This window comes from Amblyomma mixtum, chromosome 10, assembly GCF_055824585.1.
Source record: "Amblyomma mixtum isolate Tamu chromosome 10, ASM5582458v1, whole genome shotgun sequence".
In the NCBI taxonomy this organism is placed as follows: domain Eukaryota; kingdom Metazoa; phylum Arthropoda; class Arachnida; order Ixodida; family Ixodidae; genus Amblyomma; species Amblyomma mixtum.
The window spans coordinates 157,268,535-157,400,215 of NC_143021.1; the positions used below are offsets into that span (position 1 = coordinate 157,268,535).

At 47.8% G+C, this 131,681-nt stretch overlaps 2 protein-coding genes and 1 pseudogene across 2 annotated transcripts; 2 read left to right on the forward strand and 1 right to left on the reverse strand.

Annotated features, from left to right (window-relative positions):
* The first annotated feature begins 18,186 nt into the window (after positions 1-18,186).
* LOC149327460 (uncharacterized) lies at positions 18,187-29,299 on the forward strand. Its single transcript, XM_089564889.1, has 4 exons — positions 18,187-18,347; positions 20,865-21,222; positions 27,758-27,813; positions 29,062-29,299. Exons 1-4 carry the CDS (start codon positions 18,187-18,189, stop codon positions 29,297-29,299), a joined length of 813 nt encoding a protein of 270 aa, XP_089421015.1.
* A 41,079-nt stretch (positions 29,300-70,378) lies between these two features.
* On the forward strand, positions 70,379-103,369 carry LOC149327461 (uncharacterized; annotated as a pseudogene).
* A 4,825-nt stretch (positions 103,370-108,194) lies between these two features.
* On the reverse strand, positions 108,195-121,609 carry LOC149327462 (uncharacterized). Its single transcript, XM_089562430.1, has 3 exons — positions 121,392-121,609; positions 118,087-118,147; positions 108,195-110,682 (listed from the first exon to the last, which is right to left on the reverse strand). The coding sequence occupies exons 2-3, from the start codon at positions 118,145-118,147 to the stop codon at positions 109,610-109,612; spliced, it is 1,134 nt and encodes a 377-aa protein (XP_089418556.1). The 5' UTR covers positions 121,392-121,609; the 3' UTR covers positions 108,195-109,609.
* Between the last annotated feature and the right edge of the window lie 10,072 nt (positions 121,610-131,681).

The window sequence follows — 131,681 nt, forward strand, 5'->3', positions numbered from 1 at the left end:
AGCAATGCATGTGAGCCAGCACACCTTAAAGCCATTTCTGTGGCTGCAGTGCCTCCTCCTCAATCCCATGTCAGCACAATCCTCCTCTAGCGAAGGTATTCGCAATGAATAAAATATGTCACGCAAATACTCGCAAGCGCCACAAAGATATGAGCAATCGAAATTGATGAAGCAAGCCAGTTTAGGGTAAGCATACTCGAACAAGATGCTCTGCCGCAGTTCATATTTGGACACCGACCAAGCGATGAACATTATATTATTTCGCTCTTTCATCCTTCAGGGGCCGTCATGAAAGCGATCATCTTCGAGTTGTTCGCCAGTCAATGCACAGATTAAAGAGGACACCGTAGGGCTTTCGCGGCACTCGTGTTAGTCTCATCATATTATTTTCGTGTCACACGACCTGAATAAGCAGTTGTGACTTGCCTGCTTCGTTCCAAAGAACAGTTCGTTCCAGGGATTGCATATAAATCACATATACGCGCACAGCCTCTGCCCTCCGCGTGTAGCAGACTATGCGCTGGGCCGGAAGCAAGACTCGACGGCAGCGTCGTTAGCTGCGTGACCGCCTCTGTGGCCACGTTTTTGGTGGAGCAGGTAGCTATCAGCCGTGCGGTGCGAACGCATGTTTAGGTGCTCATGGTATTATGCCTGGGGACTGGGACCGGACCGAGTGACGACTGCGAGAGTGGCGTGACTGCATAAACTAGATGAATACTTTGTTTTAATATTTTGAAAGTAGTGTGTGTTTAGTTTTAGGCTAGTTAAGAGAAGTGCAGGCTATAAAGAGTAGAATTTTATGTCAGTTGCTTATAACAGCCGGGTCTATTCTGGCCGGCAGCTATTGGTTTTCAGCGCTCATTTGTTAATTTTTTTTAGAAAGGTAGTTAATTCTTTTATAGGTGGTCGGCATCTGCGTTAGACAGAATTTTATTGGAGCACGTGTTTATAAGGGTTTCTTTCTTTGAGTTGAGTTTTTAGATATTTTAGCTATTTGATGGTGTTACTAGCAATAATCGAGTGTTGCTCGATTGTAACAATAATCGAGTGTTAGTAGCAATAATCGAGTGTTACTAAGATGGTCAAGCAACTGCAGGTTAAATGCAAGCAGAGTGAGGCGTTGGTTAATTTCAAGGAAACGCGGTTCGAATCGGTGGAGGAGGCCGAAGGCGAAGTTTTTATGTGCAAATGCTGCGTATTAGGTGCGCGCTTGGACAGGGCTGACAAAGCTAACACTAAAATAATGCTACGTATGGAGGCTGTAGAAAGAGAGCTACAGGTATAGAGGGCAGAGAAGCGCAAACTTTAAGAACAGTTTGGTCAGTTGGAAGCGAAAATGGCTGAAACCACTGTTGGAAGCCACATGGCGGACATTCCAGCACCAGCCACGTGCATGGGGCTTGCACTGGCATGGACAACGATAAAAAGGTAAGTCGGGAAGTTTCAAACAGGCGCAGCTACGTACAGGTGGCAGCTAGGACGTCGGGAGGCGATGGAGAGATGGGGACCATGTTAAACCTAAGGAATGAGGTCACAGTCACTGATAAGAGGCAGCAAAATCCGGAAGTTAGGAGGGAGGGGCAGAGTACCTTAGTGCTTATCGCTGGTTACTCAAACATGAAGAGGCGCAAAACAGCTATCATGGAGCGCGTAAAGCGTGATAAGGGGGCAGCAGTCGGGGTATTCCCAGGGAGGACAATGGACGAGGTACTGAGAGAGTAAAAAATGAACTTTCGCAGAATGTTGCAAGGCGTGACTTGGTAGTGGTAGCGGTGGGGCTAAATGATGTCTTGAATGGTGACGCCGCACAAGTAGTGGAAAGATTAGCGGAGGGAGCTGACGGTAGAAGGGCCATAGCACAGCAAGCGGAGATCATGGTGCGCACTGTGCCAGAGGTGCAAGGACGAAACGGAGAGGTTGCCAAGGACGCGGCGGCTCTTAATCGCGAGATAAGGAAGTTAAGCATAGATAAAGACTTTGAAGTGGCAGACAAACAGCAAAGTGCATAGAGCAGGCTGCGAGAGGTTGCACACGAGGTGGCCTGCATTTTAGTGGAAGGGTAGGAGCAGAGACCGGCTGGCACTTGGCAGGCCGGGCGGTAGTTTTTTTAGGAGGTCCACGGCAGCTCAAGGGTGTAGGTGTAGGTAGAATCGAAGTAGAAAGTGTAACAATGGCGTCTGAGCCCAACAAAATGACCACAAGGAGGCCCAGGAAGAAAGCTAGAAAAAGAAATTTAACGCCCGGATCTGTTACATAAACATGCAAGGGGTAGAAAGAGATCGAAATGGCTAGAAAGAGAACAGCCTTTAATTAAAGTTCGAAGAATTAGGTGTGTACGCTCTCTGCGAGACACATGTGAGGGATGTAGAAGACCAACCTTTAATCCATGGCTATGTCTGGGAAGGGAGCAACAGAACAATAACGAAGAGGAAGGGAGGAGGAGTAGGCATGACGATACATCAAGGAACAAGTTTGCATACAATAAAATCAACTTGCAAACAGCGTGTCTCGATATCAGGTAAAACTTCCGGTAAAAGGAAATCTAGGGATAGTTTATTTAGGGACAAGGGATCAATGCAGGTAAGAAAACAAGGATATAGTTAAGTGTCTCAATGATAATATAAAGCAGTTAGGAGCTGCTGTCGGTGTTATTCTGCTTGGAGACATGAAGGGCCACATCGAGGATCGGGATGGTACAAAGATTTAACGAGAAGTTAATGCTAGACTTCTGTGAGCGGCACAACCTAGTTACTGCCAATAGAGAAACTAAACGTGAGGGATAAATCACGCGGGAATTCCTTAACAGGCAGACGACCATTGACTTCTTTCTAATGTCGCAGGGCATCTATAGCAAGCTCGCAAAAATGCAAATAGATGAAGAGGGGCAGTACAGCCTAGGAAGTGATCATAAACGTATTACTCTACAGTTCGGAGCCTTGATCAAGAAAGAAATGCAGAGAAGTCAAAAAGAGAACGCATAATTAAACGACGAACAAATAGCGCTAATAGCAACAAACATATAGGAAGCAATGGAAAAACGCCTCATGGAAAAGTGGGATTATAATGAGTTAGAATTACTCATCAGTTCAAAAATGAAATAAGTAAAAGGAGTAAACCGCGCTGTAGAGGAAAGAGGAAGCCACGAAGCTGGTGGATTATGGAAATTAAGGAGGCTATCGAACAACGACGGGTGGCTTCAAGGGAGCACAGAGAAGCAAGGAGGGCGCAGTTATCTGAAGAGGAAATAGGCCAAGAACGAGAATTTTATCGATGAAAGAAACAGCAAGTTCCGGTCGCCGTCCAGGCTAGAATAAAGCCATCTGCTGATCACTGGCTGGCTGAACTTCGCGATGCAAACAAAGGGGGGCCAAGAAAATTCTGAGGCCATATAAGCTGGTTGGGTAAAACGAATCAAAGAAATCAGGAACAGATTCAAGATGCTCAGGGGAAATGTTTAGAGGGAGAAGACCCTGTGAACTACATTACGTCAATTATAGCTGCGTCATTTAGGAGCAGGACAGCACGATAGAGAACAGCTTAGAACTGACTAGTCTTATTAAAAACTAGTCAGTTCTAAGCTGTTGTGTATACTGCTGTCCTGTGTTGCTCCCTCAGTTGGCGAGATTACCCTAAGCGCATTATCAGTTGGTCTAAGCATCATGGGCCGTTGCGCTAACGACTTCAGAAACGCAACTTTTGGCCAAAAAATAATGCAAAAATAAGCGATGTTCGATAATCAAGAATGCCCTAACATTCAATATCCGGTCAGTAAACTGCAACAAACGACCAGAAAAGCATGTAAATGCAAAGTATTCTCAAAATAAGACATGATTTTCACTCCTATTAGCCAAGTATTGCATACTACAGAAACTAATTTTTCGTGCTTAGCAGGCGCACTTGTAAAACGAAATATATCTTTAAAAAAATATTGTTGCTTAAAAAGTTTGAGGTTTTTAAAGGCATTTCGGAAAAGGGAAACCTTTTATTGGCGTCGTGTGCTGTAGCGTTTCGCTACTATGAATTTTACACACTACGCTCGCACCAAAGTCGTCTGCGAACTGTGTATAGGTACCGGACAGCTGGACGGGCGGCGCCGCTTCTTGGCGCTTCCTTCGCCGCCGTAATGGACCGGCGCCAGGCGGCGCATTGGAGTACGCAGTCTGTCTTTGGTTTCTGTGGAGTTTGCGTCAGTGCTCTTAGTTTAGGCGATGCTGCGCGTGATTATGCCTGCTGAAATGAAGTCTAGGCTGACGCTTGTATTGTTGCCTTCACTAACAGCTACGCAAACTCGTCGGACGCTTCTAACCGACTCATGTTTTCCCCATTTTGGCACCGCATTTTGCATACACGCTTATACCCCTGTCAAGCGCGCTAACTAAAGTGCACTTACGAAGAGTGCCACTTTCTAAAAGTACTAAACGGTCCAATGTAAGTGCACTTGCCAAAGTGGGCAATCATGTCGGACTGCGTTCACAGAACACACTTTGAGGGCTGAGTGCGCAGCCTCGCCAGAAGCGAGGCCTTTGCCCTGCAGTGGGCGTAGTTAGGCTGATGATGATGATGAACAGGGACAAGCTGAAGGTGGTGCAGGCCTGCACGCCTACTGTGAGCCATAATGACCAGATTGTTAAAAGCTGCTATGAAAATTTGGAATCGGCAATGAAGAAAGTAAAATCAACGCACACTGTAACGATGGGCGACATCAGTGCGCAGGCAGCCATGAAGAAGAGCGGAGACAAGGCGGTAGGCAACTATGACAGGATCTAGGAATAGCAGGGGGGGGGGGGGGGTTGCAGAAATAAATAATTTACGGATCATGAATACCTTCTATCGCAAACGCGAGAACAGGAAGTGGACGAGAAAGAGCGCCAATGGTGAGACTAAAAATTAAATAGACTTAAACGATGCGCTAAACCTGGCATCGCGCAGGATGGGGAGGTTTTCAGAAAGGTATGTTGTAGCGACCACAGAATGGCAATGTCTCAAACTAGCTTAGACTTCAAGAGGGAACGGAAGAACCTAATCAAGTGGAGGACCATTATTGAGTTAGCGGTAAGAGGGAAAGTATATGCATATAGAATATCAATGCAGAACAGATATTCGGCTTTAACAGAGGAAGACGATCAAATGTTAAAACAGTAGTTGGTAGTATGATTCGACAGGATACTCGCAATCTGCCTCAGGAAAAGAATAGATCTGGCATAGCTATCAAAGTTAATAAATGGCACAAGGTAGCCGGCATAAGGAAGTTAAATATGCTGAGAATCGAGCAGGCTCTAAAGAACGGAAGTAGCCTAAAATTGGTTAAGATGCACAGGTAAAAACCAGGTGTAGGCCTGCAGAGACAAAGCGGGCAATGTCCTTAACAATACGGATAAGATAGATAAGGTAGCCGATAAGTTCTCCATAAATCTTTACAGTATCCGATGTAATCAGAACATTAATGAGGGAGGCAGTAGGGCACATCATTGAGACATCCCGCCAGTCACGAAATAGGACATAAAGAAACCATAGCAGCAATGCAAAGAGGGAACTTAGCTGCTGAGGGTCACGTAACAGCCGATCCATTGAAAGACATAAGGGAGGTTGTGCTAGAAAAACTAGCAATCCGGTATATGAAATAGGTCATTACCTGGAGCGCACCAGAAGCTTGCAAGGACGCTAACAATATCTTAATTGAGAAGAAAGGACACGTGAAAGGCTGGAAAAATTACAGACCAATCAGCTTACTGTCTATTGCAAGGTATTTACTAAAGCCTCTAGTAGAGTCAGGACAACCTTACACTTCAATCAACAAATGATCAGGCAGACTTTGGCAAAGGATACTCGACACTACACTATATTCACACAATCACCCATTTGATAGAGGAACGTGCAGAATGATACCCAGACCTAGAAATTGCCACAAGCGAGGCAGTCCATGCTGGATACGGACTGGGCATTGCTTCAAGCACTAGAAGCTTGGTGTGAAATCTTATATGAGGAAAGCCCCAGGAAAACAAACGATAACAGGTGGACAGGTAACGTATTTAAATACCTGTACATAAAGAGAGTGTACTCACAATGGCGGAAACAGACTGCAACTAACTAGTAAGTATGCTGGACACAAGGACGGAGAAATAAAGAGAGCAATAAGGACTCGCTTTGGGACGTTAAACCCCCATAAACCTACTAATAAAAACAGCAAACCCCCTATGGGTTCATAGGTTTCAGTGACTGTTGCCTTCCTTCATATATGCCATAACAAGCATCTCTTTTCCCTTCAATTGTATGCTTAATGGTCTAACTAGAGCCTCGGTTCTGACACTCTTGATGCCATAGGTGGCATAAAAGGGTTCACGAACAGCTTCCACTTACCGTTTGACCACGTTTCCCGTGACACTCACGGTAGTACAGGACAAACGGATCGATGGACGGCCATCTTGTCAAAGCAGAAAAGGAGGTGGAGGGGCCTGAGACATGGAGTAAGGAAACTTCCTGCATGGCCTGAGAAGTCACGTAAAAAGCAGCCAATCGCAGCAGTCCGGTAGCCGGCCGGATCCGCTCATTCGCACAAAAGTCGCCCATCCGCACCAACTTTCCCGCCGGTCGCCGGACCTGGCGGACGCCAATTGTCTGGTCTGTGCGGTCCGTGCAGAAGGCGCAAAAAAAAAACGATCGTACACTCGTACAACGGCCCTTACGTACGATCGTATGGTAGTATGATCACGTCACACGATACGTCTCAGGCACCTCCACCTCCGCTGCTGCCGGGGCAAGATGGCCGTCTGTCGATTGAACCAGGGAGCGAGACATAGGTGGTGGCAGCATATTATATTGGCCACATGTTGATACTACGAGTGTTCAGAGCGACTGCGGACTTCTCCGCGTGCAGCAGCGGCGAGTGACAGTTCCCCGAGTTGAATTCTATAATCATCTACACTGGCCGAGTTGACAGAGCGTATTTTCAAACCGACGCAATACCTACGCGTTGGTGGCGTCACGAATGTTTATATGAAGCTGTTTGTGGTTGTTGCACGCGTTCCTAATTCCTGCGTGGATCATCGCAGACAGCGGCGAGCAACAGCTGCTCACCGTGAATTTTTTGTGCGTGCATAAGCTGCACAGCACAGTGACAAATGTGCGCGTAGTGAAAGTGATTGCGATCGCAGCGAGTGCTTTGAGGTCAAGGCAGCGAACCGTAGGTGCACATTTGCAGGTGCACATGCGAAAGCTCACTACGCATGCCATGCTTTCCGAATGCTGAAATGAACGTGGCGTTGTGCAGCTAGTCGCATTCGTTGCGATATTTCAGTGATCGCGACCGAAGCGTTCACACGACGTTGTTTCTGCTACTTATTCATTACCATTTCGATCGCGATTCGTGCTGGCACTGTGCTTGAGAGCTGCCGTGTGGGCGACGTGACGCGAGCTTGGCTGCACGGCCGTCGGACTGTATTCTGCGGCCACAACAGCAACGTAGGCATCCTTCTGCGCCATGGTGCTCCATTCAATACGTTTTGTGATGATGGGCGCTCGACTTGCCGGAAGTACTTTGTAACCTGTGCGAAAACATCAGTGTGCAGTGCAAATGCATCTTCGGGAGCGTCATTTCTTTTTATTTCCTGCCTGCTGTGCGGTCATTTGCTTGCAATAAATATTTGCGTGATGAATGGGTGACTGACCACTTCCTCAAGCCATTTCGGTTTAGTTGGTCACAACATGGTACTACGCGATTACAAACAAGAATTATTGCCGTATTTAAATCATGGCTGGTTGACAGTGTACAAATCTCTATTATGTGCCAACTCAAGGGTCTTTGTAATGAGCGTATCAATCGATGTAACGCTGAAAAAAAAGTGTGGCCGCAGCTTATGTGACCAAAAGTTATGTCACCATCAGAGCAAGTTGGGTATAACGAGTCCTGATGAGAAATAAAAACAGAATACTGAGAAAAGATTAGCCATTGCTTTTTTCTCTTTTTGCTTAGCAGTGTTAGGTCAATATTGATAAATACTTAACAATATGAAGTTGAAGTGGGAACTTGGTTTCCACTGCAATCAGAAAAATGCAGTTGTCTTGAAGCGCCTCATAGGCAGTGACAGTGTTTGGTGCTGATTTTGCTCACGGACCCCTTCAATCTGAAGTTCAGCGGTACGAAACTGGATGATGTATTCACAATGCTATTGTGCAGAGCTGCTCGCGACCTCGGCTTTATAATGTTAAGCGGTTGTTCAGCAGCGCTTCCTGGGTTAGCCGCGGCAGTTTGTTTAAAAGGACCTTCTCGAAGCCTCGAGAAGATGTCGTCGATGCACATGCATGCGTCTAATCTGCTACCTTCATTTCCCTGTGACTGCTTGCTACGAACATGATTACTTGCCCGCTGAGTTACAGCGATATTGGGCATAATCAGCTGTGTTTCGGCAGTCCTTCATTTCTTTAATCCTCCTTTCATTTTACGCGAACAAAAGTTTATTTGCTCACACATAGATGCATATTGGCACCCTCCTGACAGCTCCGCCAGGTTTCCTGCCACAGTTATCCGTTCACATTTTTGGGGTCACGACAGCACCATTACTGCACACATTCCAAAGCTACAATAACAAGCCATATTTCAGTTCTTTGAAATGTGCTAAGCACTGTTGCATGGTAGTTGGCTCTACGATGTTGACGTTGCCCTGTTTCTGAGTGTCCAGTAGTATCAATCGAACTATCGACCTGCCGACGCAAGGACCACATTTAATTTGAACCCATTCCCATACTCCTCGCATTGAATGAAATGGCTGTTGCTGCTTGCATTAGCAGATTCCCCGCTTTGCACCGGCGCCTAGTTCTGTTCTTGCCCACCTTACGTGCCTGAAACAGGAGCACTGCATTTTTATTTTCTTCTGAGCAGTACACTGTTTAAAAAGCGGTAACCTAACATTGTGTGGGCTACGGGTAGGCGTCTGTGGGGTTACCATGTAGGCAAGCGGCTCTGTTCTTTTATAGTTAACCAGATTAATTCATTTTGTGCAAAGAGCAATCTACACCGGGAAGTGAGTCGCCGAGCCCTGACGATGATTTTTACCCCAGAAAGAGAAGCGTTTTGGCAACCATAAAGTATGCAAGCTGGAGAAATCGGTGTGCCTGGCAGTTCACATGATAATATAAAATTCTGTCCATACAGTGGCGCAAGTGGTGTGATGGAAATTCCAGTGTGTAAAAGTGCCACACGATTCAGGTAGTGTTTTATCTATCTTCTCAAATCCAAAGTTTTAAGTCTTTCCACTCTGCATAATAATGTGACAAGAGCACACGCAACAATGAGTGGTATGCACTTTTGCTTTGCCCACTCTGATCAGCGAGTTTCCATGTTAACAAAGGTAAGTACATTTAAAAATTTTTTTCCGCCGAAAAACTCTAAATAACTTGAATCCATATTAACAGGGCCTGTACTACTGAGGCATGGCTGTGTATACGAAATTATAATTTTTTTAATTCTTATGATGACATGAGCAATTAATCTATGTTACTTAAGTATGTGACTAAACCAGTACATTTTTCCTCGCAAATTATGAAGGCGATTGGAGGGATGTGTTGTATGACACAGCAGTTTGTTGGTTGAAGAATAATTTCCGATAAAGGTATATTCACTGTATATTGGTTCAATACTCACCTAATAATCCTTATACACCCACCCACAACCTAGGATACTTCCACTATGACGTGTCCTTAGTATCACCGTCCTCCGAGTTACATGCGTTCCAGTCCCTTGTGTTGTATCACCTTGGGTATTCTAATGACACATGCCACAAATCTAACTTAACTAGAATCCTGGAATGAGTTCAGACCTGAGCCGCTTGTTTTATTCTCTCAGGCTATTGTTGAAGCTCCAGTGTAACAGCACTAAAGGTGAATCATCAAATTTCGTCATGTCGTGTAGTAACTGCAGGTTTTTTGAAATCTTCACCGTCACATCATTAACTAATCTGTTCCGACTTATGGTTCCTCCTGCACTAGCCTCGCAAGCAGTGTTGTGCCTCAGGCGGCTCATGTCACTGCATTTCAAGATTAATTTTTGTTTGTGCCCCAAAGGTCTTGAATGGCCTTCTACCTCACAGGGCTTACTAACTTCTTTTCCTTTGAGCTCGTCACTGTAGAAATCCACGCAGTAAATGATGTTCAAACACTGATTTAAGTGAATCCCCCAAGAGAAAGATTTGCATTAAGAGAGTAATTACTCATTACATCTGCCCAAGCCCAGCTGTAAGGCTAGAAATAAACGCTACAAAGCTTTCCTTTTTAGCCGTGTGATTGTGCTTGGCTGCTAATGTTTAATTATTTCTTATTAGTAAATTATAAACTCATCATGTTGTAATTCGACATATCATGTCAGCTCACCACTCAAGTATTTTTATTTAATACTGTTTAGGTATAACAAATGTTAAAATAAATTGTTCTAATGAAGTTCTTAGTCGCTTGCTCAGCTCACCAAACCAATACAATGATGTTATGCGTAAGGACTTCACAGGCATATTTTAGAGCAAAAGACGGGACGACAGAAAGACAGGACGAACACGGACGCTACTGACAACTGCTTTATTGAAGCGAGCACGAGGCACAAGATTCCCCTGTCATGTGGCAAAGAATACATAGGCCAGACAGGGCGCTGTATAAACGATGGACTCCGGGAGCATGCAAAAGATATCTACAATAAGACACGTACTAATCTAGTTGACCACTGCATTGCTTGCACCAATTGAGAGCCGCGTTTCTTTACCGGTTCAATCCTTAGCAGAAGTGCTCAAAAACAGCCGGTGAAACCTCGGAAGCTTTCTTTATCAGGAAAGGGAGACAGGAGCGGGTTAGTGACACGTCTATCGTTCTGTATAATGCCGAGATAAATTTCCTATCGCACCTCATATGATTTCTTATGTAGATTCCAAGTTCCTTGGTAGGTAGCGCTGGTGCAGGCCAGAGGCGTATTTATATGCCTCGTTCTCGCTTCAATAAAGCCGTTGTCAGTAGCGGCCGTGTTCGTTCCGTCTTTCTGTCGTCCCGTCTTTCGCGCTAAAATATGCCTGTGAAGTCTGAACACCAACTAGCCCAACATTTAATCGTTATGCGCAAAGACTTTCCTCACACTCTATTTCAAGTAATATTGGGGCAGATTTACACAAGAGATTTGTCGGATGGTATACAGTTGCATTTAGGCGAATTCGCACTCTGCGCAGGCTAGGTCTAGTCAGCTAAGCTAAACTCGTGCAATTAAAAGCTAAGAATGCGTTATTCTGCCTATCAGTCACAGGCTTTCCTTGGTGCTTCTCTCTTATCGCCTCTTCAGCTAAGCAAGACATCGACTACATACCATGGCTCAGTGAGAATGTTACAAATGCACACTTATGCATACGACTTTTATATATTCAAGATTGTGTTAACAGGGCTGTTGGTTCATCTTAAACACAAAAGCCGTCAACTTGAAGTTGCAGCATATAGATGCCAGAAACGACAAAAGCCATCACTACTTTTCTGTTTTGCTTAGGCATTCTTCAGCCCACTTCAAATTTTTCTTTTCAAAATTTCTGATGTCTGTCGATGCTTCAGTTAATTTCGTTCTTTCAAAAGAAGACTGGCAGTGAAATAGGTATATTTTGCTTACGATGGTGATAGTCACCACCTAACAGCACTCCAAAATTTGGCTTATGTTAAGTGATATGAACATGTGTTAGCAGTTAGCAAAAGTTCACTTGTGCTTACTAGCTTGGGAACTGGTCCCCTTTACATACAGTCATTCTGCTTTTTACTGTTGAGTGAAAATAACTTTAAACTTTGATTTGAACCTGTATCAGAGAACATATGCATATAGGCCTATTACATACTTGTTTTTAATTCCATTTTATTGTTCGACCTCATAGTTCTCATACTGGGAATCCAATTTTACAAATTCTGCTTGAGATGTTAGTCTTTGCTCGAGATAACCAGATAATATGACCATTGTATCCTGTTTCCCTGACTATACAAGTATTCTTTGTTATCCTAAGCGAGAAGCCGTTGCCATGTAAATCATCCAAATTGGTTCATGCATTTAGTCTACCTGTAATCCAGTTTACTGGCTCCCACATCAATTCATATTTAAATTAGTGAAAATGGCATGTGTAGACTTTTATGCAATACAAAGGCACCCACTTTTTTTGCATTCACAGCGATATTTGAGAATGCTTCGCAGTTGTACAGAGCTTGCTTTGTACATGGCAACAATGACATGGCCTTCAACGCTTTTCAACGCGGCATTCTGGCTTGTGCAACTGCAATATGGGCTCAGCAAGGAATGCTAGAGCACAACTTCATGGCCCGCTGTCACCATGCAGAAAAAAAGCCGTGCGCTTTTACAGAGTGATGCCCGTCTCAGCCCCTTTGCAGCCAAACAGGGCTATTTAGATTTTGGCTTTGTTAATGGCCTGAAATATACGACAGAAATAAATTACTATTGTTGCATTGTCGCTGTTCTGTGAAATACAGAACTGCTTTAATTACAACTCTTTATGCCCTTTTCAGATAGTTAGAAACACCATAATTTCTCATGTGCATTAGCATTTGTGGCTGACAGCAGAGTTTTGCTAAATCGTGAATATTAAATGCATGCACAATTCTTAAATAGGTAAGCATGCCTTTTGCAGTAACACTCAGCAGGGAGCGAATGATAAGGCCGTTTATATATTACAGTGACAGCTAATCTGAAAATGTTTGGGAAAGGCTGCAAGTGCTATTATTTTTTTCTGTCCGTAATGAAAACGCATTGGAATGTGCTGTTATTAATAACGGAATAAAAATGTTAAGTCTTAAAAATCTTAACTATTTGAAAAAGATGTGATAATCCCGGTTGTAATTACGGGCGGTTGCTAGCAGCCTGTACTGCAGCCTGGCCCGATCGAGAATTCGCAGTAAACATTGCGTCGTCGTTCTGAAATCGTCGGGGCAGCGTAACTTTCAGACCAGGCAGCATTGTGTTATTCTGGGGCACAAATCATAGGCCGTTGTGGTAACGTAGCGACGAACAAGGAGGAGTGCTCGATTTCGATGTGAGGCGTTTTTCAGTCTCTTGGGTAGAAATGATCCAAATACGTATCGTTTCCCACGACATCTCTTCAGATGATCAGACTCGCCTTCGATGTTGCAAAATTTTTTATAGCGGACTGGTTCGCGGCCGTACGGGTCCGAGATCCGTGCCACCACAGCCGACCACAAGTCAACCTTCGACGAAAATCCCGCAGCAAACGAAACGTTGACGCAACGGATATATCTCGAATACGCCGCAGTTAATACGGGTAATTTCTACCGCAAGATATCTGCGTGCTTCGCTTCAAATACATACTGAACCGGCGCACGCGATTAGACGGTAGGCACTGCCGGGAGTGCCAGTCGGAACGCTCGAACCATCCAGCTCGTTCGCAAGCAGCAAAGTGTACATACAATGGCTTTCCGCCCCACGCCCGGGAGGAGGGTGAGAACGTGCGTTTCGCATGCTTTCGGAATCCGCCCAAAAGACGATCGTACGAAGGCCTTTAGTCCGAAGGGAGGGGAGAACGGAAGGAGCTGCGGTTTTTCCCGACGGCTTTCTAAATGGACCCATTTAGTTCAAACTGACCACCGCCAGCCCTCTGTATTCTTGTCGGCGTGCGAATTGAGATGACGGCCAAGCTGTCGGCATTCGGACCTCTAATCAGCATTGGCGCCCGACACCCGACGATTCCTGGGGCCACAGAGTCCCTTGCTCAAGCGGTTCCGGGGTCCCAAATAGGGCAGATGCCGCAGGAGGTAGCGGCCCTGCGGAGACGCCCACAGCACTGTCATAATGCTCCCTCCCCGTCGGTCAGATACAAACTAAAGACAAGCCAAATCAAATTTCGTTCCAGCTATTGTCAGCCTCTGCAAATATACCCAGTATTGTCTCTAGGCTCGAACAGCCAGCGATACGCGGCTCTGGCGTCAGCCTAAGCCACGCTGTACAGCATTCGTGTTGCTCCCCATTTTGTAGGTTTCCTAGCTCAGAAAAGACAATCTCTTTAATTTCTTGATCACGTCAGGGTTAGACTTTGAACGAGACTTTATTCTAAGGTATGTGCCGCCGACACCTCCCATGACGTCCATGATGCTGCCTCGAAGAAGCAAACGTTGTTTAATATAAGCACGGTTGGCCGCAGTCTTAGAAAAAGGGGGCCACCACTTCTGCACAGCGCGTCGGACGTCTCCCTTACAAAGGAAGTCACACTGGTCTCGTGACGTGTAATGTACCGGTCTGTTTAAACTCGCGATCCTGCGGGATTCCAGTGCACAGAAGATTTGCTCTTCGACTGTGAGCGATTTAGGTCTGCCTATAGCTCGTCGCGCAGCCAGGGCACCGATGTTTTCGACAGGGGAGAATGGCACGAACTCCTATTCGGTTAGAATTTAAACGGCTGCAGTCGGTCATACTGACGTTTGCTGCCGCTTGAAGCGATGGCCCAAGCTGCCGCCGCCACGGCAGTCCCGAGTTGAATCGAAGGCTTTGTCCATTCCTAAATTTGGCCAGTGTTCGTCGGTCCATCAAAACCATAGGTCACACCCGAGGCGTGGCGTGTAACTATAATGCACGTACACGCTTCGTTTGGGCCACGCCCATTGTTTCCGCCGGCTACAGCAAAGCTGTATACTGACAGACACCTCCAATCTTGAGCGTCGAAATATAGCAGGTAAATAGACGCCATAGCTGGTGAGTCTTAATACCACTGTCGAAAACACCTATACACGCTGACGGTCGTTGGTTTCTTATCTCGAAATGCGATAGAATAAAGACACTATAACCTACAGTTTAACCACCTAGCACACAGCAACAAGCTGTCGGTACGTCATCACAGTTGATTGCAAGGCGCTAGCGACGGATGACGACGATGACGAAGCGGCTCTACGGAGCATGCGCCATTCACGTTCGTTACAAAGTGCGCAAGACACAGCACTTTTAACATCGGCGGAATGTCAACATCTGCGATATTCCTAGAACAGGAAAGTGCCGATTTCGACAGCTTGAAGTATCCCTGACAAGGTTGCGCTTCCGTATCCCTCCTCTGAATTTCTCTCTAGGCAGGTCTGGTTTGGCGCTATCTCCCCTCTTTGCATGTTGCCGTGAGCCTGAATCTATCGATCAATTATGGCTCCATTGTCGCCGTTTCCCTTCGCTGAGAAGACGATTGCTGGGGAGGACCCCTTGCAGCATCTTGGCCTTAGTTTGAGCACCCCGCTCTTGCTCCGACTTCCATCCGGCCTACCACGACGTGAAGAAACTTTACTGTGTCGCCTGTGGCTTGGTGCAGCTTTCACCAACCATTAATCTTTCTTAATCGGAATGGCGCATAGCCCTGCATGTGCCATCTGCGGGCATGACGAGACTATAACTCACATTCTTTGAGACTGCCCTGCCTACAGCGCCGAAAGGTAGTTTCTCAGCCGTGCGCTGGAGCGTCTAAATCCATGCCCACTGACGGAAATGAAGATTCTCGGCCACTGGCCGCGGCGATCGTCGGCGGTGAAGGCCTCCAAGGCACTGCTCGGCTTCTTGCGGACTTCTGGCCTGCATGATAGCCTGTGACTTTAACGAACGCTGACTTTCTATGTGACTTCAATTTTCTCTTACTCTTCTTTCTCTTCATTTTTTTTACCCACTCAACCCCTTCCCCGCGTGTAGGGTAGCAGACCGATTATTCTTCGATTAGCCTCCCTGCCTATCCTTTTCTTCGTCCTCCTCCTCCTCTTGCTATCATTTGGCGCCACCACAGTTGGGTTCAGCCACAGGTCCATTTATGCCGCTGTTCAAAATTTATTTCCTGGAAACTCATCGAATACCTTGGTAAATGTTCCGGTATTTTCTTTTCTATGTCTTTATACATTCTGACTTAATTTTTCTTCTTTTTTTCTTCTTTCTCTCTTTTTATTATCCAAACTCTTGTAACTTTTCAGTCCATGCTTTATTTGAAATGGAATCAATCGGTGCTGCTCTCCCGCATGCTTTATTATTTGCCTTTATTGTGTAGAGGTGAACAGCAGGCCTCTGCCTCCCGATTCTTGGCCGATCCCCCTGTGTGGGTATGGGCCATCTTTTGAAAGGCTAACACGAACAACAATCTGGCACGGCATCATAGAGGTCTGCCAGTTCGCGTGGCCGCGATGTAACCGAAACAGGAGAGAGCGTCAGCTCAAGACGGCACTGTGTGCGCCCGGTTCGCCTTCGACCGTGGATGGACAGGTCATGCCAGAAAGATGAGACGCGCCCTTGACGTGCCCGGAAAAGGCGTGGCAAACGGCTTCCAACGAGTGTCCAATGTTATGATTCGTAATATTCCGCTTATAACTAAGCGGCGCTGGCATTTTGCATTGTGCAGTCTAGTTTGTTTGAAACCCGCATGCCACAAGCGTAGGGTCCGCTTGTGTTGACATTCGTCGCTTTATCTGGATATTTTGTGGACTGCTGCGTTTGCGCGTTCCATGCTTAGGTCACTGAGCGCCGTCGCGAAAATTTTGGCAAAACGCGGGTTCACACATAATTCAGGGCATTCCAGATCTGGGACCTGGCAGGTAACAGATCTGGTCATAAATCACAGATCTACGTCGGCATGTGCAGACAACGTTCCAATGAAGCTTCGAAACCATAGCAGTCAATGGGCATCAGATAGCTGCAGGAGGAAGAAATGAGACTACTTACTGTAGCACTCCTTGTATATGAGCGCGTTTCCATCCGCTATGCACCCTGGCCTGTCCCTTGCCGTGGATATGTGCCATTAAGCCTGAGGCCATAATCATTATCATCCTCAGCAGCAGCAATGGAAGATATAACTATGGTAGGCTTCATTTTTTGCCATGAAAGTGAAAGTACTCATCATCGTCATCCTGAAAACATCATCATCCAGTATGCGCGTGCTTGGCAGGCGTGCTGGGGCTGTCGTCGTCTTCTGCGGCTAGACCGTGATGGCACGGTATATCATCATCATCAGCAGCAGCAATGGAAGATATTTTTTTTTTATTCGAGCTGTTTCCCATCAGGCATAATGAAAAACGAGAGAAAGTTATAAAAAGGAGTGCAAACAAGCCTCGCTTAAAAAGCGGCAACAGTTCGTGATATAGCGATTATCTAGAGTCCACTTGGTATAGTCGTCTGCAACGTCCCATCGCAGGCCAACCTTTCTTAGTAAACGTCGTCTCACGGAAGCTGTAGCCGGACAAGTCCACAGCAAGTGTTTTTCATCACACTGGTCGGGTGCAGCACCACAATGGGGACACCTGTCTGTCACTTCGTAACGTTTGTCACGCCACCGATGACGCACAGAAGGAGTCGGAGCCGCTCCTGCCCGAATCCGGCGCATAGATACCTCCTCCTCCCGAGTGAGACTCCGGGGGAGAGGGTACGAACACGGAGGAATTAGAGCGCGTGTTCGCTGACGCAAAGACTGTTTCTCGGAAACATGGGACAGGAACGGATCTGAGGGAAGAGGGGAAGGTGGCGGGATATCAGATGTGTCAAGGTGTGTCATTGCATCCACATGGATATTATGCGGATCCTTGGCATGCCCGCGAATCCAGTGTATACGCACACGACAGGGGTATTTTGTGCAAAGTTGGTGAATGAATTGTGTAACTTGGAATGTGCGCCGGACAGCCTTAAGCTGCTTAAGGGCGGCAAGGGAGTCGGTGTAAATGTGTACAATATCGAAAGTAGGTACGAGTGGAAGGGAAGCAATGGCATTGTGTATCGCCTGAAGCTCCAAGGCCAGGGGGGAGCAATGGAAGATATACCTATGGCAGGTTTCATTCCTTGCCATGAAAGTGAAAGTACTCATCATCATCATCCTGACTGCGCATACTGTAGTACAAATGCCTCTCCCATATCCCCCCAATTAACCCTGTCCTGTGCCAGCTACCTACCTCATCAAGGTAGTTTAATTTGGAGTGTGCCATTCAAATAATAACGCATAATTATTATATGCTTCCTTTCGGGGTCCTTGAGTCGCTGCTTTCGAGCTGCAAAAGTCTAGATTACGATACCCAGGCGTCAGTCGCGCTGAGCAAAAGAAAAAAAGAGCGAAGTTTCGGCGAATCTGCTCCGCGCCGAGGCGTCATCAACCAAGCACGGGTGGGCCTAAGCGCATTCCAGATTCCCTTTTTAGGCCTTGACCGCCCTACTTGCGGGAGTTGTGGGCCATGGATTCCGCAGAAAAGAATGCGGACGAGACTCCGGCTGATTCAATCACCGCGGCCGGCGGCAGCCCAGTTAACAGCCGCAGCGGACACAGGAGGCATCACAAGAGGTTTTCCAAGAAGCACCCAAGGGTCTCGGGCGACGTGTCTCCGAACAGCGAGAGGTGAGTAGCATGCCGTGAAGAAGAAAAAAATTCTCTGAGGCTGCCGCGATTGGAGTCAGTGCTGTTGTGAGCACAACTGAAGCGCTGAACGAGCTCAGCCGGGGCTATAGGATACCGGTGGCTGGACGCCTCTGATAGGGCGCACTAGATCGCAACCTCCGCCACGAACTGATTAACTTTGGTATTCGTAAATAAGTAGCACTGGCAGCCGGTCGTGTTCACTGAGGCTTGATTAAATATCAAATTCCTTTAATTCAAGAGGCAAGAACCTCTTTCTTCAAGGTTACATCCTGTCCGTCAAAATGCATTTCATGGCACGGCGCGGCATATGCGGAAGTGCAGGGACAAAATGCTGTCTCCTTCCTCTTGTGCTCTAACTCTTCGTGTCGACAGTAACTGAGTTATCTGATCCTATGTTATACGCAGTTTGTTCGACGATTTTCTACCGCACCAGGTTGATCGAAGGGAACGGGGCGTATTGGGGGCGATTACATTGGGAGCGATTACATTGGGGGCGATTCAGATGAGCTCTAGCGTAGAATTTCTGAATGCTCGCAGAGTATAGCAGGCTTCATTAGAGTGAAAAGAGCTACTACTGGGGCTGGTCGGAAATACATTCTTGAAGGTATTGGTGAGCGCTATCAAAATATGAAAAAAGGGACGAACACAGGGGAAGAAGTGCTTTTTAACAACTGTTTAATCTCTGAAGAAACATGACTATATGCACGTATTGACGTCATATCATACACAGAAGAGGGAGGAGTGCCCACGCTTACAAGAAAAGGAGAAAAGGAAAAAGGAAAAAAGAAGGAAAAAGGGGGGAAAACTGGAAAAAGAACAAGGAAAAAACGATCAACACGTGCGCTTACAACAGCCGAAGATTACTTACTGTTCCTGAGGTAGGTTAATTCAGTTCCACCTAACATCACCGAAGGCGAGCTGATGCATTGCTTATCTGGAGCAACGTGCATCGTGAAAGCTTCGATAATTTCTCGTTCCCATCTGTTTCAGCAATGGCGTGCATTTACAGTGTGCGCAATGAGGTGCCAGATTCCCGGATATTGCAAGTTGCTCACATGATATTTCGTGTTCTCTGAGCCTCTTGTTAAGGCACCTGCCCGTTTGCCCTACGTAGGTTCGTTGGCATCTGAGCGGAATACTGTAAACGACGTTTTCGTCACACTTTACATAGGTGATTTCGTGTTTGATGTTGCACCCAGGCTTCTTTTTGTGGTCTTCATTCTCGTTGACCTTTTTAAACATTCCAATGACCTTATTGGGAGCTGAAAAAACCACCTGGACCTGGCTTTATCATGTGATATTGAGGCTGAGTTTCTACGGTCACCGTGGGTACAGCCACACTGCCTTCATTAAGACCCCCCCCCCCGTTAAAACAAAAGCTCAAAGCGCTGAATGAGTTTCCCCGCGCCAGAGCAAGAGCCTCTTAAGCGGGCTGTTGACGAGAGTTCAGATTTTTTTCAACCGCGTGTAATTCATTAGCGTGAACCCAAATTTTAGCGTAAAGCACCTACAGCATTTAGCCTCCAAACTCCGGCCACCGCCACTGAGGTAGACATAACCACCACCAGAGCAAAATATTCATTGAGTCGCTAAGGCGAGCGCTCAAATACTGGTATTTCGGGCAATATATTTTGCTTTACGTTACGCATTAAATCACTAGTGTTTTTTGCAGCTTGCTTTAATTGGTCATTGCGAAACAGTGGCCAGCCGGGGCGAACAATAATGAATCACGTGTTTCTTCGATTAGGCCAGACCTTAGCAATAAGGGATTCCTGGTAATGGCTTTATTGTTCGCTGGCTTGTAGAAAAGCGCACAAAAGCTGTACCTACTGGTACTCACCTGTGGCGCAGAAACATTGAGGCTAATCTAAAAGGGTTCAGCTTAAGTTCAGGGACAACGGAGTTAGCTATGTAAAGAAAAATTACACGTGTAACGTTAGGAGACCGGAAGTGGGCGGAATGGGTGAGAAAACGAATTCGGGTTAATGTCATCCCAGACGAAATCCCGAAAGAAATGGGCTTGGGAGGGCATGTAATTCGAAGGCAAGATAACCACTGGTCCTCAAGGGTAACGGAGTGGATTACAAGAGAATGCAAGCGTAGCAGGGGGTGGCAGAAAGTTAGGTGGGCGGGTGAGATTAAGAAGTTTGTGGGGATAGGATGGTCGGAACTGGCAAAAGACAGTATTCTTTAGAGAGACGTGGGAGAGGCCTTTGCCCTGCAGTGGGCGTAGTCAGGCTATTGATGGTGGTAATGATGACAATGGTCTGTTTTGCGCCCCACGCTAGCATGATAGAAGCAGCTAGGCAACCTGTTTGCAACAGTCCAGAGGATGCATTTTGACGTCTCCCTGGCCCAGTACAAAGGTCTAGTGTATAAACAGGTGGTTCACGTAAATGTAACACCTGAAAGTTACATCCCCTAATTTCCTTAAGATGTTTTTCGTTTTTTTTTGCTTCTTCTCTCTTTTTCTTTGTTCTGATGGTCTTCACGCAGCGCCGCAGAAGCCAGCGGCACGTCTTCGCCGCATAGTCGCAAAAAGTCCAAGGGGTCACGAAAATCCGGTAGCGGCCGTGCAGGAAGAGCTTCGCCTGATTTGAACAGCGCCCTGAAGGCAGCGGATGCGACTCCTGCCCCAGCTCCGGCTTCGGCTGCTGCTCCGGTTTCGGCTCCTGCTTCGGCTTCAGCTTCGGCTTTTGCTCCAGCTCCTGCTCCAGCTCGGGAGGGTGCTCCTGAGCCAGCCCGAGCATCTGCTGCTGACAAAAGTCCATACGAGCTTTCCGAGACTGGAGCGGCCGAAGGTCCTGCTCGGGGCTACGCTAGTCCAATGATGAGCGCACGTCAAATCGCAGCCGTAAGAAACGTATTTCTCTTTAATACGAAAGAACACTTACGACGAACGTCATGCATGCAAAGCAGTGTCCCTAAGGGCCTTTTACTGCTTGAAGGAAGAACTTATGTAGCGGAACAACTTTAAACAGTAGAAAACTGTGACGGGAACGTTCTACGGTTCCGCTTCTTACGCCAATTCTATTAGGCAAATATGATTGCTTGCCAAGTTTGTATCTAGTTAGTTGCTTCTAGAATTTGCTATATGAAAGGACAAATAGAAAAAAAATTTCCTATTTTGACGTTATAATGCCACTGTTGCGGTTGTAGACAATGCACTTCATGACCAAGAAAGTGATGCCCAATCCTAACTGAGTCGCACTCCCAGCTACACGTACTTGCCTTATGCAATTACCTTTTTTACAGCCATAAGACTTAAAATATGACTCCCTGCTTGCGCTCTCACTAAAAGTCATGCTTGTTGTACGCGCATTAGCTTCATATTTCAAATAATTGTAGCTTAGCCCAGTTTCCATCCTTGAGACCCCTGCGCCCGAAGAGGCCAATGAGCCACCGCTCTGTCCTATCCCGTCGAATATAAGCAACCGGGGCTCGATGCACCTTGTAATGTCATAATGTAATACGCCTTTACAATTACCGCCCTGGTTAAGAGGAGTTTTGTCCGGCTCTGAATTCCGTATTAGGGCGGCAAGCTGGGCTTGTTTGTGCCGACGCATTGTCGAAAAAACTGTACTGCGCTACGGACAGGCAAACGGAAGTGGAAAGGACTCGCGCAGACTCGACATTGATTTTATTATTTATTTATTTTCAGTACCTCTAATTTCCCTGTGAAGTGGTTTAACACGAGGGATGGGCATCCATGATGACAGATGATTGACTTCATTTACGCGTATGGAATCCCAAAGCAACTGAGCGTATTAGGGACGCCGCAGTGGAGGGCTCCTGGTAACTTCGACCACCTGGGGTCTGTAGCGTGCCCTGACATCGCACAGCCCACGAGCCTCCAGCATTTAGCCTCCATCGAAATGCGACCGCTGAGGCCGAGATCGAACCCGCGTCTTTCGGGTCAGCAGCGGACCAGGGCGGCTGTAGTGACAGATGAGTTCTTCAGTGAAACGCTTGAAGTGGTCGTGATTGCAATGGATGACAGCAGGAAGGTCATTTCAGTCCTTGGGTATTCTTAAGAAAAATAAGGAAATATGTCTTGATGAAGGGGATGAAGGTGGGTACGTCATGGCCGAGGAGGCGGAAGTGGCAATGTGCTGCAGGAATGGCGGGGTGACCCGGGGATTCACGATATAATTTATGGAAGAGGGATAACCGAGCGGCTTTTCTGTGATAATAGGCAGTTGGGCAGGTTAGCTTGCACTTTGAGTTTAGTAGTGCTTGGCGTATATAAATAACCAGAAATATAAAACGCGCAGCATGGTTCTGGACGGATTATAGGAAGTTGATTGGTTTGGTTTGGTTGGTTTATTGGGGTTTACCGTCCCGAAGCGACTCAGGCTATGAGGGACGCCGTAGTGAAGGGCTTCGGAAGTTTCGACCACCTGGGGTTCTTTAACCTGCACTGACATCACACAGTGCACGGGCCTCTAGAATTTCGCCTCCACCGAAATTCAGCCGCCGCGACCGGGATCGAACCCACGTCTTTAGGGTCAGCAGCCGAGCGCCGTAACCACTGAGCCACTGCGGCGGGGCTATAGCAAGTTGATGTTGCTAGCTTGTTGTGGGTCCCATATATATCACATGTGTCGAGTTTGCTCGTAGGTTGAACCGAGGTGCAGTATGTTAATGATTTTTACAGAGCGAGTGGCTAATCGAAGGTTGCGACATAAATTGGATATGCTAAGTTTCACTGGTCACTTTCGTTATTTGATCGCTCCATGAAGGGCCCGCAGAAATCATTAAGTGTCTGAGAAGTTACGGAGCTGCGGTCACCGCCAGAAAGTGCGGATTTTCGAACCAGGTGGGACTGTGTGCGATGAAAAGTAAGAATACATGATTTTTTATTGGTTTAAGACATAAGCCATTTTTCGCACCAGGTTTGGATGTTATCAAAACCCCTCTAAAGCACGTTAACAAAGGCTGTGTTCTTAATAGGCCGATAGATGACGCAGCAGTCTTCGAATAAGCGTATACATAAGGCGTTATTTGTAAGATAATTAATATAAATTGAGAAAAGAGGACGAAGCACTGTGCCTTGTCGCGTGGCCTAAATAACTGGGGAAAAGGGGAATGAGGAATTGTTAGACGTGTAACAGTTGGTTAAATTCTTGTATCCAATTAAGAAGTCAATGAAGGAAGATGACTGTATGCAGTGAGCCAAGCGAGCAGCATGCGAAGAAAATCTCTCTTTTTTTTCTTTATTACTTACGCTTCGAGCATTTCCCAGGAAAGATGATCCTTGTGGTGGTATGAAATTATTTTTTTTTATTTTCAATACCTTAAATGCGCCTCTCAAGGGGTTTCACATGTGGGATTAGCATACATAATTACAAATGAGATTGGATAAACGTCTGAAGTTGTGGTGATTGCAATGGATGACAGCAGCAGTACGAAGGTAACCTAATACTTAGGAGATTGTAGAAAAAAAAGAGTAAAGAGTGGTTAAAGTTGAGTAAATGCCCTTGTCATGGCTGAGGCGGCAGGAGTGATGATGTGCTGGTAAAATTGCACGGTTACGCGTGCGTCACGATATAATTTATGAAGGAGGGAGAGGAGGGCATGGACCACTCTATTCTCGCACCTGATTTAGTTAGCGAATATTCAACGGTGGGTAGCGCTTTGCTTAAACAGCACAGTTTTCATTTCATTTCATTTATTGGTTTTGTTTGGCCAGTACAGAGACTGCAAACAAGGGAGAGCAAGCTAAAGGCGCCTAGTAGCGCCTGACAGAGGCCTGCCCTCCCCATGTAAAAAAAACAAAACAAAGTGGCACTTGGCAATGGTACAAAGTTTCCATAAGTAACAGAAACTAGAAAAGCAGCGGATATATTAACAACGAAACAGAGATCAAGCATGCATAGAGCTAAGCACAACAAACTAAGATCAAAACATAACAAAGACAAAAACTGATTAGGTAGAAACACACCACAACTAGCTATAACAAAAATATTCATGAACAGTTTTCCTAAACCTGACCTCGGACATATTTTGTAGCGACAATTCTGTTAAATATGGATAGGTGTTTAATGTATGAGGAATTATGTGAGTTAGTTTTTGGAACCCATAGTTTGTACGGGATTTTGATGCATGGTATTGAGGGTGCCTAAGACTGTATGCTGTTTGGGCAATTAAATATGTGCTCTCGAAAGTCTGCCAGTTTCCTTTCATAAGGTTTCTGATATAAACAGCAAGCTTCTTGTGGTAAGCCGCCGTGATGGTTAGCAGTCTATGGTTGAGGAAGGAAGGACCTGTGCTCTCACTGTAATTTAAATTATCAATCGCTCGTACAGCTCTTTTTTGTAAAGTAAGTACTTTCACAAGATTGGTTGAGGTAGTCGTTCCCCAGATCAACAAACAATATTGTACATGCGAAAAGACTAGAGAGAAATAAATTTGTAGTTTGAATTTTCGAGGCAGTATTGTGCGAAATTTATTTAGGATACCAACAGAGCGAGCCATTTTAGTGCAAACGTAGTTTACATGATCTGTCCAGAGTAAATGTTCTTCAAAAATGACTCCAAGGAACATTGTAGAGCTGACACGAGTTATAGGAGCTTGTTCGAAGTGAATTTGGAAGTTGTTCGGAACTTCCTTATTTTTGGCTCTAAACAGTATGTACTTTGTTTTCCTGACATTAAGTTCTAACCTATTTGATTTTAACCAAACAGACAATTGGGATAACCAACTATTGGAGGCTGCTTGCAAAATATTACTATCTTGCCCTGAAAAAAATACGTTAGTATCGTCTGCATAGATTATAATGCTGTCTGCTGGACGAAGGTTGACGATATCATTAATATATAATAAGAACAACGTTGGTCCCAGAACGGAGCCCTGTGGCACACCAGACACAATCTGACCGATCCCAGATGAAATACCGTTAATGATAGTTGTTTGAGATCGGTTGTCAAGGTAGCTAGCAAATAAGGTTAAAGGAACGCCGCGTATTCCATAACACTGCATTTTTTCAAGCAATATCTTATGGTTAACCGAGTCAAACGCTTTCCTCATATCAAGGAATATGCCAACTGTTAGCAGTTTATTTTCAATGTTTTCAATTAGCTTTTCTTTGATTTCCAGTAAGGCGGCCTCAGTTGTTTTGTTTTTTTGAAATCCGTACTGTTGCTTGGAGATGACATGGTTTTTGTCGAGATATTGAGAAAGACGTGTGTTGATTGCAAGTTCTGCAATCTTAGAAAAAACTGAAAGAATGGAGATCGGCCGATAATTATTTAAATCATTAATGTCACCCCCTTTGTGAATGGCAGTGACACGAGCTATTTTCAACTGATGTGGGAATGTGCCTGTCGTGAACATTAGGTTAACTATATGTGCTAATGGTATCGCAATGACATCTGCTACTTTCTTGATCGGGACTGGAGCTATGCCATCGACACCTGGAGCACTATTACTGCGTAAGGAGTGAATAATGGTAATTATTTCTGAGTCAGTGCATGGTAACAAAAACATGGAATTACTTTGTTTACTGGTTATATAGACTGAGGCATCTTGATGTGGACCATCAGTTGATTTTGGCGGAAAAACAGATAAGAAATGCCCATTAAATTCATTTGCTAGTTCAGCGCCATCATAGTTCGCGCCATGAATGTGGAGTGAGACGGGTGCATTGGTTCTGTTTTTACCTAGAAGATCGTTAAGTGTATTCCATGTTCCCTTCGAGCCATCAGACATGGAGAACTTTCTCGCGTAATAATCACTTCTTGCTTTTTTAATGTCAGCGCCTAACTTATTGCGGAACGTTTTGAATTGACGGAGAATGTCAGTGTCTTTTGTTCTCACAAAACGAGAAAAAAGTCTGTTCTTTTCCTGTATGCGGTCATATAGTTGTTTTGAAATCCACGGCTTTCTTGATTTTCTATGAGTTCTGCGCGTTGCTTGCGGAAATGCAGTATTGTAGTGTTCTTGAATAGTAGATATAAAATTTGTGTACGATTGGCATGCATCCTCCTGTCTTAAAATATTACTCCAATCTGTGCTAGCACAAAGACGTCGAAACTCTGATAAGCTGTTTTCATCAATTCTTCTAAATGTGGAATATTCCGGTTTACTCCTGTGTTGTTTTGGTTGACTCGGAACTATACAGAATATAGGCATATGGTCACTAATGCTTAATGTCAAAACGCCAGCCGGGACATCACTAGTGCAAATATTCGTAAAGCACACATCAATAAGCGTTTCAGAGTTGTCAGTAACTCTTGTTGGTGAGGAAATTAAGTTCACAAATCCATAGCTGTTGTACAAATCTAGCAAATTTCTCGTAACGGACGTTTGACCCAGAATATCAACATTTATATCACCAAGAAAAACCACTTCATAATTATTAAGAGAGACATATTCCAAAGTTTTTTCAACAAAGTTGCAAAACGCAGATACCGAACCTGAAGGCGGTCTGTATATACCTATAACAACAATTTTTCCGCAGCACAAAGACAAAGCTTCTACATCTTCATTCATTTCACAGCATTCAGGTAAACAGTGATAGCCGATTTCATTCCTCAAATAAATTGATAAGCCCCCTCCTCTTTTCTGTTGTCGCGCCAAAGATACGCATTTATAATTATCAATGTTAGGAGCATCATTATCATTGCTATCATTAAGTAGGTTAGCTCTTGTTCTTGCGGATCGTTTTGGCTCCCAAATTATGGAGCCTTATGTTTTACTTCATAGGGTACCGCGTCCAATTACTGCATAATTCAGTTCTTTAATTCTTACTCTTTGCAAAGGGAAGACAGGACTAACAGCCTTCGGTATACTATTCAGGCAGACCCAGGCCGCGTGTTCGCCAAATGCAGCCGGTACAGCCAGCGATGACAGCGCCGCCCACCGGCAGGTAGCAGCCACATTAAGGCTGGTTATAAATATTCATTCAGAACGACGGCTTGACATCGCCGCTATGGCGCAGTGGATTAGAGGCACGTGTTGCGTATGGAAGGTCGGCCGTTCGACTCCGCTCTCTGTACTGTAATCTTATTGTTTTTTTATTTTCATTTTTTTTTCAATTTTTTACCTTTTAGGTCGCAAATCGTGATGCTTAGTGGCATATAACGCCGTTTAAGAGGATTTATTATCCCTTTTAGGTAAGCCGTTGTGACAATCTTCAGTCACCGTGATCAATTCACCGTGGTTTCAAGCCTTGTGGCTGTACAGGCTGCAGTTGGCGAATACGCACCCAGGCCATGCGGGCATGCGGACGAATTCTGTCTCATGTGGAAAGATGGGGTTGCGTTTGACCCACCCGTATTCTGTTCCACCCGTATTTTCTCCCCAAACAAGAGCGGTAGGGATGAGCACTTACTCGGGGAGGCTTTATTACATTTTGTTTTATTTACTGCTTCGCGCTGTGTTTGCAGGTACCAGGCATGTGGACTCCAATCAAGACGGCTGAAGAAGAGAGGAGCCAGGCGAAGTAAGCCATAATACGTGATTTGGCTCTACAAAAGGCCGCAATGAGCCATGCATTGGAGACACCGAAGCGACATCGCTTTGTTATGTTCGTACAATGCGCGCACCCTTGAATGCCCGCGAGGTCGAGCGCACTGTTATCGACTTTTAACTCCACACCACTGACTATATAAAAGTGCACATCAAAGCTTCGTTTCGTTGCCTGTTTTAGTTTAAAGGCCAAGGGCGTTCGAATTCTTGAAGTCTTGGAGTGATCCCGAGGATCACTCCATTTCAGATCTCTTTCCTCTACACCGCAATAGCTATTTTAAGTAAAGCCCTTGTGACAGACAAAAATGGTGATGACGGCTGCCAGTTCTTCCATGAGGCGTTCACGTTTTAAATGCTTCCTAGCGATAATTTTACAACGCACAGCCCCCCAATCCCAGTGTGCCGATAGTGAGGGACCTAATTATGATTGCTGTCTAGGTGAGTTCGGAATGCAATATAAGCTGCTCAGAGTTGAAGCAGTCCACTGCACAGGGACAGCATGGAACAAGACAGAGCGCATGGCAGGGCTTACTGGAATCAAGAGCAGCGATGACCTGGCGCCTAACATGTTTGCAGCACTTAGTCTGCGTAAGGCCATCGCTAGTAATCTATCGAATCCTGTAGTGCCTGCAAGCGTCCTCAGCTTGATTCTCAGCTCTTCAAGATATGGAGCCCCACATCACAATAGACGCGTCTTGCTCCCCTGCCTCCTCTACCAAGTCGGTCTCTCTCGAGATCTCTAAAGGTGCACTAAAGGGGAATCTGAACTCGTCTTTTTTATCGCGGGAACTCGATCTACATGTTTCGAGCATTCTTAAGAAACTTCGCAATATTTTCCTGTGCGGCCGATTTCCCTAACTTAAATCTGATTAAAGATCCCGGCTCCCGCCTTTTGCTTTGAACTCACCTTTACATTACAATACATTTTTATTACATTACATTTATATTTACTTTGCATTTTTATTGAGCGTCAATTTGCATGTCTATCTTGACGTCCTTGGAACACAACGAACCTTGCTTTCCTCACATCCGCCTAATAACTAATTCCAGAAGGCGTTTTTTATGGTCTTGCTCTACACAGCCGCAAGACATGTTACTTCGTTTCAATATAGAAGGCTGTTTTTAGATACGCCGCGAGAAATCGTGCCTACCTGAGTGGTACACGGGGAATGGTGTTCCAAAACTGGACATGGTATATTCTAAGGGGTCCCATACCCTGCAGGATCGTCTTGCCTATCATCGTAGCCGCCGTCATCCTCGGCATTGTCGGGGCCCTCATCTTCTCCATGGTGGTGTCCGGCCACAGATCCAGGAGGCACCTGTACGTGCACAGCACCCACGGCTCCAACGCCACGAGCGCTCCTCCGGCCGAGGCCGGCCACTCAGACAAGGCGGTCGCGGGCTGGAACAGCGACGACGTCGGCAGCAGGGCGTCTCAGCGTGCTGCCCGACACCGTTAGCACGGAATCCACCCTACTGCCTTCACGGGATTCTGCTCGTGTATGCCTGGACACAATGTTTAGGACGCGGCAAAAATGTGAATAACTCTGGGTGTCCGTCAGTTTTTCTCCGCACATTATGCCTTATTCTCAAATTTTTCTATCACAAAAATACCGGCCCCATCAAAGTTCGTACTACAGCACGTAGACCTCCTGTTCACATCTGCACGCTTTCTGAGAACCACTAGCAGTCAGATGGTCGCAATAGCAACACTCCCAAGACACGAATATTTTAGGTATCGCAACTTGTCTGGCATATATGTAAAACGCAACAGAGCAGCCTTTATTCGCTTTGAAAGGGAAGGCAGCGCATGGTCAGGGAAATAAGTGCAACTAGGTTTTCTCGTTCTTCTGTTATTTCCTTCTACGGAGAGTCGAGTACACAGAAAAATGCTGCGACATATGTGCCATGGCTTTCTGGCTCCTGGCAGTGGCGTTGTCTGTGAATAATGTGTTTGAGCCGACGCTGAGTGTTTAACTCATTAAGACCTCTCGAAGGAAGGAACAGAAAACTTTAGGAATAAATAGTGAGTTGCCGGGCTTACTCGACCGCTGAAACTCGGCGGTCGTTTATAGTGCGAAGCCCTGCTCCAAACGTACCAATCCCGAGCAAGAATCTTGTCATCCTGTCGTCTTGTCTTGTCTTGCGCTCCGAACTTGCCCAGGTAAGTTCAGAGTAGCGTCGCGCAAGCTGCAGCCAATGGGAGGAAGCTTGGGTAAGTTCGGAGGATCGTCGCGCCAGCTCTAGCCAGTGGGAGGAGGGCGTCGCACCAGCTAGGACACGTAACCTTGCGACGTCATCGCAACCTGCCCTGGCAGGTGGCAGTTCATTGGTCGCGAGATGTTGCTCGGGAAGAGCAGCATGGGTGGCACAATCTCTGCCGGTGGCTGTGATAGAAACAGCCGCCTGTAAGTGCAGGGGCTCGTCCCTTAACCACTGAGTCACTGTTCTGGTAGTTTTATTGGGACTCGCCGCGACCTGTGAATGTCAAGTAGAGAATTAGAGAGAATGTCAAGTATAGACAATAGAATCGCGTCATATCCATAAGGCCGAGCTTAAGTGCCCCCTTCCATTGAAGAATGAACGCCTGCATCCGCACGTCTACAATGTATAACTACGTTAAACGCATCCACTTTTTTTTTGTTTTTCACTAGGTGCCTCGAATTTCTATTTTCTGTCTTGAGTGTTTCTTGCCATCCCTTGATATTTTCTGCTTCGTGCAGCGAACCGCTGGTTGAGTGCAACATAACGCCCTTTTATGTAGAGCTACGGATCCATGCGGATGCTGTGGATATAGTAGCTATCATTTTCTTTTCTCGTGCTATTGTTGGGAACCGTGATTGGTGATAGGCACCACTTAAACTGGACTACTACTATCTTGCGTTCACTATCCTCCCATTCTAAAAGGAGGCGCACCGTTGTCACAGTGGAGCTCTCAGAATCAGCACTGCTCGCTAAAATGCGATGTCTTGCGCTGTGAAGTACAACGCAGCACAGTAAAAAAACAAAAAAAAACAAAAACATTGTGACCAATTGTGACACCAAATTGGATCCAAATTAAACCAAATGGATAGCCAAATGGATATAAAAGTATTGAGTAGGGTGGAGTAATCCAATTGGTTCAGAAGAGTGGCCTTTCGGGCTAGTTGGTGCACGTTTCACATTTTTCGAAAACGCTAAATACGGACTAAGAAGGAACAGACAGGGACGAGCGCTCGTCCCTCTGTTCTTTTTTTGTCCGTGTTGTTTTAGCGCTTTTGAAGAATGTAATTTGGTTGGTCCAGTTGAATTAACCAACTTGCTTTCCAGATTTCCGTCGGCTATTTCAATTGGCTATTAAGTTCCAGTCGGTTACACGTCCAAACTGCGAGAGATGACACAATTTGGAATCTAGGGAACCAACTGGAATGTGCAAAACTAGTTGGATAAATCCAATGGATTCTTAGATTGGACATTCGAATTGCCTTCTGAAATTCCAAGTGGTCTCCCAAAGAATAATATTGTTACGGGGATGTTACGGCATGTGTATTGACAGCTGCGCTGCGATGGCCAGCACTCAGCTCAGAGACTCCAAGGACCCAGCTTCACACTGTCAGCGTCGTCGTCGTCCAGCGCACCCCCACTTCGCCGTTCACGATTCATGCACTACTCGAGTCCACTGATACCTTAAATAGTTCACTGGTAACACTATCCCCCTCGGCTGAAGGCAACGTCCCGGTGAGTGCTAGGCGTGTGGTGTCGAGGGTGGGTGACACGGCTTTAGGCGAGCCACATGAACTACTTCGGATGTCAGTGGAGCGGAGGGGACTTTGGGTGGAGCGGCGTGATCTCATAGGTTACGTCGGTCACTGCCAGTAATACACGATAAGGACCTGTGTAGCGCGGCAGACGTTTTTCTCATAACCCCACACGACGGGAGGGGAACTACAGCAAGACGAGAGATGCGTCAGGGTAGCGCACATCACAGTGCAGGCCATCGTAGCGATGTTTTTGAGCCTCTTGAGAGGCGGAGAGCTTATGGCGAGCAACCTGGCGGGCGGCGTCGCTCGGGCGATAGCATCACTTGCATAGGTAGTGACAGGGCCAACTGTGGGCAGCAAAGTGTCGAAGGGCAGTAAGGGGTCTCGTCCAAAGAGAAGGTAGAAGGGAGAGTAACCAGCGGTATCATGGCTCGAAGAGTTATACGCGAAGATGACAAAAGTCAAGCTGATGTCCCAGTCTCGGTGGTCGTCGGATACATACATGGCGAGCATGTCTGTCAGCGTGCGGTTCAGACGCTCCGCAAGGCCGTTCGTCTGAGGGCGATAAGCCGTGGTGAACTTGTGACGAACGGACCACGACAAAAGGATTTCGTCAGCAACTCGGGAGATGAAGCAGCAGCCACGGTCGGTAAGGAGTTGATGGGGAGCGCCATGGTGTAGTATGACGTCATGCAGAAGGAAGTCAGCGATGTCAATGGCGCAGCTGGTTGGAATGGCGCGAGGTATCACGTACCGCTTGGCATAATCGGTGGTGACGGCAATCCACTTGTTTCCTGAGGAGGACTCCGGGAAGGGCCCAGGTAAATCAAGCCCAACACGAGAAAACGGGTTGGTAGGATGGGAATCGGCTGCAGGTGTCCAGAACGCACAACTGGGGGCTCCTTTCGGCGCTGACAGAGGTTGCAAGCGGCCACGTAGCGTTGGACGGAGTGGTACAGACCAGGCGAGAAGAAACACCGGCGAACGCGGTCGTATTTACGGAAGACACCAAGATGACCAGCCGTAGGTGCGTCATGCAGTTGTTCGAGGATAGTGGAGCGTAGGTGTCGGGGAACGACTAGCAAGTGCTCAGCGCCATCAGGTCGCATGTTGTGGTGGTACAGCGTGTTTTCGTCTAGCAAGAACCTGACCAAGAAAATGTCACACTCGTCTGTGCTGAAGCGGTCGATGAGAGATCTGAGGGTGGGATCCAAGCGCTGTTCGTCGGCAATGTGGGAGATGTCGGAGATGGAGAGGACACAGGCGTATGACACAGTCGGTAGAAGAAGGGGGTTCGACGGGATAGCGTGAAAGGCAGTCTGCATCTTGATGGAGGCGACCGGACTTGTGAATTACGGACAAAGCATATTCTTGCAATCACAGGGCCCACTGGCCAAAACGGGCAGTAGGGATGTTACCGGTATGTTACGGGATGTGTATGGTCGGCTGCGCTGCGATGGCCGGCACTCAGCTGAGAGACGCCAAGGGTCTAGCTTCACAATGTCAGCGTCGCTGTCGTCCAGCGGACCGCCACTTCGTCGTTCATGATTCATGCACGAGTCGAGTCCACTGATACCATATATAGTTCACTGGTAACAATATATTGGGTGCAAGTTACACTCCCCACCTGGAAAATGGTGCTATTATGCTGCCCACTATGACCAGGGCTGCCCACTATGCTTCCACTGGGGCAAACGGTCACATCCTACGGCACTGCCCGTACAGAAAAATGGGCATCCGTGGGTTCTCTTACGACGCCCCACGACCTCGACCCGGCCAGCGACCAACCGAAATCGAGGAGTTTTCGCGTCGGGAAGAATGCTCATCACCGAGCCGCCTATCACGTTCCCTGTCGCCATCGTCACCGCTATTTGCATCTTCTCGCCGAGGCTACGCCATACGTGGACGCTCCCCCGCCCCCCGAAGGTGAAACTGAATAAAACAGCCTTTCGACTTGAGGTTGTTGCTTCTAAGCGCAAGAACAAAGATCCTCCATCGACGAAAACGCAAGACCATGCCTCAATTACGATGACAACAGCGACGACGACGACGCGGCCGGACTTGAAGGTTTTACCGCTACCCAGAGAAGTAACGTCGGAGTACGCCAACCGTAGCCTCACTACTCGACGAGGCCGAGATCGGACACCGAAGACAGCGTGCTATACGAGAACGCGAACAAGTGACCTTCAAGTTACGGTCTACGGTCAGGAGGTTACTGCCTTGGTCGACACGGGAGCTGACTACTCTGTCATTAGTGGGCCACTCGCTGTCCGTCTTAGGAAAGTAACAACAACTCAGGATGGCCCGATGATCCGCACCGCAGGTGGTAACCTGATTACGCCGTCAGGACGCTGCACCGCGAGTTACAGTAAATGGGAGAACTTATGCTACATTCTTCGTGATTTTGGGAATGGACTTCCTGAAGGAACATCGGGCGATCATCGTCCTGCGATCTAAGTCAATCAAGCTTTCCACGGACAAAGCCATACCTGCTGCGACGAGCGCGACTCATCGCGTTGCCTTCAAGGTCGTCGACGAAGCATTGAGCGCGCCGCCCTGGTCGAGTGTCGTCGCCTGCATAAGTACTGGGGACATCGAAACTGCCGAAGGCGTCGTCGAAGGCGAACCTCCAGTTAGTCCTGAATCGAGGACTGGGCGTCGCAAGGGGAGTCGCCCAAATGCGAAATGGCCAAGCCCAGGTGCTGCTAACCAACTTCACCGAGGAATACCGGCATCTATACAATGGTACGACAATTGCTTTTCTCGAGGAGCAGGCAGACATCAGAGACATATTTGCCTTCCCCGACGAACCCGTAGAACCATCTGACCAAGACAATCAACCCACGTTTGATATCAACCCAGTATTACCCCGGAGCAGCCAACACCAAATACGCAGTCTTCTTGAAAGGTACAGCGATTGCTTCTCATCAGCATCAAATGTGCGATGAACCCGGCTTGCCAAGCACCACATTCTCACAGAAGAACACGCCCGACCACTGCAGCAGAACCCTTACCACGTATCGCCGCTAGAACGCCAAGCTGTCCGCAAGCAAGTTGAGGATATGCTTCCTGGCGACGTCATCCAGTCATCGTGGAGCCCCTGGGCAGCACCAGTCGTCCTAGTGAAAAAAAAGACCCTTCACTTTTGCGTCGATTACCGCCGCCTGAACAGCATTACGAAGAAGGATGTCTACCCCCTTCTCCGCATCGACGACGCATTGGTTGGTTTGTTTATTGGGGTTTAACGTCCCGAAGCAACTCAGGCTATGAGGGACGCCGTAGTGAAGGGCTCCGGAAATTTCGACCACCTGGGGTCGAATTAGAATTTCGCCTTCATCGAAATTCGTCCGCCGCGGCCGGGATCGAACCCGCGTCTTTCGGGTCAGCAGCCGAGCGCCGTAACCACTCAGCCACCGCGGCGGGGCGGACGACACATTGGATCGGCTGTGCAACGCTAAGTATTTCTCATCGATGGACCTGAAGAGCGGCTAATGGCAAATTGAAGTCGACGAAAGAGATCGCGAGAAGACTGCGTTCATCACACCAGACGGACTCTTCGAGTTCAAGGTGATGCCATTCGCGCTCTGCTCTTCCCCAGCGACGTTCCAACGAGTAATCGATACGGTGCTCGGTGGTTGAAGTGGAAAATTTGTCTAGCCTACTTAGATGACGTTGTTGTCTTCCCTCAAGCTTTGAAGACCACCTCAGAAGGCTTCAGATAGTGCTGGAAACAATCAAGTCTTCAGGCCTAACACTGAAACCAGAGAAGTGCCACTTCGCCTACGAGGAGCTGCAGTTCCTTGTCACGTCGTAAGCAAGGATGGAGTTCGCCCAGACCCTCAGAAAACACCTGCGATAGCGCAGTTTCCACAGCCTAATGACAAGAAAACTCTACGTAGATTCCTTGGATTGTGCTCTTATTACCGGCGATTCGTCAAGAACTTTTCGCGTATCGCTGAACCTTAGAGCCAACTTATCAAGGCTGACGTGCCTTTAAAATTGGAAACGCCGGAAGTTGAAGCTTTCAAATAGCTGCTTACAGTCCCCTCCTCTGCTCGGACACTTTGATGAAAATGCCGAAACCGAAATTCATGCCGATGCAAGCAGTGCGGGCTTAGGATCGGTCCGTGTTAAGAAAAATGGTAGACAGCAGAAAGTTATCACGTACGCTAGCCATTCACTGTCCAAAGCCGATGCCAACTATTCGACGACCGAGGAAGAATGTCTCGCCATTATTTGGGGCAGGTAGAAATTTGGCTCCTACCTGTACGGACGACCATTCAAGGTTGTGAGCGATCACCATGATCTGTGCTGGCCAGCCAATTTGAAAGATTCCTCCGACCGCCTTGCTCGTTGGAGCCTGCGTCATGATGAGCCTAATGCAGGGCATCTCGGCACTGCTCGCACGTTGCACCGAATTAAGGAGAAGTAGTATTGGCCGCGGCTGGCTGTCGTCGTTTCCCATTACGTGAAAACATGCCGTGAGTGTCAGCGACGCAAAATGCCCCCGACTAGACCAGCCAGATTCCTGATCCCAACACCACCTTCAATTAAGCCCTTTCAGCAGGTAGGGATGGACCTCCTGGGCCCCTTTCCGACCTCACCATCAGATAACAAATAGATCATCGTGGCCACCGATTACATGACTCGCTACGCCGAAGCAAAAGCGTTATAGTGGTACCACAACAGAAGTCGCAAGAGTTTTCGTCGAACGAATTCTCCTGCGACACGGCGCCCCCGATGTCCTCATCACAGCCAGAGGAACAGCGTTGTGGGCCGACGAGACACGCATTATAAGCCAGGTGATAGTGTTTGTATATGGATGACAATCTGCCGCCGTTAATTGAGTGAAAGGTTGCAGCGACGCTACTTTGGCCCGTACAAGGTTCTCCGCCGCATCGGTGACCTCGACTATGAAGTCATCCCCGACGACACGACAACATCTCAACGACTACGCACACACCCGGACGTCGTACATGTCGTACGCCTTAAACATTATTATGAACGCTAAAGGACTTGAAGTTTGCATTCTCTATGTTTATGCTCATTTTCAAGCACCGAGGTGATGCTTGTTTGGGAGGAGGTAATCCCACGTATCATTGTAGCGTTCGTTCGTTCGCGCTCAAGGCCGCAGAAACAGGCATTAACATTTTTTTGAAATATATTGATTCGATTTTCCCGTATCCCCACAATATTTTTTTTTATTTGGAGGTTCTTGTGCTACAACGCAGACATCGGCTTTTCCGCGACGCGAGCTCCCTAACTCTGGCGCGTTAAAACTCTGCGTCTCAATGGAATTCGAAAGCCAGTCCTGGGGAGTGGCCTGATCTCTGCCCAGAACCGACAACGGACTTCCTCACAAGAGCACGATTTACCCACTTCAGTGTAGTACTTGGCCACAACCTTCTGTGAATAAATCAGTTAACCCTCTGCCCTCTGTGCCCAGCGGCGGCGGAGCAATTGAATGTGTGACGCAGTGGACAGTGATAAGCATCTTTGGGTCCGGACAGGCCGCCATTGGAATTTTAACCTGGCAACGTTTAATGCTAGAACGTTATCCAGTGAGGCTAGCCTAGCAGTGATGTTCAAAGAGCTAGCTTATATTAAATGAGATCATATAGTGCTTAATGAGGCAGAAGGACAGATGCGGTTTAAACAATACTAAGGGGCGGGCACGTACAGTGCTATCGTGAATTTGGGGAGATATTAGAACTAGGACTGGGATTCCTCATCAGCCAGGGCATAGGTGGCAACATAAAGGAGTTAAATAGTAGTAACTAAAGGGTGGCAGCTATCGTAATTAGGTTTAACTAGAGGTACAAGGTGACGGAGGTACAGGTCTATGCTCCTATACCAGCCATGACGAGCAGATCGTTGAAAGCTTCTAGGTAGACGTGGAATCGGCAATCAGCAACGTAAAATCATCGTGCGCTGTATTCATGGGCGATTTCAATACGACGGTAGGCAAGAATAAGGCCAGAGACCAGGCGGTAGGCGACTATGGCATAGGCTGTAGGAATCAATGTTCTTAGACAGTTTCAGTTTCGCAGCTGCCTATACTCGCCGCCTGCTGGCGTGCCTACCGTGGACGTCGCTGTAACTAGCGGCGCTGCAGTCGTGTTTTTCTACACATCTTACGCGTCGTCCGCTACACATTCCTAAAAAGGGGCGGCGCCGCGCCCACACCTACAGGTAGAGTATTTTTGTTTATTATGTAGTGCTATTAGCAAACAAGAATATGGCATAACTCTTGCTGGTACGTGGCGAAAAAGTGTTGCGCTTGGAGGGCACAAGCGTACAACCACTGGGGTTGCGGCGAGCGATATCTGAACGAGGCACTGCACTAGGCGCGCTGCTGTTTGCTTCCTCGCTCGAACCTGTCTTCGCAAACGCAAGAAACGCGCATAGAATAACTGCTTCGAGAAAAAACATAAGAGTGTTTGTGATGAACACCTTCCGACTACGTCTGCTGTTCATCAGTATTTGTATTTACTTCTGCGCAGGTATTTATAAGCTTACATTACAAATATAAGCTTATATTTGTTCCCAGCAGAATTTTTTCAAGGTCAGTGACAAAAGCTACAGTCTTGAACAGCTGCTCGTGCAGCTTGTAGCCGTTCACGAAGCAGCTACCATCTTCTTCAACAACAACAGCCCCGGAAATCACTAGACGGCTTGCCGCTAGCTTTCTGCAGTACAAAACTGCACACACCTTCCCAGTTTTTCCGTCCTGTACAGATTCATGCTGCCATTCCGTAGATGGTAGAGTCGCAGTATAGTACTGGTTTCCGCCGAGCGGGAAAGAGGCATCAGATCTTTCGGGCTGACTGCCTCTACGCAAGGCTCGCCTGAGGAGGACGTATACTGTCGCTTCAAGGATCTTACAGAAAGTAGAGAAATTCGGTATGTCGCTGAGCAAGAGGCTCCTAATGTTTATAGAATGAGCGATAATATCACAGTATCCGGAATGCACGGTAGAAGTAGGTGGCAGGATGGTTTTACTTATTTATAACCTCCGGACTCGGGTCTGGCGTTAGAGAGGGAAGTGCAATGCATAAAATTATAAGAATAAGATAGAAACACTGACCTACATAGATCAGTATCAAGTAGAAAAATAGCAAACAGTGTAAAATGATTAATTATAGATACGCCTAAGTATATTACTTCATGAAAAACATGAAGCATTGACAAAAAGATTAATTGGGAACACAAAAAGGAGATGTTAACAGAATTTCTGAACGAGCTAATGTCTGTTATGGGCGCTAGAGCCACGGAAAAGTGGTTCCACTGATGAATTGAACGCGGGATGAGGGAATTGGCGTGCAAAAGATCAAATTTTATTATCATAGTCTACGCGACGTGATGTATAAGAGGGCCGATGAAGTTGAAGTTGAAGTTGAAGTTTATTTCTCGCTCTCCGTGGTACAAGTATTACTTACAGTATTACAGTATTACAAGTATTACAGTGGTACAAGTACAAGTATCAGTGGGAGAGAGAGGACGCAGGGAAAAACGCTGCTTGAGTGCAGCTTGAGAGGCACCCTGCGCCCACACTGCTGAGGCAACGTATTGCCTCAGTTGTTAGTTTACAAGACAGCTACAGGTGAGGTACTCGAAAACAATAAATAAAGTATCAACATGAATATAATATCTACAGTGACAATTAAACATTAGTATCACAATCACAACAAAAAGCGTCATAAATACTCAAAAAACCAAAAGCATCACATCAACCACGTGTACAACAGCAGAATTCACAGGTGTTACAGCTTTAATCACAGTTCGGAACAAGTTGTAATTAAACGTCTTCAAAAAGATACAAAATGGTTTTTAGGCTCTTTACCGTGATGCATTTTAGCGATATGTTGTTATTTTCTGAAATGTTTAGGTATTTCGACAGAATAAAAGATAAAGATTGCATACCGTATTTGGTCCGACAAAGAGGCAGTGACCAAGGAAAATGAGAGCTGGTATCGTAGACGGTTGAATAGCGAGACATTTTTAGAAGTGAGAGAGTGGTTTAATTGTTAGTAAAAACCGCAGTTTTGTACATTGATAGCAATCTGAAAGGAAACAAAGAAGTGAACTTTAGAATGCCAAATATAATGAAGTATGGATGTGTGTGGGTCTGCCTCGATACGTTTGCTATGAGTCTAATTGCCCGCTTTTGTACTGTTATTAGTTTGGATATGTTGTGCTGGGTCGTCGTTCCCCAAACTGTGAGACAGTAAGTCAGTGATGGGAGAAAGAATGCTTGATAAATGAGGACCTTTACTCGAGACTGAGGTGTGTCCCTATGTTGGCAAATAAGAAAATGAGTGTGAAGTGTGTTGTGATAGTACATTTTATGTAGCAGCAAAGTACTATGTAGCAGTCGGAGTCCAAGTATCTGATGTCTCTGTGATAGTGGTGGCATGTGTAATGTCTTTTTCATGTCAGTGATGATAATTACTGAGTATGTGACGAGCAGACCGATTCTGAACAGCCTCGACTGTGGTAAGTAGAAAATCAATGACCAGGTCTCCTACAGAGCCCCCCACATACTCAAGTTTGGGACTGATAAGTGTTTTATAAAGCTGTAGTTTAAGGCTTGAAAAGATGTTCGAAAAATTATGTTTGAGTTAACCTAATGAACGATTATCATTGCTAGTAATGTAATTGATGTGCTGTTCTCATGATAGCTTAGACCAAGTATTTGTAGGATGCTACCTGATCTAGTAGAAAAATCTGTAGGTTATTAAAGAAATGTGACAGTTAGAGATACATGCATTACTTTGCATATGCTAGTCAGGTGAAGTGCAATTCAAGGCGTCGGTATGCCTTCAATAAATGTCGCAGGCATTTACCTGGCGACCCCTACTTCGATGCAGCTAGTTCCATGTTGGCGATTTTCTTATGAACTTGTCAAGTTCGCTTTGATTTCATTTTGGGTTTCTTCTTGAAAATGCTGTCTCCGGGCCACGGTTGGTCTCCAAATCACCACATCACTTAAACAAGATCGAATTGATACGATAAAAAACCCCATAGCTTTCGAAAAACGAACGGCCATGTGGGCTCGTCAGTACTAGCACACCACGACAGTCGTCTTCATAAGTGCGGTAGAAACGCTTTGTGTAATCTTAAGCGAAGAATAAGAACATCTGGATTCTTCCCGTGCTCTCAGTGCTGATGAGACCACTCCAATCGGCTTGACAGCGAAAACCGAATTAAAATAGATGTCGTGGGCGCCCATATTTGGAGCATGCAATTTCACGCAAATATGCGGAATCCACGGCCGTGAACATAAAAAATTACCGACACTTTAGAAATTCTAAAGTGTGCTTGGCGAAAGCCTAGCGGTCAAGCCATCGCCACCACCCGAACCGCTTGGCGCCTGGCGGGCTTGCCGCATGTGCGGTTTTTATTGTCTTTGGTGACTGCGGTCTCTATTTTGGTTGCAGTGTTTTAGAGTTAGCTCTTCGGCGCCCGTTTCGCAGCGTCGCTCGTACAATGCACGTGGACGAGCCATCCGATATGCTCGTACAATGCACGTGGACGAGCCATCCGATACGGATTCAACATGCCAGCCAAACCTAGAGTAAAGATCTGGCAGTGGAACTGCCGGGGATACAGGAGAAAGCAGGCTGCTCTTAATCTCCTTCTATCTCAGGAATCTGACCCACCGGCAGCAATCCTAATTCAAGAACCCCACCTAATGCCTATTAAACTCCAAGACTATGTGACTTATCAGCACGACTAGTTAACTGCCACGTTAGTGCACAAATTATACACTGCCATATTGCATGATTCTTTCCAGCTGGACATTGCGCATTGCTATATAACTATTCTTCCTCTCCAAAGAAAAGCGGCAAGCACGCACGTATTGACTGTCTACAGCCCTCCAAAAGACAGACACGCAAAATTGGGTTCCCTCATAAAGAAATTTCTGACCTTAGCGGGCCATGCCCCCTGCGTGATTGGAGGCGACTTCAACGCACCACACCCTTCATGGGGCTCCGGGCGGCGACACCAAAAGGCAGAAAACTGGAAGAAGTAGTGGCGCAAGAGGGGTTATCGATCCTCACCGATCCCACTTACCCTACGAGGCTGAGAAACCGTGTCAGTAGAGATACATGTCCTGACCTGACGTTCACCAAGAACATACAAAACGCCATTTGGAAGAATACCGAACAGCACCTGGGAAGCGATCACTTCATACTCTCTCTGGAGATAAGCACAAACGCGTGCAAGCGCAAAATAGGTATCGCAAGAGTTACGAACTGGGACAGGTGGAGAAAGGCCCAGGCATCTACTGCAAACCCTATTACCGACCTAGAGGAATGGGTTAAAGATGAGGTGCACTCTTTGAAACCCTTTAAAAAAGAGGTCTGCACGACAGAAGATTGCCCAGCGGTCGATCCGCACCTTCTACATTTATGGGAAGCGAGGCACTCATAGACAAAGAGATGGCGCAGACAACGGCTTAACCGCAAACTCAAGAAACAAATAGAGGAGATAAACAAAAAGGCAGAATCTTATGCCATATCCTTAACCAGACAGAACTGGAATTCGCTCTGCGATAGTATTCAGGGGAAGCTAGGTGTATCAAAGACTTGGAAGCTCCAACGTGTCCTAATCGACCCCAGCAGCAGCAAGTCGGCCACTAAGGACAAGCTCACGAAGATCGTACACACCACCCCGGGTACGGACACAGAGTTGATGGAAAAGCTCAAGACCAGGTATCTGTGCAAGGACCAAGTTGTGGAACAGCCGGAGTATTCTGGGCTGCCAAATCCCAAGCTGGACATCCCACTCACGAAAGAAGAAATCAAAGCAGAAATCGGGGCCATGAGAAAAAATGCAGCTCCAGGTCCAGATCAAATAACAGCGAAGCTCTTATTTAACCTCAGCGATGACACCATCACCTCGCTGGTGGAATGCTTCAACGAACAGCATTGGGCTACAGGAACGTTACCAATATCCTGGAAGACAGCCGAGGTTCGGTTTATTCCGAAGCCGAACAAACCCCTTAAACTGGATGATCTAAGACCGATATCGCTGACCTCGTGCTTGGGGAATCTCATAGAGAGGGTCATCAACACGAGACTTAGAAAATAACAACCTGCTACCTAATACTCAATTCGGCTTTCGCCCTCACCTATCGACACAGGACGCCCTCTTGTACCTGTACAAAGACCTCCTTGAGACACCTCCCAAGTCACAGACAAGGGCCATCCTGGCACTTGATTTGAAAGGAGCGTTCGATAACGTTCTACATAAAAACATCCTGCAAAGCCTCGCCGATACCAACTGTGGTGCAAGAACTTACAACTATATCAAAAACTTCTTATCAGCCAGGCAAGCCACAATAAACTTCGGTGGAATGAAATCAGATCCCATCACTCTAGGCCCGAGAGGAACTCCGCAAGGTGCGGTACTGTCACCCCTCTTGTTCAATTTGGCTATGATTTCGGCATCAAACACACATTGTATGCGGATGATATCACAATCTGGTGCAACTCGGGGAGTGACGCCGAGATCGAGGAGCGTCTTCTAGCAGCAGCCGACACGGTGGACCGGTACGCCAGGGAGAGAGGCCTCCAGTGTGCGCCGGAAAAACCGAGTTGCTAATCCTGAAGAACCCGAGGACACCCCTAGCGCAGAACATCTCGGTGTATATAGAGAACCACCCAGTACAGAAACCCATGGAGATCAAGATCCTAGGGCAGTATATCCCGCAGGGGCGACAGAACACCACCACTATAAAGAAGCTTACAACATCCACCGAGTAAATCCTGCGGATTATACATCGTATCCGAAATAAACACCATGGCATGAAGGAAAGGGACACCATCTGCTTAGTGCAAGCTTTCGTGATCTCTCGGATAATGTACGGGACGGAATCCCTTAACCTCTCCAGGTCGGAAGTTGAAAAGTTGGAGATACTCATCAGGAAAGCCTACAAGACGGCACTGGGGCGACCGAACTCCACGCCAACAGAAAAGCTCATGGCTCTAGGAGTACATAATACCCTCAGAGAGATGTGGGAAGCACAATGGCTCTCACAACTCAATAGGCTCGCACTTACAACACCCGGCAGAGAACTGCTCGAAAAAATCCATGTTAATCAGCCCTACACAATTGACCAAAGGGAAGAGGTCCCACGCGATGTGAGAAGACGCATCAACGTGCACCCAATTCCGCGGAATATGCATCCCGCATATATTATTGAGAGGAGGAAAGCAAGAGGGGAAGCCCTGCAGAATAAATTGGACAAGCAAATTAACACCCCTTACGTGGACGCAGCAGGACCAAAGAATGGAGTCATGACTATTGTGGTCTCAACGTCTTCAGGGTCGATGGTGAACTGCGCCTCGGTGAAAATATCTAACCCCACTCACGCAGAGGAGGCAGCTATTCCATTAGCTGTAGCATCTAACCCCAACGCCGCTGTGCTCACTGATTTCCAGAACGCCTGTCGCAACTTCAATAACGGATTAATTCACAAGTCACGGTTGTCATTGCTGACTAAGCATCCACCCAACCAAGTCTCAGTCATCTGGTTTCTTGGTCACCTGGAACTACCAGGAGGAAACGAAGCCGCCCACAGGCATGCCGAGCTCTTCTATACCGGGCGTCTCCCCCTGATTACCATGAAGGGTGCCGCGACCTAATAGGTTTACCAGTGTATGCTGACAATCTCGCGCCATACAGAACAGCCAGAAAGGAGTACCCAACACCACACAAATCCCTCAATAAGTTAGAAGAGAACACCCTTAGGAGACTACAAACCAACACATATCCAACCCCAGCTAAATTACACCAGTGGTACCCTACACTATACTCTCCGCAGTGCCCACATTGTGGAGAGGTAGCTAACCTCTACCATATGGTGTGGGCATGCCAATATAATCCCTTAGTTGACCCCATTCCAAACCCCTCGGAGGAGCAGTGGGAGGCTATTCTACTCAGCGATGATCCTGACCGTCAGCACTGGCTGGTGGGGAGGGCCAGCGCAGCAGCAGCAGCCAGTGGACTACCGGACTATGCGGCCCACCCACATGTTCTGAGAATAATGAAGAAATAAAGATGTTTTCAATCAATCAATCAATCAATCAATCAATAAATCAATCAATCAATCAATCGCAGCGTCGCCGTCGCCGTGGTCCGTTCGGCGTTCATTGTGTTCATTGGCGCTGGCGTTGACCTTTTACACTCCGATCATTTCAAGGGAAGGAAGCGCTCATAACTGGCTCCCTGGGTCAGTGGACACCCGAACCGCACCGTACAAGAAGGGAGGCAGTAGTAGTGAAAGAAGAAAGAAAGAGGGGCCTTAGTGAAGAAAATGAAAATTCTATTCGAGGAAAGGAAATTACGCTGTAACTGTCTCGCATCTCTCGGTGGACACCCGTCATCCATTTGCAGAGGAAGGGAGGAAGTGGGAGTGCAATAAGGAACAGAAAGAGGGTCCGTAGGGAAGAAAGAGAATTAGAGCAAAGGAAATTACGCAGGAAGTTGCGCCGGAGCGCGGAGGAGAGGCCACAGTTGGCACGATTCCAGCGCAAGGACGGACACCGCGAGCATAGACCGACACTGCGAGAATGACGGACGCCGCGAGGACGCACGGACTCGGCGGCGGTGGCGGTGGTGGTGGTGAAAACATTTATTAAATCATAGGGAGAGGTGTTGGGGGTCGTGACCTGAAGGGTCACGCCCTTACAACCACTAGGTGGGATGCCTAGACAGGTACCCCATTGGCGTTTGCCGCAGCCCGGGCGCGCTGCGTTAAGGCCCTTTGGGCCTCGAGGGTGCAGCAACCGGACAGAATCGCCTCCCAGTCCTCTCGGGTGGGGTTTGGGATAGGGGTAGGGATGGGTTCTGCTGGCAGGCCCACACCATGTGGTAAGTGTCAGACACCTCCCCACAGTGTGAGCACCGCCCATCGAATTGAGGATCGAAATGTTGCAGAGTTGCCGGGCACAACATCGTGTTGGTGAGCAGGCGCAGGAGTACCCGCTCGTTAACCTTCCCCAGCCCTTTGCACGGGGTGGGAAGAGTTTGGTGCGTGGATTTGTAATACTCGCATATTTCTTTAAAAGTATAAATCGGATTGAAATCAGTGTCCTGGTCGGCGTCGGGTCCCGTGGGAAATGCCCGGAGAGAGAGCGCGCGGGCGGCGGCGTCGGCTGCCTCATTTCCGTGGACGCCTTGGTGACCTGGAGCCCAAACGAGAGATCGGTGCGCGGGATCCGAGTCTCGGCTACAATTTTGGTAAATGCGATAAGCTAGGGGAGTAACCCACCCTTGCGTGACGTTACGGCAAGCCCCTCGCGAGTCGGTGATTATGTATTTGGAGGAGGTGTGAGAGGCTGCCAAAGCGATGGCAACCTCTTCTGCGTGAATTGCTGACTGGGCCTTGAAAGTAAGGGCGTCGACTGTTTTACCCTCGTGGACAACCGCGGCCGTGTACCATCCCCTGGGGTCCGGGCCGGACGCGTCCACGTAGAAGACTCCTGGTTTGCTCCGAAAATGGCGGTCCAAGGCTTCCGCCCGCGCCAGGCGCCTGCCATTATGATCCTCTTTGGACATATTGGTGGGGAGAGGCCGCACGTGGAGGGCGCGTCTCCAGTGTACGGGAAGGCGGCATCTCTCCTCTGTGAATTGAGTGTGCTGGATGTGAAGTCGGGCTAAAAGGCGGCGACCCGACCCTGTCTTTGTGAGACGAGTGTATTGGTTGTTGAGGTGGGCCTCCCGAAGCTCCCTAAAAGTGTTAACCATCCCCAGTGCCAAAAGGCGGCTGGTAGAGGTAGAGACCGGGAAGTCCAGCGCTCGTTTCGTGATTTTGCGGAGGATGACCTCGAGGGCATCCTCCTCCTGTTTCCGCAGGTGGAGATAGGGAGTCGAATGCAAGATTCGACTGGTCACGAATGCGTTCGCCAGCCGCAAGGCGTCTTTGAATCGTAACCCACCGCGCTTGTTGGAAACCCGGCGGACCATGCGGCCCACTTGGTCCCCCACGTGCCGGAGCTTGGCGAGTGTTGTGTCGCAGCGTCGCTGGTTGTGTATGAAAAGTCCGAGGACTCTGATTTCCTTGGATTCGCGAATGAGACCGCTTTGCAACGAGAGATTGATTTGGGTCGAGCATGTGCGCGAGGGACGCAAATGCACGAATTCCGATTTCTGCGGGGAGCATTGCAGACCACAGTCTCGAGCATAGCGGTCCACTATGCTAGCGGCCGTTTGCAGGCTGGTCTCCATATCCCCCAGGCGCCCTTGCGTAGCCCAGATGGTGATGTCGTCGGCGTACAGCGCGTGCTGGACCCCTTCGACCGCACGCAGTAGGGCGGGTAGGCGCATCATGGCAATGTTGAATAGCAGAGGGGACAGCACCTCGCCTTGTGGAGTCCCCCTCGTGCCGAGCAGGAAAGGTCCGTGCTTTTCGTCCTGTATTCTGATGTAGGATAGTCTGTCCGTGAGAAATTGTTTAACGTAATTGAAGGTATTGGTGCCGCAGTGAGTTTGACTCAAATGTGTGAGTATGATCTCGTGATTTACGTTATCGAACGCTCCTTTCAAGTCGAGCGCAAGGACTATTTTGTCGTTTTGGGGGTGTGTAATGGGGTTCAAGATTTCGCGGTCGAGTTGGAGCAGGACATCCTGTGCGGATCTATGCGGGCGAAATCCGAACATTGTGTCCGCGAAGGTGTTGTGTCGTTCGAGGTACTCGGACAGCCGATCCCGCACCATCGTCTCCATCAATTTGCCCACACACGAGGTGAGAGAGATGGGGCGGAGGTTGTCCGTGTCGATCGGTTTTCCGGCCTTCGGGATGAAGGTGACAAGGGCCGTTTTCCAGTCAATGGGGAGCGGGGTTTCCCCCGTCCATATCGCATTGATGTATTCTAGAAGGCACTGGTATGCTGAATCAGGAAGGTTCGCCAAAAGTTTGACGGTGACCTTGTCCCGGGCCGGCGTGGTGCTCCTCTTCATTTTGGCCAGACCCGCCCGCAGATCGTGAAGCTGGAAAGGCTTATCCAACTCCGAGTTTTCACTGCCAGCGTAGGAGTAGGCCGATCTGCGGGCGTCCTGAGTTGTGCACAGGTAGCGATCCCGGAGCGCCTGTGCCAACTGCGTTGTATTTCCTTGGAATGAGTGCATGGCTTTGTGTAGTTGCTTCTGCGTTTCTGTACGGGTATGTGTTGTGTTGATGAGGGCTCGGAAGAGCCGCCACGTGTTGTGGCTCGACATCTGCCTCGCCGCCGTGTTGCAGCGGTCTAGCCAGTTTGAGTCAGCGAGTTGGGCCGCGTACTCTGCTGCCTGCCGGGTGAGGTCCGCAATGCGCGCTTTGAGCTTCTTGTTGTGTTTCTGGCGCTTCCAGCGGCGCGTGAGGCCGCGGCGCGCTTCCCTGAGGTGGATTGGATTGGAAAACGTTTATTGTCAGCACTGAGCCCTAGTGGGCATTATACTAGGTGGCTTCGAGCCCATGGCTCTTGGCGACCTTGTGAGCCCACTCAGTGGCCCGGACTTGCGTCAACGGGTCTGAGCTGGCCAGTATAGCCTCCCACCGCTCTAGAGAAGGGACTGGTAGTAGGTCCGCCGGTGGCGGCGCCTTTTTGCAGCTCCATAAAATGTGGTCATATGCGGCTATCTCGCCGCATTGTTTGCAAGTAGCGTTGTATTGTGTTGGATACATGTGTGCTAGTCTCGACGGGCTAAAGAAGGCTCGCGTCTGGAGCCGACGCCACGTTACCTCCTGGCTTTTGTCGAGCTTTTTGTCTGGTGGCGGATAGATCCTCCTTTCCAGTTTAAACTGATTGGTGTATTCGTGAAATGATATGAATGCATCTCTCGTGAAATTTGGGGACTCAACCCGGCTCACTGCTCGGGTGACATAACCTCGAGCTATACTGTGAGCCAACTCGTTTCCCATGTTCCCCGAGTGTGCCGGAACCCATATTAGTTCCACCTCTCTTTGGTCCCAGTCTTTATCTCTTAGGATTCGTTCTGCCTCCTGGGAGATCATACCCCACGCAAAATTGTTGATAGCCACCTTGGAGTCGCTAATTATGGTGACTGCTTTGGTGCTGGCCATTGCCATGGCGATAGCCGCCTCCTCCACTGTCCCTGAGGTTTTTGTTTTGACCGAACCGGCCGTTAATGTTTCACCCGAGTCGTTCACCGGCACGACCACAAAGGAGTCGCCTCCTTCGTATTCCGCCGCGTCTACATAGGTTGTGTATTCCGAGCCTTCGAGCTTGGCTTCAAGGGCCTTTGCTCTGGCTCTCCTCCTGCCTTCGTGAAAAGCAGGGTGCATGTTTTTTGGAAGTGGTTTAATAGTGAGTAATTTTCTAACTTTGGTCTGTAATTTTGCCTGCGCGTTTCTTTCCGGAATTCTATCATGTAATCCTAGGTTGCTCAGGATCTTTCTCCCCGGGGGTGAGGTCGCAAGCCTCCTTAATTGCGCAAATGTATGTGCTTCGCATAGTTCCGTGGTGGTGTTGTAGATCCCCAGTTTAAGAAGTCTTTCCGTAGGAGTGCAGTGGGGCAGCCCCAATGCTGCTTTATATACCTGCCTCATGATCCCATCTATTTTGTTCTGTTCCGCCAGCCCTAGCTTGAGGTAGGGAACGGCGTAAACTATTCTGCTTATCACGAAAGCCTGAACCATTCGGCAGAGATCTTTCTCTTTGACTCCCCGTCTTTTGTTAGCTATTCGCCTTATGAGCCTGGTTGTCATGTTAATTGTGGACTTAAGCCTGTTTATTGTCTCTGTGTTCTTTCTATTGTCCTGTATTATAAGTCCTAGGACCCTGATTTTGTCAACTCTGGCTACCGGAGTCTCATTTACCAGTACGTGAATGTCTCCTGGGTTGGTATCGCGTTTCCTAGCCCCCCGGATCACCAGAAGTTCGGATTTGCTTGGCGAGCATTTTAGTCCTGCCCATTCCGCGTAATCCTGGACAATATCGATCGCGTGTTGGAGATTTTGTTCTATTTCCCCATCGTTTCCTGTATGCGTCCATATTGTTATGTCATCCGCATATAGCGTATGGTTTATACCTTCGACAGTCTTCAATAGCGGCGGTAGGTTCTTCAACGCCAGGTTGAATAAGAAAGGAGAGAGCACTGAGCCCTGCGGAGTTCCCTTGTCTCCCAGCTTAATAGTTTCTGACTGGATGTCTCCTAGATTTATTTCTGCGGTTCTGCCGGTTAGAAAGTCCCTTACGTAATCGTAGGTCCGCTTTCCAGTGGCAATCTCCGCCAGATTAGTTAGTATGACCTCGTGTTTGACGTTATCGAAGGCTTTATGTAGGTCTAGGCCCAGTATAGTTTTGGCGCCCCCTTTGTTCGGCGGGTCTATGATGTCTGCTTTGAGCTGGAGCATGACGTACTGCGTGGACAACTTGTTCCTGAAGCCTAGCATCGTTTCAGGAAATACCTCCCTTTCCTCTGCGTATTCCTGGAGTCTGTTTAATATGACATGCTCCATCAGCTTCCCCAGGCAGGACGTTAGCGATATCGGCCTGAGGTTGCCCACTTCAAGTTTCTTCCCGGGTTTTGGAATAAAGATTACTTTGGCATGTTTCCATTGTGAAGGTAGACTACCTCGTTTCCATATCTCATTTAGGTAATCTGTGACTGCCGTGACCGAGACTAGATCTAGGTTCCTTAGCATTTTGTTGGTTACCCCATCTGCCCCCGCTGCCGACGTGGTTCTTAGTTGACTCATTGCTCTCCATACCTCCGCTATCGAGATGTCCTCATCTAGCTGTGTGTTCTCTGCTCCTTGGTAAGCTGGAGATAAACCCCCTTTGTCTGTGTTAAGGTACCTGCTCTTCAGTTCCTCTATTAGGTCCGCGGCTGTTCCCTGGTATTTGTGAATCAATCGTTTAAGCTGCCCTTGTGCCGCCGACTTTGTTTGTCCTGGGTCTAGTAAGTCGCGAAGAAGATGCCACGTGTTCTTGCACCCTAGCTTTCCATTCGTTTCATCGCAAATTTGTCCCCAGTGTTGACGCTGAAGCTCGTTTGCGTAGTCTTCTATCTGTTTTTCGAGTGTCGATATTCTCTTCTTTAGCCTTCTATTGTGTTTCTGTTTTTTCCACCTCTTCAAGAGGCTCTCGTGGGCTTCCCACATGTGGGCCAGCCTCGAGTCTGTGATGTCATGTTCGGTGGTTGGGGTCTGTCTAGTGTGACTGTTTACGTCTCTTTTGAGTGTCTCAACCCATTGATTTAGATCGGATATCTCCCTCGGAGCGGTTCTGTCCCGGACTTTTCGGAGGGTGTCCCAGTCTGTCAGCTTCGTTTCGCGCAGCTTCCCCTTCATCGGCCTGGTTTGTGTTTCAATCTCTATGATGTAGTGATCGCTACCCAAGGTGTGTCCTGTGTTTGACCATCTTTCACCCTCGAGGTCTTTGCCTAGCGTCAAGTCTGGGGACGTGTCTACGCTGACGCTATTGCCTATCCTCGTGGGGTCTTGCGGGTTGTTTAGTAGCGTGACCCTTAAGTTTTGGATTTCTGTCCATAGTTTGTTTCCCTTAGGGGAGCCCAGAGGTGGAGGAGGTGGTTGTCCACGTCCGTGACCACCTCGGTGAGCTGTATCTGCTTCTCGTGGGAGCGAAGGTGCGATATGACTGACCGGGACCAGTTTGCGTATCCCTGCTCTGTGATGTTCGTGTTGGTGTCGGACGGGAAATTTTGGCGAAAGGTGGTCCAATTGGGGATGCGTGCTAGTGTGGTAGAGCGCTTTAGGGGGCGTGTATAAACAGTGGTGTTGATGATGCAGTGGTCGCTGCCGAGGGTATCCTCGATGTTGATCCAGTCTGCGTGTCTTATGTTGCGAGTGAAGGTGAGTCCGGGCATGTGTCTTGGGCCACCGAGTTGCCTACGCGAGTAGGAAATGCCGGGTCGGTGTGGAGGGTGAGGCCCAGTGTGGACGCCAACTGCGCCAGCATGCGTCCGCGCACTTCCTCCTTACGATAGCCCCATAGCTGGCTAGGGGCGTTGAAGTCGCCCACAATCAGCAGGGGGTCGCGACCCGCCTCTTTAAGTGCACGGCTAAAGAGGTTCGCGAAGGTCACTTGCTTCAGTTTCGGGGAGCAGTATACATTAAGTACGTGCAGGGGAGGATCCGATCGGCGAAGGGGAAGGATCCTTACCATGGCGTACGAGTACGGTATGTTGAGATCGAGGTCGATTTCGGTGGCTGTGTACGACTTCTGTACGAGGAGACACGACGAGGGGTCTCGCTGGAACGTCACGTAGTTGGTCAATTTCGCCGCCGCTCCTGGCTCCTGGAGGGCGACCACGGCGGGTAAAGCCTCGAAAGTTTCTAGGTAGAGGCGCAGGTTCGCGCGTTTCTGGCGAGCCTTGAAGCCTCTGCAATTCCATTGCGTTACGGTTACCAACGTGTGTGCTTTCGGAGGTGGGGAACGCTTGTTAGGCCGTGCCGCCATCATTAGGATTGGAGGTAAGAGACGGGGGCTGATTGGACTCTGGCCTACAGCTAGCACTGGCTGGGGGTGCGGGGTTGGAGTCCTGCGATGCCGCGTCTCTGGGATTACAGATAATTTTCTTGTGCGTATTGAAGGCTCGGATCCCCTCGAACCGCCGACTGGTTCGGGTGGTTTTCGATTTCATGCAGCGGCTTATGGCTGCAGGGACCGATTACGAGCATTTGGACTCCATGCAGTTCATAGCCGTTTCTACCATTTTCTGAAGCTGGGAGGTGAGACGCGCCTCCATCGCGGCCATTGCCGACGCGAACGCGGGCGGCAGTTCGGGCTCACTCTCCATGGCGTCGGGAATCGGGATACCCGTCGCGGCAGCTAGCTTTTCTTCCAAATTTTGAATTTTGGCGAGCAGTTGCCCGATCTGTGCTCTAAGCTGCTCATTTTGTCTGCGGCTTTCGACATCTACGCCGTAAGCCGAGAAGGGGGAAGTGGGCGAGGGGGAGGGAGGAGAGGAAGCAACCCCTGCCCAGCTGCTCACCTGAGCGTGTTGTTGCTGCGTCGGGGCCCGGGCTCCGGCAGCGCCACTTGGTTTGAGGCCGGGAAAGTGCTTGGCGTAGTCTCCGCTAGGGGGCGGTGGCGGTGCCTGCTTTTTCGTCTTGTTTTTCTTATTTCTCTTCTTCTCTCCCGTTGACTTCAGTCCGGGAGATGAGGAAGCCGCGTTGACGTTTTCCTCGCGCGAGCTGGTGGCGTTATTGCCATGTACCGCGCCGCCATTGGCTCCGCCGGTGGTGGGATCTTGTCTGTTTCCAGACTCTGGCTTTTCGAATCCTCCATGTCGAGAGGGCTTGACACCGGCAAGGTGAAGTCTACGGAATTTTGCCGTGCAATCTTTCGAGCCTGTGGGGTGGGCTAGTCCACAGATTGCACATGTCGGGTTGGACTCGTGTGGCGCAGGGCCATCCTGCGTCACAGTCACATTTTGGCCGCAAAGGCCACACTTAGACGAATTCGGCGTGGGGCAAATGTCCGTGCGGTGTCCCACAGTACCACACTTTACACAGGCGGGCACGGTTCGCTTGTATTCTAGGACGGGGGTAAGTTCCCCGTTGTAGTGGACGTACCGCGGGACCACCTTTCCCACAAAGGTGATCACCGCGATGGATGATTTTCCAAGGCGGCGAATGCTTGCAATCTGCCCGCCTCTCCAGACAATTTGCGCGGTGAGCGTTGCGCTGGTTTCGTCGTCGGCGATGCCTCCGATGACGCCACGGCATACGTCTCCACTTTGTTTCAAATGCCCGTGTACGGGCAGGGTGCCTTTGCTTGTGGTCAAGCTGATTTCGCCGATCAGGCGATCGGCCAGGTGCGGATTCCGTACTCCTACAACGAGAAGATTCTGCTCCCAGGCGGGGACGATGTTGAGAATGTTCTCAGCAGCAGAGATGCCGAGGTGTGCGTTCAGAGCTTTGCCCAACTCACCACGTCGGAAGGTATTCCGTAGGTCGGCGGTGACCCTGGGCTTGAAGATGACCACGTAATCTTCAGGATGCATCTGTGGCATAGGACGGGGCTTCCACAGACGCGACTGAGCTTGTTTTCTAAGTGATGAGGCAGGCCCGTGCGTGAGGCCTTGCTGCGTAGCTTGGGAGGCCGGCGATGTGGCAGCCTGCTTGTTGGAGCCGGCTCTGCCGCGCCGGTTGACGAGTTGGAAGAGCTCCTCGTGCTCGAAGCGCGCAGGTTCCGCAGGAGCTTCAGGTTGGGTAGCCGGAACAGTCGTCCAGGCCATTTCGGAAGGGTCGTAGCCCCTGAGAGGGGCTTGAGAAGCCATCTTGAGAAGTAGCGAGGGTGTCACCGCCGCGGGAGCGACGCAGCCGTTAGGCGCAGCGTCCACTCCTCGCGGCAAAGTGGAAATCGCCCCTAGCAATGCGAAAATTGGGCCCACCTTGTGAAATTTGGTGGCTCCAGAGTCCTGGTGATGTTAGGAATCCGCTCGCTCAAATTTTAAGAGAGGCCGAATTGATGCGCCCCAAGAATTAGCGACACTTGACGGAGCCGATATGGCATGCGTCCCTTCGCGTTCTCTCGCGGCCAGCGTCTCCCGGACTCGGCGAGCATGGACGAACACCGCGAGCATGAGCCATTAATTAAAGGTTTTCGCCTTAATAGGCGCAGCGCAATCTGTGAGTTGAAAACGACCCACTCTGTGCAGCGGCACCGTGGGCAACCAATGAACTCAATCTGAAGGCACAATTGAACGCTGCGTCAAAGGACGACGAGGAATAAGACAGGGCCCCGACACTTCTCGCTCAGAAGGGAAGTGTAGCAAGTGGCGGCAGACAGCCAGGTGGGAGAATGAGGTTAGAAAGTTTTGTTAGAAAGTCAAATGGCGCAGGACCGAGTCAGTGGGAGCGATATTGGAGAGGCGTTTGCCTTGCAGCGTGTGTAGTCAGGCTGTTGGTGATGATGGAGACATGAAGACGACACCATCAGTCATACCATTAATATTCCAAATCTCTCGAGTCAATACAACACCGAGCTGTGCAGTTTATTTGCTCCAATATAGCTGTCCCCATAGAGTCGCTGACACAAAAATCTGAATCTAACTTTCCTGCTCTTCTCATTCGTTGGCGTTAAAGTTGTGAATTTTGTCTATTCTAAAACTTTACTCGGCTGTGAATGGTAGTAAGAAATTTTTTATTTATTATTTATTTACTTATTACCCGCATCGCCTATTTCAGGCATTACAGCCGGGGGGACATCATCGTAACGAAAATAACTTCGAAATGACTTGCGCAAAACGTGGTAAAAAGCATCATTTGCTAGCACTGAAGCAACATTCGGTGGCAAAGCATTCTAGTCTCTAATTATACGTGAAAAAAGAGAATAATGCAAGACACACTTCTAAAAGAAAGTTCACGAACTTTCAGAGAGTGGTCACGCCTTTTTGATATATAAGATGGAGGTTTTAAGAATATCTCTACTTATACCGGTATCTCTACTTATACCGGTTTTAGAGTGGTATATATTATGAAAAATTTTTAACTTGAAATCTTTCCTGTGCTCCTTCAGCTCCTGCAATTGCAGTTTGGTTTTAATTTCTCGCACACTATGATTTCCGCTCCAATTACCGTGAACAAACTTCACTGCCGTGTTTTGTATCTTCTCAATTGCATCAACAAGTTCAGCAGTATACGGATCGCAGCACACGCAAGCGTATTCCAGCGTATTCCAACCATTCCAGTACTGTATCCAGATCATTTTGCAAGCGTTCATGATCACGTGCATTATCGATCACCCTTGAGACCACACAGTCGGCAGCAAGCATTCTGAAAGATGACTGAATACCTTCAACAATATCATTTATAAAAAGCACAAACAAAAGAGGACCCAAAACTGAACCCTGGGGCACTCCTGAAGTCACATCAACAAAAGCAGGTGAACATCCATTAACCACCACGGTCTGCCGCCTTTGGGAAAGGTATTCGGCTATACACATAATTATACTTTCGTTAAGCTTATACGTTCAAAATTTGGAGACGAGGTCATGAGGAACAACGTCAAACGCTTTCCTGAAGTCAAGAAATATACAATCAATCAGTTGTCTATTGTCTGTATCTACTGCTAAGTCATGTGTAAGTTCAACCAGTTGCGTTGAAGAAGAAAACCCTTGACGGAATCCATGTTGACTAGGATGAATAAGACTGTACTTGGCGAGATGAGACATAATGCAGAAAAAAAATATGTACCATTGTTATGCACACTATACTTGTTAGTGACACCGGTCTGTAGTTCTCCACTTGGTTTTTTGGTCCATTCTTATGTACGGAAACAACACGCGCCATCTTCCAATCATCAGGTAATGCAGTTTCAACCAAACTCTTTTGGAATAGAAGCAGAAAATATTGGGACAATATCACTGAACCTTTAGAGATTAACGCGACAGGAATGTCGTCTGGACCACATGCCTTGTCTGCTTTAATGCCATCCAAAAGTGTTCTAATACCCATCACGCTAAAACTGGCCTGTAATAAGGCAGTAATTAGTCAGTGACATTTAAAATTCACTTCTGGCATTAAATCTACTTCAATCTGCGAAACCACATCAACAGAGCGCAAGTAGCTCTGATTGAAGACTGAAGAAAAGTAACTACTGAACAGCTCAGCCTTTTGTGCATCATCATTAACTATTATTCCATGATCTATTAGCGGGGGGATAGAGACACCGTCTTTACCATTGCGTCTAACAAATCTCCGGAATTTTTTTTGATCTTCAACTAGCTTCAGTCCAAGGTCCTGAAAATAGGGTCCATTTGCCGAAATGGCCATATTTCGCAATTTGTGTGCAAGTTTATTAAGCTCAAGGCGGGCTCTAGCGCGGCCGGTCTATTTTGTCTTGCTATACGCATGCAGCACTCTACGAAGAAAAATACGCATTTGTTTATTAAACCATGGTTTATCTCTGGATCGCCTGCTTGACAAGACCCGTGTCTGGATGAAAGTTTCGCTGAGTGTAAACAGCTTCTCTTTAAGGAAGTTCCTTAGCTGTTCAGTGCTCAGGTCGTCTGCTAGAGTACCAAACACTCAAGGGCTGAATTAATCGCATCAAAGATGCCTTTACTGTAAACGTACACTATTCTAGTGGGTTTTTTATTAATTGGCAAATTGTCAACATTAATGTAAGCAACAAACACATTGTGATCACTAATACCAGGCAAGAAGTGCACATATGATACAATATTCGGAGTGTTGCACAACAATAAATCAAGCACATGACCGGTGCCATCGTTTCGTGATGGCATGCAAACATTTTGCTGAAACGTATGGTAATAAAGCAAGTAAAAAAAAGGCAGAATATAAACTACCCGAAGCAGTAGTTCTGGGAGCATTGTGTAACCAGTCAATGTCAGGCAGGTTGAAGTCCCCCTCTAACAAAACGTGGTGTCATTTAATAGTATCGACTAGCTGCGACAGTTTGCCAATCTGTTTATAGTTTGCATCCGGAGGTCGGTTGTATGACCCAATGTCAAGCGTTTTGCCATTTTCTAGGCGTGATTTACAAAAAAACAGACTCAATCTCAGTAGCACTGCAATTCAATAATACACATGGTATAACGCGGCGTACCAGAACAAATACCCCACCTCCTCTTGCATTTCTACCACGTCGAAAGCAGTGATAGCCATCGCGAAAAACTTCCGAGTCCAATATAGAACAATCAAGCCACGACTCCGTGCCCAGTATTATCGCTGGGTGCACTGAACGGATAAGTAAGAAAAAACCTTCAACTTTGTTCTTTATACTTCTGCAATTGATTAGCATAACAGTGAGCGGCCAAACGGCAGTCAGCGAACTAATCTGTCATATCTGAACCACGCCCCCTGACGCACTGTCAATCTGATATCGTTTATCATTTAGGTGCAACGTTTCATATCTTAATATCCGCTTTTTTTCCTTCTGTGCCATTCTGCTTAGCAAACTTCCACAAGTTCTTTCTTTTCTCTCTAGTAGAACGTAAGAAATCTTCTGATATGCTATTTTCCGTACCTTTCAATTTATACACCTTAAGCAGCACTGCTTGACGTTCCTTAAACGAAGGAAACTTCACATGTATCGGACGCTTTTTTTCAACACGGTAGGTCCCTATTCTACGTGCATGCTCGATGTTAGCACTGGTTAGTCCAAGGGAATCCTTACATAATTCAGCAATCAGCTGCTCTGGCTCTATCGTGGTCACATCTGCTACTGAGTTCACGAGACCGTACAACAAAAGGTTGCACCTCCTCTCTCTGTTTTCAAGGTTAGTCAGTCTTTCTTCTGCTCTCGTCAACGTTTCATGTACCCGATGTTGCTGCTCCTCAACGGCGGTTAGATCCACGCTCATAGCATCAATTTTTGCAAGTACTAACTCCAAAGAATTTTCTGTTAACTTTTCTGCTAACTTTTTTCTGCGAACTCCATAGACGTTTCTGTGCAGCGTCGTCCTACTCTGTTTTTCCTTCACTTTCTTTATTTCTTTTGTGATGCATTGTCAAAAATTGCACTACCAGCTCAGCTATCCACTCTTATTATCCAGCTCATTTACCCTGCGCTCCCACCGGGTTTCGCAATGTGTCAGCCAGTCCATCTATCTAACACATGCACACAGTGCTGCACATCTCTTCCAGTTCTTTTTAATGCAGAATACGAAAGGCTGGGATCTACGAAAGCCGTACCCACTATAACCCTAATCAAGAATTCCATCGAGAAAACCATGGACTGATGTTTAACGCCATTCCTCAAGCAATTCCCACACCTGGGGATCTTGAACTGTATTCTGAAATAAATAAATAAGTATTGCCCTACTTTCGTTCCTGCGCATTGGAAATCGAGCACTTAAAGCAGAAATTTTGTATTTCTTATATCTATGATGCGATGATACCAAAGAAAACTTAAGACGATTTCACCCAACAAAACCACAAAAGCAACGGAAGAATGTAAGGCCGTCGGGTGTCGTGGCTCCGACGGTCTCATTTATGAGGCCATTGATGTTCACATCACTTTGTTGACTTGGCACTTCCGACAGGACATTAAGCTCGAGCCTGCTGTGCTGTCTCACTTCACGCAGCAATCTCATTACAGGGCCACTGCTTTCAAAAGCCCGCCGCGTGCACGATTTCAGTCAAGCAAGAAAGACGCTCTTAAGCGAGCACGTAAAGCCAGAGCCAAGTAAGTGTCACTGCTCTAAAGCTGCTACAGCTCATGCCTTCCTTTGCACTTTCAGATTTGAAAGAGGCCGCCCAGCTGTGGCTTTCATGGACAAGATGTATGATGGACACTCCAGTGTAATGATATTCCGGGTATCTTAGACTTTTTTTTTTCATTTCGTGAGTATAAACTTTTGCATGTTTCGGCTGGTTTCTGCCACGCACATGCTTTTGGATGTTTTCGGTTTTTTTGTCGCGTTCTTACCTTTCGGTGATTGCCTAATTCCATCGTTTTACACAAGTAATTCCAATGGAGTGAACGATTTCCGACTAACATTCCCATCTATCAAGGAATGAGAAATCGTTCGAAATTATTGTAGGTGCTAATACTTCCCTTTCGACGAGCTTAGAAACACTGGCGGGGTGAAAAAGCCCATTGGGAATTGAAAGTGAACAAGCTAAGTCGAGCTAATGTAAATACAGCTGTTTAATTTTCATCATAAAGGCTAAAGCATTCTGTTACCGCCGGCAGGTCACTCAGTCGCGGTCAGTGCAGGACAGGCAATGCAAATCATCAGGTATATTGCTCACGTACCTGAGAGATCTTTTCTTACCATTTATTTATTCATTTACTTCACATACTTTCCGGGCCCGAAGGCATTGCAGACAGGAGTGGTAAGCGCTAGGAAACAGTGCATAAATATACAAAAATAGGCTAACAAACGGCAGAAAATACCGTAGTCTTGAGGTCGTCGACATCAATCTACAGAAAACCGAGCATAATTATACAAATATAGCTTAAGAAAGACCAGAAAATACTGAGATCTTGCAAGTGTTAAAGTTTCAAGTGCCACCCATGGAAGGAGAAATGTTGTTCTATAGTCTGTGCTCGTATTGGGAATAAAACAATCATGACGCATTTTCTTTGTAGAGAAAAGAACATCAACTTTGAACATTTGATCCGAGCGGGATGAAATGTATGAAGAGAGAGCAAAAACATGATCCTTTAGCAGAAAACAAATCGCATGCGCAGTCAAACCCGCACATTTTACAAACAGCTTTAATAGTAGGTTATGTTGATAAATTTGGCGGAAAATACACAGTCAAAAACAGTTACGGCGAGAAGAAAGCCGGTTAGATAAGTGCGTATTTCATCGAAGCAATACTGGCGTAACAGGAATAGTTAGATAGGATGAAACGTGCTGCGCGATTTCGAATATATTCTAATGTGTTTATCAGCGTGATTTAATTGGGATCCCAGACTGTGGATGAATATTTTAGTTTTGGCCGTATCAATGTTTTGCAGAGGGTAAGCTTTGCCGGCAGAGCTGCAGTAGAGAAATTTTGGAGCAAGTATCATAGAACCCGCTCAGCTTTATTAGTGACATGTTCGACATGCATGTGGCATGACAAGTTACGTGCGATATGAACAGTTAAGCATTTGTATATGTTGGCGTATTCGAGGGAAGGGCCACGAAGAAAGTATGTACGCATGATGTCCGCGGTGCCAGTGTGACGCGAAGCATGCATTGCTTTCCATTTATTAACGTTTAGTCGAATGGACCGTTTATCGTGTGCGTGCCGCCGTGGTGGCTCAGTGGTTATGTTGCTCGACTGTTGATCTGTAAGATGCGGGTTTGACCCCGGCCATGGCTGTCGAATTTCGGGGGAGGCGAAATGCTAGAAGCCCGTGTACTGTGCGTTGTCTGTGCACGCTAAAGAACCTCAGGTGGTCCAAATTTCCGGAGCACTTCGCTAACGCGTCCCTCATAGCCTTGGTCACTTTGGGACGTTTAAGTGCCCTATACCACAAACCAAACCATTATCCGTGTAAAGCCCTTTTTGGGTGCGCCTACAGCACGACCAACGCGCGCCCGCGAGAGAAAGAGTGTTATTGATGTACCCCTCTCCTTGTACAGTGGTGAGCAGCCTTGTCTAGAGCGCTTGGGCAGTGCGCACTTGGTAACAAAAACCGAAATTAGAGAGCAGCCCCTCATTACAGGGCAAAGTTTTCGTGCCTGCTTTGTTTACGAGGCTATCTGGCGCTACTTCCGTGCAAGCGTTGCAGCTGGACCCTAGAGGCTGCCGCAAAATCTGGATTTGTTTGCAAGGAAGTGCACCGCCCGAGCGCTCTAGACAAGGCTGCTCACCACTGTACATGCGTGCGTTTGTATCCGCTATGCACCCTGGCCAAACCCCCGCCTTGGGAATGCGCCATTAAGCCTGGGGACATCAGGAACATCATCACATGAGGCCAGAGCTGGAAGCTCTGTTCTGGCCTACAGCTGAGCCAGCTGTCTCGTTTCTTCCCTCGTGAGGCATAAGCCTACAAGTGGTGACCTAGGGTAGCACGATTGATGTTCCGGCCGACTCCTGCATAGAGCAGGAATCGCACCCGCCGGATGAATGGCGCCTGCGGCTTCGCCACTCATCCTTCTGGCCACAGAACCCGCAAGTCCGGTTTTTCCAGATCGACGCGCAGTTCCTAATAAGCCAGTATTTTCAGAAGCATCTGAGTGGGTTACAAGTTGAGGACCCATTCGCCACAAAAACCTCCGGTGATGTTGTGAGTTTCCTGAAATTCAAAGCTCCTATTCACTTCACTTCACTTCACTTTATTACCTTAAAGGCCCCCAGGATTGGGGGTATTACATAAGGGGCGGGTTACATTGAAAAATCAGATTAAATAAACAAAAAAAAACGTAAGATACAAATATTATTCGCTGTTAAAGGTAGCAGTTAAACAGTTCGCAAATGATGATGGGCAGGTGATTGCGGCGATGTCGTGTGGAAGGCTGTTCCAGTCCTTGGCTGAGCGTGGAAAGAATGACGATGCAAATGTAGTTGTACGCGTACATGGCCGGGCTACTTGAAGGGGATGACCAATGCGGAGGGAAATGCGTGCCGGCGGATTGATGTAGGGAGGACGACGAAGTGAGCTGAAATAAAATTTGTGAAAAAAGCACATACTAGTAATACGACGCCTACAAGCCAGGGATGTTAATCCTGCCTCTGCTTTTAGTGCTGATATGCTGACATTATATGAATAGCAGGAATGTATGAATCTTGTGGCTCGATTTTGTACTGATTCTAGGGAATTTATTAGATAATTTTGGTTAGGGCTCCAAATAGCAGAGGCGTATTCTAATTTAGAACGGACAAGTGATTTGTAGGCAAGCAATTTTAGGTTTTGTGGCGCATGACGTAGATGTCGTTTTAAGAATCCAAGGCTTCTGTTAGCGGATGATATGATTTTAGTGACATGCGCGTTCCAGGTTAGATCATTGGACAATGTTACTCCGAGGTATTTGTAAGTCGGAGCTAATTCTACCGTGACATGCGAGATTTTATAGGAGAAGAGGACAGGACTACGTTTTCGGTGAAATGACACGACTTTACATTTATTGGGGTTTAGTTCCATGAGCCAGTTGTTACACCAGTCCTGTATGCTGATTAAGTCATTCTGGAGGGCGAACTGATCAGAGGCGTTGTTGATAGTGCGATAGATGACACAGTCATCGGCAAAAATACGGACGTTACAAGAGACATGCGTTGGAAGGTCATTAATGTATATTAAAAATAATAGCGGACCAAGGACTGATCCTTGCGGGACACCTGATGTTACCGGAACAGAGCTAGAGGCTTGATTATTAACGTTAACGAACTGGGTGCGGTTAGCCAGGAATTCGCTTATCCACTGTAATATGTTAGGATGAAGGTTTAACCAGGACAGTTTTAGTAGTAAGCGTTTGTGGGGTACTTTGTCAAATGCTTTCGCGAAGTCCAGGAATATTGCGTCAGTTTGTAGGTTACAGTCGAGGTTCACATGCAGGTCATGGATGAAAATAGCCAACTGTGTATCGCACGATAGGTTCTTACGGAAACCGTGTTGAGCAGGATGAAAAAAATTTATAGAGTCAAGAAAGTTCATTATATGAGTATAAATGACATGTTCCATGATTTTGCATGGCACACTTGTTAAAGAGATGGGACGGTAATTAAGGGGTGATTCTTTGTTACCTGATTTGAAGACCGGAACAACCTTCCCCACCTTCCAATCACTGGGTATGTTACCTGTGGAAAGTGATTGTGCAAACAGTTTTGACAGATACGCTGCGGAAGCATGGCAAGTATTTGGCTACACATTCTCTGTAGATGTGAAGGATTTGTTTTATTCCGTGCCTCATGATGAATTGTTTGTTGCCCTCAGAGAGTGTATCGAAAGGAATGGTGAAGTAAGTTTTCGAAACTCAGCCGGTGTGCCAGCAGAGAGCTTCATTTCCTTGCTAGAATTTTATTTGGAAGCTACTTTTATTTCTTTTAACGATCACTTTTACATTCAACGACAAGGAATTTGCATTGGATCCTGCGTCGCACCGACCCTTTGCAATACATTTTTAGCCGCTATTGACCGATCCCTGGATCATGTGTTTACTAACCAGGGTGTACTTAAGGCTTTTAGATATGTTGACGATTTTCTAATTGTTTTATCTAAACAAAAAACCTTGACCCCCACTCATTCAGTGGGTAGCATTTTAACTCTTTTTAAACGCTATGGGAAGGGTTTGAGTTTTACGCACGAACTTTCGACCCATGGTTCGCTGCAATTTTTAGACCTCAACTTAGAGCTAGGTTTGCATCACGTCTGCTGGCACTACGCACCGCGAGCGCAGAAAGGGCTTCTTCCCAATGACTCTGCCCATTCGAAGATAGTAAAGAGAGCCATTGTTGGTAGTTCGTGCCTGGGATCTTCTCTGACGAAGTCATGCCCACATGCAATGCACACTAGCTTTCATAATCAGATAAAAAGGCTGCTTTCAGCCGGCTTCCCCTGCGAGGTCATCTCAGCTGTGGCCGAGAACCTTCTTCGGAAGGTAAAAAAAGGAAACCGCGCCAACAACGAGGAGCAATTTCCACGAATAAAGACTACTGTCGTCCCGTATATACACAAGGTGGCCCACAACATAAAAAAGTGGCAAATAGGCATGGCGTCCCTGTGGGGTTTTCGGCGCCACGCAAGCTCGCCGGGTTGTGCCCAAGAATCAGCGCGGTAGGCGCTCGACGAAGAACATGCGAGATAAAGCATGCGGCACAATTTGTCAAATGCGCCACGTGCATTGTATATCTGATTCCGCTCAAGTGTGGTCGCGTGTATGTGGGCCAGACAGGACGCTGCGTGAATGAACGCGCAGGGGAGCATCAGCGTTCAATTAGGAACAGAGAAGGAGCAAATTTACCTGCTCATTGCATTGCATGTAATGGTTGTGAGCCACTGCTAAAAAGTATCAGAATTCAGGGCAGGAGCAATGAAAAAGTTTCCCGTGAACTTCTAGAGGATTATCACATCAAGGCAAGAGGTGATAACTGTGTGAGTGACACATCCGTTTCACTGTACAACGCGGAAAAGAATTTTTTGGAGCGTTTCTGATGATTTGTCGCGCAGGGTTTGATTTGCCCCCTTATCATCTCTTTCCCCTCTTTGTAGGCACGTGTGCACACTGCCTATAAAGCGGCACTGAATCTAATAAACACCAGTTGATAGTTTGCGCCCTTTCACTTTCTCTCGTGTGTTTTTTCCCTGTGTATGTCTTTTGTGCGCAATTCGTACCTACAACAGTATGCACCAACTCGCCCAACAAGAACTTCTTAGATACTAGCCATCTACGCTGCGATACAGCAGTTTTGACATTTTGTGGAAGTATGACAGTTTCACGTGCTGTCTGATCACAATCCTCTGGCGTACGTTTTCGGGAACAACTCATTGAAGTACGTGCCCCACGCACTCCAACATCAAGCTTATATTTTGTATAATGCAACAGACATCTGCCACGTGAAGGGTGCCGACAACAGCGCCACTGATGCCCTTTCTATTATAGCAGCGGTTGACTCGCCATTTCAAACCGTCGACGGGACGGCATTCTCGTCCGCGCAGCAGGATGAGAGAGAACTGAAAGCTATTCGGGAGGATCCCTGTTCTCGCTGACGGCGGCTTGTGCACCATCCATGTTCGCCTAAGCCTTTATGGCGCGACCTATCAGCAGAGCTTCCCTACCCTTTTGTCCTGGCTTCACTACGTCGCACCATTGTCCACTGAGCTGCACGCATCTGTCACCCAGCCATCCGAGCTACTCAGTGTCTTCTCACCCAGTGCAATATTTTCCCCGGTATTAAAAGTGATGGCAGCGCGTGGACAGGCGCGCGTCTCCCGTGCCAGGCTACAAAGGTGTCCGAATACCAAGACGCCTCCGCAGTCCTCCTTTCCACCCTGCCGTCGTTTCGACCATGTTCATCACGACATCGTTTGTGCTCTGCCCGAATCCCATGGTTATCGTTACATACTCACCATTGATCAGGGTGGATGTTTGGGCGAGTTGGTTGCTCATGATGAAAAACTAGCGCTCGACACGAGGACACAACGAAGACAACAACACATGCGCTAACTTTCAACTGAATCTTTATTTAATGGACAAACAGTTTTTAAATACTGCGCAAGCAACAAAATATCTTCCCACGAGCCTATCACACCGCAAGTCACTTTTCACATTTTGTACAAGCCTTCTAGAAAAATCATCTCCTTCTTTGATAAATATACAGATGCGATGCTTACGCACTCATCTTCTACGTTTTTTATTCGTTTTGCTTCAACAATCTCCCGTGTTAGCTGTTTCCTGCTCTTCTTAATCACCTGGCATTCATCGAACTTCGGCATGCATGCATCTGGTTTACATTCCTCACAATGTTCTGAAAGATTACCTTTTTTATTTTCTATATTCCTATTGTGCTCCCGTAGCCTCTCGTTTAGGCACCTCCCGGTTTGGCCTACGTACACCTTACCACATGACAGTGGCAAGCAATACACAACACCTTCTGCGCAGTCAACAAATTTCTTGGTGTGATTCTTTGTACAACCTTGATGTTTCACAGAGTACGGATTTGTCATCTTACATAGTTTTGCCAGTTTATCTGGGGCCGAAAACACTACCTGAACGCCTACTCGTTGACTTATCTTTTTTAGATTATGGGAAATCCTGTGCATGTACGGAATTACTGTTGTTTTCCTACATTTCTCAGGCAGAGTTTGACATTTGGATTTATTCTTACAAATCATCCCCTCAGCCACTGACACCAAAATGGCGTTAGGATACCCAGCCTCTTGTAACCGCTTTACCTGTTCCTGAAAACTACTGTTCACCTGGTGCCCACACGACTTCTCCAGAGCCTTTTTGAAGCACGTGTTGACAATGCCTCTTTTTATCAACTTAGAGTGCGCCGAATTGTAAGCAAGCAAGGATTTGTTGGCACGAGGGGCATAGCTCCAGCAAGTGTGTTCTTGAGAACATACGATTTTAATATCAAGGAAGCGAATTTCTTTGTTTTCAGGATATTCACAGGTCAGCTGAAGTGGGTCGAGGCATTCATTAAAAATTTCTGTTACATCATATGATACTTTGTTTAGGTCATCAGAGCTACTGTCGACGATGATGAGAAAATCGTCCACATATCTGAAAACTCTGGTCACTTTGGAACCAATTAGGCAATCATTGATGATTCTGTCAACACTTGCTAGGTACAAGTTGCTCAAAACCGGTGCTAGGCACGAGCCAATACAAACTCCCCGTTTTTGCAGGTAGGGTTTGCCCTGCCAGCTGATTAAGGTGGACTGGAGATAAAAAGCTAAAAGGCCTAAAAAATTCTGTACAGACACTCCTGTAGCGTTCTGGAAAACTATTACTTCTAAATCGTCTATGCTATCTTCGACGCACTTAAGCAAGCCTGCGTGGGGTAGTGAATAGTAAAGATCTTTAATGTCTATTGAGAAGGCTTGAAAGCCCTTGTCAGGTTGTGTGTTAAGGAAGCCTATTACTTCGTCCGAATTCTTTATAAGGTACGGATCCTTGATTGTTAACAGGTTTAGTTTCTCTTGTAAAAATAAGGCGATTGACTTGTGCCAAGTGTCATTTTCTGAAATGATTACCCTTAGAGGGACGTCCGGTTTGTGCGTTTTCGCACTTAAAAAGACCTCGAGGTGATTTCGCTTGCTGCTTTCTATCGCTTTCACTACCCCATCAAGACTTAGCTTCTTACACAACTTTTTTGCTTGAGTTTTAAGCCTAGACAGTGACTGGTTTGCCTGACAGTTAAAGAGCATAGAAATGGCCTCGTTAGCTTTGTCACTGAACATAGATTTCGAAAAAACGGCAAACCCGCCTTCCTTATCCGCCGGCACAGCACACAGAGAATTATCCAATAAGTAACCAGCAATCTTTCCCAAAGAAAACTGCGGCTGCGCCTGCTTACATCGATACAGGACGTCTACTCCTTCAGCGGTGCACCGGTCCGCCTGGTCCTCGGCAGCTAGCCGAGACACTTGACGTACGAAGTTTAGCAGCTCTTGCGGCGATTTCTTTGTTTCCACGGCGAACTTTGGACCCAGTGACAGGACTTTCTGTAGGTTCTTGGGCAGGACGACTTGATCGGGAACGTAGAGGGAACCTTTATGGGCTGACGGTCTAGTAGGCACACGTGATCGGAGATGTCTCAGCTGCTGCTGCCACAATAACTCGGTGGTTTGGTCTGCAAGGCGAAGATATTGATGAAGTTGTCGTCTGGCTGTATCCGGTGGGGCTGCTTCTTGTAGCTGAACTTCTAGTTGTTTCCGGTAGAATCGTGCTTTTCGATGGAACTCAGATTTCTGTACATTGCAGACCCTTTTTCCGTGACCGGCAGAAGGCAAGAAGCCGCCAAAGAGGAGCTTAACGTCCTCCGGAACTACATGCGAACGTATGCAGAACGTGGTAAGATATTTTGATGGTTGCGCAGTATTTAAAAACTGTTTGTGCATTAAATAAAGATTCAGTTGAAAGTTAGCGCATGTGTTGTCGTCATCGTTGTGTCCTCGTCTCGAGCGCTACAGTTTTTCATCATGAGCAACCAACTCGCCCAAACATCCACCCTGATCAAGTTCATTTCTAGTTCATCGGGCCCTTTTGTGTGTTTTCCCATCAGTCCTATTCACACTGTGTCGCTCATCGCAACAGCAGTCTGCAGAGCAAGATCCTTGTCGTTCTGCATACGTTCGCATGTAGTTCCGGAGGACGTCAAGCTCCTCTTTGGCGGCTTTTTGCCTTGTGCCGGTCACGGAAAAAGGGTCTGCAAGATACAGAAATCTGAGTTCCATCGACAAGCACGATTCTACCGGAAACAACTAGAAGTTCAGCTACAAGAAGCAGCCCCACCGGATACAGCCAGACGACAACTTCATCAATATCTTCGCCTTGCAGACCAAACCACCGAGTTCATGTGGCAGCAGCAGCTGAGACATCTCCGATCACGTGTGCCTGCTAGACCGTCAGCCCATAAAGGTTCCCTCTACGTTCCCGATCAAGTCGTCCTGCCCAAGAACCTACAGGAAGTTCTGTCACTGGGTCCAAAGTTCGCCGTGGAAACAAAGAAATCGCCGCAAGAGCTGCTAACCTTCGTGCGTCAAGTGTCTCGGCTAGCTTCCGAGGACCAGGCGGACCGGTGCACCGCTGAAGGAGTAGACGTCCTGTATCGATGTAAGCAGGCCCAGCCGCAGTTTACTTTGCGAAAGATTGCTGGTTACTTATTGGATAATTCTCTGTGTGTTGTGCCGGCGGATAAGGAAGGCGGGTTTACCGTTTTTCCGAAATATATGTTCAATGACAAAGCTAACGAGGCCATTTCTAAGCTCTTTAACTGTCAGGAAAACCAGTCACTGTCTAGGCTCAAAACTCAAGCAAAAAAGTAGTGTAAGAAGCTAAGTCTTGATGGGGTAGTGAAAGCGATAGAAAGCAGCAAGCGAAATCACCTCGAGGTCTTTTTCAGTGCGAAAACGCACAAACCGGACGTCCCTCTAAGGGTAATCATTTCAGAAAAGGACACTTGGCACAAGTCAATCGCCTTATTTTTACAAGAGAAACTAAACCTGTTAGCAATCAAGGATCCGTACCTTATAAAGAATTCTGAAGAAGTAATAGGCTTCCTTAACACACAACCTGACAAGGGCTTTCAAGCCTTCTCCATCGACATTAAAGATCTTTACTATTCACTATCCCACGCAGGCTTGCTTAAGTGCGTCGAAGATAGCATAGACGATTTAGGAGTAATAGTTTTCCAGAACGCTACAGGAGTGTACGTACAGAATTTTTTAGGCCTTTTAGCTTTTTATCTCCAGTCCACCTTTATCAGCTGGCAGGGCAAACCCTACCTGCAAAAACAGGGGGTTTGTATTGGCTCGTGCCTAGCACCGGTTTTGAGCAACTTGTACCTAGCAAGTGTTGACAGAATCATCAATGATTGCCTAATTGGTTCCAAAGTGACCAGAGTTTTCAGATATGTGGACGATTTTCTCATCCTCGTTGACAGTACCTCTGATGACCTAAACAAAGTATCATCTGATGTAACAGAAGTTTTTAATGAATGCCTCGACCCACTTCAACTGACCTGTGAATATCCTGAAAACAAAGAAATTCGCTTGCTTGATATTAAACTCGTATGTGATCAAGAACACACTTGCTGGAGCTATGCCCCTCGTGCCAACAAATCCTTGGTTGCTTGCAATTCGGCGCACTCTAAGTTGATAAAAGGAGGCATTGTCAACACGTGCTTCAAAAAGGCTCTGGAGAAGTCGTGTGGGCACCAGGTGAACAGTAGTTTTCAGGAACAGATAAAACGGTTACAAGAGGCTGGGTATCCTAACGCCATTTTGGTGTAGTGGCTGAGGGGATGATTCGTAAGAATAAATCCAAATGTCACACTCTGCCCGAGAAATGTAGGAAAACAGCAGTAATTCCGTACATGCGCAGGATTTCCATAATCTAAAAAAGATAGGTCAACAAGTAGGCGTTCAGGTTGTGTTATCGGCCCCAGATAACCTGGCAAAACTATGTAAGATGACAAATGCGTACTCTGTGAAACATCAAGGTTGTACAAAGAATCACACCAAGAAATTTGTTGACGGCGCAGAAGGTGTTGTGTATTCCTTGCCACTGTCATGTGGTAAGGTGTACGTAGGCCAAACCGGGAGGTGCCTAAACGAGAGGCTACGGGCGCACAATAGGAATATAGAAAATAAAAAAGGTAATCTTTCAGAACACTGTGAGGAATGTAAACCAGATGCATGCATGCCGAAGTTCGATGAATGCCAGGTGATTAGCAAGAGCAGGAAACAGCTAACACGGGAGATTGTTGAAGCAAAACGAAAAAAAAAAACTTAGAAGATAAGTGTGTAAGCATCCCATCTGTATATTTATCAAAGAAGGAGATGATTTTTCTTGAAGGCTTGTACAAAATCTGAAAAGTGACTTGTGGTGTGATAGGCTCGTGGGAAGATATTTTGATGCTTGCGCAGTATTTAAAAACTGTTTGTGCATTAAATAAAGATTCACTTGAACGTTAGCGCTTGTGTTGTCGTCTTCGTTGTGTCCTCGTCTCGAGCGCTACAGGTTTTCATCATACTCACCATGGTCGACCATTTCACACGTTGGCCAAAGGCTGCTGCAATTAGTGGCAACACCTCAGAGACTTTCCCACGCCTTAATTTTTGCGTGGGTGTCTCGCTTTTGTTTTCCTGGCCCCGTGACAACAGACCGTGGGCGCCACTTCGAGTAGCACCTATGCGTACTGCGTACCCCCCAGCGCCAACATCATGGTGGAACGCCTTCGCCGCCATGCTAGCTACCCGTCTCAACGGCGCCAACTGGATTGAAGCCTTGCCCTTTGTGCTCTTTGGTTCAAAGGCCGTCTTCCGAGCTGACCTACAGTGCGCTGCAATACAGCTGGTGTACTGTAGTTCCCTGCGCCTACCAGGAAACTGCTTCACATCAGCGCAGCAACTATGCCAGCCGCAAAAGTACATGCATCGTCTTGTGGACTGCGTCAAAGACCTCCGGCCTATTCCTCCTCGCCCTCCCGCTACACCATCTCAGTTCACCTGGACCTCGCCCTTTCCACGAGTGTTATCGTTCACCGCGACACTGCTCGGCCACCGCTAACCCCGGTCTACGACGGACTATTCCGCGTCCTTTTCCGCACCCTAAAAACTGCCACCCTCCTTCAGAAAGGTCAGTTTAGACCGGGAGTACATGGAGACTACGAATGAGTGTCTCGCAGTCCCACATGACACCACCAGCCCCCTGTCCACCGTTTCCGACTCCCGATTGCCCCTCCGACACTGCTGGCTTTCATTTTGGTTTCGACTTCAGTCTAGGGGAGGGGGCTCTGTAGCGCTCTCCTTTGGCTGCGCCTACAGCACGGCCAACACGAGCCCGCATGGGAAGAAAATAAAGACGGCGTCTGTCGGTGACACATGAAGTCACGGCTGGTAGTTCAGGTCTGGCCTAGATCAGTGTAAGCTGTCTTGTTCTTTCGCTCCTGAGGCATAAGCCTATAATCGCACCAGCTATGCTTGTAAGATCATCTTCAAGCTTACTAAAATCAGCAGGGTTAGATATTTCGCCGTAAATAATGCAGTCATCTGCGAAAAGCCTGATAGATGAATGGGAAATGTAATTAGGAAGGTCGTTTAGGTATATAAGAAAAAGGAGAGGTCCCAGTACCGATCTCTAGGGTATACTGAGAGGGCGAAGAGACGTTAGCAGAAACGACGGAGTTCGATAAGGTACAAAGTCTTTAATCCAGTTTTGTACAATGCGGGCAACGTTAAGCATATTGAGTTTAAGAATGAGGAGATCATGTGATACACTATCGAAAGCTTTCGCAAAGTCCAAGAGCACGGAGTCTACATCGAAGAAATGTCCATGGTGCAGTGACACCTCAACCCTAACACATATCCCATGGACATATCGCCAAAAACAGCGCCATCTGAAACCGCTTAACGCGGCCTTGGAGCTGTGGGAGGTAAAGCTGAACGGACGCCAGCGCTCCTCATCGACAGATGATATGAAGCTTCTAAAACCGTAGACTGAAGGCCCACCCACATGCGCTCCAGCCGCCATCATCATCTATAAATGTTCACTCACTCACTCACTCACTCACTCACTCACTCACTCACTCACTCACTCACTCACTCACTCACTCACTCACTCACTCACTCACTCACTCACTCACTCACTCACTCACTCACTCTGCCGGAGACCCCCGTCAGGAGGTAGCTGAAAGCGCTCAAAGCAGGAAGCAGCATTGACAGGGAGTGGGCAGCTTGCCTGAGCTTCCGAATGTCCCAAAAAATGATATTCGGTGCTACAACTCGCAGGTGAGCCGGCTCGGATCCGCTGGTTTCCCGCAGGACCTGCTGCACAACCGGGTAGAAGAACTTGTTCAGGAAATCCGCGGAAATTTTAAGAAGAAACATACCGACATCGATTGATCGCGCACAGTCGTTGTTTCCCATGTGCATGGTATGTCCCACAAGCTCGTAAGTTTCGAGTCAGTGTAATTTTTTCTGCCCCGAACAAACTTGGTGCTCTGCACCGATTCCGGATAGCTGGGACAGCTGACAAGGCCACCACGTCTCGGCGACACTCAGCGTCAACACGGCTTACTCCGCTACCCCGGCGGACAGGCTTCGAGTATAAATCCTTCTAGTATAAATAAGCAGTACAAATATGCTTCTAGTATAAATCCGGGACCGGACCTCCATGTGCCAATGGGCGCTGCGGCACGACCAGTATGCGGTATTTTCAGTGCAGCTTATTGCCATACTGCTGATGACCCCAGCAGGGCAGAGTGCGACCACTCTACCTGAGAGAAGCTTGGATAACACAGCTGATCTACAATCACAGCTCACTCGTGTGGATTACGCCCCCACTCTGGATAGCTGGGACTGCCGACAAGGCCAGCACGTCTCGGCGACACTCAGCGTCAACACGGCTTACTCCGCTACTCCGGCGGACAGGCTTCGAGTATAAATCCTTCTAGTATAAATATGCAGTACAAATATGCTTCTAGTATAAATCCGGGACCGGACCTCCATGTGCCAATGGGCGCTGCGGCACGACCCGTATGCGGATCTATAACGCGCTCGTCTTTTCAGTGCAGCTTATTGCCATACTGCTGATGACCCCAGCAGGGCAGAGTGCGACCACTCTACCTGAGAGAAGTTTGGATGACACAGCTGATCTACAATCACAGCTCACTCGTGTGGATTACGCCCCCATTCTGGATAGCTGGGACTGCCGACACGGCCACCACGTCTCGGCGACACTCATCGTCAACACTGCTTACTGGGCTACCCCAGCGGACAGGCTGCATGCTTCGAGTATTAGTCCAGGACCCGACCTCCCATGGGTCTATGGGCCCGGCGGCACGACCAGTATACGGATCGATAACCCGCTCGTCTTTTTCGTGCAGGTAAGAAAACGTTACGAAAAATGTTGTCGTTCGGACGACCCATGTTTTGTTGTGCTGCCGTGCCCTGACCTGCTTTTTACGCTTGCTTATGTTTTAGTCTGTCTTGCTATGAAAGTATTGCTGCTGTTCAGTGACGTTGAGACGAACTCCGGACCCGATAATGACCAACTCGTGCGCCAACTAAGGATGCACGCTTAGGTTCCATCGACGCGAAGTTGGAACGACTAGCTGCTCTAACAGCAAATTATCAGACTGTGTGTATGAGGTTACTAACCTGCACAAGGTAGTCATGTTCCTTGAATCAAGACTGGAGAACTTAGAAAATCGTTCTACACAATCGAATTTCATAGCGTACGGATTCCAAGAAAACCTAAAAGAAAATACCGAATCACTCTAAAAGCTAATAAATGAAAAAATTGTGAAGAACATTCTTAAAATTCATCCAGTTGCCATTGAAAGAATACACAGGTTAGGTCGGACAGTGAAAGGTAAAACCAGGCCGATAATACTTAATATACTAGACTACAGAGACAAGTAAATATGTGAAGAAACTGTCGTAAGTTGAACAGTTCCAATTACTTGATTGGCGAGGACTTCTCGGTACGTGTGAAGGAAGTAAGAAAAAAGTTGTGAAACTGGGCAAAAGAGAATAATGAAGAGGGAGACAAGGTGCCATTAATAGATGACAAACTGAGAACTATAGTGTTCTGACGGCACTTCTCCGTCATTACAATGGCCCCTGGCGAAGGAGGAGCCGTCCTGGTGACTCACGGCGTGGTGCACATCACGGGTTCGAGGTAAGGCTTGAGGCGGCTGATATGGTCAGAGCGGCGGTGGTCAGAGGAGGGTGTCAACAGTTCCAGAACGTAGTTCACGGGTAACTCTGAGAGATAGCAAGGTAGGGGCCGTGATATTTGGTGAGGAACATGGACGACAGGCCAGGAGGACCAGAAGGGACCCAGAGCCAAACAAGGGAGCCGGCAGGTAGGCGGGTAAAGGGTTGACCTTATGCACAACGTTCTTTCTGATGATGTTGATCGTGGCACGTGAGGGATCGGGCTATTTGGCGGCATTCTTCGGCATACTGGGCTATTTCAGAAGCAGGCGAGCAGTCAGATGCGTCAGGATGGTAGGGGAGGTTTGTGTCAAGCAGGCAGGTAGGTTCGCATCCATAAAGAAGGAAGAATGGCGAAAACCCAGTAGTAGACTGGACGGCGGTATTATAGACGTAGGTCACAAATGGGAGTACAAGGTTCCAGTTCGAGTGGTCGGGAGTGACATACATGGTAAGCATGTCACCGAGCGTCCGGTCAAACCTTTCGTTCAGCCCATTCATCTGAGGATGGTACGCCGTGCTAGTTTTGTGAACTACGCGGCATTCCTGTAGGAGCGCCCGGACAACATCTGATAAAAACACGCTGCCACGGTTGTTAAAGCAGCTCGCTGGGAGCACCGTGGCGAAGAACGAGGTTGCGAAGAACGAAGAAAGCGACTTCTCTGGCTGTAGCCGCCGAAAGAGCGGAAGACTCGGCTTAGCGCGTAAGATGGTTGACGGCGACGACAATCCAGCGGTGACCAGAAGTAGAAGGCGGTAGAGGCCCATAAAGGTCGATGCCCACACGATCAAACGGACGGGCAGGGCAAGGTAAAGCTGCAATGGTCCGGAAAGGTGCTGCGATGGTGACTTGCGGCGTTGGCATTCAAGGCATAAGCGAATGTACTTTCGTAGAAAGGTGTACATGCCGCGCCAGTAGTACCGGCGCAGAAGTCGCGTGTATGTTTTTAGGAAACCAGCATGAGCGTTCTGTGGTTCTGCATGAAAAGATGCGCAGACTTCAGTGCGTAAGTGGCGAGGTATGACAAGTAGCCATCTTCGACCATCTGGCATGCAATTCCGGCGATAAAGAAAACTGTCTTGCAAAGTGAAGCTGCGGGCTTGACGACGAAGCGAGCGGCAGGGCGCTGGCGTAGTACGGCCGGAAAGGTGATGCACGACAGAGGTTATCCAGGCGTCTTTGTGCTGCTCCAGATGCATGTTTGGAGGGAGTAGCGAAGAGAGCACGGGGTCAATGCCAGACAGGGTCGCATCGTTGGCAAGTAGCGGGGACCGGGAGAGGGCGTCGGCGTCAGAGTGCTTGCGTCCGGAACGGTAGATGACTCGAATGTCGTACTACTGAAGTCGCAGTGCCCAACGACAAAGTCGGCCGGATGGATCCTTCAAGGACGACAGCCCGCATAAAGCATGGTGGTCGGTGACTACGTCGAAGGGGCGGCCGTAGAGATATGGTCGAAACTTGGTTGTTGCCCGCAAAATGGCCAAACATTCTTTTTCGGACACGGAGTAATTGATCTCGGCTTTAGACAGTGTGCGGCTGGCATAGGCAACGACATATTCAAGAAACCCAGGCTTCCTTTGTGTAAGCACAGCACCAATGCCCCTAGCATCCGTGTGGATCTCGGTCGGCGCGTTCGGGTCGTGATGGCGAAGTATGGGTGGTGAAGTAAGGTGCCAGGGCATTGTAGAGAAAGCATCATAACATTTGGAGCACCACGACGACAAGGAATTTTGGGCCTGAAGTCGCGTCAAAGGTGAAATGGTGGTGGCGAAATTCCGGATGAAGAACCGAAAATATGAGCATAGGCCGATGAAACTCCGCAGTTCTTTGGGCGTGGATGGCTTCGGAAACTCGGCAACCGCACGAAGTTTAGCGGGATCCGGAAGGATGCCGTGTTTAGAGACGACGTGACCGAGGATGGTCAGTGTGCGAGCTCCGAAATGGAATTTTTTTTTTCAAATTTAATTGCAGCCCTGCAGTGGTGAGACAAGTGAGCACTTGGCGCAGAGGAGTCATATGCGTCGAAAAGTCGGCCGAAAACACGACGACGTCGTCAAGGTAGCAGAGGAACGTCTTCCAGCGTAGGCCACGCAGAACATTGTCCATCATTCTTTCGAATCTAGCAGGGCCATTGCAGAGCCGAAATGGCATTACGTTAAACTCGTATAACCCATCAGGCGTGAAGAATGCTGTTTTTGCGCGATCATCTTCGGCCATGGGTATTTGCCAATAACCAGATCTCAGATCAAATGAAGAAAAAAATTCTGCTCCTTGTAGGCAATCGAGGGCGCCATCTATGCGTGGCAGAGGATAAACGTCTTTCTGGGTTACAGTGTTCAGCCGTCGATAATCCACGCAAAATCAGATAGAGCCGTCTTTATTTCGAACGAGAACGACCGGGGAAGACCATGGGCTGTTCGAGGGCTGTATAATCTCGCGCTCTAGCATGTCGTCCACTTGCTCGGGGATGACACGACGCTCCGGAGCTGACACGCGATATGATCAATGGCGCAGAGGAGGATGGGTGCCAGTATCGATGGTACGTGTGACAAATAGTAGATCCAGGCATAATAAAAGAATAAGAATATCGGCCTCTCCCGCACCACTAATGTATTGCGGGTTTAAGCCAATCAAAACAAACGAACGGGCCCGTAGGCAATTGTAATTTCGCCACCCGAACGCGGAAGGAAATCAATAAGGGATGCTACTATAGCGACCCACAGCCGGGGGAACGGGCCCGGGGAGACTCCCCTGATCTCCCCTAGGAAGTAGCGGAAATGATGGGCAAATGGTTGTAGGGAATGGGTTGGGACAATGGATGGGAATGGGGACAGCGAGTTCTTTGTTCAGATCCTTCGATTAACTCGATTCCATTACTGGCCTGCCTGTCCAGGGCAGGGAGAGCGTCGATATTAACCAATGGTGCGCCCCGCTCACGGGATGCCCGACCACCCACCAAACGCGACGGGCTCCGACCGCCGGAGAAAGGAAAACCTAACGGGGTCAGCAGCTACTTAGGGGCCCCTCCACGACTGGGTGTGTTTACGACCTGCCGGCTACCAACCGACGAGTGCTTTTCACGGTTTTTCAGACACTCCCTCCTACTGAGGAGGGAGTGTTCAAGGCAGGCGACCAGGCCACAAACCAAGAACGGGGCTTAGGGTGAGAGGACCGGGCCTACTCCACCGTTACTCCACAACATCACCGGAGTCACTCGGACGTCGTACCGCCCCCCCCCCCCCCCCCCCGCCTTTTCCTCGGCGTCCCGCAAAGGCCATGACAGCCCTGCGGCCGGCCGTGAGGCCGCTTCCCCGAGGTGTCGTTTTAGAGCCTGGCCACTATGAACCCCACGCGCGGACCTGGTTTCTCCGTAACCAGAAACCGGCGCGTCGGTAGCCAGACTTGCACGCCCCCGCGTGCGGAGGTGAGTAGCATGTATTTGAAACCTTTCGCTCTTTGGACATGCCTTCCGGGCCGCATTGCGTGGGTCCAACCTGAGTATAAACCCAGGCCTGCCTCCGCTCAGGCATCGGACCTCACGCGCGCGACTGGCCCTCACAGTCGCCTGGGAGTCCCTGCCACTCCTTTGGGGTTTTGCATCCCCAGAAGATGGGTCCCGGCCTTACCATCCCCACTGCTGGCGTTGCACCGGAACAAAGCCTAGTAACCGAAACTACACCGGCCCGTACCCGGTGGAAGGGGGGGGGGGGGGGGGGCACGAGCAGGCCGCACAGTCAGATTCCCCTCCCCCCCCCCCCCCCCTCCCCGGTAGCGTATTCGCCAACTGCAGCCTGTACAGCCACAAGGCTTGAAACCACGGTGAATTGATCAGGGTGACTGAAGATTGTCACAACGGCTTACCTAAAAGGGATAATAAATCCTCTTAAACGGCGTTATATGCCACTAAGCATCACGATTTGCGACCTAAAAGGGAAAATATGTTAAGAAATGAAATTAAAAAAAACAATAAAATTACAGTACAGAGAACGGAGTCGAACGGCCGACCTTCCATACGCAACACGTGCCTCTAATCCACTGCGCCATAGCGGCGATGTCAAGCCGTCGTTGTGAATGAATATCTATAACCAGCCTTAATGGTGGCTGCTACCTGCCGGTGGGCGGCGCTGTCATCGCTGGCTGTACCGGCTGCATTTGGCGAACACGCTCCCCGGTATGTGTGACAGCGGAAACACGGCCGACGGGAGTTTGGCCCGCATCAAAAGACGAAAGAAATTCGCATAAAAAGGCCAACAGCTGGTCACGGCACGCCGAATGAAGGTCTCCGTCGATAGCACTGTACAGGACATCAGAGGGTGGTCGGTGTGACAGAGGAGCCGGAGTGAGCGCATTGAGCGACGGTGCACGAACCGCCTCGACGTCGTCAACGACTTGTAGTTCAGCCGATGCTACGTACCCAATGCATTACCCACGAACCAGAGTCAAAAGAGAGGGCAGATGATTGCTGATGAGCATGGTTGCTGTTCCGGAGGTCATCTTTTCTTGATGCGGCGGCAAAATTTCGCGTCCATAACGGATACGGCTGCTCCGGTGTCAATCAAGGCCACGTTGCAACACCGTCTACTAATACATCAACTACATTGGCGGGGGACGTCAGAGGCCTTGTAAAGTTCGCCGAAGGCGCAGCTCTTGCCTCGGGAACTGCGCGTAGGACACCAGCCAATCTTCGACATCACTGTAGCCTGTGCCGCTGAAGACAGGTGGGTCCCGCTGCCGAGGCATGCCAGCGCAGGTAACAGATGCTGGCGGTACCGATGGCGGCGGCGGTGGCGGCGGTGCTGTGTCTCTCGGCATTTTGGTGGTAACGGGCCATTTCTCAGCTCCAGGACGGAATCAGAGTCCACCTCCACCACTTGTAATGGGTTTTTCGGGCACAAAGCACAGCACGGAACAAAGCACAAAGCGCGGAACGGCGTTCACCGACAGTCAGCGGTTGCAACAGCACCAACAGGAAGCACGCGCTCGCCGAGAGCAGTCCCGCTGCTGCGCGGGAACTACTTCGTCATTACAGAACAACGGCTAATTTGTACTTTTCTTTCCCTCTTCAGCAATCGCGGGTGGTAAGCTCTTGGTATTTTTAACTTCTTTAAGCATATTATTAGAGGCGAGGGACAGGACGTTCACAGGAAAAGCAGCCAGCCTTAATCTGCAACTTGGTTACGGAAACTTAATCATTGAGTCAATACATGACTTGTGCAAAGATGATCCCAGTCGTTCAACCGCAATACCAGATTTCACAATTTTGGAATGTCCTGGCTGAAAATTTAAAAGCAGCTTCACTGACGTCGAGGAACACTTCCAGCGCACTTCGCCCTGCTGAAAACAAAATTTGATGTCTAGGAACTGCAAACAATCATCGGTGGGTGTCTCAAAGGTGAACGCAAATCCCAGTCCACTTTTAAAATTTTGAGTACATCCCAAACGCGCTTGGTAAAATCAGCTCTGTCTACAAATACCAGATAGTCGTCAATGTTCCTGAAAATCTTTTTTGAAATTCCGCTCTAGTTTTTATCAATGACCCATCAACCGTAGAAAGAAAACTATCGCTAAGTACTGGAGCTACATTTAAACCAATGCATATGCCGTTGTTTTAAAGAAAGAGAGAGGCATCCCATATTACAAAGGTAGAAGAAAGATAAAAAGATGACAGCTTCAAAAAAGAAGCGACCAAAATACTACAGGAATTAACAAAGCGTGCTTGATCATTAGCGTCTGTGATGCAGTCACTAACAAATTCCCACAGAGTATTAAGCTGGAGAGAGCCGAAAAGGCCTTTGACGTCAATGCTCAATGTGCGGACTGGGCCAGGATTCTGGTGTCTAAGGTAATCCACAAAATACAAAGAATTTGTTGTCTGGAATGGGTGTTCAATACCGAGGCCCCCTAATTGCTCTTGCAAGTAGCCCGACACAACATATCGCCAAGTCGAACGCTCAATAACACTGCCGTGGAATTGTGTATCCTCGTTATGCGTTTAGGCCGAAAAGGATGCTTCAAGATTTAATCCTTTTTCACGCTAGAGCCCAAGGAGCTATAAGCACAAGAGGTACAAGGCCTGCTGCTTTGCTTGTGCAGCCTCGGCCTTAATCGGCATAAATTTATTCTTAATTGAACATCGGCTTTCTCCTTGAAAAGAAACTCGGGCTGAACAAGGAAGCACCCGCCTTTGTTGGAAACGACGGCCCGCTGCTCGCTAGAAGTTAGACCATCTGCCAGAGGTTTCAAGCAGCATTTGCGCTTAGTACCACCACCTATACTTTTCGTGGTATTGTGACAGTACACTGAGCGTCTCCAGACAGCGGAGGGCCGCTGTCTCCTGCGACATTTGAACTTTGTGGGACCCCGGACGCGCTTGAACAAGAGACTGTACGGCACCCAAAACAATGGACTATCGGGGGCCAAGGCTGATTATAGGTGCGGAGTTTGAAAGCCTGGCCGTCATCTTTATTTGCACGCCGACAAGCATTCAAATGGTCAAGCAGCACCTTTTCTCCCTTCATAACTGCCTTATCTTCACATATATAATTGTTAGAATTGCAGTGACAAGTGACACCTAGCCATTAATTTCTAGTGTGCTCAGCATCGTCTCATTTATTGCTAATTTTCTTCCCAATACTAAACTATCTTCTTGACCGTCTCCACCAATCCCCTAGCCATCTGTAACTAGTTTCTACGTTTTGAAAATTGAGCATGTGCTTTCTACTCCAAAAACTACTGGCTCTGTATTGCTGCAGCGCCATAGTGAACGAAGAGTTCGGGGGTCTTACACTGGATAAGAATATTTTCTGTCGTTTCTCTGTCTTGCATGCAGCAACAGCAAACATGCCAAACCTGTGCCCTTAGGACTTCGTTCTCAAGCATCCAGCCTTAGCCTCAAAACGTAAACCACTCCCTTTGGAATTTTCAAAGCCCTTTTTCCTTTTAATCTTAGATTTAGCCGTCATCTACAGCTACAACACCCGCTTATGAAGCATTTTCTTTTTGCATTGAGTGTTTTCCGAGGATCATGCTTTCTGTTCAAGCTTCTTTGCTACCGGTTTCTTCACTGACATTTGTGGATAGTAAAAAGCCATATATTTCTTCGCCTTCACGTACTATCGGCACTGCATCGGCAGAACTACCTGGAAACTGTTTCCACCCGTCGTTTCTCATTCATATGCCTTAATCGTTCTCTGCAACGCACCTTCGTTTTGGCCTCACGCGCTTAGAGTGTAGACCATCTTATGCGACTTTGAACTGCTTCACTAGTACTGTTTCTGTTGCCTCCAAGAAAACCTGCACACTGTCCTCTTCTTCACTTCTAGTATCGGATTTGCGGAAGATCCTAAGCACACTACAGCGTTTGCAAACCTAAAGCCTGGTGCCATTGCGCCTTTCCAGATTCCGCGAAGAACTTCTTCGTTATATCCCCAGAGCGAGCGATTCTTCACGACAGCTACGTTTCTTTCTGCATTCTTTCTAATTTCCTTTCTAATTTTCTTGCATGTAGTTTTTGTCATCATTTCTGTAGACACCTAGATACTTGTACGTCGTAACTTTATGTAGCTCTAAGTTTTGTAGCGTGATATATTTATTTTATTTATTTAAAATACACCTCAAAGGCCCCAGATACGGGGTATTACATGAGGAGTAAAGCTGTTACATGAAGAAAATGAAGAAATAAAGAGATACATCACTTATTACAAGAACAAAAATTTTTTTCGATAGATGGCTTGAAATTTTGTGGCTTGGAATGCTGCACGACGTCAACGGGAAGATCACTCCACTCTTTTGCAGTCTGGACTAAGAATGAAAAAAGATGCGCAGAAGTATGCGCAGATGGCGGGTAAACACTTTTGGTGTGGCTGACACGTTGCGAGGTCCGGTGAGAAGGCTGGATGAGGGAGTTTGATGGATGTGAATGATAAAATTTGTGGAAGAGGCAAAGGCGAGAAATTTTATGTCAAGTAACGAGAGCTGGCAGGTTAGCATGAAACTTTACATTAGAGACACTACTGAAATAGCTGTAGTTAGAATAGATGAAGCGAGCAGCTCGATTCTGCACTGATTCGAGAGTGTTAATAAGATATGATTGATATGAGTCGCAAATACCGGGCTCATCATTATACACCTTGAGATCAGAGTTCTCAGCGCTAAATCTCAGCCCTAGAGCTTTCCCCGTTTTTCCGCAAAATGCCTGCCAAGCCTTGCCTGTCACTCATGCCGTCTGCTAAGAGAACGATATCATCGGCGTATATCAGTCCCGGTATGCGACTTGTTCCCAGTTGGCCCCTTTGCCTCCACGACACAGTAAACCCAACGGCCCGCTACAAATCTCAAATCACAGTCAGGTGCCTATCTTAAATAGTGAGAAATATAAGTATTAGAATTAAGTTATACATTTCACTAGTAGGCTTATCCGCCTGTTTTCTCACGTCAACCCAAGCTGGCATTACTATGCCGTATGCCCCTTTCTGCCTCAAAAACGATATTTAAAAAAATTAGTGGTCACCTTTCCCGAAAAACGGGGTGTACTAAAGCTAGGAAAAGCGCCCCAGCGATTGGTATTCCACCGGTCATCAGCGCCGCGAAGAAATTTTTAAGCTTGCTCAATTAACATCAAAGGTATTGCCAATTCAAATGATGCTTCTCCTTCCTGTTTTCAGTTCATACAAGTCATACAAGGCGACGAAAAATAACGAAAACAAATCGGGGCTGCACACTATCGCAAATTCCCCCCCCCCCCCCCCCCGTCACCGACGTCACTTCGATAAGCTCAAACAGATTGCCCGATCTACGCCAGCCCGGCCGGAGCTTCTAGAATGCGCGTGGAGGTGTCGTCATAATTGGTTGCGAGAAGCAAGCTTTAAAGTTATCTTAAATTAAAGGGTTCACAGAGATCTCTCATATTTGACTCGAACAGTCACAAAGGCCACCTGTACAACTTTTCCCGCTTAAAATATGACCGTGAAAATTATTTCGGGGGCGTTTAACACCGGGTTCACAGCAGTGCTTTTCATATCAAGGGGCTCGACGCGACGCGACGGCTAAAGCAGCCCGGGAAAAAGAGGTGGAAGAGAGCAACTCCATCACACAGGCTGCACTTCCCGGTATCTAGTCCTTTTATGCTTAGCGGGCCCGCACGCTTTTTCTTTGATAAAGTTCGCGAGGAATTATTTGCACGATTTCGCCTCCTGCATAGTTGTTCTCTTTCTCTGCTGCATGAGTTCTTAAGGGGTCAGAATGAAAAATGTCAGAAAAAGCGCAATAAGAGACCGGTAAGTGGCAAAGAGCTTCAGTTGCAAGTTCGGTCACCGTAGAAGGAGGTGCTGCTCTACGCCTGTGTGTGTCGCGGGACAGGGACGGTTTTTTTGGACGGAACGGAGCTAGTGTCCAGGCGTGCTCGCATATCCGCGGGAGGCAGAGCAACAAGCGCCCCACAAGGCTGCTGTGAAAACGCTGGATGAGACACGTACGCCTCACAATGGGGAGAAGTGCGAACACTGGGGTGAGGTCTATGGTAAGTTACTCTCCCACAACCAAAATTGCAGTTTCAGCTAGATGGCGCGCCAGGTTTCAGAAACGCAAGCTCAGTGCAAGACTCTAACAGGAGACACACGAGGTTTGAAATCTGCGCTCGTGTGTCGCCTGTCTTTTATATTGTCACGTAGTGGTGACTGCAGTCCGGGGAATAGGAAAACAGCGAGAATAGCTCCTAAACTAAACTCTTTATTTGGGCCGACTTGCACCCGCAGAGAACTGACTCACTCGGCGGCGTCGTAGCAACAACCGTGCTCGGCGGTCGTCGAACAGAATGCCGGCCGCTTTCGGCCGCGCTCTTTTTAAAGCTGATAGCGAACTTTAGAGATAAAGCTGGGAAAGTTTCTAGAACACTCTGGAACAACGCAGAGTCGGCTCCGCGTGGATGAGATCAATCGAGATAAATCTAGGCGCGTCTTGCATCCCGAACAAAGCGATAAAGCAGCGTGCCGGCAGCTTTGAAGAATGAACAAACAAACACTACAAAATTCGCGGCATTACTCCCCTCTCAAAGAAGCATCAACCCGATGCTTTAGTACATAACGCGGCCACAAACAACTAAAACGTATCGTGTAAAAATAAACACCAAGGGTGTAAACACAACGTGCTTTAACGCGCATAATAGGGCGTTAGACGGACGACATGGACAACTTCTGGTCGTACGCGGTGTCGCTGGGATGCAGTCATTTCGTCAGGGACGACTTCATAGTCTAGTTTATCTAGCCACCGAAGAACTTTGTACGGGCCGAAAAAGCGGCGTAAAAGTTTTTCAATCCGCGGAGGCGAATGGGCGTCCAAACCCAGACTCGGTATCCTGGCTTGTATTCCGCGTTGCGTCTTCGGAGGTTGTAGCGTCTGGCGTCGGTCCGCTGCTAGCCTTTGATCCGTAATCTGGCAAGTCTACGGGCCTCTTCAGCGCGTTGAAGGTAGGCGGCGACGTCGACGTTGTCTTCTTCGGTAACAATGGGCAGGATAGCGTCTAGCGTGGTCGTGGAGTTCCTGCCATGGACGAGCCTAAAAGGCGTCATCTGGGCGGTCTCTTGGACTGCGGTGCTGTATCAGAAGACGATGTAAGGCAGAATAACGTCTCAGGTCTTGTGTTCGGCATCGACATACATGCCGAGCATATCGGCGATGGTTTTGGTCAGGCACTCGGCCAGACCATTGATTGGTCTGCGGATGGTATGCAGTTGTCCTCTGGTGGCTGGTTTGGCTGCTACGAAGGATGGATTGAGTCAGTTCCGCCGTGAATGCTGTTCCTCTGACCGTGATGAGCACATCGGGGGTGCCGTGTCGCAGAAGAATGTACTCCACGAACAATTTGGCGACTTCTGCTGCTGTTTCTTTCGGTTGGCTTTTGCCTCGGCGTAGCGGATCAGGTAGTCAGCCGCTACAATGATCCACTTATTTCCAGATGTTGACTTCGTGAAAGGGCCATGCAAGTCCATACCGATCTGCTGAAAGGGCCTTGATAGGGGTTCAATGGGATTCAGGAATCCTGCTGGTCGGTTTGGAGGGATCTTTCGGCGCTTACAGTCTCGGCAGGTTTTCACATAATGTACGACATCGGCAGACACTCGTGGCCAGTAATACTTGTCTTGAATGCGGCGGAGGGTGCGAGAAAACACGAGATGTCCAGCTGTCGGCTCGTCGTGTGAAGCGTGAAGAACTTCTCCACGCAGACTTCAGGTACAACAAGCAAGTAGGCTGTTTTTGATTATTTATTTATTTATTCAACATACCCCTAAGGGCCCTCATTCGAGGGTATTACATAGGGGGGGGGGGGGTCACATGTAACAGGAATATTATTAACAAGCAAATGAACAATAAATAGGCTAAATATAACATGGGAAAATAATTGAGCACCAGTGAATAAAGAAACAGGCTAATAGAAAGCAATATAATAATAGGTTTAGGAAAACAATAAGGCATAACAGAAATGAACGTACACAGCGTGCAACGTTCTTCGCGAGGACATCATTCTGTAAACAGAACGAAGACAACCCTCTCTTTTACGGTGCATCTACAGGGGCTCGTGACAGGCAGTCGGCGTCCGTGTGCTTGCGTCCGGACTTGTAAACGACGGTGACGTCAAACTCCTGGAGGCGCAGGCTCCATCGGACGAGGCGGCCGGAGGGTCCTTCAACTGGCAAGGCAGCACAGCGCGTGGTGATCGCTGACCACCTTGAATGGTCGTCCGTACAGGTAGGGGCGGAGTTTCGACGTAGCCCAGACGATGGCAAGGCACTCCATCTCGGTTGTCGAATAATTAGCCTCGGCTTTCGACAATGAACGGCTAGAGTATGCGATGACTTTCTCCACTCCGTCAGTTTTTTGAACGAGGACAGCGCCTAGGCCCACACTACTTGCGTCGGTGTGAATTTCTGTCTCGGCGTTTTCATCAACGGAGTGTCTAGCGTTCCGTCTAGACGGAACATTTGCTGCTGCTGCAGTTCCGTCCAGACGGAATATTTACTGCAGCTAGAGTTCCGTCCATACAGGAGACAGTTTTAGCTTCACGTACGTAGAAGCTTCACGTAAGTAGAGCGCTTACGGGTCACCAGTGCGCATGCGCAGAACGTGAAGTGTCTGCGTGGGTTGCACGGACGTACGTGACATTCGGATCTTTGCGTTGCGGCCTTCACGTTGCTTGCTTGCGTGCGTGGCGTTGGCAAGTTGGCGGCGCCCTGCCCGCCCGCTTCGCAACGATAACAGCTTCGTCGCTATTCCCTCGACGTGGTATCGTGCTGTAAGCTGCTGTATTTGCCTTCAGTTGGTCTATCCTTGCTCTCGCATGAAGTTTTAGGTGAGAACTAGCTTTTGTTTTCCAGATAGCAATCCGTTTCAGCAGCTCATAAGCCTGACGGAGAAGCGTTTGTGGTCGTCATAGCAATGAGTGTGCCGGCGGTTTCGCGAGACCACGCGAAGCTCAAAACCTCGCGGGATATCGCGAGACCCTCGGCACGGTCAGCGGGAAAAGCAAAAGGGTGCACGTTTTGGCTCCATACGCGCACGTCGTCAACATGAGTGGGACACCAGCGCGCCTTCGCTTCTCGAAAAGCGATGATTTATTTATGCTGCGGGACGTGAAGGCATGCAACCCCTTTGAAGATAACATGCAACATACAGTTCGGTGGACTGAAATTGCTCAGTCAGAAGAAAGGGGGAAAGTATTTACCGCCCGCACTGTGGCTTGGCCTGGCTCCGCTCCAAGCAGCTCGACTAAACAAAATTAGTTTTCTTTATCTGTACTAGATGGCGCGGCACAACATGCTAGTGCATTTTTTAGGTTCTATGGCAGATATACACAGTTTGCGTCCCGTACGTGTAGCTAAAACTGTACGAAGCGAGACGAGCGTACGCTCACGTTTGCGTGCGTGAAGGTTCTACGTACGTAAAAGTAGAACTCTCTAATGTCCGTATTGTCCATACAATACAGAATGGGTGATTTCTGCCCACATAAGCATTTATTTGCCTCTGGAATAACCAGTTGACAAAGCTGCATTCAGATGTTCTCTCTATGCATTTATACGGCACCAAAATATCTGTCCGCGTATTGCGTTTAGTTACATCCTCGAAGGTATAACTTCCGTGCATGCATGCAGGATCGGGAAAATGACACTGTTAGAAGCAGAATGCAGGAACTCTTCGCGAAGTGATGTGAAGCCCTGTCGCTATTTGCGCTGCACGATGACGTAGCGCGAAAAAGACTAAGACGTACACAAACGGTCAACAAGCATTATGCAAACGCACCAACAAACCCAAGCCAAAGCTCGTTCTGTTGCCATTTCTCACTGACTGCTTGGAAAATAAAATGATGCAGCAGAATATCCTGTCACACATTAGGCGGAATAGGATTGCCACTTTTTTAAATGGACATGCAAAAGTCTGCAAGCAAGCTGGTTTCCCAATCCCTAACGCCAGATTTAATTCCGTCTTGACATAACTCATGGGGCAGATAATGCTGGACAGAACTGTATGGTGTCAGATACAGTTCCGTCTGGACGGAACCCCATCGCTACATGCAGTTCCGTCTGGACGGAACTCTAGCGCAAATTGTAGTTCCGTCTGGACGGAACTCTAGCCACAGCCTTTCATCAAAGTGCGCGAGGATCGGCGGGTTCTGTAAACGACGCTGAAGTTCTTTGAAGGCTTCTGCTGGCCAATCCCGCGCTGTAGGTATGTGCCATTAAGCCTGAGGACATCATCACCATCATCATCACTTGCGGCGCTTCTCATTTAACTGGCATGTCTGCTTTGTCAGGTGAGTCAGTGGCTCCGCGATGCGCGAAAAGTTCTTGACAAATCGTCGATAATACGCGCACAGTCCGAGCAATCTGAGCACAGCTTTCTGATCGGCCGGTAGCCGAAACATCGCGATAGCACCTGTTTTCTGCGGGTGTGGTCGTACTCCTTCCTTGCTAACGACGTGGCCTAGACAGAGCAGCTCTTCATAAGCAAAGTGGCTCTTCTCTGCTTTCAAGGTCAGGCCGGACAATTTGATTGCGTCTAGTACTGGTCGAAGCCTTTTTAGGTGCTCCTCAAAGTTCGAGGCGAAGACAACGACGTCATCTAAATATACCAGACAAATCTGCCACTTCAGTCCTGCCAGTACTGTAACCATTACTCGCTGAAATGTGGCTGGTGCGGAACAGAGACGAAACGGCATCACCTTGAATTCGAAGAGGCCATCAGGAGTGATGAATGCGGTCTTCTCGCAATCTCTTTCATCGACCTCAATTTGCCAGTAGCCGCTCTTGAGGTACATCGATGAGAAATACTTAGCGTTGCAGAGCCGGTCCAATGTGTCGTCGATGCGGGGGAGGGGGTAGACGTCCTTCTTTGTGATGTTGTTCAAGCGGCGGTAATCAACGCAGAATCGAAGTGTGCCATCTTTCTCTCTCACTAGAACAACCGGTGCGGCCCATGGGCTCTTTGAAGCTTAGATGACGTCGTCGCGAAGCATTTCTTCCACATGGTCCCGGATGGCTTGATGTTCTCGCGGACACGGGACTTTGGCGGAGAGGTCGGGCGTGCTGGTCGATTATAATGCGATGCTTGGTAATCGGCCTTTGTTGCACCTTCGGCGATGACGAAAAGCACTCGCTGTAGCTTCGAATGAGATTGCGGGTCTGGCCTTGTTTGTTCCGGGGCAGGGCTGGGTTTATGTCACAAGGGGGGGAGTTCTCTTGGTCTGGCGAATCGTCTATGGACCTGTCGGAGAGGGCAAAGAAGGGTTGGTGTTGTTCGTGTCTTCTTGTGTTCTGTTCTGCTCTGCACTATATTCTTTCGCTATGATCATGCACCAGCAAGCTCAAAAAGCTACGCTTTTGAAGAAGTCGCATACGTTGGATATTTCGTCCAGTAACGGAATCGTCGTTCCTCTGTTAACGTGCCGGTATTCTTCGCTGAAGTTAGTCAGCAGTACTTCGGCTTGTCCTTTGCGGAAATTTGCGATGCCTCTTTCGATGCCGATTCCTTGGTCGAGAAGCAACTGTATGTTCCCCTCGATAATAACTTCAGTGTTATTCGCTTCCGTGGCGCCTACGGTGATGATGACGCTTGAGCGCGGTGGGACACTCACTTGTTCCTCCAGGACACTGAGCACAACGTGATGTTCCGCAGTTCCCATCGACGGGATGGCCTCGTCCGTGGAAAGTGATCAGCTTGTATCGCAGGTCGATGATCGCGTGATGCTCATTAAGAAAATCCATGCCCAAGATAACTTCGCGGGAACATTGCCGTAGTACTACGAAGGTCGCGGGAGAGGTACCATACTCGCATATAGATCAACTTTTTTTTTTAGAAATGTTGTCCATAATTAGTTATCGACCTATATTCGTAACCAGAGAACCTCGACCTATATTCGTGACGCAGGTGTTCATCATCATCATGCGGGTGCACACAGGGAATTGCTGTGTGCACCCGCATTGCTCTTTCGCTCATTTATGTGGTCTTATCGTGGTAGACAGCTTAGGAAGCAGTATATTTTGGCGTTCTGGGCAGGAGCGGTGATAGTAATGCACGGGAGGTAATGGACGCGTACCACATAATAAAGAGAAGAAAATGTTGTGTCAGCGATACACCTGTGAACCTTTGTATAGCTGAGATTTCATATCTTGAACGGTTCTGTTGATTGCACATCAGGTTTCTTTCTGCGCATGTCTGGGTTTCTGTATATTTCCACGCTTTTCAGAGATTAAAGTCAGATGAAGTGTGTGCTTGTCCTACGTCGTATGTGCATGTTTATCAAAATATATGGGTCGACTTATATTCAAATAATTTTTTTTTATTTATCGGCGAGCCCAATGTATAGGCACGGCCGCTCAATGGAGGCGCACTTGGTGCGGCCCGCCGCGTCGCGCCTCAATGGCTGGGGAAGCGCGTATTGGGAGAAGTTGAAGTTTCCGCCGCTATTCTCCGCGGGGGCGCCACCACTCCGTGACAAGCCGCCGACGCGGAAGGAGTGCGCTGGCTGTGTTGGCGTGTGTGTTTTCGCTGTAACTGCTCTGCATGACCGCGTGGTTCTGCTAGTTCTGCATGCTTTTCATCGGTGCCTGTGTCAACAGCGTCCTAAGCGCATGCGACACCATGTCACGCAACTGCTGCGTGCCGCTGTGCACCACAAACGCAAGAAAAGATCCGAAGATCGGTTGCCATGAGTTCCCGCAGAAGCAGCAAGCTATGGAACATGGTGGTTTCAGCCCTTCATCCCTATTTTGAGCAATGTCCGGAGTTGATTTGCGAGAGAGAAGACCGCTGTCACACCGAGGACCTCTGCAAAGCCTTTCTAACCAAACTAATGCGAACACTGCTGACCGATTTGGTAGAAAACATCAATCTTACGGTGGAAAAAATCATACTTGCTCATACACCGCTTTCGAGGAAAGTTCTTCGCTTGTAAAATGGGCTTGAATTCCTTCGGTGCATCACGTGGCTTCAAAATAAAATGAAAAACATGGGCTGAGCCTGCTGGCGTCTGGTTGAACTGGCTGTCTTTCGTTGTTTCTTTTGCAACTGTTTGTGTCAGCAGTATATTTACGAGGGTAATCCGAAAGTGAGGTCTCCAAAGGGCTGCGGCCGCAGGGAAACTATATGCGTGTCTGCTCGCTATACTGCTGTGTTCATTGTTCCCCGTCTTTCAAACAAGCCATGACTCAGCGCGAAAGGGACTGGCCCGGCAACCATTTGAAATGGAGCTCCCCTTTGTCACTACCGCCAGGAGCGAAGTTCACGCAAATGGCGTGCAACCAATCGAAAATTATCGCCAGTTGACGGAAGTGTACGGAGAGTCTTGCATGGATGTTAAAAATTTCCCCAAGTGGTGTAGGAAGTTCGCAGCTGGTCGCACTTAAATTTACGACGAAGAAAGAAGCGGGAGGCCGTCAATTTTTGATGAAATAGTCGCGAAGGTCGAAGAAATGATGCAGCAATAACAGAGGATCACACTCGATGAACTCTGCATTTTGGTTCCCGGCGTTTCTAGAAGCACTATTCATAGGAGTTTAACAGCAAAGTTGAAATATCGGAAGCTGTGCGCAAGACAGGTTGCGCGAATGCTCACAGACGACCATCAACAACAATGCGTTGATTCCTCCCGCGAATTTCTTCCGCGTTCTGGAGATGAAACGGAGATATTTGCATTCTATTGTTACGGGTGATGAAACCTAGACATTCCACGCCTGAGACCAAACAAGAACCACGTGAGTGGCGGCGCTCATCTTCGCCCAAGCCGCGAAAATTTAAGCCAACACAGTCTGCCGGCAAAGTGATAGCAACTGTGTTTTGGGATCGAAAATGGGTATTGTTGGTATAGACTTCTTGGCTCCTGGCACCACAGTAAACGCGGACAGTTATTGTGAGACCCTTAAAAAACTCAGAGGAGCGATTCAAAATCGCAGAAGAGGAACAACGCTCGCCCCCACGTTGCCTGTCAAACCATCGCTCTCCTAGAACAGTTTGTATAGGACGTCATCAGCCACTCACCCCACAGTCCGGACTTGGCACTAATTGACTACCACTTCTTTCCAAAGCTAAAAGAACACCACGCTGGAAGGCGCTTCACTGATGATGACGAAGTGAAAGATGCGGTCAAACGCTTCCTCAACGGCATAGCGGCGAGCTGGTATGACATGGGCATACAAAAACTGCCCCAGCGTCTGTAAAAATGCATAGACCCCAACGGCGATTATGTGGAAAAGTAGAATAATGGTGTCCCTTTTAAGTGATTTGTAATATGCTTAAAATGAAGATATCTTTCGATTTATAAAAAACTGCAGTCCTTAATTTTGGGATGACCCTCGTACGGGGTGGTACCCACTTGAAACTATTTCCAGCGAAAACGGAGCAACAGGCTGAATGAACTATAATTCTGAACGTTACGACCTCAAACGTAAGTTTACAAAAAGTGCAGGTTGAATAAGTGGCCCGAAACCTTGTCCCGAGTTCAAGATTGTAATATGTAATAAGTTATTACAGTGGTTGAAACGCCCGTCACTGAATGGGTGACCGCTCGGCGAAGCGCACTTCTGCCTCGATTCTCGCTGTAAAAGCACGTGCGATTTGGAAAAGCGCAGTGATGGTGACATGCAGCTATCACGCTATCAATAGCAAACTTGCACGTGGCATCACCATAATGTGTGAAACGCAGCTCAGAAAGGCTAAAATTATAAAGCGCCTACCGCGCGGACGCCTCAACGAAAGCACTGCCTCGGCCGCTGCGTACAGCTTTCCGCCCGGACTCGTCCCGGAGCGGTGGCGCCGCAGCGGTGGCGATGAGAACTAGGCGCAATACGGCTCTTTCGGGCGACGCGACGGGCCGCACCCACTGCGCTCTCCATTGAGCGGCCGTGGTACAGGAGTCGACCTACATCCTCGGCCGACCTATATGCGAGTAAATGCGGTATGTCCCTTGAGAGTCACTCGCGCTGTGCATCGCCCTGATGGCGTAATGAGGTTGCCCCCTGCGGTGCGAATTTGCGGGCCGTCCCAAGCGGCCGTTACTTTCCACAGCTGTGCAGCGAATGGTCCATTCATCACCGAATAATCGGCTCCCGTGTCGACAAGAGCGGTGACTTTCCGGCCGTCGATAACCACTTCTAAGTCGGATGCCCTGGCTCTGGCGTTGCACTTCGTTCTCGGTGTCGGGTCACGGCTTCGTCGGGTATGTGAATTGTGGGTGGGGCGTGTGGTCGCAGCTTTTCTTGATGGCGTCGATTTGAAGGCAGTTCGCGTCGTGGTCGAGGTTTTCATTGTATGCGGCGTTGGCCTAGTGGGTGTGACGTCTTCACACGGCGTGGTAGCTGGAGGATCTTCGTCGTTTCCTCGGCGAGCAACCTGACCTGCACAGGTTGCTTTGTTTAGCTTGCCCTAAGGCGGCTAGGGAACCTTCCTCCGACAGCCGCGGCGTAGCTGCGGCCAGGTGATGCAAAACGTGCGGTGGACGGCGGCGGCGAGCGGGAAAGACGGCTTGACGACACTTACTCCTCTCTGTGCAGGTATTCGTCGATTTCCCGTGGTCGCTGTCCGGGAAGCGGTCGTGGGGTGTCGATCGCGAAACCTCGCAGGCCGATGCCTCTGTACGGGCAGTGGCGAAGTACGTGACCGGTTTCGCCGCAATGAAAGCACAGTGGGCGGTTGTCGGAAGTCCTCCAGGCGTCGCACTTCTTTGGGGCTTAGGCGCCGTTCGTAGGCTGGGCGGGCGGGGGCATGGGTGCGGCGATCGGGAACAGATGGTTCACGTCGAAGAGGTGGACTTCGGCTCTCGCGTTGAGGCTGAGGCCTGCGTAGTGCAGCGGCGGAGGCTAAGGCTGGAGCTTCAGGGGGAGGTGAAGATGGCAGGGTGCCAAGCGCATGCTACACTTCTTCGCGTACGATTTTTTTAAGGGTCGCAACTTCAGGCTGGTTTTAAAGTGGTAGTAGGCGACGCAACTTTTCCCGTAAAATTTCGCTGATGACATCCCGCATGTTGTCTCCAAACGCTGTGCCATGCGAGAAGGATGTTGAGGTCGCTTGGAGCTGTCGAGGAAAAATGGCTGGCTCGTGCTTCTAAAGTTTTCTGAATGGTGGTTGCATCGCTGGTGAATTCAGCGACGGTCTTGGGTGGATTGTGGGTAAAACCATCGAAAAACACCTCTTTAGCACCACGCATCAGAAGCTCCATCTTTTTATCTTCTGTCATGTCAGGATCGACTCGCCGAAAAAGGCGCTTCATGTCTTCTACGGATGCGGTCACTGACACGTTTGGGTGTTGGATGCGTGTCTGTAGAAGCATCAGAGCTCTTTCTTTTCTGATGATGGTCATGAAGGCGTTCAGGAACTCCCGCTTGAATAATTCGCACGTCGCCAGAGAAGCTTCCTGGTTTTCGAACCAAATTCTTGCTGGTCCTTCCAAGGCGAAGAAAACATGGCTCACTTTAGTCAGGTCGTCCAAACTGTTGAACATGGCGACACGCTCAAACTGTTCCAGCAATTGTTCAGGATCATCACATGTTGAAGTGCTGAACGTGGGCGGCAGTCGGGGCTGGTGTAAAATAATGGGGGCTGATGTCGTAGCAATGGCTGACTTCGAAATTGAGGAGTCCTTCTTCGCTCGCGTGCGGTCCGGTAGCAGTCCAAATTCTGGTGGACGGCTCTGGAGACGACGGCTGCTTCGCCCCTTCGTCTTCGATTGGGACGGCTTCTATGGCTTTCTAGTGATCTTCTTTGAGACGGTTCGGGCTGCTTTGACGGCTCTCAAGAGGTGAGGGCGACAGGGACATCCGTTAGCACCTCCACCAGATGCCACGTAGTGGTGACTGCAGTCCGGCGAACAGGAATACAGCGAGAATGTCTTCGAAACGAAACTCTTTATTTGGGCTGACTTGCGCCCGCAAAGGACTGAATCACTCGGAGGTGGCATAGCAACAAGCGTGCTTGGCGATCGTCGAACAAAATGCCGGTCGCTTTCGGCCGCGCTCTCTTTAAAGCTGATAGCGAACTTTCGAGATAAAGCTTGGAAAGTTACTAGAACATTCTGTAACAACGTAGAGTTGGCGCCGCCTGGATGCGATCAATCGAGATAAATCTAGGCGCGCCTTGCATCACAAACAAAGCGATAAAGTGCCGTGCCGGCAGCATTGAAGAATGAACAAACAAACACTACAAACATCCGCGGCAATATGTCCGTGTCTTGTATTCCGTTGTTCTTAAGAAAGCTAGAGAAGTGAGATTAGAAGGTCATGGGAGATCTATGAACTAGCCCTACAGACGACTATTGTGTATGCAGACCCTAGCTGCAGAGCGAACGCGCACTCAATGAGTGTTTGTTCTTCTGTAATCGCAGGCACGGGCAGATTGTGATAATGTTAGCGTTTTTTCACGTGCCATAGAAGCGACTGGCCAAAGAAGACCGCATTGCAATGACTCGTGATTTTCGGATTTATGAAAGCTACATTTAGTTCATGATTTTCGCTTTCCTTTTTAACCCCTCTCAGAGACATTTTTTTTACGACAATGGTCGGAAACTAATAACTTTGTAGTCGCTTTGTCATCTGTCGCAAAGAAAAATGCTTTCTCGCTCTGAGCCAAAGACACAACGCCAGAGAACACGGGACAAGCTGGACACGTCCATACCGAGAAATGAGACTATTCGTACGACAAGGCGGGCTCATCCAATTCTGTAGGGGATTAATGAGCATTGTTGATCGTTTTCTAAAAACACACCACTGGTGAATAAAGCGGAGACACTGGCTACTTGTCCCTAGCTTCGCCTTCTGTACTGCCGTCGAGTCACGCCCCCGCGTATGTGTCAAGCCTTTAGCTGTAAGATACAACACACGGCATTTCATGCCGAGCGATACCGATCAGCAGTGCAGCGACTCAGGAGAAATCAGTTTAAAGAGAAAATCGTATTTAGGGATTTCATGATCAGATACTTCAGGCCAAGCACCTGGATAAAGGCGCAGGCGACATGCATTAGTGCTGATAAGTATATGTAAATACCCAAACAGGAGGATGAAATGAACGACGGCGCAACTAGGACACTAACAAAAAAGGGACACCACATGTGCGCGTGCGGTGTCCCTTTCTTGTTAGTGTCCTTGTTGCGCCGCCGTTCATTTCATCATGCGCCAACTCGCCCCTCAGGCCATTCTTCTGGGGCAAACAGGAGTAAAGGAAAGAACAAGAGCAGAGCCCACAAAAATGCGAACGTTGGAGCAAAATTAAAACACTCACGTCAAAATTTGAAAGGCTGTGCGCTAAAAAGACGTTCACAGGAAAAAGGACAGAGACGACAGGAAAGAAGCGCAACTTTCAACTTTAATGACGACAAAAGAAACCAGGCGCACTTAAATATCCGCTCATAACCAGAGATGAGCTGCGTGACGGAGCGTAAACCCAACAACCAAACAAAAGAGAGCACAAAAATGCAGATGTAAGTGAGATTAAAAGAAACCCAAGAATGTGAACATATCAAACACCTGCAGAGGTAAGGTAAAAAAAATGGGGATTCATATCGGCTGATAACAATGCATAACAACATGGGAAAACAGAGCTGTATGAAAGATGACACTGAAAAAGAGGATAACACCATCCAGAGATGAGCTCCGTCACGCAGCTCATCTCTGGTTATCAGCGGATATATAAGTGCGCCTGGCTTCTTTTGTCGTCATTAAAGTTGAAAGTTGCGCTTCTTTCCTGTCGTCTCTATCCTTTTTCCTATGAACGTCTTTTTAGCGCACAGCCTTTAAAATATGAATATGTACCAACTAGCCCATCGAAAATCCTTACTCACGTCAAAAATACCTTTTGAATTACTCGCAGTACATTCTCAGCAACAAACACATCAGTAAGTGGCTGGGTCCATTCCGTTACATGATATTGGCGCATGACGGCCTTAGCTGCTCATGCGCCATTAAACCCAACACAACAGATTCTGTTGCGTAGCTAGGAAAAAAACATGAACAATTAAAAACTTAGCCAGAGCGAGTAAAGGAGCATTTCATGTACATAGTGGTGCCATGTGATTTTGGAAAGTGATGGCTTTAGGTATGTCGAAGAGTTTGTGATGAGTTTTTATGGCGCGATGGCGATTGTGGCCAAAGAGCACCATGGGAAAAATGGGTCAAAGACTAATATCCGGAGCATTTCATCCTAAAGAAGCCGAGCACACTCAGAGGTAAGCTTGTTCTCATTGCATCACCGGTGGGGATCGAACCCCGCACCTCCCGCATACGAGGCGGATGTTCAGACCATTTGGCCACCGCTGCGGTCCGTATGTTGAAAAGTTGAGGTGACGCTCGAGATAGTACAGAATAAATAGCAGGTTTATTCTGGCTTGCTTCATACGGAATTCTGCTTTGATGCTTCTCTGTATCATTATTACAGGTGGTAGAACAAGCAATTATATATAAAATGAACGACAGGCATGCATTTGCTAGAGTTTCTAATATTTTTGTTAGTAAAACGATCATAGTTACAATGCTTATTCGAAATTAGATATGATTAGCGTGCTGTAAGACGCAGTGCGCAGATGCAGTGCATTAAGCAGTGCGAGTGGAGCACCTGTGCCTGCGCCTTATCATATCAGCGCGAGTGGGCCAATTCAGCCCAATAAATTCAATCCATATTTGACTGCAACTTAAGGCATGTAGAACTGTCTGTCTGATATAAAGCTCTACCTGATGGTAGAGCTTTGCAGCGTTGTGATCAGGAGGGGACATTCTTTATTAGCGATGCACATAGTTAGTTTTCATGTTATACGTTTCAAAACTTTCATGCCCCAATTTTCGCACCAGCTTGAAACTACATCAAGGATAGCATCGACTGCTTCTTCATGTACGGTACAGTGACGAGCCTGAATACAACCGTCACCTGCTAACGAGGGTACGCTCACATTTTCATCCAGTCAGGTGGTTAGACTACATATATTTAGGTTAAAAAAGCCAAAGTCGCGGCACATTTCCTCGAAGGACACCGGAATTGATGGGAAGGAAATCGAAAAAATGGCCATCCAAGTCGACGAACTGCTCGACGAACAGACGTCCGTGTGCTGTGCGGTGTCAGCACTATGGCGTTCGTTATAGCCCACGTGTCGCTTTGGTACTTTGGCACGTTAAGTTCAACATCCCACTATAATGCCTATGTGTGAATTGAGAGGCATAAGTAGACATAAGCTGCTCGATTACATTGCAAAAGGTGCTAATGATTGACATAGTGGTAGCGGCGGGACTAAATGATGTCTTGAATGGTGACGCCACATAGGTAGTGGAGAGATTAGCTAAGGGAAGTTGACGGTTTAAGGGAGGTAGCACTGCAAGCACAGATCATGGTGTGCACAGTACCGTAGGTGCAAAGAAGGAATGGAGAGGTTGCCAACCACGTTGTGAATCTTAATCAAGAAGTAAGGAAGTTGAGAGAGAAAGGAATTTTAATGACGGAAAGGTGGAGAGGTCGGCCGGTGGTATAGGAAGTTAAGCCTCGAGAAAGGCTTTCTAGACATAAACAGGGAGGTGACAGAGCAGGCTTGAACAGAGGCTTTAGACGATATGGCATCCATTTCAGTGGAAGGGTAAGAGCAGAGATAGGCTGGAACCCGTCAGGCCGAGCGGTAGCTTTTTTAGAGGGTCCACGGTGGCTCAGGACGCAGGGGTAGGTAGAAGCGAAGTAGTAAATGTAACAATGGTGGCTGAGCACAACAAATTGGTTACCAGAAGGAAAAAGAAAACTACGAAAAAGAAATTAAACGCCAGGGTCAGTTACTTAAACATGCAAGGGGGTAGAAAAAGAGCGAAATGGCTAGAAATAGAACGGCAGTTAAAGGACGAAGAAGTAGGTGTGTACGCTCTATGCGAGACACATCCGAGGGATCTCGATGATCCACCTTTAATCGATGGCTTTGTCTGGGAAGGGTGCAACAGAACAACAACGGAGAAGAAGGGAGGAGGAGTAGGTATGCTGATACATCAAGGAACAAATTGGGAAAAAATAAATCAACTTGCAAAGAAGATGTCTGGGTATCAGGTACAATTACTGGCAAAAGGACAAGGCTAGGATACGGTGCCGTTCACGGTGACTATGACGCTTGATCGGGATAGAGCGCTCCTTTTTTCATCCAGGACACTCTAGGCAACAAGCTGCTCTATGGTTGCCCTCGAATGGATCGTTTCGCCTGTCGAAAGCGTGATCAACTTGGATCAAAGGTCGATGGTCGCCTGAGGCTGTATTAAGAAAATTCATGCGCAAGATCACTTCGCGGGAACATTCCTGTAGCACAACAAAGGTCGCAGGATACGCAGGTCCACCGACGGTCTCCCGCGCCGTGCTTCGACCCGATGGCTTAAAGAGGTGGCCTCCTGCGGAGCGAATTTGTGGGCCGTCCCAAGCTGTAGTGACCTTCCTCAGCTGCACGGCGAATGTTCCGTTCATCACCGAATAATCGGCTCCTGGGTCGACTAGAGCGGTAAATGTACGGTCGTCGCTAGCGACTTCCAATTTGGACGTCATAGCTCTTACGTTGCACGTCGCCCTCAGCGTCTGGTCACGGCTTCGTCGAGTATGTGAATCATGGCAAGGGCGTGTCGACGGTGCTTTTCTGGGTGGCAACGTCACTGTGAAGTCGCATAGCGTCGTGGATTGGTCCTGCTTGTATGCAGCATAGGTATAGTAGGTACGGCGTTTTCATACGGCGCGGCCACTGGAGGATCTTCATTATTTCCTTGGGAAGCAACCTGACCTTCACAGGTAGTTTTGTTTAGTTTCCCCGAGAGGGCTAGAGAATGTTACTAGGACAGCCGCAGCGTACGGCCCAGCGACGCAAAACGTGGGGTGGACGCCGATGGAGAGCGGGACAGACGGCTTGACGACGCGTTGTCCCCTCAGCGCAGGTAGTTGTGGATTTCCCGTACTCTCTGGGGGGGGGGGGGGGGGGGGGAAGTGACCGTGGGGTGTCGGTTACAGAACAAGGGGTCACCTTACTCTATAGAAACTCAGAGCCATAAGTGCATCGCTACGCGGCTAAAAAACAAACCACCATTGCCAGTTACATTTGGCAAAGGCCATGCGTACAGGGTTTGTTTTGAAGAAGAATACGTGAGGCTACATGTACACGCACAAAAAGATGAAGAGATGGACAGGCACCGGTCACTCGTCTCCTCGTTTTTTGGGCGTATACTTGCAGCGCCATTTCTTTCTAAAAATGTCAAACCAACTAATCCGACAGAAAACGTTACTGATATAGAGGCTGTCCCAGCTATCTTTGGCCAGGGTTTGAAGATATGCCCGGTCACTCTCAGAGGACGGTACCAAATGCAGCTTGCTGGCTAGTGTATAGAGCAAGTTACGCTATTTTGTGTATTCCGGTTAACTGCATAATTAGTCGAGAATAATTACGCAGAATTCGGCAAAAGATTGCAGTTGTAAACAGTCCACAAAACATCCGATTGAGCAGTTACTTTCTTTTATTCATTATGTATTAGTTTTTTCCGTGTACTGCAGGTGCGGGTGAAATACAAAACAATACAACATGACACGCCTGTTTGTACGCCGCGATTGCAGGGCTCTAAAACGTTGACGACGAAAAAACGAAATGACGACGATGCTGCTACAAGATCCTATGATCAAATCGAAACGAGAAACCGCGTAGAACACAGCGCCCCCTGCCCGTGCAATTCCTTGCGTCCATAGGCCTCGGCCGATGGCTCCAGGTGACCTGTGGGCCAGAAGCTTCCTGGGCCAGCGCTCATGAGCCGATCGTCTCATCCATCGTGGCGGCAAGCCCTTCACCTTCTTCTCTATTCCCACATTTTCACTCCTATCGCCATCTACTGCGTTTGTCCTTCAGTGCCGGCCTTCTCATTCGCGATCGGGACGGTTGGTAGGCGGTTCCGAGTAGTGTGATGGACTAGAAGACGAAGAACTGTGCAGTGGCGCGGGCAGGAGTGCTAGCGCCAGACCATCCGCCATTGAATCATCCTGTAACCGTCTGTCATCTAGTCTCAGTCACCGGCTTGCCGTCACGTAACAATATCAGTTAGCCGGCTGTGCTACCGCTCAAAAGGTGACAGAGCAGAGACGCAGGCTGCGCCATTTAGCCAAAGCAAAAGGATAAGCGCTGCGTGTGCTTATCGCTATCATGAACTGCATGGAGGGAACCACATCGCTACCGTAAATCACACAGCGAACGCCTGCGTCACTACCCTACCGTCTGTTAAGCGGCAGCGCACTATGATCGTTTTCACGCGGACCGCTTCAGAGCACTGCAATCGCAGCGAAAGCGAGAATGTCGTGTGGCATTATTTGTATTTCGCGGGCTCCCGCAGTTAGCGGAGAAGCTAATACGTAATGGATATAAATTTCGAAATTCTTCAGTCAAACGTTTTGAGAACTGTTATACAACTTCCTAATTGAAAATTGTTTTTCTAACTTCGTCGCCTGCGAGGTTGTTTCCTGATTATGCAAATGCTGATTATGCAATTAAGGTGGGCACAAGAAATAGTGTCACTTGCTCCTTACGATAATTATGCATTTTGTGGCGTCATCTGAGTGCCTCGGCATCTTTTCAAACCTTGGCTAAAATTAGCTGGGACGTCCTGTATACGCGTATATGTTTACACGTGCGCAGAACGGCAGCCAGGTATACAAAGCAATCTTCAGACAAACAAACGCACAACTGCTAAATGCAGGCAATGGCTAATGTAAGTTCTAGCGAGCTAAATTATATAACGTGCGCTCACACTGTTGCTGGCTTGCAGCAGGAGATAATAGCATGCTCGGCTTGAACGAAGAACTTTAGTTCGGGCTAGGTGGTTCATGATTCATAAAGAGATTCGGCTTGAAAGATTGCTGACAACTGCATCCAACTACTACCGCGAGCAACAATTATCTGGCTCTTTCCGGCTATATTTTTTCCGCATTAGAGGCTGAAAAAATTCGATTTAAAATTCTTCCTACCTGAAGATTAGACTCATGACGACCTTCGCGAAAATGGTCGGATTGCCACAGCTTAGAAGTGACGTCGCATCAGGAAGCAGCGATGAAAATGGTCGTCGACGTACGTATTTTACCTGCGAAACTAGTCGTTAATGCCGACACCAGAATTACTTTGTTGTTCTTTTCTAACTGATAACTGCTGTTTACGGTTTGAGTAGTCTTCTTGTGACTAGAACGAGTACGCTTTCGACACAGACCAACTATTATTTGTACTCAGTGTTCCTTTAATGTGCCCCGCTGCGGTGGCTCAGCGGTTATGGCGCTCGGCTGCAGACCCGAAAGACGCGGGTTCGATCCCGGCCACGCCGGCTGAATTTCGATGGAGGTAACAATGGAGGCCCATGTACAGACGTTAAAGAACCCCAGGTGGTCGAAATTTCTGGAGCCCTTCACTACGGCGTCCCTCAAAGCCGGATTTGCTTTCGGACGTTAAACCCCAATAAAACAAAAAAAGAAAGAATGTTCTGTTAATATGCGAAAGCTTCACATGAGCTGTGATATCACCATAATGCATGACTCCGGATTAGTTGGACTATCTGGGGATTGTCAACTTGCACTGTCGTCGCCTCTACGAAAAAAAAAGCCGCCGTGGCCAGGATTTGATCCCACATGCTGAGAGGTGGGTGATGAAACGTGCAGTGAGCGACGACTTTGAACCAGTATATTTGATCAATAAAAACAATGGGAATGCAAGCTAACGTTTCCGTCATGCTGCAGATATCTTGCAACCTGGAGGAATGCACCAGTTGCAGTATAAAGTACGTCTCTACCGTCGTTACCAAGCAGGACGATTTGCTGATGCGAAGGAAGTGCCATATAGTATTGTGCGCATCATGCTCGATGTACAGTCAGGCCGGAATGAAACGCGAACAGAGCATGTCAAGAAAACAAAATAATTTAGCTGCCAACTTTCAGCTGAAGCGTACAACTCTCCCGATTCATGTGTCTGGGTAAAGGGCCTACAGAAATGCATAATTGAAAATAGGTTGTAACGGAATATCTCGCTGCAAAGCAGAAATGTAAGACATATGCGTGTTCGCGTTTCATTCCGGCCTGACTGTACAGTGTACGTGCGTGAATGTAGCCTGACTGAGAAAAAATATGCCTCCTGTTTTCGATTGTGTTTTCTTCTGTTCTCTCAGTAATAAGCGCATTCAAATCAATGTTTCTATTGATTGTTTCACTGCTTGTTTACACACTTTCGACTTGGAGGCGTTGGCCGAGAAACTTGTCACGAGCATTTTCGTTGACTTTTTTCAGTTGTCCCTGCTCACCATCAGCCTTGTGGGCACTCTTGCTACGGCTGGCTACAGTTATGGAAGCCGAAATACCGGTCTTGGTGGCTGGCATGGAGTCTCTGGAGGGTACACCCACCCCGGCTGGGACAGCGGCTCTGTTGATTACAACGGTCATGGATGGCACGGTGGTAGCGGAGGGTTCTTGACACCTGGCTGGAATGGTGGCAGCGGAGGGATCATGACGCCTGGCTGGAACGCTTTAAGCGGAGGGCTCATGACGCCTGGCTGGCATGGTGGCAGCGGTGGATTCATGACGCCTGGCTGGAATGGTGGCGGCGGAAGGTTCTTGATGCCTAGTTGTTATAGTAGCAGCGGATTAATGACGCCTGGCTGGAACGCTGTAAGCGGAGGGCTCATGACGCCTGGCTGGAATGGAGGCAGCGGTGGATTCATTACGCCTGGATGGAATGGTGGCAGCGGTGGATTCATGACGCCTGGCTGGAATGGGGGCAGCGGTGGATTCATGACGCCTGGCTGGAATGGTGGCAGCGGAAGGTTCTTAACGCCTATCTGGTGTAGTAGCAGCGGGTTTATGACGCCTGGCTGGAACGCTGTAAACGGAGGGCTCATGACACCTGGCTGGAATAGCGGCAGCGGATATATGATTCCTGGCTGGAATGGTGCCAGTGGCGGGTACCTCAGCCCAGGATGGAATGGAGGCTACGGAAATGGCGTCAATTCTTTGAGCCATTGATATGGTTTTAGCTAGAGGAAATAGCAAACTGACACACAAGCGTATTTAATAAATTTCTGATGCGTTTTCATTTGACCTCCTGTGTTTACTCAGCGGCATCTCACAGTGAAAAGGTACCACGAAGAAGACACTCAGTCGTGCCTAGACACGGCAGTTACATTTCTTCATAAAAATCAAATGACAAAAAGATCTTCAATTCACGGTATTCGGTCAAGCGCGAATCCTTAGCCTTAGTGTAAAGAGGCATCTTTGGTGATGTAACGAAGAGTCAGTGCAACTCCTCCAGAATAGCCGCCGTGGTGGCTCAGTGGTTACGGAGCTCGGCTGCTGACCTGTAAGACGCTGGTTCGATCGCAGTTGTGACTGTCCAATTTCAATGAGGGCGAAATCCTAGAGGCCCGATTGCATTTCAGTTCACGATAAAGAACCCCAGTTGGTCGAAATTTCCGAAGCCCTTCACTACGCGCTTCCTCATAGCCTGAGTCGATTTGGGACGTGGAACTGCCCTACAGCCATTAAACCAATCATACTACCACTTACCAATTTCTACTTCAGAATGATATAAATGATGTTCAGGCCTGGTGTAACGGGTGGCAAACGGAACTTATCCAGCCTAAGTGAAAATCTTTGTTCAATAACCGCCGCAGTAATCCTCTTATCTTTATTTATGTAATCTCTGAAGTTCCTGTGCAACTAGTGCAGTCATACCAATATTTAAGCGTAACATTTGCCAGCGATCTTTCTTTGAGTTTATATGTTATGAACATAATATCGTCAGAGATAGGAAGTTGGCATTTTTTGAATGTCAACTACACTATGCTCCCCAGCGTGTGAAGTTATCAGCCTACAAACACTGCGTCAGGTCTAGACTAGAATTTGCATGGCCCGTTTGGAATCCAAGCTGATCTTATCAATGCTCTGGAATCAGTTGTAACTCGCATCGCTCGCCTAATTCATTAATCTTATTCTTACGAAATCAGCGTTACCTCCTTAAATACAGCATCCATGTTACCACCCCTATCGCCCCGTCGTTGCAGTGCCATCCTATTTTTGATTTACACAATTTTTAACAGCTTTGTGCGCATCCCTTCTTATTATATTCCCCCCGCGTGGACATCGCACCCAACCACCCATCAGCTACAAGCTGCCTTTACAGCTCTCGTACGGTGACGTTTTTTCGAATTTCTTTTCTCCTCGCACAGCTGTAGACAGGAACCGCCTTCCTAACAACGTTGCTATCATCGCCTGCTCACGAGACAACGTTGAAAATGTAAAAAAAAAATGGTTGTTTCAGTAACTATGTTTTCTTACTGTTGCCTCCCCTTATAAAACACCACTGAGCACCTTCTTCATTAACACCTTCTTCTGCAAACGAGAGAACAGGAAGTGGACTAGAATGAGCCCCGATGGCGAGACTAAAAATGAAAATGGACTCCATACTATGCGCTCACCCTGGCATCGCGCAGACTGTGCAGGTTCTTGGAAAGGTGCGCTGTAGCGACCACATATTGTTAGGTCTAAAATTACCTTATACTTGAAGATGGAACAAATAAACTATACAAGCGGTAGACAATTAACGAGTTAGTGGTGAGAAGGAAAGTAGAAGAGTTCAGGATATTGCTCCAGAACAGATATTCCGCTTCAACTGAGGAGCATGACTTTAATGCTCGAACAATCAACGATAATCTAACTATTATTACGGAATGCGCAGTAGAAGCAAGCGGTAGGATGCTCGACTAGATACCAGGAAGCCATCTCAGGAGACAAAATATCTGATTTCGAAACGTCAAAGCATGAGGGCATCTAACCCTACAGACAGATTAGAGCTAGCAGCGCTATCAAAATTAATAAATAAGTGCAAAGTAGCCGGGATAACGAAGTTTCATATGGACAGAATCTGTCATGGTCTAAAGACCTGAGGTAGCCTAAAAACGGTGAAGACGAAACTAGACAAGAATAAAACCAGATGTTCGTTAAGAGAAAAAGAGGGCAGTGTCTTTAGCATTATGAATAAGATCGTTAATGTCGCCGGAGAGTTCTACGCAAAATTATACACTAGCCAATGTAACTACAATGTTAATGTGAGAGAGAATATCGCGCAGCAATGAGACATCCCGCCAGCAACTAAAGAGGAAGAAATCCTTAAGAGCAATTCAAAAAGGGAAAGCAGTTGGTGACGATCAGGCAACCTGAGATATGTTAAATGACGGAGGAGAGACTTTTTAAGAAAAACTAGGCACTCTGTATACCCAATGCCTGATGACCAAAAGCGTACCAGAAGCTTGGAAGAACGCTAATATTTTCTTAATTCGTGAGAAAGGAGACGACAAGGACTTGAAAAATTACAGACGGATGAACTTATTACCTGTTGCCTATAAGGTATTTAATAAGGAAATCGCAAACAGATTGAGGACAATCTTAGATTTCAATATACCAAATGATAACTAGACTTTCCTAAAGGATACTTGACAACAGACTGTATTCACACTATCAATCAGATGATAGAGAAATGCACAGGATATAACCAACCCCTATAGACAGCTTTCACTGATTAGGAGTAAGCATTTGACTCAGTGTAAACTTCAGTAGTCACGCAGGCCATGAGGAATCAGGGTGTGAAAGAATATTAAGTGAAAATAAACGATATCTATAACGACTTCACAGCTACCGTAGTCCTCCACAGAATTCAGCAGCAAAATTCTCTTAAGTAAGGGTGCCAGGCAGGGTAACAGGATCTCAAAAGAGACGAGGAAAACAGCTGCAGTGACCAAGAGCGCATCTCAGTCCGCATCTTTCGTCGCAGTTGAGTCAGTGCGTCGCGCAAAATAAGGAGCACAAGATCGGGATCTGTCCGACCTTCGGCGCTTTTTGTTTCAAGCCCTGCGGTCTGATATCCCAGCGATGCAGACTGGCACCTTGAAGAACTTTCTCCATTTGGTACTTTCCTTTGTATTTTGTCCTTCTTGTGCTTTTCTTTTGAGCCCATGATTATCACCTTCGCAGCGAACTTCACCCTCTAATATGGCTAGTCCTCATCCTCATGCTACTAAAAACCACGAAAAAGTGTCGTTTATTATGCAGTGGAATAGCGCTGGGATTAAGGATCGTTTAGCAGAGCTTGAATTACTTTCGAAAGACACATGTATCCCCATTTTGGCTGCTCACGGAGGCTGGCATGCCAAGTGGGAGATCTTTGACATGTCACCTATAAAAGTTGGAGCAACAAGACTTTTCCTGCTGGAAATGCCGCGCTTTACATATGCCGGGAGATTCCTCATGTGGCTTTGAATGTCACTGACCTTTGCACTGGAAATATTGAGGTAGCAGCTGTGAGGATACGACTCGGCTACCGAACTGTCTCTGTTGCATCAGTGTATGTGTCTCCGCTGAAGCAGGCATCATTGGATTTGTTTCTACAGCAGCTTTGTGACCGCTGCCCAGCGCCCCGAATTATCTGCGGCGACTTCAATGCCCATCACTCTGCGTGTAGTGATAGTAACAGAGATTCCCGCGAACGCGAAATTCTAGAAGTTATCGAGAGTATGGACGTGTGCGCGGCCAGTGACGGAAGTCCCACTTTCTTTCGGCCCCCGGTCTCAGTCACAGCTATTGACCTAACCCTGCATTCAAGTGACATCCGTGTGAAGTGGTCCATGACACCTGACCGCATGGGAAGTGACCATTATCCAATCTTTGTGTTTACTGCAGACTTCCGAATGCAAGCTCTAAAATCAGACATGTTATTAATTGGGACAGATACGGGGAGCATCTAGTAAGTGCTTCAATTTGCTATTACTTGCTCGTTTTGCATTCCTGCAACATTTCTGTGTATGTATTACTTATCTATGCACTCATCAACGTTTCTGTACCTGTGTAACTTGAACTATGTGGGTTTTTAGGTTTAGGGCGGTTTAACGTCCCAAAGCAACCCAGGCTAAGCGGGACACCGGAAGTTTCGACCACCTGGGGCTCTTGAAAGCGCACTGACATCGTGCCGCACATGGGCCTCTAGAATTTCGCCTCCTTTGAAATTCGACAGCTGCGGCCGGGATCGAAGCCGCTTCTTTCGAATCAGTAGCCGAGCCCCATACCCACTGAGCCACCGGGGCGGCCTGAGTTATCTGTGTGTACCTTTCTGCGTTTTTGCTTCAGTTGTCAATCAATCTATCTTTATTTCAGTTTGTACATGCAAACTGGGGATAGTGAGAAAAAAGCAGTGAATGATACACCGCTTGACGGGCCTCACCATCCTTACAAGTCAGCAGTTGGCACGAGGCAAAAAGAAAAAGAAAACACTGTAAAAAGTGGATACAAGTGCGGTTATTAAGAACAATGTTTACGGAAACAGATATCTAGCAATTGGCAGCAATACTTATAGTAAAAGATAGTGAGGTTATTACACAGAGTGGCATAGTACACCCAGACACTTCGCATCACTGTAGCACAGATTGCTGAATCTGTGCTACAGTGATGTACTATCTATTACTATCTGTATTATGTATTATCTGTACATAATGTACCATCTGTATTATCAATGTACTATCTGTATTATCAACATAATACAGATAGGTGCATTATCTTGATATGCGCGAGGAAAACAGTTGTCCGCAATGAGTTCTTCGTTTGCAGCGCATGGATGCATGACTAGCCTTTGGCTAAGGATCCAAAGAGTGGCGCTTGTAGTGCTCCAAAGAAATGAACATAATAAAGAAAATAAAAAAAGCCTCTGTGTAGTGCTATCGCCTACTGCATGCACGGCACTGCCACGGGACAGCATGTTTGCTGGTTCGTTTGAAAACATCTGCAGAGACTGAATATTTTTTAATGCATTTATTAGACCAATACAAAATTTTTTTCTGGAAAGACGAAAAGCAATAGAAAAGACACCCTGGTGTTCTCGTGTAACGAAGGGGTGCAGCAGCAATGACAGCATTTGAGTACGCTGATCATGACACGATAACACATCTGCACAAAATAACTACAAGCAATATGTACAGATTTGAATACACACCAGATTACAAACAATTACGGCACTTCATTGTTCACAATTTTAGTTTTCGACATTGTAATGTAACAATAATGCGTTAATATGAATACAAGCAAGAAAAATTTCCGGAGTGTACTAACAGAGCGATGCTTTTCTCCAGAAGACAGCAAAAACAATGTTATATTTCGCAAGATTACGCATATCTTTGAAACCCTTACATTATTAGAAATACCAGTTATCCCAAGTTGAGCATCCCAGAACCGCATGGTGTAGAATGCAGTGGTTTGCTCACTGTAAGTGAAGGCCTATCTGCTTCGGGTGAGCTTGTCGCAAGACATTGAACATGCTTCTGGTTAGGTACTGATTACTTAAGTGCATTGTAGTTTGTTATTTTTGTTAATATAACGCACAGTTTTAAGTGACCACAAGTCGTATTGCATGCTGTAGTATCAGGGCTAACGCTTTGGTGCAGCTTTTGTAATGAGGGAGGCAGTAATCGTACCAAGAGAGAAGAAATAATTTCTTCATGTCATTGTCACCACAGCTATACAGACGAGCAATGAGTAATATTTAGCAATTCCTGGCTGAAGACGTAAAAGCGAATTTTTGTGTTCAAATAAGGTCTCAGTATGTTCTAGAATAGACAGGCCATAATGCAGATTAACTTAACGGCCACCTCATCTTCAGCTCAGAAAACAACGAGCTTTGTGTCCTTTGCAGTTTTTTCAAGGATGTTTATTAAAGCCTACTAATAAATTCCTCAATAGTTCAAGTAGTGTAAGTAGTCTTAACCTTGGACAGTACTGACGATCCAAACACGTCACTTTAAAATGCCACAAAAAGAAAGAAAAAATACGTGTCTACCCGCTGTATGAATCATTTGTGTTATTGTGCTCCTTCTGCGCTCAACGACGGCTACTTGTCTGAAAGCGCTGCTTGCGAGCAACGATGTACTCCTTGACTCTTTAGTCGTGCCACATGCAGCTAGCACCGGAGTGCGCCCTTCGGCTATCTCTATATTCCAGGTGCTATAGCAGTGATCTGTGCGGGTTGCTTGCAAGGCTGTGCTCAGCTTTCCACAATTTCCCTCGCCCATCGAGTTGTAGACGAAGCGTGGATTTAGTAGAGAAAAGGAAAGTATAACTGAGCAGGCACTCCACCACTTAGCGTCATTGTGGAATAGACAGATATGCCCCTACCGTCCAAACTTCAGCCAGAGCCTAAATTATACCTGGGAATACAAGGCTCACGAGGTGCTGGGAAGGCAATCAGTTGTTCGCTCGTTGGGACTTCGCGAGCTGAAGGCCTAGCACCAGGGGTCGCACCACTCCACGGACCACTTGCTTAACTATAGAGCTTTCCGGGAAAATGCAGTGCTCGGTAGCTAAAGAGGCTTTTGTGGCTTTCGTAGCAACTGAAGAAGTTCCGCAGGATGCATCATCAGCGATAACTGTCGCGTAACCTAACTCAATGGCATGTAGCGCTGTTGAGGCTACACAAACATCGTAAGCTATTCCACAAACGACAACATGTGTTATGTTTCTAGCCTTTAACTCTGCGTCAAGAATTGTTGCATTGCGACTGTCGTTATCCCGAAAGGCAGAGTAGCTGTCTACATCTGGATCCGTGCCCTTGCGGATCAAAAGTGCGTGGTCAGTGACCCTCAGCTCTTGGTGTAACTGTGCTCCCCACGTATTCTGTACGCAGTGCGTTGGCCACAGAGTTTGCACAATGCTGCCAGAGCTGGTTTTATTATCAGCAAAAGCTACGGTATCAAAAATCTTGGCTTCCTCAGCACTCACGGGGCTACTGGAATGAAACGGGCGGCGATCTTTGTTCTCGAAAAATGAGATGTGGTTTGGTGGGTGCCAGTCCTGAGTGTAGACAATCAGCTCCCATGGGAGATTTTCTGCAAGGTCATTGATCACACGCACAATGCGTTCAGGGTCGCGATTGTCACTGATATTTTTCACTGAAAGACTTCCTGTGATGAAGTCGTTCTGCACATCAACAACAAGTAAGGCAAACTTTGGGGACAGTATGGCCTCGATCCATGATGTCCACATTCGATTAAACTCTGAAGCATCTAAGGCTTTGTTATGGTCAGTATCAAAGCTACTGAACAGCAACGCAGCACCAGCCTGTGTTTCATTTGTTGGTACATCACCAAAATCAGTAAAAAGTGATCTCAAAAGGGCGAGAAAATCTCCATAGGGCAAGTATTCCTCTCCTTGTCCAGCACGCTGACGGAACCAATCCAGCGGTGAATGGAACTGGCTCCCAAGGTTTAGCTGCTTCATTTGCCTCGAGGTTTTCAGGTCAGGACTCCATTGGCGCTCACCTAGGAAGAAAGCGTCTCTATTTTGAGTACTGTATGAGAGATTCCGAGGATTTGCAATGAAGCATCCGTGAAGGCAAATGCTGGGCCGTCTTTTACAGCCGCACGCGGCACGAGAAATAAAGATTTAAAAAAAAGAAGTCGCAGCAACATAGGCTCTCAGACGTTATGGTAAAGTCTGAAAGAGCACAGCACTTTTAAAAAATGAAGACCACGTCACCATTTTTAATTTGGGCCTTCAAGGGCATATCAAGCCCCTCACCCTAAGTTTCTTTGTCTAGTCCCAGTCTCCTGACAATACTCGCCAGGCCAAGAGGGGAAGTGGAATACACACAAATAAATCAGTAAGTGAAGTAATAAACAATAATCAGCGGTGCCTTAAAATGATTCCAAATCTATAATGAGTACAGGAGTTTTCCGGGACTAGCTAAACATTTTAGTGGGCACAAATGAAAACCGACAAGTACGGAAGTGTATTTAATAACGGCGGATGGTGAAAAATACAGTGACCTACCTCATACAAGAGCATAATGAGCCCTTTCATAGAACAAAAATTAAGAAATATATGACCAACACGGTTTTTCAGCGACCTCTCGGGCATAAAGCAACTCACTAAATTTTACCATGAACTTGTATCCCAGGAAGACCGAAACGGGCGTGCATACTATTTTTTTTTTATTTACCGAACACCTTCCGCGCTGTTCGTCCCCTATTGCTGCTTCAAAAACATAATATGGGAGATAAAACCTGACGGTACCGAAATGGATTGAAAATTCCATAATCAGACATAGTTGCTTTGCTTCAAAATAACCTGCGCAGTCACTGCCATAGGAGAGTTCCATAGCTGACAACCTGTTGTACACCGGCCTCTGGCATTTTTCCTCCATCCAAATGCGATCGCCGCGGCCGAAATCGAACCGCATCCTTGGGGTCAGAAGCCACGTTGGATGCGGGCATCTATTTTTTTTTAATTGCATTTTAACGCCCCCCCCCCCCCCCCCCCCGCTGTAACGTCGTAATGGCACTGTGGGTACACTGAAGAATAAAAATAAAGAAGACCGTTACTGGTGCGCAGCACAAGAGTATAGGGTTAAACGGAGCCTCAGAATTTTGGGCTTACCTGATGAAGTACATTTTAGAATCTCAGGCTCCGCTAGTTGGGCGCGAATAGATTTTACGGTATGAAAAGCGACGAATCTTTCTTTAAAAAATAATTAATCCTGTTTTGGTTCTCGTCGGTGCCTCAAGTGTCTCGCTCTTCAACCACAGGAACGTTACATTCGTTTGTGTCGGTAGGAAGCTTGAGGAAGTACGTGGCCCCAAAAGCCTTGCGCATGTTTTTTGAGCCTCCACCCCAAAGGAAGACATAAGTTTCAAAATACCCGCTCGCGAATGCCGAAATTACCCGGATCACACGAGGTAAGAAAAGCCGAAGTAAAACGGGGCAGCGTTCAATCCCATTTATCTATGTGCACTCTGTCAAAAGTTTAGAGCCCGGGATGGTTTCTTTCTGGGCCAAGCCGAACGGAATGTTATACATGAGAAGTGCTTGTAGTTGGGTGTATTGGCATATACCCGGCTAAGACATAGGGACGCAAACGAGTCACATCACTCGTTCCGTTCCCTCACTGCGTCGATATTCGTAATTCGTGCTCCTTTGTCGGTCCAGACTATAAATGTTCAGCGTCCCTAATCTCTTTAACGTAAAAGGTACTCTGGTCCTGCTCCTGCAGGATATTAACAAACCAGCTACAAATTCTTCTAGCTACGCGGCTTGGATGAGCCCTATTCTTGGCTCTAAACTTTTACTAAGGCTATACTCTGCTAAAATTAGCTTAGGAAATTCTGGGTTTCGCTTTTGGTTTCATGTTTTCGTGCACCAGAAATGTAAATGGGCGAAAAAAGCCAAGGAATCGGGTGGGCCCATTCGCCACTAGGCTTTGAAGACCGGATATTTCTGGCTGTAATATAGGAAGCACCATCGGACTCTACTGGTATAACAAAAATGACGCTCTTGATGAGTTCCACTGATTTCATCCGTGCGCTCACCACAGCCTCAAGGCGCTCTGGGTCTCTCTGGCCCAGATCAGAGACCGCTCGTCAGAAAGGTCGAGCGGTGTGAGTCACCTGGCTACTTCGGACCGATCGCTGTTGAGCGCCAGCATTGCAGTGATGCAACGAAGCAGTCGTTCGTGCTGAGTGGTTCACTGACATTGTTTTCATGTTATTCTCAAATTCCGCAAAAAAAAATTTAAGCCGACCGGGTTATAGAGTATGCGTCACATGCGGTCAGGATGCATGTCGGTGCTTCGTAGCAGAATTGGTCAGAGTGCTAACGCAGATGAAGGCACCAGTGGCGTTCGCAATTGTTGAAAAGGCTTAACCGCCCCGCCTGGGCCAATTTTTGTGGTTTTCTTGCTGCTCCACTTTCTGTGATGCATCTTAGCGGCTGCGCTTTCCTTCAGTACAATCGCAATTGACGGGTTGTTTAGTGCATGCATTGCAAAAAAATTTTGTGTCTACAGGAAACACGGAATGTTTCATGGCTCATAGCGGACTTGCCACCTGGGGAAGCTAGTCGGGGCTGATGCGCTGACATAACTGAAAATTTAAATTTTACAGTATTACAGCTGAAACGCCGTTTGCTAACAAGTCCTTCCAGAACAAAATGTGGATGTGTTCTTAGGAGAACGCTGGAAGTCGAGTAAACAAAATATGCCGAAAGATGCTTCTATTCAAGCGGACGCGTTCTTCGGCCCTGACTCCGATTCAACCCCTATCTGTGTGCTCCGAGTCAGAGGAACGAACAACCAGTTTAATAAGCTATTTATATAGTTTGAGAAGGCCTCTGAATCCGAAAATGCTAGAAAAACGAAAAGCGCTATTTCCCCATTTCAGGCTACCCTTTGTTTTAATCCACCGTCAGTCACCCTTCATACAACAACAAATTTGTCCTTCGGCCACATTATGCGTGTTACTGTGTCGGTAACGGTAATAATTCGAATCATGGCACTTAATGCGTAAGTCGCGATTATTTTCTTCTTTCAGACAAAGTTGCCCACAGACTTTAAAGGGACACTGAGGAGAGCACTATTAATATATTTTTTATAGCAAAATTCGATAGTTCGGCATGTCATGGCTTTGTTGCCACTTGGCCGGCAGCGAAAAATGCATTGATTTCTAAGAAATTTGGATTCGAAGTTGAAAAGGTTTTTCCCGCCGCTGTGATTCAAACTTGGGATTCGGCTATGACGACAGAGGACTAAGTGACGCGAAACATGACGTGACATGACGTGTGCAGACTCCGTGATTTCTGGCGGCCAGCAGTGCGGCCTAGCAGCAGCAGAAAAGAAAGCTACCGCCGGCCGCACGTTGAAGGCATCTATCGGCTATTGCGGCCGTCGCTACAGTCGCTTCGCTTACGTTTGCACCGGCGTTTTGCGAGCGTTACGATGGATCTCGTTCTCGAAGTCGTCAACGAAGTTCTCGCAAATAGACACCTTTAGCATACCGTGTACCTTGATACCGCTAGCGGAATACCGGGAGCCCGCCTAACGCCGGCGAGCAGGCGCTGATTGGTCCCGATGCTTCAGGCGAGCGCGTAGCTGCCCGGCACATGGCGCCATCTGGCGACGTCAAGGAGATTTGCGCATGCATTGGCTGCGCCTCAGTGATTTGTGCTTCTCGTGTCCTAGCGTTGTTCTAGCAACACTGTTTTGTTATATGACGTCATGACGCTTGTACTTGCGAGTTTGGCCTGTGGCGGCGATACCTGTATTTTGGTTCTTGCTCTTTTCTACGTTACAAGAGCTTTGTTGTCAGTATGAGTGGCGTTTTTGTAATCAGGAGCTGGTATTCTGTCGATACAAGCCAACTTCAATTTCTCCTCAGTGTCCCTTTAATGCCCTTGTTAATGCCAATTTGGCCAAAACTCTCTTGTTATGCCTGTAACATTTTTCGTGTCTTAGCCTTCCGACTTTAGGGCGGTAACAATACATAAATGCACAAATATACTGCTAAAAAGACGTGGAAAAGAGTCAAAAAGTTTCCCTCTTGCAATATGTATGAACGGCGTCTCCGCTTGCCGTCCGCAACGGCTAAGTTTTCTATTGGGACCCTGATTCTAGCCCACCACCGTCTGAGCCTACTCGCGTTGCAATCACCCAGGCACTACCGCACCCCAGCCGCTGTCAGTCAATGCAACGCGAGGTTTTTTCTTCGTACACTGTAAACGAAAATCCACCCCACTGGGAGTTTATATGGTTGGATTCCAATTGCTTGGATTGTGTTTGGAGGGTGGTAAAAATCTGGAGAATGAAAGTCTCTAGCTGAACCCAGCGAGTGTGGTGTGCCTGTGTGGTGGTTCCGACAAGATCCAGCCAAAAAGGCGACGTGAGCGGTGGTGGAGGGAGTGGTGAACGTGGCAAGGTGCTCATTTAGCTTGGTAAGCTGGGAAGTAAGAGAGGAGGTGGTTGTCTGGAGGTTCTGAGTAAAAGCATGGATGTGCTGTTGAAGGTCGTGGGAAATGCGCTGCTGCTCTCGCTGCTGGCGTTCCAGCATAGCGAGCCAGACGTTGAAGGAGCGGCTCTCGTCAGTGAGGGATGGAGAGGATGGTGTAGGGGAAGAGAGGGACGCTGGCCCCGAGGATCTAACTTTGGCGGAGTAGGAACCTGGTGGTGACGTGATCAGAGCTGATGGAGGTTCATGCTTAGAGGAGGAGGAAGAAGGGGTTGCGTGGCCCGGTGCAAAGCTAGGCGTCGGAGGTATGCAGCTTTGGCACACTCGCGTTGTTGAGCGAGGAGGAAGGGGCAAGTGGGGTCGAGGGAGGGGTGGGTGTTTACCTGGCCATGAACGCACCGGGACTGAGCACACACATGAGCGGAAGGGTCGGCGGGTAGAGGAGCAGCACAGCAACGGCACTTGGTCGTAACGCTGTGCTGGGGGAATTGGTGGGCGCGGTATGCTAGAGCGAGATAACGGGTGCAGGTGGGAGGCAACGGGTGCACGTGGGTTTTTCCATCGCTCGCATCGAGTAGGTAAGACGGTCATAGAAAGCCAATGGGGAAATTTTTTTAAGATACAAAAATGTTAATAGGAAACAAGTTCAAATCTGCCGAGAGCAGACCTGCGTGTACACTGATTGTTATAGTGAAATCTTGCAATATATGAAATAATGCATATAAAGTATTTTCCGTTAAAAAATATGTTTTTCCAGAATTGCTCTGCGTGGAACGCACTAAACAACCAATGCAATGGAAAGGCCAAGACTTTCCATATAGACTTGACCACTTTGATTAGGATGTAGCCAACAGAAAATACATGACCATGCTTGCAACTGGGAATAAATAAGCTGCATTGGATGTGCCCTGCATATGATGGAGATGCATGAGTCAAATAGACCATATGGGCTCAGAAGCGCTATCTGAAAACATTCCTTGTTACCTGATGCTCGAAAAGATGGTTTGTTCTGCAAACTTTGCACGTGCACATCGTGCTTAGAGATTTTATGTAAACGAATGCACTATATGAGCTGAAAACTAAGGGACCGTGGGCCCCAAGTTCGATATTTATGATGTTTTGTTTTAAATATGCTGCAGAAGAAGCTTGTATTTAAAAGAAAGATGTGTTGGAGTGAAGCTGTAGGGTGCAGGACACATTTCAAGCGTGTATATATGGTTTAACGCATGAATGAGTTGCTTACGGAATGTTTTCATATCTGACATGACAACGAAGCTATTCTTGTCAATCAAAAATTCATCATCAATAGCTTACCAGCATTGTAAAAGACGCAGCTTGTTGCTTTTTAATGAATCAAATCTGACAGATGTCTGTAGTGTAAGGTATCAACACACAAGTCTGCCGCGAACGATCAGGATCAGCCGTTGTGAGCTGATTTCAGTAGCCACAACGCACGATGAACCCGCCGACGCTGCGTTGTTCAAGCGTTTCGTGAAATAAGCATTCTCCAAATCACGCCGCTCGCCGCAGGCCTCCTACACTGCCATCCACCTTCCCCGCAGACACACACCTGCACACGAACCGGCACACTAGTGCAGGGAAACTTTTCCAATGCCAGCCCGAGAAAAACGACATCGCCGGCTGCATAGCGCAGCGAACCGTCCTCTTCTGGTCTACCGTACGCCGTATGGCATTCGAAACGCAGATTCGCTGAGAGCGGCTTCGCATTTCCTCGCTGTTTGTCGAGGTGCAAAACTCCCCTCATAGAAACAATCAACGCTTCTTCGCGTGTCGAAGCATGATTCGGAGTGCCGCCTCTTCGTGGGATTAATTTCAATGCATCGATCGCTCCACGTCACGACGCCAAGTTATCAAATAAACGGTTATTCGCCGCATTTGAAAACAATCCTGTACGCGTGTGCAGCGTCATGGGGCCAGGCATATGGACTTAACACGCAAGGCTGAACATACTATGCCGAAAAGCCCGGGCACAACCATCGTGAAACATCCTCAGGCACTCGAGCCCTTAGCAACAATGAAGCCGTACGCCGTTGCTTGTGGCCGAAGTTTTTATGGCTACTACGATAGCGTTGCCAGTGGCCCGACTTTGTAAGCCTAACTTCTGGCGTTACTCCTGTCACACTTTCGCCAATGCATTGGAAATAGGAAGGGCCACTTCTGATTTTTCCTTCATCCATGTTCGGCTACGACGATGACGAAGTGGCTTAATGCAGTGTCCAGCGAAGGTGATCTGTTCGCTCTGCCATAAGTTCGAAACTCACGCGTGGCCATAGAGTGTTTTACCATACTGTAGCGCAGCGGAAAAATGAAAAGCTGCGCTACAGTGGTTTTCAATCCCACAAAGCCACACTACTGTTTTACCATAAATTGTGTGGCATATTTCGTCAGAAAGGTTGCCCGCAACATAGTGGGCAGGTTGCCCTCTACCCATTGTGGAAGGTGAGCCACCTGACAGACTTCGTGTGCTTGGGAGAGACAAACGTCGGCGAAATCTGATATGAGTAAGTTTTAGTAGTAGCGCACCAAAGTATTCATGGACTTCGAGGAACGAAATTTATCGACTGCCTAAGGCCAGTATTTAGCAAAAAAATCCTTCCCACTGCACCTTGATGTACCCTAGGCTTTCGTTGACTCCAATCTATTCTTTACCTTGCGACCTCTGAAAACTGGGCACCAAACGACCAACCCCGTTATTGACTTGGTGGTCTATTTCTGGCTGAGGTTTCCTCGCTGAGTTGAGGGCTTCTCCCGAAAAACCGAAACATCAACCGCTACACGCTCTAAGGATGCCTGGTAGCGCATGAAACTAGTGCGCCATTACAGCATCCAAAACCTCGAAACCAATTATTTTGAAAAGTGCTCCAGAAAGAATACGCTGGTGGTAACAGGGCACCACAAGCGAACAATACGTGTCGACAGCTTTCTTACCTATGGTATCCACAGCCATGGAGACCGCCATGATTATCAGATATATCAATGAGTGTTCCATCTGAAAATAAAGTAACCAACGATAACGCAAACGATTATTTGATTTATTACTGTGTGCAAGAACTATTTAGCACTTGCTTGAGAGTCCCTAAGAAAGGAACACCTAGGCGTTTTGTGTCCTTTCAGCTTACTTTGCTGTCGGGACCGAGCGTTAACTTAATTTCAAATGCAAACAAGGCTAACAGAAAGTTGCATAAAGATAAACTGCAATGAGACCGATAAAAACACGCTAGTGCTCTTTTAGCTGTTCTCCAGCTTTTCAGTGCGACGCCGCACTGAAATCACTTCGGAGTTTCTCAGTCGGCTGTCTCGTACTGTACAAGCGCCCAAACTGGCGTGCGCGAGCGGCGACTTTTCTGTGCGTCAGCGCCATATGACGGGGCGAAGTTGAAACAGGATGAGGCTAAGCCCATGCTCACAAAGCACGCTCGGCTGAGCCCGTCGTCTGCCAGGCTGTTCCTTCTTAAGGACGTCACCCCTTATCGCGTTTCGACGAGCAGGCAGCGTGAGTAGGCGAATGATTTTGCTCGCATTTAACGTTCCGAAGAACAGCGTTTTAGCAACCAAGCGAGGAAATAAAACTGAAAGATGGGCCGAACACTCCCAATCCTGCGATAAGCCGGAGAACATGGATCGTTCATGTGTTACTTGCTGACGCGAAAGCTTTTTTTCATCTGCACGAAGGGCGCTTATCAACACTCTGCGTGCTTTATGCTTCAGCGTGGCGACGAAACTAAAAGGCCGCTGTGAAACTGAAGTGAAGCTGCTCTGCAGCCGTGCTCGCAGCAGTTCGGAACAGTTATCATGATGCCACTCCGTGTATGTCAAGCGCCAAGACTCCGAATTATAGGGATGTCATTTGGGCGGCTCATCGCAGAAGGGGATGCTAAAGCAACTGGAGTGGCTGGGGCTTCAGTGGGCAGAATCATACGTGCCTACTGGGACGAAGGTCGTATCGAAGATGCTCCTCGCTACCTCACCAGGAAAACAAAAGAACAAGACATGCAGATTGTTGCCTGAGCTAGTGATAACCCTTTCATAAGGATAATGACCGATGTTCTCCATTCATAATGATAACGACCCATGTTCCTCGGCTTATCGCATGATTGGGCGTGTTCGGCATATCTTTCAGTTTTATTTCCTCGCTTAGTTGCTACAACGCTGTTCTTCGGAACGTAAAATGCGAGCAAAACCATTGGCCTACTCACGCTGCCTGCTCGTCGAAACGCGATAAGAAGGGGTGACGTCCTTAAGAAGGAACAGCCTAGCAGACGACGGCCCCAGCCGAGCGGGCTTTGTGAGCATGCGCTTAGCCTCATCCTATTTCCAACTTCGCTCCGTCATATGGCGCTGACCAACAGAAAAGTCGCCGCTCGCGCACGGCAGCTAAAGATTTGGGCTCCTGTACAATAATTTAGAACAAGGGAGTAATTACTCATTGGCATCCACCCGAGCGCAGCCATACGGTTACAAAGGAAAGCTATACAGCTTTCTCAGAGACTTCGTAGTTAAAGAAAAATTCGTCCTGGCCCGGGGTTCGAACCCGGTACCACCGCTTCACCGGAGCAGTCGCTCTACCAATTGAGCTAACCGGGGCGGCAAGCTTATGGTAGGGCGAGAGCGAATTGATCAATAACTCGAAGTCGTCCCCGGACCAGGACGAATTTTTCTTTAACTACGAAGTTTCTGAGAAAGCTGTATAGCTTTCCTTTGTAGCCGTATGGCTGCGCTCGGGTGGATGCCAATGAGTAATTACTCCCTTATTACAAATCTACTCCACCTTGGGGGATTCCCCTAAACATTTGACCAATAATTTAGAACGTCGTTTATCGTTACCATGAATTCGGGACAGCCACTCGCTGGCGCATTATTCCACTCAAGTGCGCTTTGCGGCTTACTCCAGTCAGGTGTGAGAAGTCGCGTTTTTTAGTACAACTAATCCTAGATGTAATGGACAGAATTTTTTGCGTAGAATCTATGTTCTAGGCGGTCACTAGAGAGCGTAAGAGGCAGCGGCGTTTCGATGCGTGATGAAATTTTCGCTCCAGCGCCACTAGAGATTTAAACGCTTGGCGTCTTTACTGTGACAAAGTCATGATTTAAAAAAAAAAAAAACGAAAGCTTCAATCGCTGTTTTCCAGCTAGTTTAACTGCAACAAAAAAGGCGCCTTCCAATATTCAGTGCAGGATTTGTCGACCAAACAAGCAAGACTCTTCAAAACTGGCATCTTCACTACACTATTACCCAAGCTTACGTTGCTCGGCTATAATCCGAGGCCTACACACATATGTATACATCGCAAATTATCCTACTGATCTGACGCTGCACTACACTTATAACGAGGTTCTCCAACCGCTACACTTGTGAATTACAGGTAGAGAAAATATGCATGTGTGAGTTTCTTAGTACGCGCCACACGCTGTTCAAATCGAGTGAACTGCCAAGATACGTGGTAATGTACCCATCTCTACAGCGTGAGCCATGGATTCAGTTTTGAGACACCTGCCACTTTATTGCTTTTACTGATGCGATCCACTTCGCTGGATACCAATGCAGTGACACTGCCTTTCCATTATAGCCGGACAGACTTTTTATGTTCGCCACGCAGATGGCCATTTACACACATTGGAGTGCTCAGGCTTCCGACCCATGGGTTACTGGCCATTCTTTATGAGTCCTGTTAAAGTAGCACAATGCTTCGCACGTCAGCAAAGCTCAAATACAATGATTGGGGACGTTCATAGCGTTTTTCTCTTTTTGCGAGGACAAACATGGGCGAGAAATTCAATGATGGAATCACTACTGGCATCAACAAATGTCTTGTGGTGTTCTTGAAAATTCTCAGTCTAAAATGCCGAACAGCACTGATATTCAAGTGCTTATTATCACTGTCTCCAGTTTGATTCGGCGCCGTCTGGTGGATTTACCTTTACTGTTGAGCTGTTTACAGAACAGGAGATGTTCTTTATTTAGCACGAAATATTATTTCGTATTTGCCCAATATCTCGCCAATATAACGCTGCTCCGCGCTCTAAAAAGCCAATTGACACCTTTAAACATATGAATACTTCTAATTAAGGTCTGCTATTATTGTGGTGTGAGGTCGCGCCCTTTATGCTTCAAATCCGCAACAGCCATCTCTGCCTTCGTAGCAGAAGATTAGTACGGTCACTTTAAAGCATGAAGCGCCCAGATATAAACACAATGAGAGGCACCTGAGCAGAATGAAATGATAACCACCAACCTTCGTTCGGGACGTCTCGATGTCGGTTCTCGTGCCGCCGCTTTTGAACACTAGGCCAAGCGAGAGCTCCAACGGCTTTTTAAACTCTTTGCCTTCGTTCAAAGGCCAGCCATGGGGCGCTATGCCGGAAGGCCCGAGTTTGGCGCTCGCCCGAGTTTCATCCGAGTTTGCGATGACGGCAGTCAGTGAACGAAGATAGCGCGGAACGTGCGCAGGCAGTGGACAATAAAATGTGGAGATAAAGCCACGTAAAAGCGATGCAAGCGCACCCTGCGCGCCTGTTTCACACTTCAAACACAATACACTGCGCAATACCAGGCCTCAGCGCTACCTGAAGTTATCAGCGCCATATCAGCAATCGAGAAATCGTGACTTCCCTGCTATCTATCTGCACACTCGCCGCTAGCTGTTTGACACGCCTTTCTCGGGCCCGGCAAAGGCGTGCATCAGGCGTGTCTTCTCTTTCAGGCTCTATCCGTCTCTCCATTTCCGAAGACGAACATTGCGCACATGGAGGAAAAAAAACTAGGAGAGAGTGCGCTCAGCCTCTGCAAGCCATCCTCCTCTGACGCCGCTGACGAGGGCCCTTTTACGCACTGGCTCTTGGGAAATAGGCCCTCCATGGTTACCAGACTGCCAACCAGCGGTGTTTTTTAGTGAACGTCCGTGCTCCGATGTAGCGCAGAAGCGTAGCGCCTGTGTTGCAGCTTTGGCGGAATGCGTACCGAGCTCGAGGTCGTCTGAAGGTTCCGCGTCTCAACACTTCTGTTGATTACACTCGAGTTTTTGGGTGCACTGTAAAAAACTGCAGGCAAACATGAAAAGGTTGCGGCCGCGACCTCGATCGTCACTGTTCAACTGTGGTTCATAAAGAGAATGGAGAGGAATTCCTTTCGTCCTTATACACACATACGGAGCGTTTATTTCAGCGCATGCTATAAGCGGAGAACTCTAGAGTAGGCGAAGAAAACGAGCCTCTAAAAAAGGGTGCAATGGCTTCCAGAGCGCTCGCGGAGGACGGACGTGTTTAACGAGCGCTCCGGCGCCCTGCGCAATATTCTGTTTCTCGGGCAGGCGGACTTCGGCCCGCCCATGGGCCCGCAGTTCTCCGCTGTTCTCGAGGCACAAGTCGCGCCAAATACGCTCGCTCACATACGTGAAATGCAGCATTGAAGTATTTCTCTCTCTCGCTGTCGAGAGAGAGGGCCGGCGGCTTTACGTCTGCCCATGCGCGGGGTCTCCCGGCCACTGCGCACACTCACTTACAAAAAGAAGTAAACTGTATGTACTACATAGCCGCGCGCACGTAGCGTCACGACTAATCGCGCTCGCGGCATACTGCACTAGCGGCCGGGGTGGGACGCCCTGCCGCGTACACCGTCCGAGGTAGCACCCACTGAGCGTTCGTCTCACGCATGCACTACCTGGCGAAGAGCAAGCGGGAAGTCAAGCCCGGATGTGCGATGAACGCACAGAGGCTCAGCATTGTTCTGTCACGGGTGCGCGCACTGCCGCGCGGCCAGAAGAGCGCTTCGAGACGGTCCGGTATAATTCCCAGCGACCTGTAGGCCGTGAGCATCTCGCGACGCTGCACTGCAGAAGCGGCACAGCGAAGGAGCATGTGGTCTCAACTGCGCCGCAGTCATCGCACGCGTCGCTCGGGGGTGGTGGCCGCTGCGGCGAGCGAGCAGTTTGCGCTCACCACGGAGCCGTCAGTGAACACAAGCAGATGGTCGCGCAGTTGCTCGTAGAGCGAGAGAGCGAAACCGAAACCGAAATCCGGCTAAGAGTTACCGCTGCCTTGTCACGTGAGGGCCTATTTCCCATGATGCTTTCCATTATATTTTTTATGACTAGGCTTCAAGATTGTGACGTCGTGCTCCTAGTTTTTTCTTCCTCCATGATTGCGCACTAGGTGCACTCTTCTATCAACCCTTTCTCTTCTCTCGAATACGTTAAAAGGCAACAGATAATATTATGAACATTTTGTTCATTTCTAAATGTATTTCAAAAATCTGAATCCAATAAAGCGTTGTTGAAAAGCATAGCTTTAGGAAATTAACAAAGATTTGACACTTTCTGCCGCTAGTGGCGATAGTGAGGCCATTGCTTGCAGCGTGGCTTGCATACGAACTAGAGCGGCAGCTCACCGTGCCGAAAACGAGAGAGCACCTGCGCTGACACGCCGCCGGTAGCGCTACCTTCGACTGGAAAGACTGGGCAACTACTACACACTGAATCTGTCTTATTTTTCGGCCATTGCGATAATATATTTTATTGCGTCGTATATCAAAATATAGCAGCCATGCATCTTCTGGCTTGCATTATATACAAAAGCAAAAAACAGAACTGCTCTGCACTACCGCGTCACTGCTGCTCTCTGCAGTGACCTCAGGTGGAGTTCTCTGCTCCTACGGCCGCTGCCGCACCCCGCTATGGCCAACCATTGCTTTTAGTACGCTCTTGGCGAACCTCAGCGGTAGAAATCGGCTGCGCGAGCGGCTGTGATGCGGTGTGAGAAAAAAAGTGCGGTTGGGTTGTATTCAATGATTCATTACGTATGCCGTTGTTTGTGACACCTCTTTAGTGCACTCATTACGTATGCCGTTGTTTGTGACACCTCTTTAGTGCACTGCGGATGCGAAGAGCGTGCTACCCAGCGACACAACTCATCCTATGTCTTTAGACGCTGACTAAAAGCTGTGAAGGTGGTGGCGCGCGTATCTGCGTATTATTTGTTTACATCGCGCACTTCAAGGTTTTGCGGACTGGTTTTGTCACTAACGTCGATCGCCGTTGTATACCGCAGTGACACCGCAATATTCTTCGGGTAGATGAGGGATCCTGTTTGTAATAATGGAATCGGACTTATAACAGAGAAAGGTGTTACGGTTGTGAAGTACGCAGTGCTGGAAATTACGAACTCTTTATTGCACTGGGTCTGGAGCAGCGACCGTTTGTTGATCCCGGATGTGTTTGACACATTGATGCTGAGCTTTATCACCGATGAAACGACGGCCAAGCCAAACACCTGTGATGCGATGTTATTGGAGTAGGACGTGCTCCAAGCATCGTTTCGTCGTCGTGCTCCGTGTTTGACGCCTTGCAAGCAGGTGTGACACGCCGTCAGCGTTGTGCTGTGTTTTACGGGATTGCAACAGGCTATAGTGTTGTGCAATCTTGGTATGCGAGCGAAGAAATCGGCGACTGTCGCCACGTTGCGTGTCCTTCGCAGATGTGCTTAGATTAATCAGCGATGACGTCCGTTTTGCCTGTTATATTTCGATGGTCAACATCGTCGACGTCTGTCAGCAATGAGCACAGCCGCGCAGCATACCTGTAGCCGGCAGGAATGTTTGGAGTGGCCCACCCATAGCGCGTACGCCTATAATTTATGTACGGCACGCCGGGGGCGCGACCAATGGTTTTGATTGACAGATGAACTCGGAGCTAAACTCGTGAACGGTGAAGTGCCCCGAATTCATATCGGGACTGTCATGACGGCAGCAGCAGCAGCCTGGGTGATCGCTTCCTCTGACGGCAAATGTCAGTACGGCCGGCTGGACCCATTTACTGCCATGGCCAACGACGAATTCGATCCAGCGACATTTTCGCCTCTCTAAAACATCGGTACAATGGTTGTGTAGAGTTAGGCGATGACCCGCGCCTGCGGAGAGAGCGTACCGGGCCTCATTTGCTTTCGGTCCTCTGCGCCCTCCGGTTCTTCGCGACCGGGAGCTTCCAGGGGAGCGTCGCGACGCAGACCGCTTTATTGGACGCCACCAAAGCACTGTGAGCCGCTGTGTGAGGGACGTCTCCGACGCGCTTATCGACGCGGCTGTGCAGAAGCGGTGGCTTGCTTTGCCCACGACTGCGGCCGAGCGTGCGTATGTTAAGGAGCGTTTCCTTCTGCGCGGCGGCATCACAGACGTCGTGGGATGCATCCACGGGATCTACATTGGCGCAAAGGCCCCTTCGAAGTCCAGCCCTGACATGGTGAAGGCCAACTATTTCACTAGGAAGGCAGATTATGCATTGAACACAATGGTTGTAAGAATGCTCTGTTTTTGCTTTCATGCATGTTATGGTTAATGGAATGTTCTCCCGTTTATTAGTGATAGTGGTCCGTATACTGTGCAGTGTCAGTGGATGTTGTTACGTTTCGCCTTCGTCGTGAGGAAAAATCGGCGTGGTTGCAGCGGAATGCCGACGAGTCACGAAAGGCACGCGGGGTCAACGCCTGAATTAGCCACGGAAGCGACATCAGTAATCGCCCCGCAGCTGGCCAGCCCAGCTCTGCAGTGCACCCTCCTCTACAGAAAGAAGTTAGCTGCCACGGTCGGCAGTACTTGACATTCGAAGGGGCCCGGGTGTCAGCTGGGGCCAGCCATCAAGTTTGACAGCAGCACCCGTCTTCCAGGAAGAAGCTTAAAGCGAGCGTTTCTCCTGCACCGCGTGGACTTGCACGTAGCCTCGACCCTGCACGTGCGACCACATGAAAAGCGCGGGAACGCTGCTTGTGGACATTCCAGCGTCTGCGTGACGCAGATGGCACCCCCCTCTCTCCCCCCACTCGTGACGGGGACGTGTTTCCTAATGAAAGAGTGTGTGATGGGTGCCACAGTGAACTTTCCTTCCTCGGCAGGCCCGGACGCCATCTAGGGAGCCCAGGGAAATGAAACGCTATAAAACTCGACGCCTGGTACGGCCGAGCAGCTCCTGACCAACGAGCTCATCGCCATGTAGCTTCTCGCTCCTTGTTATCGCGACTCTCTTACTGATACATTCTCTGAGTTGCTGTTTTTATATAATGTAAATTTACCTGTATAAAGTTCTTCTCCTTGTCTTTTCCGATAATCCTCGTCTCCGACCTCCCTCATCCCCTCTCCGACACGACCATGCTACCTGAGCCGGAACAACTGGTGGCAGCGGTGGGATGCTGCTACCACGACTCGTAACAACTGGTGGCAGCGGTGGGATGCTGCTGCCACGACTCGTAACAATGTTAAGGAAACCCATATGGTTGAAGATACTGGAAGCCCTTCACCATGACATGCCTCATCGCTTGAGTTAGTTTGGGGTATTAAACCTCAAAAACCGCTTCCGTTTATCAGTAACTGAGCAGTTTTACACACAGTGCAGATAATTTTTTGTTTTGCCTCATGTTTGCGCATGTAATAAGTGCATGGACTTTTCCAGCTATTTCATGCATGCATTTTAATGGGTTTTTAAACGGTAGCATTTGTGTCACTTGGCATATTGCATTCTTATGCAATATTCATAGCCGCAATAAATGTTTCACTTTGGCTGAAGTGGAAAAGCTCCTGCCGGAAGCACTGGCGTCTCTAAGCCAGGAAAACTGGCAAAACTGTTCTCTTCATGTGGAGAAAGTTGAGGCTGAACCATGGCAACGCGATGCGATTGTTGACGCTGAAATTGAACCGGTTGTCTTCAGCATTTCTGACTCATGCAACTCCTCCTCTGATCAGTCGAGCACTGGTCCCTGTGATGAAGATTTGAGTGGCATCGAGGAACTTGTCTGACTTTGAATTGATGTGTAATACATATGCTACCGAGGAAAGAGAGAGGACTCATTGGCTTGCAGTGATCACCTTTGTGCGTGTGTGGGTGGAAATGTGAAATATGTGTGCATGTGGGTCTATGTGTTGATCAGTCTACTGTGGAAATGGTAAGATTTCCATCAAAAATTGTAAGATTTCCATCAAATCATTGCATCATTGCAATTCATTGCATTAAATTGTATCGGACAGTAACTTGTAGTGTAGGTGGTGAGGTGGTCGTGTTAATAGTGTCTGTATAGAAGTAGAATTTGTAAGGGAGGATAAGTAGTACTTTTTCCAATTAGAATACGTGTACATGTACACGTCGTCAATGTGGGCACTTTTTGGAAGATGAATTGCAGAAAAATACAGTGGAGCTTAATAAAGCGTTGTGTCAATTATTCGAAAAGTATCTGAAAATTTGAGAGCAAATTGGATTCGTTTAAAATGATTTTGAACATGTACTGTTTGATTCGTTCGACTAACTGAACAGAAATTCATTCAATTATGCTGTCCAAAAAGTTGGAACATTTACAAACCCCTAGGCATTGTCCTCATTTTGTGTGTGAGGGTTGGCAATGGTATGTTTGGGTGTCTCATCTTCATGTCCTGAAAAGGGATTCCTGGTTTGGTGTTGTCTTGCATTACTGTCAATCTTTGGTCGTTTTTACATGTTATGCAGTGCCAGTGTTGAGGTAGCCAGTACTGTATGTTTTATCCTTAATTTTTCGGAGGAGTGAATGATTTCAAGCTGGTTCTTGCTCAGTTCAGTGTGAATTTGTTTCGAATCATGTCTTTGTTAGTACATTGGTCAGGTTTTCGTTTTATCAAATAGTGTTGTTCGGTGACTCCACATTTTTTTTCAATTTTGGAGAACTTGACTGATTGTGTGTTGGTGTACATCCACTGCACGTGTCCTTTAATTCGTATGCACTGTGATCCATGCCACTGGCTGTTGGGAGAATAAACCATTTCTCGCAAACACTGCGGGATCAGCATTCTTTACTGTTCTATCTCATTTATTGTTTGCTCTTTCGAAATATTTTTTACTAGCTTTGTACAACTTTTTCTGCATTCTTACTTGACGCTCCCACAGCTTGGAACTCTTTTTACCTGGCTGCATGAAAATTCTGCCTGAGCAGCTTCTGCTCTTCTAGGAGAGCAGGGAAATCGAGCCAAGCTGACTCTTGAGGCAGTACTATTTTCTGTCACTGTGTGAATAAACACTATGTTCAAAAGTTAACACTTAACACGGGAAAACAGGCCATATCGAGGTGGTGCGCGTAAAAACAGTTTGACCAATCAGTTTAAATATACTACTCTTTTGCCACATATAATACCCAAGTTGTAGAGCTCTCTTCAATGACAAAGGAAAACGCGCTTTGCTTAAGAACGAAAGATATCTTAACAAAAGAATTGCAGATATGCACAAGAATGTGACACATATACAGTCAGAAAATTGACGATTAAGGAGTCTAGAACATATTTTCAGTGCTCCCGCATGATAAACCAGCATTCTAAATTAACAGACATCTTGCTTCTGAACTTTGCGATCAGTAAAAAATAATTGTTCTTGCCAAGTCCTTTGGGCTACTCTACAGCACAGTGCCGAAGTCGGTCCCAGACTCTTCTTGCGAAGACTGGATCAGCCGCTGACCGGTTGCACAGAACAATTCATAACATGCCAGGTACCTTAAGAGAGGCCCACAAAAAAGTGGGCTCCTCGGCAACGGCGAAATCGCAAGCTGCAGACGGCCACTTGTTAATCGGGCCACTGCAGAGCACTCACCACTGTGCTAATTAATTAAACCCGACGAATGAATGTTATCTTCCGCACAAACCTCTCGCTTGCATCTAAAAAGTATAGTCACAATGCTGCAGAATCGGGAAGAAAACCGCCACTGCTGGCCAAAAGCCGGTGCGAGCTCATTTACAACGAATTTCGGACAGCTCACATTACGCGGTATGCATCAAATGAACAGATGCATGCAGTTCATTTCAGAACACGGCATAATATTCAAGCGATTCTGAACAAAACGAGTTTTCTCATTCAAGTCACGCGAAATTCAACTTGCGATGAAAAAAAAAATGTGCGAAAAAAAGTTCCTCCATGCGGGATTTGAACCCACGCACTCCCATTGCCTTTCGACTCTTCGGAGCGACGCGTTAGACCAGACGGCCAAAGAACAGTTTTTTTTTTTGTCTTTATTGCCAGACGGCCACAGAACAGACGGCCACAGAACAGCGCCGAGTGATACACCTCTCTCGATTTTTTTTTTGCGGACTACTTCCGTATTCTTCACAGCGTTGCACATGTGCCTCGTCGCCATTGGCAGTCAGCTGATGACGGAACCGTAGCGTTTGTAGCGTTCCCTCGCAGTACAAAGCAAAATTTAATAATGCATGTATCACTCTAAAGCGCTTTAAATCCAAATCTTGCAGACTATAAAATGCTTATAAAGGTGTACAAAGTGCATTATAAAATTCAACAAACCTCGTTTGTCTAACTGCACACGCAATGCACCTTTTGGAGCGACACACAAATGAAAAGTGCACCGGCGGTTGGCTCACGTGACCCGTTCTTTGCAGACCACCCCAGAAGCCCATGAGGTGGCGCCGATGTGATGATAAAGCACGGAATATATCCAGATAACCCAATGAAGTTGGAGGCGTGACGAGGGTGGGATTTTTTCTTGCTACCATTAGTTCGCTCATCTGAGGGCATCGCCAGTGCTCGGGAAGATTCCGAGTTTCAGCAAACTCAGGCCTTCTAGCATAGCGCCCATGGTCGGAGAAAGAATCATTGTCCTCTGGTCGGATTCGTCAGCTCGCCGATGGTGTGTTCAGTGCGGAACGACACTATATAAATATTTTTTTTTCTTCCACGACACACAGTCTGATTTGACTAGCGCAAGTTTGCCGATGACTCATTTGTATTTCACGCACACATCATAGGCTTCAAGGCGATTCTACGGCTGGCGCATTACGTAATAGATTGGTTTTCCAACCGGAAAGCGTCCAATCTGAGGCGCGATGCCGGGGAATGACGTTTCCGCAGGCGCTGTCACGCAGGCCTGCGCCATCGTGATAGCAGGAGTTCTTCACAAAGCCTACTGCTGTGTTCCCGGATATGTGTTTCTTTTTCCCTTTGCATTTAGCGAACAAAACATACGCGGGTTCCATATCCGCGCACAGCAGAGCCGCAATCACATGTATATTTATGTGGCTACATACTCTTGGGTGCCTGCACGCAATAGCAGCCACTGTTGGTCGGCACATCGTAAAAAACCAAGAAATTTACAGTAAAAAAAACGTAATACGTATTAAGAAAAGCCTGGAATGTGTTGCAGTAGTAATATTAGCAGTATTACGCGTTTTCCGTGCTGCAAACCACAAATGCATTCTGCTGTGATTAGAAGAAACTGATTTGTCTTATGCATTGTTTAATAAAAAAATAACTGATTAAGGTTATCATGCGCAAGACATAACGGTAAAAGTAAAAACTGTGATATCTAGGCAGTATTTAGCTGTTGCCACAGTGCTGTGATTGGCGGCTGAAAGATCGCCAGGATCACGGTATAGTGTACATTATAGCGAACACTTCACTCTGAGGTGCAAAAGCTCAGAAGGGAATATAAATTGAGCACGCAGTTAGTTTTTGAAGACTTTATGGTAATGTTCCTTTAAATACAAACCAGAGTTATTCCCCGGGTATAAAAAGAGTGATGTACAATAGCTATGACAGTACAGCTTGCAGTGTTTTAGATTTGCGGTTCTATGGGCCTCTTGGTGTGGGCATACGAACGTTAACGAGGCACTGATGCTACATGCGCAAGACATCCCTAAAAAGACGTCACGGCTGTTGAAACGTTTTGCTGTAGGGCAGAGGGGGAGGGGCGGTCGCCTGGCTTGTTACCCCCAACTTCCAGATTAACTCAACCTCGTCGCGCCCATAAAGATATCACTATACGCCTCGCTAGTTTATACGCTTCATTCATAACCAACCGTGCCTTGGTATAGGGCTTGTCAGTCGAGGCTTCTCATGAATTTCATTACTGAATGCCGGCACATCTTTCCCAGTCTTCTGTAAAATCACTTTTGGAATTAAAATTGCAAAATGCCAAAATGCCCGTGCGGTGAAATTTTGTAACAGTCGAAGAATGCAGGATACATTAAAATTATTTTCAGAAACATCGCAAGGCCATTCGTTCTACTTTGCAGTCCAGAAGTGCTGAATAAGATGATTCATTTTCCGACAATCTCGTGCAGTGCGAGCATATTTATAACCGGAGATCTTCACTGCACTTCCTTTCCCAGTTCTGTGAAATGCTTCGAACTTCTAAGGATACTCATCTCTGTTAACTGCGAGAAATGACCTCATGAACCTTAGCAGATCTCGATAATCAACAACAGAGTGCGTGTTCCGCGAATTTTATGCGCTTTATTTTATTTATTGCCATCACCAGAGATGCTGGTAACCGTGAACAAAAACGTCTAAGTGGGCTTGACGACGTTTACAATTGCATACCTGACGATGGTCAAAAATGAAAATACACTAACCGTAAATCAGAAATGCAGAGATCTAGTGCAATATGGTTGTTGAGAGTACAGGCAAACAGCAACGTTTCAACAGGCATGCATTGCGTGGCGAAACAACAAACTACTCAAGAATGTAGGCACTTTAAAGAGTAATGTTATGGCTTCGAAACATCTTCCTTCTGCAGAAAGA

Bases quoted from the DNA above. Each gene is read 5' to 3' on its own strand.
- LOC149327460 (XM_089564889.1), top strand. From the start codon at position 18,187: ATGGATTCCGCAGAAAAGAATGCGGACGAGACTCCGGCTGATTCAATC. The intron at 18,348-20,864 runs GTGAGTAGCATG...GTCTTCACGCAG, and splicing joins GTGTCTCCGAACAGCGAGAG to CGCCGCAGAAGCCAGCGGCA. The intron at 21,223-27,757 runs GTAAGAAACGTA...CTGTGTTTGCAG, and splicing joins GCGCACGTCAAATCGCAGCC to GTACCAGGCATGTGGACTCC.
- LOC149327462 (XM_089562430.1), bottom strand. From the start codon at position 118,147: ATGGAACACTCATTGATATATCTGATAATCATGGCGGTCTCCATGGCT. The intron at 110,683-118,086 runs GTAAGAAAGCTG...CTTTCTTCCTAG, and splicing joins CATGGCTGTGGATACCATAG to GTGAGCGCCAATGGAGTCCT.